Raw genomic sequence first — 135,550 nt, forward strand, 5'->3', positions numbered from 1 at the left:
AGTATCCTTCTCCCAATATACCCAGCATCTCTCCTCCACACGTCCAAGCCATCGCAATCTTGCCTCTCTTGCTTTGTCTCCAAACTGTCCAACTTGAGCAGTCCCTCTAATATAATCGTTCCTAATCCTGTCCTTCTTCGTTACTCCCAGTGAAAATCTTAGCATCTTCAACTCTGCCATCTCCAGCTCCACCTCCTGTCTTTTCGTCAGTGCCACTGTCTCCAAACCATATAACATAGCTGGTCTCACAACCGTCTTGTAAACCTTCCCTTTAACTCTTGCTGGTACCCTTCTGTCTCAAATCACTCCTACCACTCTTCTCCACCCTGCCTGCACTCTCTTCTTCACCTCTCTACTGCACTCCCCGTTACTTTAGACAGTTGACTTCAAGTATTTAAACTCATATGCCTTCGTCACCTCCACTCCTTGCATCCTGACTATTCCACTGTCCTCCCTCTCATTCATGCATAGGTATTCCGTCTTGCGCCTATTGACTTTCATTCCTCTTCTCTCCAGTGCATACCTCCACCTCTCCAGGCTCTCCTCAACCTGCACCCTACTCTTGCTACAGATCACAATGTCATCCGCAAACATCATCGTCTATGGAGACTCCTGCCTGATCTTGTCCGTCAACCTGTCCATCACCATTGCAAACAAGAAAGGGCTCAGAGCCGATCCTTGATGTAATCCCACCTCCACCTTGAACCCATCTGTCATTCCAACCGCACACCTCACCATTGTCACACTTCCCTCATACATATCCTGCACCACTCCTACATACTTCTCTGCAACTCCTGACTTCCTCATACAATACCATACCTCCTCTCTCAGCACCCTGTTGTATGTTTTCTCTAAATCTACAAAGACACAATGCAACTCTTTCTGGCCTTCTCTATACTTCTCAATCAACATTCTCAAAGCAAATATCGCATCTGTGGTGCTCTTTCATGGCATGAAACTATACTGCTGCTCAATAATCGTCTCCTCTCCTCTTAACCTAGCTTCTATTACTCTTTCCCAAATCTTCATGCTGTGACTGATCAACCTTATACCTCTGTAGTTGCTACAGTTCTGCACACCACCCTTGCTCTTGAAAATCGGTACAAGTATGCTTCTTCTCCACTCCTCAGGCATCCTCTCACTTTCCAAGATTGTGTTAAACAATCTAGTTAAAAACCCCACTGCCATCTCTCCTAAAAATCTCCATGCCTCCACAGGTAGGTCATCAGGACAAACTGCCTTTCCACTCTTCATCCTCTTCATAGCTGCCCTCACTTCCTCCTTGCTAATCCACTGCACTTCCTGATTCACTATCCCTACATCATCCAACCTTCTCTCTCTCATTTTCTTCATTCATCAGCCCCTCAAAGTACTCCTTCCACCTTTCTAACATGAGATCTCATTAATGTCTTTTCATTCAGAATCTTACAATATGCTTTCCATTAACATGTATATGAATTGCAATATCATTACTTAATCACTATCTACTACTACTACTTTCGGCTGCTCCCGTTAGGGGTCGCCACAGCGGATCATCCGTAAGTCTTATTTATGATCCGCATATTTGATTTGGCAAAGATTTTACGCCGGATGCCCTTCCTGACGCAACCCTCCCCATTTGTCCGGGCTTGGGACCGGCACTAAGGATGCACTGGCTTGTGCATCCTCAGTGGCTGGGTTATCATTACTTAATCACTATATATATATATATATATATATAATTCTGTTACACAAAATCAGTGCAATCACAGTGTAGCCTCAATACAAACCATTTAAGTGTGCTAACCACTTAAACCGAATGGCTTTAACGCCAACAGGATAAGTGCCAAGCATCTTTAATGCTACACAATTCCTCAATGCTTCACTAACTAAGCTAGCGCTTAGCACTAGCTAACTATTGGCGTGAGCTATCTTCTAAAACATTCAACATGACACAATGATACAGTATGCACCGAAGTGAGTTCTAAACATTAACATTCTCATAACTATGATAAAATACGTACCAAAATACAGGCTATTCAAACATTAGACATTCTTATAACCCCGACTGGTTTTATGAAGAGTATCTTAACCGCTATATGATCCAGCGTTATCTTTCCCCTTCAGCGGTTAGCAATAAGCTAGCACAAAAACGTGCTTTACTCACCGGAGTTCCAAATACTTAAAACTCGACAGACCTTCGTCTCGTAAGCTCACAGATGAGATTCTGATCATACATAACACTTTTCAGAATCAAAAAATGTCAATACTCTAACTTTCTGAGGCTATGTATAATAAAATTCAGTCGTCGGTTCAAGAGCACAATTTCCAGGATGTTCACAAAACGAAAAGAGGGAAAAAAAAGATTGCGTGTAGCAGTCTCTACCCTAGCGAGTTGCATAGTGCGCCCCTTAAGGAGCGGCATGTCACTACACCTCTAAAATCAATGGCTATTCTTCTTCTCCTTTCGGCTTGTTCCCTGTTTCCCAGGGGTCGCCACAGCGGAATCGACAGTTTCCATCGGTACCCTGTGAGGGCACAACACCGATGGCGGTCTTGTCAATCCGCATAATGATCTGGCAAAATTTTACGTCGGATGCCCTTCCTGACACAACCACTAACCCTATGGACGGGGGCACAGGTTAAACACTGGATGCCATCCCAGTATTCATGGACCTCCGCTTAGTAATATGCTTAAATTCAGCGGGTTGACTCATCTGATCTGAGGTCGTAGTCCAATCATGGATGGCGTGCCACCTCTAGCTGCGCAATACAAATGCCCCCGGGCGTGCCTCTTAATCATGGCTCCAGTTCAGAGAAGAAAACCCACAAAACAGAACCGGCGTCCTATTCCATTATTCCTAGCTGAGGTATCCAGGCGACCTGGCCTGAAGTAAACGCTTTGGACCCCGCGGGGCCACTCACTTAAGAGCATCCCGGGGGGCGCCGAGAGGCAGGGGCTGGGACAGACGGTGGCTCGCCTCGCGGCGGACCGTCAGCTAGATCCCGAGAGCCAACTACGAGCTTTTTAAGTGACTATTAGTAGCCCTATATGTCATATGGGTTACAAGGGAGATATATATATATATATATATACGCACACACACACACACACACACACACACACACACACACACACACACACACACACACACACACACACACACACACACACACACACACACTTGCTTGCTGGTTGTCCATCGTGCCCGATGATGACCATCTTCTTCTATTTGTGGGTCCTTTGAGGACTCAGATAGCAGAAGATACCTGCGCAGAGATGGTTTTTAAAGTGGCATGGGGGGTGCGCTTCTCCCAACGCCACATGACTTGATTGTAGAGGAGATGGTTCCGATGGCAAGGGGGATCCCTAGACGACCGGCACCTCCACACAACTGCAGGGGGCTGCCGGAAATCCAGTTTTTCGGAAACCGCCTCGAAGCGTGCCGCCACAGCTTGCTTTTCTGTTGGGGTAAGCTCCCTTAGCCTTATGTCTTCCCAGACTCACCCACAAGGCAGCGGGGCAGTGGTTGATAGGTGCCAGGGCGTGTCCACCAGGGTGGGCCTGCACACCATATCTCTGGGGCCCACTGCTGCTCCGAGATCCCCTGCCAAGTTAGCCTGGGGCCGCAAGACCCCAGTTACCACGTGTGGCCACGGGGAGGCCTGGCAGGAGTCTTGGTGAAGGAGAGGCTATGTACTGGCAAGGGAAGGCTTACACGCTAGGATGCTTCCCTATTCGCCACAAAGGCTAGCCAGCGGCAGCAAGCTAAGGGCAGGTTGGAAGAACACATGCACCTTCCCTCCAACTACACACTGCTGCACTAGACGCATCACAACACCCTGTGTGTATGTACACACACACACACACACACACACACACACACACACACACACACACACACACACTCTCTCTCTCACACACACACACACACACACACACACACACACCTGATTGAATGTATGTTTTTAGAAATCTTGAATTCATTGACTATTTTTGAATTAAAAATAACCATTTTGACATGCCCCCTCCCCCACGAGTTGTTTCATTTAGCACGTAAGTGAAATTTTGTAAAAAATAAAGAAAAACTCTACTATGAGTAGCTGTGTCCAAACCTTTGACTGGCATTGTAGTATATGTTAATGCACTTGAAACTTAAGTAATTAGATACAAATAATCTGTGTGTCAGAGCCAGTAAGAATTAGTGAGTGGTGATGGAAATTTCACATTTCAAGGGCTAAGTATTTTATGGATTAGTGCTTCACATAATGTCTGTGCTGCAACCTCTGGTAGTGCACATGTTGGCCTTGCACAGTCTAAACCACTACTTATTAAGACTTACTCAATTTATTCTTCATAGCTTAATGCAGAAATTTGTTGTGCTGAAATGACCAGTTCAAAATAAAGTAATTTGTCAGTCACACACACACATCTTCAACAGGGAACAATGAGCCATAAAGCCAGTGCTGGTCAGCAGCTGATCAGAGCAGATTGAGCAGCTGCATCCGCCAGTAGTGGCATGGCCGCTAAACGGCTGGTGCGGAAATAAGGTTAGACAGCGTCTAATGTCGCTCTGTGAAGTATTCACACCCACCCACCCACCCACCCACCCACCCACCCACACACACACACACACACACACTCTCACTCTATAAACACATACTACACATGCAGACACAAAGGCTTGGCATGTGGCTTTGACATGATTTATTTATATAATCTAGCAAAGGGATTTATTTCATGTATTACAGCCTGTTATGTATACGATCTGCTAACCCACAGAGCTCTGCTGGATGGGCTATGGCCGAGGGTCGGAGCTGGAAAGCCTGCCACAATTCATTCCTGCCAAGAAAGCTGTTTCTTTTTCGCCAAGAGGAGAAATGTCATAGAATTATCCTTTATACCAGAGCCAGAAGTATGCTACGCTGAGGCTTGAATAATCATGTAGTGTGCAAAATATCATCACTCATATCATCCAACAAATATAGTTTAATGTTGTCAAGTCTAAAAAGTCCCTTAACTGACTTTAAACTGACCTACCGGTTACCACAAAAGGCAAATAATATTGCACAACTGTTGAGTTATTATTTAGTCTGCCTTTCTCTGACACTTGACCAGTGGGAACAACCTTTGTGTCCTATAGATACCGGTGCTGACAGGATGGAGGACAGAGACAGGAGCTGTCATGACAGACATCCCCCTGGCCGAGTTTGTCTACAGCACCAAACCCTCCTCCCTCTATGCTTGTTCTGTTCTGGCTTGTCAAGGGCAGCCAGAGCTAAAGTGAAAGGACAGACAGTCATCCCAGATTGACTTTGGTCTGTATTCCAGCTGGCCCAAATAAACAGAATAACCACAGCCATCAGAAAACCTACCCTGTTGTTGTAGACAGTCAGAGACAACAGGGAACCTTTTCATTTTAGAAATCGTGAATGCCGTAGAGACCAATTTTATGCAGAATTTTACCTGCTTTGAATCATTAGTTCTGCTTTTTGCACACTGTACAGAACAATATCTGACCTTCCCAAATTTCTCACTCACTTTCCTTGGCAACTTACATGTATTGTAGTTATTATAGTACAGATACATAGCTATTTTAGCATTCTTCAGTATGCAGACACTCTCTAATGGATATTTTAAATCTTCCAAGTAGTTTTCTTCTTTCAAATTCATGTTTTATGTCCAGCATTCCATCCTAAACATGACACATATGTGTACATTTGCTTGGCCGTCGTCATGACAAATTTAGCTTAGACTTTGCTGCTGCTTGGACAGGACAGGGAAGACGTAATTCTGATGATGCATGAGTTCATCACTCAGAAGTGGTTTCATAGAACCAGCAGTTTGCATCTTTGAGTTCGAAAACCCGAGAAAAGTTTCAAATATACACTACCGTTCAAAAGTTTGGGATCACCCAAACAATTTCGTGTTTTCCATGAAAAGTCACACTTATTCACCACCATATGTTGTGAAATGAATAGAAAATAGAGTCAAGACATTGACAAGGTTAGAAATAATGATTTTTATTTGAAATAAGATTTTTTTTACATCAAACTTTGCTTTCGTTAAAGAATCCTCCATTTGCAGCAATTACAGCATTGCAGACCTTTGGCATTCTAGCTGTTAATTTGTTGAGGTAATCTGGAGAAATTGCACCCCACGCTTCCAGAAGCAGCTCCCACAAGTTGGATTGGTTGGATGGGCACTTCTTTGAGCAGATTGAGTTTCTGGAGCATCACATTTGTGGGGTCAATTAAACGCTCAAAATGGCCAGAAAAAGAGAACTTTCATCTGAAACTCGACAGTCTATTCTTGTTCTTAGAAATGAAGGCTATTCCATGCGAGAAATTGCTAAGAAATTGAAGATTTCCTACACCGGTGTGTACTACTCCCTTCAGAGGACAGCACAAACAGGCTCTAACAGGTACTATTTAATTAAGATGCCAGTTGGGGACCTGTGAGGCGTCTGTTTCTCAAACTAGAGACTCTAATGTACTTAACTTCTTGCTCAGTTGTGCAACGCGGCCTCCCACTTCTTTTTCTACTCTGGTTAGAGCCTGTTTGTGCTGTCCTCTGAAGGGAGTAGTACACACCGGTGTAGGAAATCTTCAATTTCTTAGCAATTTCTCGCATGGAATAGCCTTCATTTCTAAGAACAAGAATAGACTGTCGAGTTTCAGATGAAAGTTCTCTTTTTCTGGCCATTTTGAGCGTTTAATTGACCCCACAAATGTGATGCTCCAGAAACTCAATCTGCTCAAAGAAGTGCCCATCCAACCAATCCAACTTGTGGGAGCTGCTTCTGGAAGCGTGGGGTGCAATTTCTCCAGATTACCTCAACAAATTAACAGCTAGAATGCCAAAGGTCTGCAATGCTGTAATTGCTGCAAATGGAGGATTCTTTGACGAAAGCAAAGTTTGATGTAAAAAAAATCTTATTTCAAATACAAATCATTATTTCTAACCTTGTCAATGTCTTGACTCTATTTTCTATTCATTTCACAACATATGGTGGTGAATAAGTGTGACTTTTCATGGAAAACACAAAATTGTTTGGGTGATCCCAAACTTTTGAACGGTAGTGTACACAAACTAGAGAGTCCATTTCCTGGAGTAAATTTGTCAGCTAGTTGAAAATGTTGGCAAGGATTGGTTTTATGAATTGAAATTTGGCATCGGTCCTCTCCACTTGAAGAGATTACAAACACTTTGTCATCCATTTCTATGGGACAAAAAAAAAAGAAAGAAAAGAAATATCCAGTGTGTGGACTTTTCTCCATTTGCTTGCATAAAGTATTTTTCTGTCCTGCACCTACGTACTTTATTTGGATTTGCGTTTTACTCCTGGTATATTCTATGGGGACATTTTTCACAAAAAAAAAATCAATATTAAAAAAAAAACAGGGTTGCAAAAAGATGATAACATCTGTACATCTAAAGAAGGCAAACCTTTGGAATACAAGTTTGCAATTGGAGTCTACCATTTTGGAGAAAACAGAGGACAGGTTACATTTTATGTGATTGTTTAATTTATACTGACCAATCCTTAACTCGGCCCAGATGCTGTCTGTCATTGTCATTTAGTGATCCTCCAATGTGGCGATGCAAATTGTTTTACCAGTAACTGCAAGTTACACTTAATCGTTTCCAGAGGTCAGGAATATTTTCAAGAAGCATAAAGCGTGATCTTCAGTGTGCTATTGAAGGATACTTACAAGATGTAAGAATATATGCAAGATACCGTGTCATTTTTACATGTTCCTGTTTACATGTACCAAGTTGGGCAAACAGTGCTTAAGACAGTTGACCAAGGTAAAGGTGGCTAGCGTTAGCTGCTCAGCTGATTGGAGCACCATGAAAAAAGGGGAGGACCTTAGGATCAGTTAACCAGTCCTATGAGGAAGTTTTTAACTCTAAATTTAATTATCTTAACCTGGATAAAGCCGAGCTTTATTAGCCAGGAAAACTGATGGCTGCTGGTAGAAAATGACATGTAAGCTGAAAAGTCAAACATGAAGATGAGCAACTGAACAGCTGAGCTAAGGAAGACTCCTTCCAAAACAAGATATCCATCATTTACAAGGAGAAAACTCTTCAGGTACCTTTGGTAAAGTGAATAATAGCACCAAAAAAAGAGGGGAAAAAATCTACTGCTCTTTTTAAAAAGGAAAAAGTAACCAAAAGACTTTGGCTGAGTCAGTGATGGAAGTTTTTAAAGAGTGTATTCCCATAACACTGAATTTTGAATGTTGGGTAACTTATTCACTATTTATAGTAGTAGCCTAAAAGCTTATTTCAGGGAAGAGAAAAGGGTTCAAAATAATGAATAGTTCAAGAGTATTTTTAGAACTTAGCACACAATAGCACTTTCATACAGAATATTTGAGTTAATTTCATAAACTTTAAAGGACAAGTTCATGTAATGAGATTTGGAAAAGACCGTCTGAAACTTAGATTATTATTATTATTATTATTATGCATATGTTGTTAAAGTAGCAGACTTAAAAACACAGGATGATTAGATTAGTTTCACCTGGGAAGTGAAGCGTTGCAATTACCTTCCATTTGATTCGGAGACATACCATAATAAAGACAACTTAACATTCAAGCTCAAAGGCCATGTACTTTTTATTTGTATTTTTTTCAGCATTATTATTATTTTTTGTATATTTAATAATCTACACGAAGGTAGGAGGGGTTAGTTTTTTTGTTGGAAGACAGGGGCAAAGATCTTAAAAAAAAGAAAAATCCTCTGAAATAAAAACAAATATACATATATATATTATTATTTATATATATATTACATTACATGGTAATATCAACCGCCTGGAAAAAATAACCGTTAAAAAGGAACATACAAATTGATAAGGGGAAAACGCATTTAAGGCAATCGCTTTGTCAGCTGAGTTTGCACAAAAATAGTCTCAGTCATTCCCCTCGGTAAGGTAAAAGAAGTGAAGTGGCCCGTCGGTAGGCTATGTAACGAGATGCCGTGCAGGCCACCTTACACCTGTGAATGGAGCCGGAGGGGGTGAGGATGCAGACATGTCAGTCGAGGTACACAGGGAACAAGCAGGGTACTCCACTAAATATTACAGGGGCCTGGGCACAGCAAGGGAAAGAGGAGAGGGGTAACACAGGGGGCTCGGTTGCTTTTACTTTCTCCTGTTTCAGACACGGAGCCGAGGACCTGAATGGCTAGCGGTGTGCCATACACAACGTATAGCTGACCTCCACCATGCATGTGGTGGTGTGTGGCACTGAGAGGCGTTCGTAGCAAATACTCTTGGCTAATCAGAAAGAGAGAATTTACATGTCACCGGTTTAAAATTACAGCTTCCCTGTAACCCCCCTCCCCCCACTTTTGACTCCAGTCAGGGAAACGTGGCTGGAGTCAAAGTCAGTATAACTCCTAATTTCTTTTACAGTCTCTTTTAAGTCAAACAGAATTCAGATGACGAATAAGCCCCTCCACGTGTATTTCCCCCCCATATTCTCACTATGAAAATTACTGACTGTTGCTCGACTTTGAGAATTAAGAATGCAAAACGTTACATGTTCGATTTGAACAGAATTCAACTTGCAACCTTGGAGAAGAGATACTGAGGGTGGCTTGGATGTATTTACAAGTTAGAAGCTCATCATACTGAACTTTATATAAAGGGCGTGCTGAACATCAATCATATGAAACTAATACCCCCTGTAGGTCAAAAACAGTAATGCATCCTTAAACCGTAACATGGGGGAGAGGGGTGCGGGACAAAGGGGGAAGAGAAAAGGGAGGCAAAAATACGAGTATTCAGCATTCATATTCCAATTCTCGTGTTTTAGTCATGATTTAGCAGGAAACAAATCTGTGCAGCAGTCACCCAATAAAAACAGAGCAATTATACCGTAACAAGTCATTCATAAACTGCCGTGCACGTCGACCGTTCACGCTGCAGGACTGCATTAAACAGAGGCAGAACTATTCACAGAAAAAAAAGAGACCATATGAGATAATCAAGACACATGTACATGTCAACAGATGATTATAATACAGCACAGATTAGGGTTGTTTCTTCTGTGGACACATTGACATGTAGATGATAGGAAAGAACATTAAGAAAAATTTTAAAAAAAAACTGTGTGTGTGTGTGTGGGGGGGGGGGGGGGTCACAACAACACCAGAAAGCTGAGTTCATTGAATCTGCTGGCTTTTTGAGAAAAATAAAGATGTGGTTTCACAAGCCGTAGGTTCATCTGTGGAGAGGCAGATCAAGTGGGCTTGAAGAGAGAGTAGAGACTCTCTGGAGCCGTTATATTTATACATTTCTTCTTGTCTTTCTCTCTCTCTCTTTTTCTCTCTCTCTCTCTTTTCCTGTTCATTCTCTTTTTACACAGTCCCTTTTCCTGTGTCTGGCGGGAGCTTGACAACCTGAGTGTCCTGTATTCCTGGGGACTAAGTACGAGCCAGTCTCTGCACTTTAGTCTCATCTGTCCTTGCATAAAACGTTGCACCGTCTGAATAATTCCTCACCAGTGGTCACGCAAGCAGGTCAGCTGAAAAGACACCACGTCCTGGGTCTCCTTTCTTCTCTGATCGGAGACCAGTCAACTCAATTGGTCTCCACTGTCCTGGGGCCCTGAGTCTGCCCGCAACAATTAATCCAGAAGCTGTGTTCTCCAACAATGTTGTTCCAGGTTCGGGAATAAATGAAAAGAGAAAGCGAGAAAGACAGAGACAGAGAGAGAGAGAGAGAGAGAGAGAGAGAGAGAGAGAGAGAGAGAGAGAGAGAGAGAGAGAGAGAGAGAGAAAGAAACTGTGGTCTAGTGGTTTGTCTGTTCATCTATTTGTCTTTTTGTCTGTCTGGCCATACATAGTGGATAAACGGTGGTAAATGGCATATTATTACCCTGCACGGCAGAGAGAACATTTCCAAGACTGTGGTTTGGATTGTCAGTCTGTGTGTGTGTGTGTGTGTGTGTGTGTGTGTGTGTGTGTGTGTGTGTGTGTGTGTGTGTGTGTGTGTGTGTGTGTGTGTGTGTGTGTGTGTGTGTGTGAGAGAGAGAGATTGTGTGTGTGTGTCCTTTGAATGTGGCTGCATGAGGAAATGTGTGTCAGTCTATGTGTCTGTAAAGTATAAGCCTAATATTAACGTGTGTGTGTGTGTGTGTGTGTGTGTGTGTGTTTGTGTGTCTGTAAAATGTATGATATTCATGTGTGTGTTTGTGGCTTTGGGGTGCACATGTGCGCACGTGTTATTGTGTCTATCTACATGTACATGGCCTGTGTGCGTCTGTGTTGTTCAACCCAGTAACGTGATCCAGTCTTTCCAGCTAAATTGAGAAAGGCTTTAAAGTTGGGAAGCTTTGGATCAGTGTGTCCTCCAGAGCATGCATCATCCAATGTTGAGGAGAGAGAGAGAGAGCGAGAGAGAGAGAGAGAGAGAGAGAGAGATCCTAAAATTTAAAAAAATTAAAAAAGAAAAAGAAAAAACTTCAATGCCCCCGCCTTGGCCAGCACATGAAATGACGGCCTCTACGGACAGACTGACAGCAGTCACCACCGTTAGGACACGAGCAGTTGCCCCTAAGCACACCGCTCCATGTTCCTCCACAAAATAAATAACACTGCGGTCACAAACAATAACTCCAAGCTGCAGCACCATCTAGGAGAGAGAGAGAGAGAGAATATTAAGTCACAGCATTACAAAACAGTATGATGCTGCAATATTCCTTCCGATTAATATATGTGTATATATATATATATATATATATATATATATATATATATATAGGCTTGTACTGTCTCATAAAGAATTTACATGACTCACTGGATTATTTTGCTCCTTATTTGTTGAGCACTTTCCCTACCGTTGAGTGTTTCTTTTTAACAAAGCTATATATTTCTTTTGGGGGGGGGGGGTTACCCCTTTTTCTCCCCAAATGTATCCAGCCAATTACCCCACTCTTCCAAGCCATCCTGGTCTCTGCTCCACCCCCTCTGCCAATCTGGGAAGGGCTGCAGACTACCACATGCCTCCTCCGATACATGGTGGAGTCACCAGCCGCTTCTTTTCACCTGACAGTGAGGAGTTTCACCGGGGGGGGGGGGGACGTAGCATGTGGAACGATCACACTATTCCCCCCAGTTCCCCCTCCCCCATGAACAGGTGCCCCAACTGACCAGAGGAGGCACTAGTGCAGCGACCAGGACACATACCCACAGCTTGCTTCCCACCCGCAGACACAGCCAATTGTGTCTGTGGGGACGCCCAACCAAGCTGGAGGTAACACAGGGATTCAAACCGGCAATCCTGTGTTGGTAATTAACAGAATAGACCACTACACTACCCAGACGCTCATAAATATACATATATTTTTAATATTGTGCTTCCTCATCTTGCATTTTATTTCAAATTCAACATCAGAATAATACGTAGTGTTCTTTTCTACAACTGACTTGGTATTCTGAGACCATATTACAAAATTCTCTTTATTTTACTTGTTTGATTCTGAGCCTTGCCATTGGTTCATTTAGTGAACTACTGCTATGTATTGGATGCTGTCCTATTCAAAGCGCATCTTTCTCAGAGGCAAAGGGAATTTTTCGGTGCAGCGGGGAACATAGCTGGTACTCATTTCAGCATTTTTCAACACTTTTCAGATTAATGTTAAGAGCTCTGCAAACAATGGATGTCATTCAGAAAGTTTGGGAGAACAAATAGATGAAAAACAGAAGAAAATGTCCTGGTGGCAGAGAGATGAAGGAGCTGTTGGGAGTTTGGGCCTGTCGATTTGTCAGCTGACTGCTGCCCTTTGAATTAGTACTGATCAGATAACAGAAATGACCGAACATGAAAACATCTCACAGCAAGATAAATGTAAAGATGAAAACACTAGCTCAGTGGAGAAGCCTGGAGTGATTGCAAGGTGACAGCAGACACATGTTGAGAGAAGAGGAAAGCAGACCTGGGTCAAATTGAGAAAAATACATAGGATGATTGAATTGCCCGTTGTCCTTTGAGAATCACAAGTCTATTACATAAATATTCTCCAAACAGTAAAGTGGCTGTGCAATGAAATTTTTTTGTTGGCCAACGCAGAGTTTAACTCCACCAAGGCTTCCTTTGGCTCTGTGGTCAACAAAAGCCGATGCGTTTTGCACATTTTCATGAACATGTTGTGAAAGTTAAATACAAATCATGAGTAAAACGCCAACATTAAAAACACCATTCACAGAGAAGTCTATGTGTCGGTTTTGAGCAACTTGTCTTGCTTTTTTGACCCCCCCCCCCCAAATTTTCGCTCCAATTGTATCCGGCCAGTTACCCTATTTTCCGAGCTGTGCTGGTTGCTGCTCCACCTCCTCTGCCAATCTGGGGAGGAGGGCTGCAGACTCCTCCTCCCATGGAAGCGGGGCAGGCTATATGGTAGTCTGCAACCTGCAGACTACCATATAGCTTTCTCCGATACATGTGGAGTCACCAGCCGCTTCTTTTCACCTGACAGTGAGGAGTTTCACCAGGGGGATGTAGTATGTTGGAGGATCATGCTATTCCCCCCAATTCCCCCTCCCCCCCAAACAGGCACCCCGACCAACTAGAGGAGGCACTAGTGCGGTGACCAGGACACATACCCACATCCGGCTTCTCACCCGCAGACATGGTCGGACGCCTGACCAAGCCGGAGGTGACACGGAGATTCAAATCGCCAATCCCCATGTTGGTAGGCAAGGGAATAGACCACTACGCCACCCAGACGCCCCGCAACTTGCCTTTATATACTATATAAAATTAAAATTACCGGTAAAATCTTTTTTAACAGAAATAAAAAAAACCTCCGAATCTCATAAGCTTGGGTTGAAAACAGATTTCATTTGAGGCTTAAATGACAGACCCATTAATTTTTCCCATACAGAAAGAACAGAAGGGAAGCCATGGCAAACTTGATTGAAGGATTTCGGACTAAAAACTAGAGTATTGTGTTGTCTGTTCTGCCAATGACGAATGAGTAGATGCATAAAACAGCAACACAATAAACAATGCTATACTACACTAGCTGTGCCTTATGTTGATGGTCAAATACACATGTGATCGCCCTAAGTTTCTGTCAGTAACCATAAATGACAACAAGGACATGTAGATGTAGGATATGTAGATGCGACGCACAACCGTTGCGTGACTTTGCTGCAAACAGAACGATACAGGAATGTTGTCTTAAAATGTTTAATTGGAAAAAGGGCTAATATTGACTACACGTTTTCAATTCAGTAGCTAATTATCCATATTATTAACATCCTGACTGAAAACACTGGCATTGTAGAATAGATGCTATGTTTAATTGGAAAAAGGGCTAATATTGACTACACGTTTTCAATTCAGTAGCTAATTATCCATATTATTAACATTCTGACTGAAAACACTGGCATTGTAGAATAGATGCTTTTGTACTATGAGGTTAGCTCATCTGAATCGTGTCTCAACCCAGAAAAGCGAGCTGACACATCAGAAACACTTAAAACTTGTATCAAAAGCATGCTTTTTGTATTGGATCTCTGTCAATGGTGTTTCTGTGAAATCCTACAACAACAGAAAGTCATAGAATACAAGGGTGAAATTAAGAGGTAATAGGGATGGGGGTGCAAAAAAATATATTTTGCTGATTTTCTCATCAATGATGATGATAATGTTAATCACTATAATGTAATCATCTTACAACAGCACATATATTTTAGATGCCCTCAGTCACAAACAGTTTTGGAGAGGTCTGCTAAACTTTGGACTACATGTCAGTTTGAGAGTGAATGAGTTAGAAGCCAGGTTCATGAGGTGATCTGCACATAAGAAATTTGAGTCATTTAATATTTACTTCAAGTGTGGAGCAGCGTCTGGGTAGTCTGGTATAGGATGGGAAGATGGTAACGCGGACTCGCGTTTGCAGCGGTTTCACCCAGTACCGATTATGCAGTGTCTTTGTCCACATCTAAGTTTGTGTCATCATGTTAAATTTTTATTTTGATCGTCGATTTCGCTTGGCTGGGAGAGCTGGTGCTGGATCAGCTGGGAGAGCTTAGTCTTCTGTGTCCTGTGGGCCCGAAGAGGAAACACCGAGGGCGGTCTGAGAGGACGCGGAAGTGGGGCAGGCTAATCTAACTGCGAGCCCACAGCCCTGGCCAAGAGGAAATGCTGAGGCGGTCTGGCAGCAGCCTTGGCTAGCGTCGACTCTGGAGTGTTTTTATCTGCGTTTGTGTCGTCATATGGAGTGTAGGGGAGGTGTCTGGCTGGAGAGCTAGCATTGGATTGGCTGAGGGAGCCTGGTCTGCTGCATCCGATGGGCCCAAGGACCACAGCCCTGCCTGGAGCTGTGTCTGAAGAGGAAACACCGAGAGTGGTGTGACAGGACACGGAAGCAGGGCAGGCTAAGCTAACTGCTAGCCCATACAGACTGGCAGTTCCAACAGTCACCCTGGCTGGCTCCTGGACGTTCTCATGGACGGTGGAGTTTTTGGATTGTGTTGCTGGCTTTTTTTTGTTGCTTTGTTCTCTGTTTTTGTATGTTTTTGGTGGTGTTGTTTTTGAAGGTTTTGGATATGTGTTTTTGTCTTTGTGTTGCACTGCTGTGGGCTGGGGGAAACGGAATTCCGTTTCTTCTGTGTATGTAGTACATTAGATGAAATGGCAAATACATTTTTTCTGATTCCTGATATTTTCTAAAAATTTATTTCAGATTTTTCCCTTTTTTCTCCCAATTTAGTGGCCAATTGATCCCTATTTTAGTTCAAACACCCACCGTCATACTGCATGCGTTCGCCAACTGCATCTCTCCGGCCGGCAGTCTCGAAGGAGACGCCTCGCCACTTTCGTGACAAGACGAATCCAGGCCGAACCACTGCTTTTTCCGACACACACAGAGGCGCATTCATGTGACGAACACAAGCCGACTCCACTCCCCTCCCGAAGACAGCGCTGCCAATTGTTGCTGCTTCATTGAGTCCGGCCATAGTCGGATCTGACGAGACCGGGGCACGAACCTCGGTCCCCAGTGGGCAACTGCATCGACACAAAGCCGATGCTTAGACCGCTACACCACTGCGGACCCCCTGATTCCTGATATTTGACCAAGGTCTGAAGAAGAGATGACCAATGATGGTTTGTGATTCTTCCTCTCTGGGTAACTCACCTCTGCTATGGGACACGCCACAGACTTCAAGGCCAGAGGATAAAAGCAAGAGAAAAGAACAAGAACAGAAACAAAAACTGGATACAGCAAGACAGAGGGACAGAGAGAAAGGAAAAGAGAGAAGGAAGTGGGAAGATAGACAGGAGATAGGAGAAAGAGAGTGACAGGGTTAAGAACTCGAGACATGTTAGTAACAGTCGAGGCAGAAACAGAGGCTTGACATACACAGCAACTGGCATTAGTTGTGAAAGTGAACTTCAGACCTGAAAACACTTAAATTCTCTATCCATGTACTATACAGCAATACATATAAATCACAGTTTGGTGACACACTTTCTTAAAGTTACAACTTGTCCATGAAAATCTAAAATCATTGCCTAAAATATAGGGTGTCAAGCTTGAAGGAGAGGCAAAGTTGCTTTGGCTAAGAAGAACATATGAGAGCACATTTGTAGGACACCCTTACCAACAGATGCAACAACATAAATAGATAGTTAAAATCCTGATTTGTTTTTGAGTTGTGGTGGGGGAGGTGCTGACCCAATAGCAGTGCTGACTTTTTTTGTTTTGGATTTTCCCCCCTTTTTCTCCCCAATTGTACTTGGCCAATTACCCCACTCTTCCGAGCTGTCCCGGTCGCTGCTCCACCCCCTCTGCCAATCTGGGAAGGGCTGCAGACTACCACATGCCTCCTCCGATACATGTGGAGGTCGCCAGCTGCTTCTTTTCACCTGACAGTGAGGAGTTTCGCCAGGTGGACGTAGCGCGTGGGAGGATCACGCTATCCCCCCAGTTCTCCCTATCCCCTGAACAGGCGCCCCGACTGACCAGAGGAGGTGCTAGTGCAACGACCAGGACACACACCCACATCCGGCTTCCCACCCGCAGACACGGGCAATTGTGTCTGTAGGGATGCCTGACCAAGCCGGAGGTAACACGGGGATTTGAACCGGTGATCCCCGTGTTGGTAGGCAACGGAATAGACTGCTACGCTACCCAGACACCACACTGCTGACTGTTTAATTTTAAATGGATCCCTTGGATTAGTTTGGAGTGGTCAAACACCATGGCCATTACAACATACCAGTACCTCAAAGTGTCAGTAAGTCACATTAAAATGAGGATCTTAAGGACTGCAGCTTTAAGGTCTTGAATTGTATCATTTGCACATGCTTATAGGCATCTGCAGCAGCTCCAAGACTCCAAACTTTCATGAAGTTGCTCTCTTTTACTTTCTGCAGCACAGATATGAGTTGTGCTACTCTCGTCACGTTTGGTGCCTGACATTTGGTGGAGCTTACGGAAATGTGTACTTTGTTATTTTTCCTTCCGTTTCTTCCCTTACCAACACTTTCATTACTGCAGGTCTTTTTGGGCCAACATGTGCAAATGCACGGCCTCAAATGAATGATTTTAGTACCTGATATTCAAAAACGTATCTAATGTTGATTCCTTGAGATTTCAAAACCACCCCTTAAATGCCACTCTCAAAAAGGGCAATTACATTTCAACAGAACTCCATAGTATGGGTTACTCGCTTGGAATATGCTTGTCCTTTTTAATTTAAGTACTATATGCCTAATTTATTTCAAATGATGGCTAAGCTGTTTCAGAAAGAACAAAGAACAAAACAAAAAAGAACTTCTAATACAGCCTACCTTTTCCTCCAGGTCTTTTATCTGTCTTCTCTGGATGTCCGTCTTATCCTCCAGGTCACGGATTCTCTGCGAACATTCAGAGATGGAAAAGGTCAGAAATGATCGAGCCTCTTGACGAATGAGCAGGTCAAATAAATAAATAAATGAATAAGTAAAAATAGCATTGTAGGTTTAGATTTGGACACTCTGTCAGGTACTATCATCTCAACCTCCCATCCTCTCTTGCATCCAAACATTCAATCCATCCATTATCCAAACCGCTTATCCTGCTCTCAGGGTCGCGGGGATGCTGGAGCCTATCCCAGCAGTCATTGGGGAGCAGGTGGGGGACACCCTGGACAGGCCGCCAGGCCATCACAGGGCCGAAACTATTGTAAAATATCCAATTTGCATTGAAAAACAATGGTTGCTTGAAACGGACCAAATTCTCAGATTCTGTGCTTTTGTAGCATGAAACACAGAACATGAAACAACATACGAGTATATGGTTATAATAAATAAATCAACTGCCTTACTTTTTAAAATATAGTTATATTCTAAAACAATCACATTAAGTTATTTAGGATATCTGGCATTATCCAATACAGTTATGTTATAAACAAATAGTATTGTAATCTATAGAATCACTTACTTTATACTTCAGTTATATCAGTTATATTTGCAGGTTGGCAATTTTACAACTTTATCATGTGAGTGTCCACCGAGCAACCCGTCAAGTCAAATTTTGCTTTTAAGAAAACCTGACAGGTGAATTATACGGATTCTGATGGATCAGTGTATCCTTGTTTATGTAACAGTTAATGAACTAATAACAAACTGAGCTCCCTTTATAATTCAATTCATTGTTTCACAGGTTTTTCACAGTGTGGTGGTATAATAGGAACCGGCAGGTGATGGCCCGGCATGTGGCTGAAGGTTTGACATGCAAGGCTGGATGGCCCTCGCTCAGGGTCCCTCTGATAGAGTAGCACCCGCCGGTGGGAATTTATGGTACAGCAGCTGCAAAAATCTCAAACTTAGCTTGACATTTGATTCTATTGTATTTTTTAATCAAATGTCAAGTCCACAATTTCTCTATGAGAGACATTGAATAAGTGAAAACAATTAGGAATTGAAGTTTTCACCCAACTCAGTCTCATCAAAGACCATTTAAAATCACTCGTGAAAAATTCACACAATTTTGTCTGAAATTTTCCTCACAAAATATGATAATGTTTACTTTATATCATGTTTTCTACATTGTTTAATCTGATACCATTTCATCTAATATGTTTTCAATAAGAAAAATCACCTTAATGATTTTATTTTCTCTGATATTTTCCCAGACGTGGATCAGAAGTAGAGAAGTGGCCCAGAATTGGCTCACTGTTAAGTTAGATTACCCTTCCGGGTGGTGCAGTGGATTTGAATGCTTGCGTGACAATGCTGGGGTTCATACATCGAATCCCGGTGTTGCCTGCAGCCCTGCTGGGTGTCTCAATTGGCAGCACGCATGGTTGGGTTCCAGACAGGGGCAATGCATTCTGCCACTGTAAATGTGGAGGGGCCTATATGATTATGGGTGCATCTGTGCGAAATAGTGTGAGACTCTGCACACATTACGCTCCTCTGGACAACCCAAAACCTGCAGCTAGCAGATGAAGAAGAAGCAATCAGCTTGCTCCAAAAGTATCGGAGGATACACGTGGAGTCAACACCCCCTCCAACCACTGCAGTATAATGGGAGGACCTTAGCAGGACAGGGAATAGGGCATGTCAAACTGGAATTTGGGTTAAAAAAAGGGGAAGGAAAAAAAAAAAACCTTATGCAAGGCACTGCTCCTGAGAGCCTACTGGAGGGGTGCCACACAGCAGGTGACACTGCTGACCTTATTTGGGGTGGTTAAAGAGCAGTTTTTCTGCTAATTATAAAGAAAGATGGTTGAATTAACTCAATGGACCCGCACATCATTGCCCAACACACACTGAATGGGGACCGACCTGGTGAGCCTGGTGAAGAAGTTCCATTCTCTCCTGAAGGATCTGGCAGTCGTACTCGCGGCTCTTTCTCAGCATCTGCCTCCTCAGCTTCTCCACCGCCGCCCGTAACTCGTCTCTCTGCAGCTCATCCAGAGGCTCGCCATATTTTATCACCTATAGGCAGGAGCATGTATGCTACATTGGCAAGAATTTCTGTCTGAACATGGAGTGGGTGTTACTAGATAAATAAAGATCTCCATAATGCATTGTGGCTGTGTGGCATACGTTAGCTATAGCTCCATGAGACGGACCATCACTGTTTGATTGTTCAGGGCTGACTGGGTAGTGACAGAGACAATAGATGCAATATGAATTTTTATTGCTGAAATATTTAAATGAAATGTACCGCACGAACATATGCATAAATTAATTTAGCCTGCTAGTGTGCATTATTAACAGTATGTCTTTTTCACAAAGTTGTCTTTTCTAAATTTGTGTCATCATCTGTCAATAGGTCATCTATATTTGTGAGACAAATAAAATGTGAGTTTAAAACAGCTTTGAGTTTGATTAATAGTAATCACTTATCCTAGTACTTGCAATTACATGAGAGACAGAAGTAACTGTTGACAAGCAGTATTTACCTCTCTGAGGCAAATCTAGTATATCAACAAGCATATTGCTGTTATAAAAATCAAACATGTATGATTTTAATCAAACACGTCTGATCGTGGGGTTTGCCACAAAAGACTTTATAATGGCTATTTAATCAAAATGTACATGAACACAAATAAGTCAGGTCATAATATATTTCTATGATAACAATCTGGAAAACTTTCAAACTGCCTGCTGGGCTAAACCCTGTCCATATGGTACTACCTACACAGCCCTTTCTGTTTGCATAGTAAATAGTTTTAAACTAGTAAATACTACATAGTAAATAGTTTTAAACTAGTAAACACTACATAGTAAATATTTTTAGACTAGTAAACACTACATAGCAAATAGTTTTAAACTAGTAAATATTACATAGTAAATAGTTTTAAACTAGTAAACACTACATAGCAAATAGTTTTAAACTAGTAAACATTACATAGTAAATAGTATGAGGTCTGCTAGGTGTAATGAGGTTGACAGTAGAGTTAAACTGCAAGACAATACATCAGCAGAATCTAAAGGAAACTGCTCTCAGAAAAATCTAACCTGAGAAAATAATTTAACTGGCTGAAATATAGTGTAGTATGTAATGACCTTGTCTTGCTGCAGGGCATTATATAAAGTTGCTTCCAACTCTTGGATTTGCTGTGAAGAGAAGGGAAGAGAAGAGATTAACGCACACGCACGCACGCACGCACGCACGCACGCACGCACGCACGCACGCACGCACGCACACACACACACACACACACACACACACAACTGTTTGATTTGCTTTACTGTATGTTATACTTTGCATCATACATTAAAAAATTAAGAAAGAAAAGAAATCCACTTTATTTTGTCATTGTACAGGTTACAATGAATGTGTTCCCTGTAGTTAACTCATCCTATTTTATAGGAGCAGTGAGCAGCTGCAGTGTCTGGGGACCAACTCCAGTTTTTCTTTCCATTGCCTTGCTCAGGGACACATGCAAACTTCACACAAAGGGACCTGGGGCGGCCTGGGGTTCAAACGCAGGACCTTCTTGCTGTGAGGCAACAGTGCCAACCACTTGGCCACTGTGCCGCCCACCGTGCCTTAAAATTAAATTAGGTGCCTTTAAGAGCTTTTATCCTTTAACTTCACATTATATCTTAAATAAACAGTGATATTCTTTATGGATCAGAGTTAAAAAAAAAATTCTGACAGTTAAAACAAAAAAAATCCTTCTCTCTGTCTCTCCCTTCCACCACACACACACACACACACACACACACACACATATAATTACCATATAGGCCTGGTCCAGCGCTTGTTTCCTGTAGTCCAGCTCTTCTTCTAGATATCCTTTTTGTTTACAGAACATCTCCTATATATAGACAGTGGTTAGAAGCAAAAAATAACATCAATATAATATGAATATAAATGTCATTTTTACAGCACTGTTAAATTTTACAAAATGCTTCACAGTGGGTTTAAAACAGAGGGGGAAAAAAGAAGATAAAAATAAAAACAGCAACAAAACTGACTGTTACAAAGCATAAAACCAAACCAACCAAAAGGAGCACTAAACAATCCAGGAAATATAGAAAATGATAATAATAGGAGACATATCATAATGGTGCTTTTTGAGATGAGATTCAAAAATTCAGTATCAGTAAGGTTTGCACCTACTGGTCGGTCCGTTTGTCCATTTTGCTCATCTGGTTTTCCACAGCAAAATGTCCGTGTGTACAGACATAACTCATTTACTTGCTAGCAAGCTACCTGTTTTTAAACATGGTAGTTGTTCATTCTCAGTCTAGCTTGTATCATTTTGATGCTTGGACAGTCAGCACTGTTCAGTGCACAAACTCTTCCCCAGTAGTTCCAGGGCAGTAGAAAAGTACCCAACCTGGAGTAGACACTAGAAAAGCCTACAATTGGCACGTGTTCTTGCTGTGGAAAACCATGGAAAAGTTCCAAGTCCCTGAATAAGTTCTGAGCTTCTGAAAAGGTTCCTACAGTGGAAATTAGTCGATAAACCTCCTTAGGAATGAAAGTATCCTAAGCGTCAGTTTGCTATGTGATTTAAGTGATAAAGGTTACACAGTCCCATGGGTGCCCATGTCCATCACAGTTTCCAAGGTAAAGTAAACTGTGTGTCACTGCCTTTGGACCTGTGCTGACATGGCTTACCATCTCTATTTCTAGGTCCACCATCTTCTGGTGCAGGGCAGCCTCGGTCCCCTCTATCTGCTGGATCCACTAGAGGGCGGCAAAGTCCAGAGCACGAAAAGTAAACGTCAGGTCAGGGCTGCTAAAGTTTAAGCGCTATTAGAAGTGGAACTGATAATGGACATATTTGTGGTTACCTTTTCAGCTAGTGATAAAACAGTGCTAGCTTGAATAATGGCCACTTGTTCCTCATTTCGTAAGTTCTGTGCAAAGGAAGCAGAGAAAATATCACTTAAAGAAGCTCAAAGTGCTTGCATGCATTTCAACGTCACTGCTGACATGATGTTTTAATAGCTAGCATGTGACTTACTCCGTTGTCTCCCAGGATATCTAGGAGTTTGATGAGATCAGGTATACACACATCCTGTGGAAATGGGATAAATACATAACTAGCTGAGCCTGATCACAATAACCGACAACAGAATCACCAATTATATTTAAATGGGACAATGTAATATTCCATCCATCCATTATCTGCACCGCTTATCCTGCTCTCAGGGTCGCGGAGATGCTGGAGCCTATTCCAGCAGTCACTGGGCGGTAGGCGGGGAGACACCCTGGACAGGCCGCCAGGCCATCACAGGGCCCACACACACACACACATTCATACCTAGGGACAATTTAGTATGCCCAATTCACCTGACCTACATGTCTTTTGACTGTGGGAGGAAACCGGAGCCCCTGGAGGGAACCCACACAGACATGGGGAGAACATGCAAACTCCACACAGAGGACAATCCGGGACGACCCACCAAGGTTGGACTACCTCGGGGTTCGAACCCAGGACCTTCTTGCTGTGAGGCGACCGCACTAACGACTGCGCCACCATGCCACCAATGTAATATTCTTAAGGAGCAAATATCAGAAGGAGTTGCTGAGTAGAGCAACTGAAACAAATCAATCCCTCCCCTAACCTCATCAAATGGACATTTCTTCTTGTCCTTTCTGATTTATTGTTATTCACATTGCTTAATGCTGTTCACCAATCAACTGCAAATTAGACATAGTCCCTTTGATTTTAAAAGACACTTGACAACACAATAAGATTTCTTCCTTGGTGTCCTGTACAAATATCATATCAAACAAACTTAAAAAAAAAACACTCTTACACTGGTTAATCTTCCTACCTTGACCCCTTCTTTCATACAGTAGATCTGCAGAGCGCTGACCCCCTCAGAGAAGGGATGCATCCTCAAGTGGTTGAATGGAGGAGATCTTCTTTCACGCTCCTAAAAAAATGATGGTAATAAAACACAATTTAAAAAATCTGTACAACTTCTCTGCATAAAAAGGTTCCATAGCACATTCAGCTGAGCCAGAGAAATGACAGATACTGACTTTATCTATGATATCATCAACTATAATTACCGACAATGGGCCCTTGGGTATGGATGCCTAAAAGACCCCTCCCTTAGCACAGGTGCACTCATTTAAAGCCTCACTCAACCACATATTTATCAGTTAAAGCCACATTTAATATCAGCTAAAGACATAGTCTAAAAGGACAGTAGCAGCAAGCTGTTAATGACACATATGCCAAAGTCCTTCAACCTTATGGCAAAAAATGCAAAGTTAATAACAGCAACTTGAAGCAGAGGCTTAAGGGTCAGAGGTCAAGGGGCTCTTTGGGCCCCTGGGCCTGTTCCCAGTAGGCACTTTTGGTAATCTATTCATGGACATAGAGTCTCCGGCCTCTATAGTGGTACTGGACAAAAACAGCCTTTGTAAGACATGAAATGGCTTGTCTGGAGGCCAGATGGGCCAGGTTTGCCAGTAACAACATCCATATAGTATATGTATATGACACAAAGACTAAATTCACTGATGAATATTGCTTTAAGAAGTCAATTACTTGTTGGATGGAGATTTCCTTGGACGTTCATATCAAACAAAAACATGGTCACCTTTTTTCTGAAAAATATCTGATAATCAGTATATCCGAAGGAAAATTTAAACGATATGCCGAACATTTCCACTCCTTTCAATGACATAATTCTGAATAACCATTTGAATAGGAGCACCAAACAATATGAACCTTTTCAAAAAAATTATCTACTGATCACACACACAAACACACATTTCGTCGTAATGTTTCCATTCAATATTTTTCTATTCATGCTGCAGTTTCCTAATGGAGAGTGAGTGCACAGAATATCAGCTATTCTCCCTTTTGCTCACTAGGAGGAGGTCTCGCCTTTGCGATCACATTTCCGCATCTGCACTGCAGCGAAGTGAGATCACAATTTTCCACTGTCAGCTCCGTTTCTAGCTGACAGGCTGCTGGACTGCTAGCACATTTAAAATGGCTGCATGTCTTGACAAGCTTACTGGTTGACCTGCAGAGGGAACTGTTATTAATTAGCAGCAGTGATGGGCAGCAGGCCTTAAGCCCTGAATTGTCATGCAATGCATGTCAGTGACCTAGATGTTGATTAATAAGATTTGTATGGTGTATGAAAATGTGTGTGTGCGTGTGCATGTGTGTGTAGTATGAGTGCACGTATGAGTGTTGATGCAAGAGAAAGAAAGAGGGAGAAAGAAAGTTTGTGCTTGTGTGTATGGATTAGTGAATAATTCACTGAGTGGGTTGTGGTTGTCTCAGGTCTCTAATGGAGATAATTCAAAAGAGCTGTACCATAAGTTCCTAATGTAAATAAATAACAATAATAATAATCATCACTATTATAACTATAATAACAATAAATAGTTCCCATGAAATGCATTTTTCTTTAGCATTTTTCCACATACAAAAGGGTCAAAGGATAGATAGAGTAGGCTGTCATCCATAGTCACTTATTCTAACTGTTTTGTACCTGTTTTTTTACTGTGTGAATGTAAAGCCCGCTGAAAACGTAACTATGAATTAGGGCTACACAAATTGGCTTAATAAAAACCATTGCTCCGTAATACATGAAGTATTCCATCTCCTCAGCTATGCAAACACAACTCATCTCATTTGGAAGCAATGGAGGTGAGGAGATGTGGGAGGAGGGCTCCGAACCAGTTTGAGGAATGAGAAAGAAAACCAGGAAACTAACAACATCCCACAAGGCACAAAAAAGAAAAATAAAGAAAAGAAAAAAAGAAAAAAAGAAAACATAATCATCTTTAAATGTCCTGAAGTACAATTGTTAATTTGAAACCTATATTACCGGTTAACAAAGTTTTTTTTCCATGTAATATTTCATTTGAAATTCAATTTGTCTTCAAATGCAATTAAGATATCACAAAAGGTATTTTACTGTTTTACCGCCAAAGTTTCGAATGCGTTTGGATCTATATCACATCTTTGTGCGCCTTCATTCAATAATGTACATTGCATTCATTCATTCAATGTCTATGTGCACTCTAACTACAGTCTCTTCCTTGTTCCAGCTTTTCGCCCACAGTGTCCATAGTGAATTGTTTTGAATTAAATTCAAACTGTATACAAGCCTTGTGAAATGTTATTGTAGTTTTAAAATACTGCACAATTTCATGGTTTTAAGGGATTGTTTTTATTACCAAGAACTAACCTTCAAGACATTTGTGTAGCTACAGGCCCCTTGCATGCCCCAAAGTATTTTCATAATTTCAATGGCATTTGCATAGAGATACAGCATATGGCTATCTTTGTCAAATGCGATAACGAGTGGTAATTGTATGGGGGTGAAAAAAAAACCAAAACATAATACTACTCCCCAAGCCCATTTGCAGAGGAAGCAATGCACAATGATAAATAAATGAAGATAAGTTATGCAAAAAATAGCAAAAATAAAAAAGACATCTCTGCTCACACACAAGCAGTCATTTTCCACGTTCCACCCATCCTAGTCACAGCCCTATTTATTAAATGATATAACTCTATGAGATGACTTAGAGTACCACTTGAGGTGAATATGTGTACAACACAGGAATAACTGTGAGGTTTGAAAGCTTTGGACTCACCCACGAAGAACATCAACCATGTGAAACCCAAAACAGGAGGTCGATCCCTTTCTTTGAAAACAGTGTTTTTCTTTTTTTAATTAGATTATGTTAAAGGTAGAACGAGTTGCCCCCCCCCCCCCGGCTCAAAAACACCAGAAGGACACACCCCCTGACCGCAGTGTCCAGAACACATCCCAGTGTACAGGCCAACTCCACGTCGCTCTTCATCCCCATCCTCTCCTTCAGTGCTCACCAGTGGGTAAAAGCCAAACCCAGATTCACTCTCATTTTGGAACGAGCTTTGTCCATTTGGCGTTTCGCCTCGCTGTATTTGCGTCTTTTCACCACTCTGTCCACCATTATCGCAGCTCCCTCTTGGATGTGTGCTTACGATCTTGATCGGGCACCTGGTTGCTCTGTTTTTATGGAGTCCTGCTGCCCCAAGGTTAACGCCCAGAAATGTCCCGCACACGGCAAAATAATAGAAATAAGAAAATACAAGCAGAGGAAAGGGTCTCTGCAGGTACAGACACTGCTACACACGTCTAGTTGGGTCATGAGTGAAGATTGAGAGGATTATATCTGTACGAGTCTATACACTGAGTTTTAGGAAAAACCTGCTTGTCCTAACTTTGTCACAGAATGTTATGAATGACTCTAGAAAATTCGTTGTGTGTGTAATCCAATTTGAACAGTGATCAATTATTTCTAACAGAAAATTATTTATAAGAAATTGCTGTTTCTGGCTATGTAATGAGATACAGCGATTTTGGACAATGAGCAAATTCTTAAATAACAGTACATCGAGTTTGCAAATCTTTAAGACATTTTTAAAGACCCATGCGCTCACCTCACACGTCAGGATTTTTGTTTTAGGTTACTAAGTTTGCTTTTATGACCAAGCAGATCATCTTTAGAAATCCCTCAGGTCTCACCTCCAGTTCCAGTATTCTGAACTCCAGCAGCTCATTCTGGTCTTTCGAGTCTTGAAGTTCCTGCTGTAGCCGGCAGGACTCTGACTCCATCTTCTCCATCTGGACACGTAAGAGGATGAGGAAGAGAGAGAAAGAGAGAACAAGTTCAGGAGAAATTACAAATGTAACTGAAGACAGAAAATAATTAAACTACACTAAATTAATTAATTGAGTTTCCTTCATCGATCCCCTTGGGGAAATTCAACTACTGCAAATTAACCAATCCCAGGCTTTGGGGGGGTGGTCGCGCTCTCTGCCTCTTTCAGTCCGGGTGGTCCTAGGTACGTATTTGCTGGCCCTGTTAGTATGTCTATCTTTTGTACTTACAAATTTTCGTTTTTTTTCTTCTTTTTTTCCATTATGGACATTTTGGAGGGGGAGTGAGGAATTGATGTTTGATGCTGTTTGTATTGATTGCATTGTATCTTTTTTTTTTGCACTGTATCTTTTATTGTGGGGGGGGTTTCATAAATGTATTGTTAAAAAAATTAACCAGTCCTAGCTGTGATCTGTGTAGCTAGGAGCAGTGGGCTGCCGCCTTCTTGCTGTGCCTGGGGACCAACTCCAGTTCTTTTCCCATTGCCTTGGTCAGGGGCACAGACAGGAGTATTAACCCTAACCTGCATGTTTCTTTTGATGGTGGGGGAAACCGGACCACCCAGAGAAAACCCACCGCAGACACGGGGAGAACATGCAAACTCCACACAGAGGACAACCTGGGATGACTCCTCTCCCCCAAGGTTGGGCAACCCCGGGGTTTGAACCCAAGACCTTCTTGCTGTGAGGTGACAGTGCTAACCACTGGGCCACCATGCCGCCCATAAAGCATTTCAGTCAGGAAACCTCTGTTCTGTTTTTTGAAGGGGGGGGGGGTTCTTTTTCACTTGGTCAAAGAGAATCACTACTTATACTATGAACTGCCTTCACCTGGGATGGACTACCAAATCTTACAGCACAAATCCCCTATACAGTACACAGGTGGAGTTGGCAGAGACACAGTGAAAAGTGAAAGTCTACGCACTGGATATTCAAAATTGGGGGATGATGACAAATGGATGTTCATTTAAGTTGCCTTACGATATGATCATAAGCTATATTCCATCAGCTACGTGACTCAAACATGTCTTGCTTTGGCAGTGCAATGAGTCCAGAACTAATTACATTCCCAGCGTGGAAGCCCGGCTGAAATGATCAGAAACACAGCATCCTCAGTTACAGCGAAGAAAATACTTGAGGGTATCCCAACACACATGGAGAGTTAGAAAAACATCACTAGAACTAGTGAGCACATTCAGGCGAAACACAGAAACAATAAGGTGAAGCAAGATCAGAAGCTCTCTCTTGGTTATGATTTTGTCGAAACAGTTTAACTGGATCTTCGAGCAACAACACAACTACCCATTGTGTTAACAATGACATAATTGCACAGTTTCACAAAAAGGTGGCAAAAATCACATTTTCAGTTACACTGCAGTTGTGTGATGTTTGCACAAAAAAGTAAGGAGTTAAATCCAACCTTCTCCAAAAGCTCCTGATTCCTTCGTAAGAAGAGCTGCTTCTCTTCCACCCATTTAGAGTCCTAACAGAGGGCAGAGAAAGATAACACAGTTAGTGGATAAAGTGAAAACTATTAAAACTACTAAAAGTAAAAACTAATAGCACTAAAGTAAAAACCTCTTAAACGACAATGTAATGTTGTTCCGGTGGCATTTGGACACTGCTTGGCATCCTCCTCATATTCTTCATATGTTTTATAATTCCATTATAATTCTGTTATCCTCTTTCAATGTTGTATTCTGTAAATTGTGTAAACACAGCATCCACTGCACATCTGTCCATCTTGGGAGAGAGATCCCTCCTTTGTTGCTCTAACTGAGGTTTCTTCCTATCTTTTCTCCCTGCTGAATGGTTTTTTTAGGTAGTTGTTCCCCAACTGAGGCGAGGGTCTAAGAACAGCATGTTGTGTTGCTGTAAAGCCCCTTGAGACAAATTTGTAATTTGTGATATTGGGCTATACAAATAAAATTGACTTGACTTGACTTAAGGTAACCAACCTAATACTGAATAACCAACATTTTTGTTTGAGAAAATTAAATGTCAACCACTGGAAATTGACATAAAAAACTGATAAATATGCATATATCAACAAGATGTATAACTGGTAAGAAATATCAAGTAATGAACTTCTGATGCGGATTGTCTTTTTTTAATTATTGTACAGAGTAGATAAATCATATCTATGAAAACACTTCTATTAATTACTGCAACAGATCCCTGTGGTTGAGCACAGGCGGAGAGATCTTCTAAGCAATGTATATCAAATTATCTACCTGTCAAAAACTCTTTAAACCAGCACATCTTTGATGGCCAAGGTCAAAATATAGTTGCCAAAAGGGTGCTGAATAGGGTCACTAAATGGTCAAGTTGCTGGTTGTTGTTGGTACACAGGCTAAAGAGCTGCATGACATGTGTTTCAGATGGTTGGGTGGTTTTGTATTTAAAAGGTTTAGGATGTAGATCTGGGTAATAAATCAGAATTAAAACTCAAAACATAAACTTGTGCTGAAATTTAAATGCACAAAGACTCTTGATTGAGTCATGTATCATTTATAATCCACCCATCCATTATCTGTGCCGTCTTAATCCAGTTTAGGGTCGTGGGGGGCTGAAGCCTATCCCAGCATGCACTGGACAGAACACATAATTTAACAACACTTATTAACCCTGAGTTTTAGTAATGGTAAAAACTGATATTTGGTGGTGTTGCTCTGACACTCGCAACTATAATTTAACTTAGTGTCCTCAATTAACCCCGAACTTTCACAAGGTGCAACTATGTTCATCTTTGTTTATAATGTTGGTAGAACTGCTTTGTTTGATGCTTTGTGTGTATTTCTGTGCACATGCATGTGCTTTGTTTATGCCCATAGCATGGGCCCGTAGTGCCCAATGAGGACACTGACGTCAGGTCCTTGGTATTTTATTTCTGGGGATTTTGGTACTTAGGCGCCCTGAGATGCACTTCACTTTCCATGAATCCCATGCAACTTTTCAGTTCCTGAAGCTATGAAACAGGTGAGATATATAAGCCAGAGATGCTCAGGGCTTTCCCCAAGGATATGGAGTAGCCAGTCAGTGGGAACAAGTAGCCAGCCAGGGGTCCAGGGGCATGCCCCCCCCCCCAAAAAAAATGTTTTTTGGCCATAAACACCCAAATTTGGTGGCCCCCCCCCAAAAAAAAATTTTTTTGGCCATAAACATCCAAATTTGGTGGCCTCTTACACATCCTCTTACCACTTTGCCAATATTCCACATATACATTATTCTACATTCCAAACTGTAGAATTACAGTGTGAGGCTGAGGCATAGCCTACGTTTTTTTCCCATACAAAAATAGGTCTGTTACTTTGACAACATTGCCTGTTTTAGTGTGTGTTTGCAATGTGTCTTAGAGGTGGCTCTGCTGTGAAAAGCGCACAGATAATCAATTAATTCGTTCATTCATTAAGCGCATAAATGTCTGTGTGGCTTACATGGAGAATGCAGCGCTTTTCGTGGACTTTTTAATACTTACTGCGCAATTGTCAAGTTGCTGCCACCGGTGTTTTCCAAAGTAGCCCATCTAATGAGGATGTCCCATCTGTCCGCTCAATGCAATTGTTAATGTGTGTTTGTGCTAATATTTGTCAAACACTGAAGACGACTCTCCACTCTCTACTCAGCAGGACACAACCTTTCTGCTGAGCGCGCTCATACACACACATTCATATAGAGCACGTGGGCACGGGACTGATACAGACATATAGGCTCGTTTCTCTATCGTTATGCTTGCTTGTTTTAAAGTGGAGGTCATAAACATACACGCATAGTGAATCGCAACTTGTTTATCGAAACTATTTTAATAGAATCAAAAATTAATATATTAAAGGAGCCCGCTGGACTTAAAGTGAGTAGTCGGTTGTTTGGCCGGCAGCCAACACTTATGGAAAGCTCTGGATACCAAAGAGAGAATCTGGATACTCTGGAGCAGAGATGGGCAACATAATCCAGAAAGGGCCGGTGTGGGTGCAGGTCTTTGTTCCAACCAAGCAGTTACACACCTGATTCTATTGGTCAACCAGTATGTCTTTGCTAAGGACCTTGACTTGTAGACTCAGGTGTTTAACTGCTTGGTTGGAACAAAGACCTGTACCCACACCGACCCTTTCTGGATCTTTTTAATTTTTTTAAATTTTTATTTAACCTTTATTTAACCAGGAGGATCCCATTGAGATTACAAACCTCTTTTTCAAGGGAGACCTGGCCAAGATAGGCAGCACAGTTACAAAATCACACAGTTGCAAAATACACTTTTGAAAACACAAACAAAAGACAAAAAAATTAGAAATAAAATTATATTACAAGCAGATTATAAAAAACAAGTACATGTTGTGAAATCAGCTTCAAGTACTCTCAATTTGGATTTAAAATGGCTCAGTGAGATTAACTCTTAAGTTTCCAGTCATTCTGCAACATATTCCAGGTTAAAGGTGCAGAATGAACAAAAGCCTTTGTTACCCAATTCAGTGCGGGCATATGGAACAGAAAGCAACACATAGTCAAGAGAACGAAAGGAGTAAGGGCCAGCACTTCTCAGTGCAATTAAGTCACAAATGCAGGAAGGCAGTAGACCGAGGATTGCCTTATATATAAAAGTATACCAATGACTGAGCCTTCGGGTGGCCAGAGCAGGCCATCTCACCTGAGCATACAACTCACAGCGATGTGTCAATGATTTGCAATTGGTAATAAATCTCAAAGAAGAATGGTAGGCAGCGTCTAACGCGCGGAGACATTGAGCAGAAGCATTCATATACAAAAGATCTCCATAATCCAACACAGGTAAAAAGGTGGCAGCAACAAGTCACTTTTTTACATTTAAAGAAAAACACAACTTATTTTGAAAATAAAAACCCGGTTTAAGCCTCAGCTTTTTCACAAGATTCTCCCCATGTGGCTTGAAAGTGAGGGAGTCATCAATCAGGACACCCAGGTATTTGTACACATTGACCACCTCTATTTCATTTCCCTCTAAAGTGGTTACTGAAGGGATAATTTGTGACATCTTCCTAAAATTGGAAAACAGCATAAGCTTAGTTTTATCAGTGTTTAGAACAAGTTTCAGCTGAACATGTTTCATCATGTTGCCCATCCCTGCATCAGGATATTCTGGATACTGAAGTGGGCATTACTTTTTAAGAAGAGAAATCCACTTCCTGTCACAGGGCCTGAGGACTGGAGATGGGAACAACTGCCCTGAGTAGTTATCGTTTCTCTAAAAATAATTTATATCATAGATAAAAGTGGCAGGGGATGGGGTGTGTGGGTGGGTTGAAACTTAGGACCTCAGTATTTCTAAAATCATGGCTACGGCCCTGCATGTGTGTGTGTGTGTGTGTGTGTGTGTGTGTGTGTGTGTGTGAGTGTGTTTTAGACTGTGTATACAGTACATGTTCATGTGAGAGCAGCAAAAGGTTCTCTACCTGTCCTTTCAGGGTCAACTCCTTCTCCAAATCCTCTATTTTAGCCTTATACCTGAGAACGTCTGCTTGGAGCTGCTCCTGAGCCTAAAATAACAAGAGACAACAACACTTACTTTAAGTTTCATGAAAACAGCACATATAGACACTAACTGACTAAATATTTGTGCAGTAAATAAAGTAGTCGTTTTCTATAATTACACACATTGCACTACTAAATAAAGCAGTCTGGTCTCAAAGCCTTTTGCAAACGCTAACTAAGAGCAGTGGCAGCCCATCCATTCACACATAAGGTCATACAAGCACACAAGGTAATGGCAAACTTTGATGAAGCCATTAGAAAAGTTTGTGAATGTACCATCTCTTTGCTCTGAGTACTATGATGTCAGTGCAGGATCTAGATGAGGGAAAGTACCAAATTTGGAACAAATGGCATCCCACTGGCAATGCCATTTGTATGATGGTATGATACCAGGTGTGGACAAAGTATTGCCAAAGTACTGGCCAAAGCAAAGGATAGGTTTTCCTTCACCAGGCATTTGGCTGCAGTTATCTTGCTTAACAATGAGCATTTTCCTGAATCCACAAAACACTTTCCCACAAGACGTTTTACGGAAGGCTGTCAATATCAGAGGTGGATAGTAACGCGTTACAGTTACTCTGTCGCATTATCAAATTTGTATCTAACCAAACTGACTTCGTCTTTACTGTCAACAGAACTCCAGGGGTATCAGCTTCTCTTCTCTGGGAGAGTTTGAAAGTATATATCTAAGAGGTGAAATTATTTCATATAGTGGGTTTGAGAATAAATTGAGGGGAAAAAATTACAGGCACTAAATCAATAAATTAACCAGCTTGATAATATCTATGCATCTTCTAATCCTGAACATATACAAGGAGCGTGTTTCACTTTAGGCGGAGTTTGATGTCTTCTCCACTAATTAAGTTGAGGACCTTCTATATAAATCTAAATACTCTTTAACGAACACAGTGACAAAGCCAGTAAACTTTTGGCCCATCAATTGTGACAGGCTTCTTCATCTCATCAGATTCCGCAAATTCAAACTCCTTCAGGTGTAACAACAGAACCTAAAAACATTAATGATCAATTTAGACCGTTTTACTCCTCTCTGTATGCTTCTGAGCTTCATACTGATTTGTTTGCTTTTGATAGTTTCTTTGACCCACTGGACATACCCAAAGTGGACCCAGACTCTGTTGGGAGGCTAGAGGAGCCGCTCACTGTAGACAAGCTTAAAAGGGCCACCTTCTCCATGCAATCAGGAAAGTGCCCAGGACCAGATCATTTTCCAATTGAGTTTTATAAAACCTTTTCAATAAGTTAGCACTGGTTTTGATTGAGATGTTCAATAAATCATTTAACTCTCTCGAGCCACCTCCAACTCTTAATCAAGCCTCAATATCATTGATTTAAAAAAAAAGAAGAACAAGATCCCTTTATCTTGTTCAAATTACTATCCTATAAGTCACTATCCATGGATATAAAGCTTTTATCTAAGCTATTAGCCATGCATCTGGAGACTGTTCTCCCTTCCATTATCTCCACTGACCAAACTGGGTTTATCCAGAACAGATATTTGTTTCATAATCTCAGATGACTCTTTAATGTGGTGTATAATCCCTCCACCTCGTCTGCAACAGAGGCTGTGATCTCATTAGATGCAGAGAAGGCTTTTGATGGTGCAGAATTAAATTATCTTTTTTACACATTGGATAAATTTGGCTTTGACCAGAGGTTCATTGCCTTGGTGAAACTGTCACAGAAAGTTGAATCAGTTCATCTGGACACAATGTTTATTGGCAGAAAAGTTTTATCACTCATCTAGGCAACTTCTTCAGTCTCAACTGGCTGCAGGTATCCCTACCGAAATCACGGAAAAAGAAAGAACAAGCAAAATCCCATTTCTTCAAGGGCCCCTTCAAGTTCGTGAAATGGGAGGTAACCTGAAAACATCAAGGCAGGAGCTGGATGAGCATCTGGAAAGAATGTATGCAGATGACAAGAGGAACATGCAGACAGCTATTCCATCAGACATCCCACCAATCGAACAACCAGAGCACCAGATGAACATTAATCCTCCAAAGTGGAGTGAGGTGGAGCAGGCAGTAAAGTGGGCAAGAGCATCATCAGCCCCAGGGCCAAATGGGGTTCCGTATCAATCATGTTTACTGGCCACGTAGGTTTGCACAAACATGGAATTTGACTCCAGTTTCGTGGCTCTCACACTGTACTTGATATAGAATAACAACACTACAACACAACAATCTTCAGACATATACACAAGGAATGACTATATACAGGCGAAATAAGAGGTGATAAGGTGCAATGGTGCAGAGAATATATCAGAGATGCTGAAATAGATGTTAGCAGGTTACTTACATACATGGCTGAGGTAGATGGACATGACAGAGCATACCAGTATACATACAATGTACAGTACAGTGTATCCAAAATGGCTGGATTTATTGACAGTGTTAAGCATTCATTTGAATGACAGCCCATGGAAAGAAACTGTTTTTATATCTGGTTGTTTTGGGGTGCAGTGATCTGTAGTGCCTGCCAGAGGGGAGGAGTTGGAACAGGCTGTGACCAGGGTGTGATGGAAATTAAGAAATATGTATCACCTGTAAAATATCTCTTAATGTCAAGGTAACATCATATTGACTATTTCTTCTTGAACCCCCCTCCCCAAAAAAAAAAGTCCTTCGACTCTACAAGTGTGCTCCTGATGTTCTTTGCTACCTGTGTAGGCTAATGAGAGTGGCTTGGGAGAAGGAACTCATACCCAAAGCATGGCGCAGGTCAGGAGGAGTCCTGATTCCTAAAGAGAGGGAATCCATGGCTATCAGCCAATTCTGCCCCATCAGTCTCCTCAATGTAGAAGGTAAGATTTTCTTCAGTGTTGTAGCTCATAGGATGGCCAGCTATCTGGAAAGGAACAGCCTTGTGGATACAACAGTCAAAAAAAGCGGGCATCCCAGGGTTTTCTGGACACCTCGAACACACCAGCTTGATTTGGCACCAAATCCAGACTGCTAAGAAAGAGAAGAGTGATGTCCATATAATTTTTCTTGACCTTGCCAACGCGTTCGGATCTGTCCCTCATAGTTTCCTCTGGGGGCATCCTTTGACTTCTTCAGGATACCAAAGACCATCACAAACCTTTTCAAGGCCGATTTCCAAGATCTGCAGCTGTTTCATCATGCCATCTTTACCATCACATGGCACCGCATGGAGATTGGCATAATGGCAGGATGTACCATCTTCCCACTGGCTTTCATCATGGCAATGGAAGTCAACATAAGGGCCTCCAGGTAGGTGATGGGTGGTGAGTGGCTGAAATCTGGAATTTGTCTACTACCCATCAGGGCCTATATGGATGACATGACAACCATGACAACAACAGCACCTTGCACCAGGCACCTTTTAGGGAAGCTTCAAGAGAACATCACTGGGGCTAGAATGAAATTCAAGCCATCCAACTCAAGAAGCATCTCTATAATCAAAGGCAAACTGACAGAACAAAGGTTCTACATTGAGCAAGAACCTATTCCAACTGTGTTAGAGCAGCCAATCAAAAGTCTGGGAAGATGGTACGACTCAAAACTGAAGGACACTGATCATGCACATGAGCTTAGGAAAGAAATCGTTAAAGGTCTGGAGAACACCAATCGATCTATGCTTGCCAGCAAGCTGAAAATCTGGTGTCTGTCGTTTGGTTTACTACCTCACCTTATGTGGCCACTAACCATGTATGACATCACCCACATTATGAGTCGAGAAGATGGAAAGGACAATCAGCTCTTATGTGAGAAAATGGTTAGTTGTTCCTCGATGCCTGAGCAGCATGGGCCTGTATGGTCAGGGGCTACTCCAGCTGCCTCTCTCTAGCCTCACATAGGAGTTCAAATGCACTAAAGTGAGACTAGAGACAACCCTGGCAGAATCAAGGGACACTGTGATCCAAGCTGCTGCCCCAACCCTGGCAACAGGAAATAAATTGATGACTAAGAATGCGGTACAACAGGCAAAATCTGCTCTCCACTATGGCGGCATCATGGGCCAAGCCCAACACAAAAGAGAGGGCTTGGGATTAGGCAGAAAAAGACCTTGCTGGAAGAAGGCGTCCTCACTAGAGCGGCGGAAGTTAGTTGTGGCCGAAATCTGAAATCTGCCAACAGGAGGCGTTCAGTAGGTGTGCCAAGGCTGTGTCACAAGCTAAACAGGGCCAGTAGATGAGATGGCAGAGTGTGGAAAAATGTAAGATCAGCTGGAAGGACATGTGGGAGATGGAGGCAAGCAAATAAATTTCTTCCTTCGAGCAACCTACAATGTCCTTCCTACCCCTAAAAATCTCAACCAATGTCTGGGTGAAGATCCAGCATGCCCCCTGAATTCAACACAAGCTACACTTAGACACATCCTCACTGGGTGAAAAGAGAGCCTCCCCCAAGGACGGTACACCTGGAGACACAATCAAGTGCTCAAGTGCCTGGCAACAACTTTGGAAAGCAGGAGAGCAACCAAAAATACCTTGCTGCTCAGAACAACCAGCCCACGTGTGTCAGTTGCCTTTGTTTGGGAAGGGGAACAAAGACAAAGGAAGATTCCACCAAGGGCCAGGTTTGGACAGCTGGAGGCAGCCCGGGACTGGAAAATAATGGTGGATGTGCGCCAACAGCCGACACCAACTTGAGGCCTGACCTGGTCCTGTGGTCCAACTCTCAGCACATTGTGTACTTTGTGGAGCTCACAGTCCCTTGGGAAGCTGCTGTGCAGCAAGCTTTTGAAAGCAAGAAATTGCAATATACAGAGCTTGTAGTTGAGGCAGAACAGCGGGGCTGGAGAGCAAAGATCTGCCCTGTAGAAGTTGGATGTCGAGGCTTCGTGGCAACATCAACTGTAAGGCAGATGAGGGACCTGGGGAGCAGTGGACAAGCCCTATGTCAGGCCATCAAGGAAACATCAGAGGTGGCAGGGCAGGGTAGCCAGCGGATCTGGCTGAAGAGGAAAGACCCCAGCTGGTCTCCTAAATAAAACAGCTATGCAGATGCAGAAGAGGGTGGTTCTGAGATGTCAGAATGCACAGTTGAGCCTACTGGAGATGTTGTGGGACCAGTCAGCAAAACACTGATGAAAGTGGGAGCCCACTTGACAACCCAAATGATGTGTTTGCCCACCCTTTCTCAACATCGGAGTAGCATAGGTCAGTGTTTAAGGCTTCCGTCGACACTGGGAGCATGAGAGTGTAAGAGGTGGCACTTTGGATTTTAACATCAGGTCCTGTGTATTTGAAAACATGTACTGCATTCTACATACAGACTGCATTCTGTACTACATTCTACATACGTTATTCTGCCCTCCAGGCATTTACATTCTGAAGTGTGGTGTCTGGTGCCCTCTACAGCATTTCTGTTTAAATGTGCAGAGTTTTGAGACAACTTCCTTTGTAGAAAGGAAGTAGGAAGAGAAGTAAGAAGACAGAGCACATGCACGCCACAAGAGGTTAGATTTCAGCCCAACCAGAGTACAGAACATTCATCTGCTGTCATCCTGTTGTTGTGGCATAGAAAGCGTTGCCTGTAAGTTGGAATGAGACATTTGTGAAAGCTGTACTGAAAAAGTAACTTTTGCTAGCGTTTAACTTTGCCAAGTTGGTTTCTGCAGTGATTAACTGTTAATTTAGCGTGATCCTCCCACATGCTACGTCCCTCTGGTGAAACTCCTCACTGTCAGTTGAAAAGAAGCAGCCGGCAACTCCACATGTATCGGAGGAGGCATGTGGTGATCTGCAGCCCTCCCTGGCTTGGCAAAGGGGTTGGAGCAGTGACCGGGATGGCTCGGAAGAGTGGGGTAATTGGGCAGGTACAATTGGGGTGAAAAAGGGGGAAATTATGCATTTTTGTATACTTTTTGCTCTTTTAATAAGAAGTGCTGTGTGGTTTACTACAGCTGCATGTAACCTTACAATAATAGCAGCAGCAGCAGCAGCAGCAGCAGCAGCAGCAGCAGCAGCAGCAGCAGCAGCAGAAGCAGCAGCAACAACAAATAACAAAAACAACAACATTTAACAGAAAAGAGCTCTGGTATCGGTATCAGCAGATATCCAAATTCAGGTATCGGATCGGAACTGAAAAAAAAACGGATCAGTGTATCTCTACTAGGGATACAGTAAGAATATCAGGGCAGATCACAAAATCTGATGGGTCACCAAATACAGTGTAACACTGGCTTAATAGCAGAACAACAGTGCCTCCCCATTGGGTTCATACCTTTTATAATATAACAGAATGGCAATGCAGAATAACAGCGCAACATTCTCGCCTTGAATAGGCAGGACCTAGTTAGAAAATGGTGTCTCAGCCGACACACTATAATTGGGAACCCCAATGAGGAATGAACTAACAAAGTCTGAATATTTAAACTACCAAAAAGAGATACAATTGGCCCACTAACATTACATGCACAAATGCAAAGTTACTGAGAAAATGACCATATGTCTACATTGTTAATGAGGACCTGGTCAACTATTCTTTCTTTCTTTTTCTTTCTTTCTTCATCTCCTTTCAGCTTGTTCAGTTTCTCAGGGGTCGCCACAGCAGATTTTATAGTTTCCATCGGTACCCTGTGAGGGCACAGCACCAATGGCAGTCGTTGTTAACCTGGGCCTTGAGTGATCTGGTAGTGAGCGTTGACCGATCCAATATGGTCTTGTCAATCACATAATGATTTGGCAAAATTTGATGTCGGATACCTTTCCTGACACAACCACTAACCCTATGGACGGGGATACAGGTAAAGCACTGGATGCCATCCCAGTATTCATGAACTTGCGTCCATGCCTGTTGCCCATGCCAGTCAAATATTCTTTCATTCTTTTAATGTAATAAATTGCATCTAGTTAAGTTAATACTTAACTAAATGCAAGATGTTTTTTATGAGATACTTTTTTTACTCTTACTCAAGTAGTTATTTTTATGAGTATTTTGACTCCAACTTGAGTAAACATTATAAAGTAATTATACTTTTACGTGAGTGCTGTTTTTGTTTACCCATCACTGGCCAATGCATATCTAATGCAAAGCACACCACATTTGCAAACAGCTGTCACTGACGTATGAGAACCCTGACTTCAGAGCATGTAACAGTGCGATGACAGTTTAACAGCTATTTAATCGATAACAACTTGCAGGATGTTTTTCTGAAACATTGAACCTACTTTGCATTGTGATTATGACACCCATGGGTTGACTGCTGAGTCAGACTGATGCTATTCTACCTTCAAATGAATGAAAACATTCTTGAGAAATACCCTGCCAATGGACAGGCTAATGCATTGGCAGCACTGTAGATTGAAAAGTACCGACATGTGACCTGGTGTAGTTGTTTCTGATCTGACCATCTCTCCTCTTACATCTGCTATGTCAGAGAACTTTCTTATCAAATTTCAGATGGCAATTTTTTGTCCCTGTAGCTGTGGTATCAACGTGTTCAGCACCCATCATATCGGCCCATCAACCCTGGTAGCACTCTGTGATAGAATGCCAGAGACCATGGCTCCTTTCACTGTATTCAGTGGCTCTGTCAACAGCTTTACTAGTGACTACGGATTTCACAGAATAGTCGACTATCAAAATCACTAGTCGACACTGTGGATAGTTGTAGACTAATAATTCATCTGGGGTTTTAACACTGAGCAGTAATAAAGCAGTGACAATGTATCTACAGCAGATACGCAGCTGGGGGCGCTATGAGCGGTTGCTGACAAGTCATAGTTGTCATGCGGGACTTTAACACTGTGCAGCGGGGCACTAAAGCAGCAGACATGCAGCAAGACCAAGAGGCAGAAAGAAAGGACTAAAATCAATAGTGTGGAAATACTTTACCAGATCAGATAAAACCGTCAGCTGCATACATAAGTACGTAAGTTAAATTGGGCTCAGCAAGACTCGTTCACTTAATACTTCTTATAATGTGGGAAACAAACCGGAGCTAGCAATGCAGCTGTATTTCATATTGTTATCCTCAATTGGAAAGTGACCCATATTCAGTCATTTAACCTGTAATGTTATAATGTCGAATTCTTCATTAGACGCTAGCTACTCTGCTAATCTATGTTTTTCCCAAATTAAAAGTATCTTCAAGAAATGTGACTGGTTCTTGGTGGTGACACCATTTAATTTACATAATGTAGGACAAAAAGGACCAGACGACTATATACTATATTGAACATTCAATTTAAGATAATTTAAGGCTTTTAGGGTTTTCAGCAGCTGCCGTCACCACAACAACCATGGACACACTCGGCTGAAAGTAACCAGTTAACACGGTCACTAGTTAAACCAAAACATCTGCAAAAAAGCAGTCGCATTGGTACTGCAATCTCCTGCTGAAACACGCTTGCTGGGGATTTAGTTCAATCAGATTGCGGCTCATTTTGCGGTTCAAATCTTTGTGGATTTAGAGAAAGCATATGACAGGGTGCCGAGAGAGGAGGTGTGGTATTGTATGAGGAAGTCGGGCATTGCAGAGAGGTATGTAGAAGTGGTGCAGGATATGTATGAGGGAAGTGTGACAATGGTGAGGTGTGTGGTTGGAATGACAGATGGGTTCAAGGTGGAGGTGGGATTACATCAAGGATCGGCTCTGAGCCCTTTCTTGTTTGCACTGGTGATGGACAGGCTGACATATGAGATCAGGGAGGAGTCTCCGTGGACTATGAAATTGTGATCTGTAGCGACAGTAGGGTGCAGGTTGAGGAGAGCCTGGAGTGATACAGGTATAGGCCTCAGGTTCTTTTTAATATTATTAACTCTCTTACAAAAAACAATGTGATTACATTACATTACATTACATTACAGTCATTTAGCTGACGCTTTTACCCAAAGCAACTTACAATAAGTGCATTTAACATAGGCAATCAATCAGGAGAACTACTAATCATCAGAGGTCATAAGTGCATCTAAACAAGCATCTAAGAGCAAAACCAGTGCTAAAGTAAAAGTGCAAGAAAGAGATTTTTTCTTAAAAATGAATGAATACAATAAGTGCTAAGAACAAGTAACAGGGTAGTAGTTCTTGAAGAGGTGAGTTTTCAACCTGCGCCAAAAGATGGGCAGCGACTTCACTGTCCTGACATCAGTGGGGAGTTCATTACACCACTGTGGGGCCAGGACAGAAAAGAGCCGTGACCGGGTCGATCGGCAGCAGGAGCCTCTGAGTGACGCGGCAACCAGGCGTCCCGAGGCAGCAGAGCGAAGTGGTCAGGCGGGGGTGTAGGGCTTGACCATTGTCTGGAGATAGGAAGGAGCTGTTCCTTTCACTGCCCTGTAGGCTAGCACCAGAGTCTTAAACTGGATGCGAGCAGCGACTGGGAGCCAGTGTAGGGACATGACAAGGGGAGTTGTGTGGGAGAACTTAGGGCGGTTGAACACCAGATGAGCTGCGGCTTTCTGAACAAGCTCAAGAGGTCTAATGGCTGACGGGGGGGCACCAGCAAGGAGGGAGTTGCCGTAGTTCAGTCGGGAGATGACCAGAGCCTGGATGAGCACTTGTGCCATCTCGTCGGTGAGGAATGAGCGAATACTCCTGATGTTATAGAGGAGAAATCTGCAAGAGCGAGCAACTGATGCAACGTTTGCAGCAAACGACAGTTGGTCATCCCGGATCACACCCAGATTCCTCGCAGTCCGAGTTGGCATCACCACGGTGTTGTCGTTGGTGATGGCCAGGTCTTGGTGTGGGCAACCTTTCCCTGGGAGAGACATCAGCTCTGTCTTGTCCAGATTGAGCTTCAGGTGGTGTGTCGCCATCCACTCCGAGATGTCAGTCAAGCACGCAGCAATGTGTGTCTCTACTTGTGTGTAAGACGGAGGAAAGGACAAGATCAGCTGGGTGTCATCGGCATAACAATGGTAAGAGAAGTCATGCGAGCGAATAACAGAACCCAGGGATGTCGTGTACAGGGAGAAAAGGAGAGGACCCAGAACCGAAACCTTGTGGAACGCCTGTAGTCAGTCTGCGAGGCTCCGACACAGATCCCCTCCATGTCACCTGGTAGGAGCGACCCGTCAGGTAGGATGCAAACATTGAGAGTGCAGAGCCTGTGACACTCAGCCCCTCGAGGGTAGAGAGGAGGATCTGGTGGTTCACTGTGTTGAACGCAGCGGACAGGTCCAGGAGTATCAGGACAGAGGAGAGAGAGTTTGCTCTCGCAGAGTGCAGTGATTGTCACTGCAAGGAGGGCCGTCTCTGTCAAGTGACCCACCCTGAACCCAAACTGGTTGGGGTCCAGAAGGTTGTTCTGGTGGAGGTACAAAGACAGTTGGTTAAAGACAGCATGTTCGAAAGTTTTGGATAGAAAGGGTAGAAGGGAAACCGGTCTGTAGTTTTTGACGTCAGAGGGGTTAAGTGATGGTTTCTTGAGAAGGGGGGTGACTCTAACAGTCTTGAAGGCAGATGGAAAGCATCCTGCCTGGAGGGAGGTGTTGATGAGGTGGGTTAGATAGGGAAGGAGTTCAGGTGCTATAGACTGAAGAAGAGGGGATGGGACCAGGTCAAGGGAGCATGTGGTGGGGCGACTGGATGTGATGAGGTTGAGGACCTCGTTGTGGGAGAGGGGTGGGATAGGGTGGGATGTGGACAGGTGAGGGAGGGTGCAGAGGGTGGGATAGTGCATGCAGCACTAACCAGGTGGTGAGAAAAGGAGGATCTGATGTCGTTTACCTTCTTGTCAAAGAAGTTAGCGAAGTCATCATGGAGGAAGGAGGAAGTAATAGGAGGAGGTGGGGGTTGAAAAAGTGTAGAGAAGGTTTCAAAGAGTTTCTTAGGATTAGAGGCAGAGGATAGGATTTTAGAGTGATAGAATGCAGCCTTAGCAGCAGAAAGGGAGGAGGAGAAAGTGGAAAGAAGAAATTGGAAGTTGAGAAGGTCCTCTGGGAGTCTGCCTTTTCTCCATTTGCGCTCTGCCACTCTTAGGCTCCGTCTGTCAGTACGTACTGAGTCGGACAGCCAAGGGGCAGGTGGAGTTGGTTGTGCAGGCCTGGAGGTGAGGGGACAGAGATTGTCCAGAGAAGAGGAGAGGGTAGAGAGAAGAAGATCAGTAGCAGTGTCAGGGAGTAGGAGAGAGAAGGATTCAGGTGCAGGGAGGATAGAGGTAACAGAGGAAGAAAGATCAGTGGCGGAGAGAGAGCGGAGGTGTCTACGGGTGGAAACCATGTTGGTAGGGGGAGGGGCTGAGGGGGGTGAAGAGAGGGAGGGAGAGTACGACATGAAATAGTGGATAGTGATTCTCCTTGAATTGTGCCAGCACCCACACTCTGTGAAGAATTTCTTAAAGTTTTTACAGATAAGATATCTGCTATTAGGGCCTCACAGTCTTCTTCGGTGTCAGATCCTGCTATTTATTCTATGTGCCCAACTGTCTTAGAGCAGTTTGAGCCTGTGTCCCTCTCCTTTATATCTGAGGTAGTTAACCATTTGAGGCCTTCACATTGCCCCCTTGGCAGTATTCCACCCAGACTGTTAAAAGATGTTTTTACCACTGTTGGGTCTTGTATTGTAAATTTGATAAACACCTCTCTTCTCTCAGGCTGTGTTCCAGCTGCTTTCAAACAAGCTGTAGTACAGCCCTTCATCAAAAAGAGCAATCTTGATCCCTCTGTTCTTTCTAATTTTAGGCCAATTTCTAAGCTCCCTCTTCTTTCAAAAGTCTTACAGAAAGCAGTTTATGTACAATTACAAATGCACCTAGAAATTAATGGCATTTGTGAAAAGTTCCAGACTGGTTTCAAATCACATCACAGCACTGAAACAGCCCTTATAAGAGTTTTTAATGATCTTCTTTTAACTGCGGACTCTGGGGATTCTGCTGTTCTGGTGCGTTTGGACCTGACTGCTGCCTTTGACACGGTTAACCATAATATTCTTTTATCACGTCTTGAGCTATGTGTAGGCATTAAAGTTACTGCCCTAGAATGGTTCAAGTCTTACCTGTCAAATAGAAACTTTTCTGTCCATATAGACCAATTCTCTTCAGCTGTAGCCCCACTTAACTGTGGGGTCCCCAAAGGCTCCATTTTGGGCCCCATTCTCTTCTCATTGTATATGCTGCCCTTGGGGTCCATTTTTAAAAAACATAATATGTCTTTTCATTGTTTTGCTGATGATTTACAAATCTATCTCCCTATAAAAACAAACAGCAGAGATTCTATACAGGCTTTGCTGAGTTGTTTAAAGGATGTCAAAACATGGATGGAGTTAAATTTCCTTGAAACTAAATCAAAATAAGACTGAAATTATTGTATATGGACAACCTGATCTGCTGGATGGTTATGGTAGAGCTCTTGGCCCTTTAGCGTCCTACAGCCACTCTTCTGTTAGGAATCTTGGGGTGATTTTTGACAGCTCTTTTAACTTTGATAAACAAATAAGCTCAGTCGTCAAAACAAGTTTTTTTCAATTACGACTTCTGGGAAAAGTAAAGGCCTATCTCCCTCCAAATGATCTTGAAAGGTTAATTCATGCATTTATTACCTCTCGTTTAGATTATTGTAACTCATTGTATGTTGGCATAGCTCAGTCATTGCTTCGTTGCCTGCAGCTTGTACAAAATGCAGCTGCTCGCCTGCTGACAGGAAAGAAGCGACGTGATCACATAACGCCTGTACTGGCCTCCCTTCATTGGCTTCCTGTCTGTTTTAGGATCCAGTTTAAGATTTATTACTTGTTTTTAAGACTTTAAATGGGCTGGCACCATCTTATTTATCTGAGCTAATACATCATCATACACCAGTCATAGCACTCAGGTCAGCAAACCAGATGCTCTTACATGTTCTGAGATCCAGGCTTAAGAATAGGGGCGACAGAGCCTTTGCATTAGCTGCCCCTGATCTCTAGAACAACTTACCAGTACACATAAGATCTGCTCAGACCCTAGAGACTTTTAAATCTTGGTTAAAGACCTGGCATTCAATTCAAGTTGAGCTTGACACCATGATTTTATTGTGGAAATAAAGTTTTACTCTTCTGTTTTATTGTTTACATTTTAATTTCTTTATTTTATTATGTCTTTTTTTACATATATTTTTATATTCATATGTGTCACTTATTTTATATTGTATTTTAAGCTTGTGCAGCACTTTGGTTAAACTGTGGTTGTTTTAAATGTGCTATATAAATAAACTTGACTTGACTTTAATTGACTTGAGGTATGCACTGGAGAGAAGAGGAATGAAAGTCAGTAGGTGCTAGATTGAATACCTATGTGTGAATGAGAGCGAGGACAGTGGAATGATGGGGATGCAAGGAGTAGAGGTGACGAAGGAGTATGAGTTTAAATACTTGCAGTCAACTGTCTAAAGTAATGGGGAGTGAAGAAGAGAGGGGAAGAAGAGAGTGCAGGCAGGGTGGAGTGGGTGGAAAAGTGTGTCAGGAGTGATTTGTGACAGAAGGGTACCAGCAAGAGTTAAAGGGAAGGTTTACAAGATGGTTGTGAGACCAGCTATGTTATATGGTTTGGAGACATTGGCACTGACGAAAAGACAGGAGGCGGAGTTGGAGGTGGCAGAGTTGAAGATGCTAAGATTTTCATTGGGAGTGACAAAGAAGGATAGGAAAAGGAACGATTATATTAGAAGGACAGCTCGGGTTGGACGGTTGAGAGACAAAGCAAGAGAGACAAGATTGAGATGACTTGGACATGTGTGGAGGAGAGATGCTAGGTATATTGAGAGAAGGATGTTGAATATGGAGCTGCCAGGGAAGAGGAAAAGAGGAAGGCCAAAGAGGAGGTTTATGGATGTGGTGAGGGAGGACATGCAGGTGGCTGGTGTGACAGAGGAGAATGCAGAGGACAGGAAGAAATGGAAACGGATGATCCGCTGTGGTGACCCCTAACGGAAGCAGCCGACAGTAGTAGTAGTAGTAGATTGCGGTTCAATTGTAAACAGCCTCTCAGAGCCAATTGAGGACTCTGCTATTTCATCTACCCCCAGGTTGGTCCCGCCTACGTTAGTTAACCCTTTACTGGTAGCATTTGAAATCTTTTTGATGAGAATTGATTGTTGTTATTGGGTGAAAAAAATAAATCTCCCGTGATTAATCGACTACTCAACTACAGCAGCTAAAGCAGCACCTTTTTTCTCGTCTAATTAATGTCAACAAACACAAGCCAAGATGTCTCTTTGACACTGTAGATAGGCTTACTCAAAAGCACCCTTCTATTAATTGCTCCCGTTTTACTGCCCATGAGTTCCTTTTTTTTTTTTGGCAGTTAAATTTCATGATATTAGAAACAAAATAATTTAATCTACCTACAGACCCTGTGATTCCACTTTCTTATAAGGACTGTCAGATTGTCCCTGTACTTCCACATTTTGAGAATGTCACACTGGAAACATTGTCCAAGCTGGCTTGGACAACAATCTCTTTGAATCATTTCAATCTTAATTTAGAGCCTGTCATTCCACTGAAAATGTACTCACAAAGGTGGTGAACGACCTTTTGCTTGCTATGGATTCCAATTCCACATCAGTACTACTGTTGCTTGATCTTAGCAAAGCTTTTGACACTGTTGATCATGGTATACTTTTGGACCGTCTTGAGAATCACCTAGGTGGTTCAAGTCTGGCTCTGTCTTGGCTTAAGTCTTACTTATCTGATAAAACACAGTGTGTCTTCCATGATAATGTTGCATCTGATTTTCCTGCAGTGAAATATGGTGTACCCCAGGGCTCAGTTCTTGGTCCTTTGCAATTCTTCCTTTACATCTCACCTCTTGGCCATATTATACAGAGCTATGGAATACATTTCCACTGCTACACTGATGATACTCAGCTGTACGTACCTGTCAAGTCAAACAACTATTCTCATATCAGAAATCTAGAGGCATGCTTGTCTGCAGTGAAAAACTGGATGTCATCTAACGTCTTACTACTTTATTCTGAAAAAAAAACTGAGATGCTGGTTTTCGGCCCTGTAAGACAAAGTCACCTTTATGACCAAGAATCAAGAAACAGTATCTCTTAACAACTGTGTATTCTGCCAAAGTTCCACAGCCAAAAATCTTTGTGTTTTTTTTTTGTTTCCAGCAGCCATACCAACATGTAGCCTGCTAAGCTGAATGACAGAAGCTAAGCAGGTATGGACTTGGCTAGTACTTGGATGGGAGACCATCCGGGAAAACGAGTTGCTGCTGGAAGTGGTGTTGGTGGGCCAGTAGGGGGCAGTCTTCCCCCTGCTCCTAAAAAAAACAAAACAATGCCCCAGTGCAGTGAGGGGGACACTATGCTGTAAGATGGTGTGCTATGCTGTAAGAGATGGTGTGCTTCGGGTGAGACATTAAACCAAGGTCCTGACTCACTGTGGTCATTTAAGATCTCATGGCACTTGTTGCAAAGAGTAGGGGGGTCTCCTGGTGTCCTGGCAAAAATTCCCAACCTGGCTCTCTCCATCTGGCCACCTAATCATACCCCTGTGTAATTCGCTCAATGATTCCTCCCTCTCTACCTCAAGCTGATGTGGGGTGAGCATTCTGGTGCAAAATGGCTGCCATGCATCATCTAGGTGGGTACTACACATTAGTGGTGGTTGAGGTGAGTTTCCCCCTTCACTGTAAAGCACTTTGGGTGTCTAGATAAAGCACTCTATAAATGCGATCCATTATTATTACCTACCTATCTTTTGAATTTCACATTAAAGAAATCACAAAGACATCGTTTTTTCACCTATGAAACATTGCCAAAATTCAGTCTATTCTGTCCATGGTTGATGTTGAGATCCCTAATCCATGCTTTTGTTTCATCCAGATTAGATTACTACAATGTCCCTTTTCTCTGGCCTGCCACACGTTAGCACTAAAAACCTTCAGCTGGTTCAAAATGTTGCTGCTAGATTATTAACTAAAACAAAAAGTTTGGCCATAACATGCCAAGTCTAGCCTGCCTTCACTGGCTCCCTGTACATGGTAGATATGACTTTTAAGTGCTACTTTTAACCTATAAAATACTTAATGGGCTTGCCCCCTCGTACTTGTTAGATCTTATACATTGCATTACATTACAGTCATTTCGCTGACGCTTTTATCCAAAGTGACTTACAATAAGTGCATTTAACGTAGGAAATCAGGGGAACTACTAGTCATCAGAGGTCATTAGCAGCTGATGAGTGCGCGATGCACAAAACAGGCCTGTACTGCTATGCATTAAAACTTTTTTCCGGTAACTGTGTTGATATTCCGCTCCTCATTAGTTGAGCACTTATAACACCATTGATGGTTTCGAAAAAAAACACGATATATATATATATATGTGTGTGTGTGTGTGTGTGTGTGTGTGTGTGTGTGTGTGTGTGTGTGTGTGTGTGTGTGTGTGTATGTGTGCATATGGATATATATATATATATGTATGTGTGTGTGTGTGTGTATATGTGTGTGTGTGTGTGTGTGTGTAAACAGAACTATATACATGATAACAACGGGGTGCTTTATAGAACATGTTTTAATTCTATATTGACATTTTTTACATTTACAATTTCACAATTTTAATGGGGGAGGGACAATGAAGCATTAAGCTTAACTTTATGTGTGGATGGCACAGCTCCTACCTTAGTGAGAGGTCTGACCCTGGTGAGTGGCACACAGCTTGTCTATTCTAGGGCAGATGGAGGTTGTCAGGAAGAGGGCCATATCAGCCTCAGGCTGCAGTCTTGACATGTACTTGCTTTTCAGGTAGGTATGGGAGGAAAATCCACTCTTGCAAAGATATGTCGTTGCAAAAGGTAAAAGGCTACACATTGCTTTTGCTGTCAATTGTGGGAAGTCTTTCTGGCAAGAGATCCAGATCTGAATGAGTAGTCTTGTCTCATACATGTTTCTGTATGTACTGTCAGTGGATAGTTCGATGAGCTGATCCTCCGCCGTCATTGTCAAGTTTGAGCCATCTGCTGCATTATCTTTGAATCGAAACTGTATCCATGTCTTGTCCCTGAGCCAGAAGTCAGCCTCAGAAAAGTATTTCCCAAATTGACCCTCGAGTGCCTCCAAGTGTGCAATAATTGTGCGTGTTACTTGAGGCGAGAGTACTGCAGAATCTCTCAACTTATCCACTGATGGAAACATTAAAAAAAGCCTTCCATTCTGTCATACAGCTGGAAGGCATGTGTATTATGGCCTTGCAAAGAACTGTTGAGTCTGTTCAGCTCAGAGTAAACGTCTGCAACATATGAAAGTTTAGTAACCCAGATATCGTCACTGAAATTTGCAGCCAGCTCTGCATAGTTTTGGCAAAGTAAAAACTCCTGAATAGACGTACATAACTCAAACACGCATGACAGCACTGCTCCACACGAAAGCCATCGAACCGCAGAATGGTAAAGTAGCGCAGTGTGTTCTTCTCCCGCAGCAGCACAGAGAGAGGAAAAGAGACGCATTCGCAAAGCACTCTTCTTGACAATATTAACAGCTTTCATGACAGAGTCCATGACATCTGACAATTCAGCACTCATTTCTTTGGCAACGAGAGACTCCCTATGTAGCATGCAATGCATCCATGTTACTTGGGGAGCCACACCTTTGACAAGCGTTATTAGTCCACTTTTTAAACCAGCCATGGCTCTTGCATCATCAGTGCACATCGCAAAACATTTTGCCCAGGGTATGTCATTTTCTCTGAAAAAAACAATCGATCACTTTGAAAATTTAAGAACTTGTGCATTCAGGCAGCTGCTTACCACACAAAAATTCCTCCTCCATTTCATTTTGGTCGACAAACCACACAAACACCAAAAGCTGAGCGTCATTTGACATGTCCGTGGAGTCATCCAATTGTAATACAAAAGCCTCTGCCAACCTCAGTTTCTCAACTAGTTGCACCCTCGCATCAGATACCATGTCATCAATACGGCGAGAAATGGTTGTGTCCGACAACAGAATGCTTTTCAGTTTATTAAAGTGTTCATCCTTCCCAAACATTGTTTTGCACATATCACTGGCTGCAGGCAATATTAAATCCTCTGCAATTGTGTATGGCTTTTTGTTCTGAGCGATCCGAAGAGCAACTTGATAAGAGTCTTTCAAAGCTAGCTTACCAACTTTAGCTGATTGTCTCATCAATGCCTGCTGGCCTTTGAGAGATTTGAGATGGACCTGAAAGTATTCCACTGGTTTTTCTTTCAAGTGAGTATGGGTTGTCTCCAAGTGGCACTGCAGCTTTGATGGCTTCATACTTTCGTTTGACAGCACGGCAGAGCAGATGACACACACTGGTAATTCAATGCCCTCAGTCTCTTTAAAGGTAAATCCAAACTTGAGATAATTCTCTGATTATTTTTGGGTCTTCTCTCGTTTGCACTTAGCAGCAGTTGTAGCCTGGCTGTTAGCAGGTGCGTTAGCCTCATCCTCTGAACTTTTGCCAGTGGTTCATGATGAAGTGCAGGGTCTGTCAAGAGTTTCTTGGTCGAGAAGTTACAAAGCGATCCATTTTAGAGGACATTAACACTAGAAGGACTATATTCTTAGGCTAATAACACGTACCTATTTGGCTAATATGGCATGCAATTATTTTCAGTGTTTTCTTGGCGCCGCACATAGAGTGGTTTAGCATAAGATGGCTAGCTTGTGCTCGGCTTTCAAGGTGATCAAATTACTGCACGAGGATTCATGGGTACCTTCAATGTTGTAATTTTTTTAACGTATACGAAGATTTATCTTTGCTTATTATAGGTTGTATTTATGTTAATGTGTATTTTCGGACATATTTTTGGAAGAAAAAAGGGTGGGATCAAATAATTTGGTGGACCCCCTGCAGTAACTCTGGGGACCTCCTAGGGGTCGCGGACCCCCTGTTGAAGATCTCTGGTCTATGTTATAGCTCTCAGTAGGTATTACTACTAGGTAGTTACTGTATGATAATACACCTGCATTACTCTCGCAGGGTTCTCACTCTCTTTTAGGAAATTATTTTCCAGAGATTTTCAAGGACATTTTCCATTACTTTTGCTTGGAGATACATGACAGCTCTTGCTGGAAGGTCATGTTATTCAGAATTAACTATCAGTGGAAGCTCCACTATAACCCTTACACATGGATGGACAGACTGACTGACTCTCTCTCTCTCTCTCTCTCTCTCTCTCTCTCTCTCTCTCTCTCTCTCTCTCTCTCTCTCTCTCTCTCTCTCTCTCTCTCTCTCTCTCTCTCTCTCTCTCTCTCTCACACACACACAAAATGACCATTCCTCAAACAATTATCTTTTGATGTTAGGTTGAATTTTTGGGTATGTTCATGCAGGTACAACATTGTGATTTTTACCACCGCAGCATACCAAAACATCTGACGGGGCGTTTTGAACAACAGTCTCTAAATGGACTCTGTAACTTTCAGTTGCACTGATATGCAATCTCAGCAGCTAAAAGTATGGCCAAAAAAATATGATCTCAGCTAAAAAATAAAGCTAGAAATATGCAAACTCAACAGGCATAAATAACATTTTATAACCTAACTTTACAATTGTTCATGACTTCAATAATATTTCCAGGGCATTTGATCATTTTCCAGGTGTTTTCCAAGACTGGAGAAGAACTCCAATACAAATTTACACCTGTGAGCTGCTCAGTATGTCCTCCAATCCTGCACTATGGAGCAGTTGTGTTATTGGCGACTTGTATAAGGGAAATTAAATAGTTTTATTGGCAGTGGAGAGCATTTGTCATTGCTAATCCTATATAAATTATAAAGAATATACAATAAACTACCTTATCTTCACTTGTACAGTAGAGTCAAACCACATGCATTTTTACCTATTTGACAGACCATTTGTTCTTTTTTTGAACTGTGTATAAAGCGTTACCAATCATTTCCTTATTTCTTCACACACTTACCATGCTACTTAATGTTGGGTAAGCAGATACACCCATTCAGACATTATTTTTACTCTCTTTTCACTTCCAAATGCTGTGTTTATATATATTTTGGTCTTTTACATTGAGCATCCCACTTCATGAAATTCCACAACTTGCAGATAAACGATTTCCACATTGCTACTGTGACACACAATATAATTTTATAGCACAATATGACCACTGCTTGTAAAATTAATCCAGTTCAAATAGGGCTTTACTTGGTTTGAAATAAACAGTTTGTACCTTGGCTTCCATCTCAGCATCCAGCATGCCTCCTTTCTGCTCCTGCAGCAGAGCATATGCCCTTTGTAAGGCCTGGTACTCTCTGGTCAGCTGACGGAAACGCAGCTCAGACTCCTCATTAGCTAGACCCTGGTTTCCCACACACACACACACACACACACACACACACACAGGGTTCAAAGGTTAAGTGGGTTGAACTGGTTGAAATTGCTCTAATATGCTTGAATACTTGGCTGCAAATATCCAGGTTGAATGAGAAGGACAAAAGAGCCAAGGCCATTACATTATACATTTCCTCTAAAGGAATAAATAGTTTATTTAATCTGACCCATATTATACAAATCAAAATGGGATAAAACATCATTATACAATTTGGCTTGGGTCTGTACACTGATATATTTCATAATTGGACCAAGTACTTTCAGATGTACTTTGATGAGATGTACTTTATAAACTAGCTAAAAGGGAATACTGTATTTGCTTTCTCAATGCGAGACTGCCAAACAATGTTAATGGTTTTTTTCCTTGATGCTTATCGGCATTTGTCTCATCTATATTATGACCTCCGTGATGCTTGAAATGCAGTGAGCAGGGAGAAAAGTGACTCGCTCTTTGAAGCATGCTGATGACACTGCCAACTCTCACCTCAACCAGGTCTTCATCAGGGGTGGCAGGGGTTCGATCCATGAGATATGAGGCCACTGATGATGTCTCTGAGTCCATGGACTCCTCATCATAGCCAAAGAAGGTGTCAACAACAATGTGCCTCTGCAGAGGACATGATTGAAGGATTAAGGGCTTTTCATTATCATTGATAACTTTCTTTACAATACACTTTATTGACCTTATCTGATAACTGTAGTATTTTATTCACACACAAATCAAGAATTCTAATGCTAGAGCGTCCGGGTAGCGTAGCTGTCTATTCCGTTGCCTACCAACACAGGGATCGCCCATTCGAATCCCTGTGTTACCTCTGACTTGATCGCGCGTCCCTACAGACACAATTGGCCCTGTCTGCTGGTGGGAAGCTGGATGTGGGTATGTGTCCTGGTCGCTGCACTAGCGCCTCCTCTGGGCAGTAAGGGCACCTGTTCGGGGGGGAGGGGGAATTGGGGGGAATAGCGTGAACCTCCCACACGTTATGTCCCCCTGGCAAAATTCCTCACGGTCAGGTGAAAAGAAGCGGCTGGTGACTCCACATGTATCAGAGGAGACATGTGGTAGTCTGCAGCCCTCCCAGGATCGGCAGAGTGGGTGGAGCAGTGAGTGGGGTAATTGACCGGATACAATTGGGGAGAAAAAAGGGGGAACATTCCAAAGAAAAAAAAAAGAATTCTAATGCAGTACCAAGCTTACATATATTGTCATGTCACTTCTTTTTTTTTACTACAGTGTATGGATAGACATTTATGTGATGTCTAATATAAATGGTGTTTCCGTGTCACACTCAATGACAAGCATCATATTACAGACAGTCTCACGATGTTTAGGTAAAACTAGGGATTTATTTTCACTCTTGCGAGCAATGAAAAATATTAATCCTTCTACCAGTTAACTTTCAGTAGGACTACAAAGCTTGCTTAGCCACCATATGACATTCATCCATATTCACTGGCTCAGAAAAATAGCATTGTAACATAAACCTTTTATAAAAGGGGTTGTCAGAGGGTGCTGTCGGCTCATTGAGCCAAGTACTAACACATCTTACTCCCCACATGATTTGACACTGTCCTTTTACTCTGCAATGGTGGGCAGGTAAATTTTAAAAAGAGTATTAAAAAAAAAGACAAAGATAATTGCATTCTACCTTTATTGGCCTGGAACTTCGTTTATGCCTCTTCTTTCTTAAAAGTTTTTCTCTATCCTGAAAAGAAAGGGACACAGAGAGCATCTATTTTGTGAATTGCATTTGGAAAATCAAAATCTAGTGACAAACACTTGCATTGTGGCAAAAATCCCAGTACTTTAGGTTATACATACATATTGCTAAGGCATCCACTTTTGAATAACTCAGGCAAGTGATGATGCAAATAATGAAATTAATCTACATGTATAATGAGTTTTCGTTTGAGAATTATGATATGATAATCTAGCTCTTGTTTCAACATAATGCCTCCTTTGAGAAACCAAAAGAGAGAAAAAAAATAAAATTGAATAAGTTTAAAAAAAAACTGTTTTGGGCACAAACATCACTTAAAGTGACAATGTGTAATTTGTTTTATTCATTCATTAAGATTTGGACTGTGTACAATACAGACTGAGACCTCTGGCACCTCAATACATCATTTAATTCCACTGCTATCACTCCAAATGGTCTGGTGCGACACATGGGCAGCATTGTTGTAATATCAACAAGTGAGGCGAACCTTTTTTCACCCACAGTAAACGATGCTTACAAAGCCCGGGAGGTGACATGGACTTCTTTTTTTTTTAATGAAGTGCACATGCGACTTACAACAGTTGAAATGTGAGAACATTGTGTTTGGTATAATGTAATTTGAGCTGACTTTCCCTTTAAATTTTCTCAAGTCTGTACATTAAAATAACTCCAAATTTCACATGGTTATAGTCAGCATCACCCTGAACAGGATTCCTTTGAAAAGTTAAATAAACCTCTTAAGAATTTTTTTATGGCAGTTGAAATAAGGGGAAATTATGATTCTTATTATGATTCAGCAGAGTGCCAGTGGAAATTATGCTATTGTTGGGCAAAGGAGAAGGAGAGGGGGAAGGATAGGAGTGTGGAGGTGAGAGTCAGAACTTTGAATGTTGGCACTATGACTGGTAAAGGGAGAGAGATGGCTGATATGATGAAAAGAAGAAAGGTAGGCATACTGTGCGTGCAAGAGACCAACTGGAAGGGGAGTATGGCCAGGAACATCGGAGGTGGGTTCAAACTCTTCTACCATGGTGTGGATGGGAGGACAAATGGGGCAGGGGTAATCCTTAAGGAAGAGTATGTCAAGAATGTGTTGGAGGTTAAAAGAGTGTCAGACAGAGCGATGAGTATGAAGCTGGAAATCGAAGGTGTGATGATGAATGTTGTCAGTGCATATGCCCCGCAAGTTGGGTGTGAGATGGAAGACAATAAAGAATTCTGGAGTGAGTAGCATAAAGTGGTGGAGAGTGTACCCAAGGAGGAGACAGTGGTGATTGGGGCAGACTTCAACAGGCATGTCGGGGAAGAAAACGAAGGTGATGAGGAGGTGATGGGTAGGTAGAGAGGAATGTGGAAGGACAGATGGTGGTGGATTTTTCAAAAAGGATGGAAATGGCTGGGGTAAATATGTATTTCAAGCGATACAAACACTAGAGAAAGGCTGGCACGAGTTGACACAAGGCACAAAACAAACTGGCACAGAGAGAGGGGAGCACAGAGACTAAATACACTGGAGGTAACAAGGCACAGGTGAATCCAATAAGGGTGGGTCATGCAATCAGGCAGGAGTACACAGGGTAGGGAGTGGCACTGCTAGGGCACAGAGCGGGGTGTGTCAAGTGGAGGAGTTGCACACAGGTGAACTATATCTTATACAGGAGGTGCGATCCGAAAGGGATTGGAGACTGCAAGGTGGTGACAGGAGAGAACAGAGCTAGGCAGCATCAGATGGTGGTCTGTAGGATGACTGTGGAGATCAAGAAAAGGAAGGGAGTGAAGGCAGAGCCAAGGATCAAATAATGGAAATTGAAGAAGGAAGACTGTTGTTTGGAGTTCAGGGAGGAACAAAGACAGGCACTGGTTGGTAGTGAGGAGTTGCCAGATGGCTGGGCAACCACTGCAGATATAGTGAGGGGGACAACTCGGAAGGTACTTGGTGTGTCATCTGGACAGAGGAAGGAAGACAGGAAGACTTGGCTTGGTGGTGGAATGAGGAAGTACAGGAAAGTATACGGAAGTGAAGAAGAAGTGGGATAGTCAAAGAGATTAAGAAAGTAGACAGTACAAGGAGATGTGGTGTAATGCAAAGAGAGAGGTGGTGAAGGCAAAGGAAAAAGCATATGGCTACTTGTAAGACGTTGGACACTAAGAAAGAAAAGGACTGGTATCAGTTGGCTAGATAGAGGGAGCAAGCTGGAAAAGATATGCAGGTTAGGGTGATGAAGGATAGAGTTGGATATGTTCTTATAAATGAGGAGAGAGTGTTGAGAAGGTGGAGGGAGTACTTTGAGGGGCTGATGAATGAAGAAAGAGAGAGAGAGAGAGAGAGCGAGAGAGAGAGAGAGAGAGAGAGAGAGAGAGAGAGAGAGAGAGAGAGAGAGAGAGAGAGAGAGAGAGAGAGAGAGAGAGAGAGAGAGAGAAGTTTGGATAGTGGTATGGGCATAGTGAATCAGGAAGTGTGGTGGATTAGCAAGTAGGAAGTGAGGGCAGCTATGAAGAGGTTGAAGAGTAGAAAAGCAGTTGGCCCACATGACATACTTGTGGAGGCATGGATATGCAGAGCTATAGTAACTACAGAGGTATAAAGTTGATCACAACATGAAGATATGGGAAAGAGTAATAGAAGCTAGGTTAAGAGGAGAGGTGATGATTAGAGAGCAGCAGAATGGTTTCATGCCTTGAAAGAGCACTACCGATGCAATATTTGCTTTGAGAATGTTGATGGAGAAGTATAGAGAATGTCAGAAGGACTTCCATTGTGTCTTTGTGGATTTAGAGAAATCATATGAGAAGGTACCGAGAGAGGAGGTGTAGTATTGTATGAGGATGTCGGGAGTGGCAGAGAAGTATGTAAGAGTGGTGCAGGATAACTATGAGGGCAGTGAGACAATGGTGAGGTGTGCGGTAGGAATGATGGATGGATTCAAGTTGGAGGTGGGTTTACATTAGGTTCTGAGATCTATCTTGTTTGCAATGGTGATGGACAGATTGACAGATGAGATCAGGCAGGAGTCTCTGTGGACTATCATGTTTGCGGATTAGATGACATTTTGATCTGTAGTGTGAGTAGAGAGCAGATTGAGGAGAGTCTGGAGAGGTGGAGGTATGTACTGGAGAGAAGAAGAATGAAAGTCAGTAGGAGCAAGATGGCATACATATGTGTGAACGAGAGGGAGGACAGTGGAACGGTGAAGATGCAAGGAGTAGAGGTGGCAAAGGTGGATGAGTATAAATACTAAAATACTCGTATTCAAAGTAACGGGGAGTGCAGAAGAGAGCTGAAGATGAGAGTGCAGGCAAGGTGGAGTGGGTGGAGAAGAGTGGCAGGAGTGATTTGCAACAGAAAAGTACCAGCAAGAATGAAAGGGAAGGTACACAAGATGGTAGTGAGACCAGCTATGTTGTATGGTTTTGAGACGGTGGCACTGACGAAAAGACAGGTGGCAGCGTTGAAGATGCTAAGATTTTCATTGGGAGTGACGAAGATGGCGATGATTAGGAATGAGTATATTAGAGGGACATCTTAGGTTGGATGTTTGGAGACAAAGCAAACGAGGCAAGATTGAGATGATTTGGACATGTGTGGAGGAGAGATGCTGGGTATATTTGGAAAAGGATGCTGAAGATGGCGCTGCTAGGCAAGAGGAAAAGTGGAAACAGAGGAAGTGACAGAGGAAGATGCAAAGGACAGGAAGAGATGGAAATGGATGATCCGCTGTGGCAACCTCTAACGGGAGCAGCCGACAGCAGAGGGTGAAATCTATGCATGCGCCTTAAATAAAGATATCCCCTTGGCTTGTATCTCTACCACACATTTTTTTTATTAAAACAAACCATATAAAGGAATAAGAAATTGCTATCAACTGCTTGTAATGTGCTATGGCTAAACTCAGTCTTTGACTGCAGTGGAGGGTGACCTACTTTCTGTAGAGGCTTTCCCAAAATCATTGTCGGCATTCCCAAATTTAATCTGCCCAGCCCCTTACACATCTGTTCTACACAAATCTAAAAGCTGAGTGTATGTTAAACCATAAAAGTATTTTTAAAGCATAACAGACTGTGAAAGTGCAGAGCATCCTGAACAAAATGACAGATTAGGCAAGTGCTCATTTAGACATTAAAAGGCCGGTGCAGATGATGCACTGTAAATATCATACATATTTGATGATAATACATCAGCCCAAATAAGATTAGATCTTTGAACAATTCACATCATTTGATAATCTCTGCCAAATGTCAGTCACAATTGTGCAGATTTGGAATTCCTGGATTGGTTAAGGGGCAAACTGGCTTGGTTCTCCACTAGGGCAGTGATTCTCAATCTGGTTCTTTGGTACTGGGACTACTGCTGATTTTCTATTCGGCTAGGGCGTTATTTACATTCACCTGTTGTATCGGCCATCCAATGAGGTACATTTGGGAGGTGGAACAACAGATGAATGTAATGAGTGTAACAAACCACTGTTACTGTTACTTTGTCAGCTCCTTGCTGTAATCACAACCAAACATACTTCCTAGGTAGAATATATATGTGTATGCTCTGGTGAAGGACACTTCAGGAACTTTTTTAAACACACAGATATAAATTTTGAATCCTTGGCCCCAAGCAATGACTTTATGTTTACGTCTTCCACGGTATTTGGACATCAGGCAGTACGGCAACACATACATCTATTTTGGGCCATGGAGGAGAGGAGGTGGTAGTGGAAGAGACATCCATTGGGCCACTTTCTGTTACTTGCTATCAGCGGCGAAACTACCATATATGCAGGTAATGCAGCTGCATTGGGGCCCGCAATAGTTTAGGGCTCACATGCATTGACCCCTCTTTTTCTCGCCACTATCGTATCAAAGATCTCGAGCACTGAGTCTATGGTCTACGTTATGTTAAAAAAATGTACAAATTGTGCCTGCGCATAATTATGGCCATGCAGACTACAATCAATCAATTTTATTGAACATGTTAAAGAAAACATATAAGCAATAAAAACAAATAAACAAACAAAATCATCAGCAACATATAAGTGACAAATAAGCAGCTCAAATAATACTGATAATCTTCAAAAGGGGTAAGAAGACATATGTAACTTTTCTAGTCCTACCCCCTTATACTATTCATGCATTGATAATAGAAAATAAAAGTTAAATTTATAGCCATCAGTGTCTGTGACATCAATCTCAGTCGACTCAAACAAATTAGTTGGACTTCATACAGTGAAAAGCCTGAAGAGTGCGCCTATGACATAAATTGAACTTATTTATTGTTTATTTGACTAATAATCAACCTACACACTTGATTTTTGTGTTTATAAGGCCTATGCGTAGACATGAATAATGTTGTCAATGTGAGGGTGTGCCATCACTGCTAATGTTTTCATCTGTGTCAAGGTGCACTGTCACAGATTATGTTTTCATCAGTTATGGTGCTCCAACACCAGATTTTGTTAAGTAGGCTAGTCTATCACTAGCTTAGGCTTGCTATTATGATTCCTTTTCTATAGCACAGTGATCCGTTTCCTAGGAATAATTTCATTTAGGTGTCAACCGTGCAATGCATTTCGCTGTTGCTGGTCATTTTAAAGCTGCTTGCTTTCATTCACTACCAACATGAAGTTATGTTACGTCTGATTGTGATGGGCAGATCGGGGCCCGATTTGACCATTTTGCATTGGGGCCCGGCGCTGACTCATTACGCTGCTGCTTGCTATATTCAGGCTCATGGGGAGGTGGAGTCTATCCCAGCAAGCATTAGCAGAATGCAGGGAGACACACTGGATAGGTCACCAATCCATCATAGTTCCCACACACACAGTCACTCATGCACCTTTCACATCTATGAACAATTGTTTAGACTTCAGTTCACTTAATGTGCATGTCTTTGGACTGTGGGAGGAAACCCATGCTGACACTGGATAAACTTGCAGACTGCACACAGATAAGACTGGAACTGAATTCATGACCTTCCCGTATGAGGCAAAAGTGCAAACCACAAAGCCACTGTGCTCCTTCCTAGAGGAGACATTTTGAGGTAATGGGAGACAGACACTGTATGTTTATTAAATCGTGCAGAGTAACGACTCTCTCCCTTGCCCTAGTGTCCTTCATTTGAAATATCTGATTTTTGTTTCAACAGATAAATGATAAATGCATAAAACTTACTCTAGTCAGCTCATCAATCATGCTCTGCTGCTCCAAAACCTGCAGCTTGAGGAAGGCGATCTCCTGGTCATCATGGGCCTGGTCCAAGTCATTCAGAGACTTGAGTTTCTTCAGTGGAGGGTGCGAGCTGATCTTCTCTTTCTACAGACAAAAAAGTAAAAAAGACATATTTATGGTAACATCTGATAGTCAGTTATCTTAGCTGTGGACGTGTCTGTCGATGCTGAATATTCACACCACCAGTTTGATATCTAATTCAATACCAGACATATGAATACTGCCTTCCTGCTTTATTAAGATAATGTTTTTTGGACTGTGTATAAAGAAAATCCCAAAATAGGTTTTAGGGAAGCCTGAACTCAGGTCTTTTAGAAAACGAGATTCGAAATGAGGATAACACACTCCTCATCTTTGATGTCATCAAGAGGTGACTGCCGTACTGTCAAGAGAATTAAACTGTGTCTGAAACCATGTTCAGACATACTGCGTACTACATATTCCATGAGTATATACTACATAACACATAATACATATTAGTGAACTGTTAGATAATTTAATTTCTCAAATTTACAACAGAACATTTTGTGAAACTCACACAGGATAATCTTGTACATAACATACAGATACACAAAGACTAGAAATCAATTCATGAATAGTGGATAAAATTCACTAACATTTCAGCTATGAAAAATAATGTTTACATGACACATTTTTATCCTTTTTATTGCCCAATCAGCACAGAACAACTGGGCAACAACAGTCTGTCACATGTAGGCATGGTGCATTATGGGACAAGTGTGAATATAACATTGACTGCATACTCATTTCACATCTAATATATATCATAATTATTGCAAATGTAGTATACCGCAAGGTATTTTTCTTGCGCACACAAAATCCACATACTGCACAGTGCTTTGTTTAACTGTAGATATCGTGTGTTTAACTGTTTAAATGTAGTGTGTAAAACACTACATTTAACATCAATCTTAGTAAGAGTAGTATGGGTAGGTTTTCTCTTATGATGACATCACATATATGCTTTCTGTTTACTTCTCAAGATCGACAAATATTTATTGAACTTTCATCAATCCTGTTTTACTTTGGCTTTTTGCCTGCATGGGAAGCCCTTAAAGAGTTCATTAGGGTCTTCTTTGGGTGTGCTTAAAACGGAAATCTGAGATTTTTCTCTTTTAATGAGACTTTTTTTTTAATGGATCCCCCCCCCCCTTTCTCCCCAATTGTATCTGGCCAATTACCCCACTCTTCCGAGCCATCCCGATCTCTGCTCCACCCCCTCTGCTCATCTGGGGAGGGCTGCAGACTACCACATGCCTCCTCCGATACATGTGGAGTCGCCAGCTGCTTCTTTTCACCTGACAGTGAGGATTTTCGCCAGGGGGACATAGCACGTGGGGAGATCACACTATTCCCCCAAGTTCCCCCTCCCCCGAACAGGCGCCCCGACCAACCAGAGGAGGCGCTAGTGCAGCGACCAGGACACATACCCACATCCGGCTTCCCACCCGCAGACCCGGCCGATTGTGTCTGTAGGGACGCCCGACCAAGCCTGAGGTAACACGGGGATTCGAACCAGCGATCCTCATGTTGGTAGGCAACAGAATAGACCGCTACGCTACCCAGATGTCCCAATAAGACATTATTGTATAAAACTTGATGACAGTGTATCAATTCTGTTGGACAGGCAATCAATAACATGGTAGAACAGGCTTACAATATACACCAATGTAGGAGGCAGTGAGCAATAGACTTAGTGGAATTTTTTTTTTCATATTACAAACAGGGTGTAGCAGCCACTGTCGCTCATGTACCACCATCTCAACTGTGAACAGTTCCCATCTTTATAAAACTGGGATCCATAGGCCAACGTTAACATAGGCAGTCTAATGTATTACAAACAACAAAACTATATGGGAACACTGTTCTTCATTAATACTGACAGACTGTCGAACAGAAGTATCGCCAGCCACATCAGCATCATGTTTCAATCTTTTTTCCTGAAGGAGTTGTTTCCAGATATACCTATCTGCACCACTGTTTGTCCTACCCAGTCAAAAAGTCCCACAGAAGCAGATATTACTATGTAACCAGACTCCATGGTCTTGATGGATAAATAGCTATTCATCAATGGAGAAAAGTTGTGGATTTCAGCTTTAAGGCCATTTACTTTCTTTTCTTTCTTTTTTTTGTGGATTTTTTCCTCCTTTTTCTCCCCAGCTGTATCCAGCCAATTACCCAACTCTTTCAAGCTGTCCCGATCCCTGCTCCACCCCCTCTGTTGATCCGGAGAGGGCTGCAGACTACCACATGCCTCCTCCGATACATGTGGAGTCACCAGCCGCTTCTTTTCACCTGACAGTGAGGAGTTTCGCCAGGGGGACGTAGTGCATGGGAGAATAACGCTATTCCCCCCAGTCACCCCCCCCCCAAACAGATGCCCCAACCAACTAGATAAGGTTCTAGTGCAGTGACCAGGACATATATACCCACATCTGTCTGCCCACCCACAAACACGGCCAATTGTGTTGGTAGGGACGCCCAATCAAGCCAGAGGTAACACGGGGATTCGAACCAGCGATCCCCGTGTTGGTAGGCAACGGAATAGACCGTCACGCCACCCAGACGCCCTCGTTTAAGGCCATTCTCAACCAAAATTGAAAGATCACAAGGCAGATAAAATCTTATATCACAATTTTCCTACAGGGAACTTTATGATATGTAAATATTGCTGAGAAAAATATAATCATTTAGTTTTACATTAGACTATGTCATTCAAATTTTCCTCTAAAGCATGCAATGCTCTGTGACTGATTCACTTTACTGCAGGAATCATATGTAGGCTCCTGACTTTGATGATGAATTATACAGAGTTCGCAGCATGTTATACAGAGTAAATCCAACTTAAAATGAAAGAAACACGTGCATTAAAATGTTTCAGCCTTGATCAGTGTTATGCTGGCTCAAATGACCCAACTTTGGTCACACGTATGCATAAAGGCAAATAATAAAGTGTTAACAATAAACACACCTGTCTGTGAATGTTCTCATTCATCCAGGTCATGGTTATCCAAAGGAACTGAATCAAGTGCAACTGGACTTGGTATATATCCGTGAAGACGTTTCGCCTCTCATCCAAGAGGCTTCATCAGTTCGTGCCTTTCTGACTAGACCAAGCTAGTCTGACTAGACTAGCTTGGTCCAAGCTAGTCTGACTAGACTAGCTTGGACTTTCTGACTAGACCAAGCTAGTCTAGTCAGACTAGCTTGGTCTAGTCAGAAAGGCACGAACTGATGAAGCCTCTTGGATGAGAGGCGAAACGTCTTCACGGATATATACCAAGTCCAGTTGCACTTGATTCAGTTCCTTTGGATAATAAACACACCCCTTTGGATAAGTCTACTTCAATGTTAGCCTCAATATGCTACACTTGGTGTTGAGCCCCTGGATATCTTACAGATCTTTAACATCAACCCCTTACATACTAGGACAGCTTGAGATCATCAGTCAGGGATATGACTGGAGCTCAAGGTCTAGTTAAATACCAAACTTTGCAATCAGGGCCCGCTAAGCTTTTTAAAATAGCCAGTGGTTCCTCATTGGGTAGAGAAGGCTAGCGAAATCCAAGTTTTTTTCAAAACCAAAATTCTTAAATGAGTTCTTTCTCTCCCTGAATTTGGGCCATGCTTGAGAAGGATGGCCTGGGGCATGGAAATTGGATTGGGTGTAAGATGGATGTACGCAAACGCAGTTGTCACAAATGATTTGATTAATAAAGAATGACAGACTAGTTTTAACCAATCTGTTCTTAACCTGTGTTATTGCTGCTGTATTTGCCTGTTTCATTAACTCTCATTGCAATTCATGTCTACTGGTGACATTTGTAGAGTTACACTTCTTCCACTGAGCAGTGAAGTGGCTAAATGGCACCAGAGGGAGGGGGAATCATCCTTCATTCTTTCATCATGGAAGCTCTAATCCGTTATGCCATGAAGCCAGTATAAGTGTACTTTTTCAGCTACCAAATTACACTGAAATTTGTCATGGTGTGGTTCTAGTACTGAATATATATGCATTACTGATACAACAAGTAGAAAACTAATGTCTACTGAATAGTGTAGCATAGCACTGACTGCCCTGATGTCGTCAGTTCATCTGAACACTATGTTTATTGACAGAAACGTTTAATCTCTCATGTAAGTGACCTCTTCAGTCTCAACCAATTGCAGGTATCTCCACCCTTATAAACAACAGAGTGGAATAATGAGCGAAACCAAATATCAGTTTCATATGCAAATATGGGTGTGACCATTAACTAGTTGCAATGGCCATGTTGTACTATTCATGGCGGATTTAGGAATGGTTGCAATCACAGCATTGTAAAGTGGCGACAGGTGCACTCTCGTATCAGATGCGAGAATGATACGTTGTTTCGTTTTTCAGCTGGTTCGGTTCCCTTTCACACCTATTCGTTTGCTCTGGTCCGAATAGGTTGATGAAGCGAACCAAAATGCAGCCGCACGAGCCACGTGAGAACGTTAATTTCACTCATTGGTCAGATGTGTCTGGGGCGGGAGGAACGTAGTCCTAACCTGCTCTCCAATTGGTCAAATTTTCCAAAACGCGACAGAAACTCCCGGAAGTAGAATAACAGACAACGCACCACAAGTAATTTCGCAGTGATTTCAGAATGGAGAGACAACTGCGCGGGTTGATTTTGGCGTTGGTCATCGGTTTTTACATCGTTTGCATTTATCACTTCAGGCAAACGATACACTTTGAAAATGGGTCGCATGTTGTTGTTGTTGCTAAAGTGTATCGTCTTCCTCATTTTACAATGCACAGCGTAGCTGGCTACGGGAGAGCGTTTAGTCCAAAAATGCGCAGTACTTAATGCAGTTAGGTCGTATCACGTTCCCACCACAAACGAACCGCACCAGAGTGCGTTTGGAAGCGTACCGGTCCAAGACCACCTTTTCAACAAGGTCTCGGTCCGCTTGTTTGGTCCGCTCATGGTGCGCACCCGAGTACGATTGCTGTGTTCTCACCTGCCCAAACGAACCGCAGCAAGGGGGAAAAGGAACCAGAGTTCGATTCAATCGAACCAAACAAGGTAGGTGTGAAAGCACCTTTAATGTGCACATCCTTGTTATGGACGAACGCTGATTTGAACAGGGAGTCAAAAAGGCCATCTATGTTAATAGGGAACGACCATCCCTGAACCGAGGGGAGGGGCCTAAGATTACAAATGTCGCCATTTTACAATGCTGTGATTGCAACTATTCCGTTTTGCAAAGTCCCGCCCCCTTTAGTTACTGTTGCTATGCCCATCAAGCTTTTCAGAACCATCCAGGAAGTAGCCTGAAAACCTCAAAACATGAACGAAGAAATCAGCGCATTCCCAGAGAAAATAAGTGATGTATATTGGAGTAATTCATCATTAATATCATCCCGTGAAAGGCAGAAGGGGTTACAGTGTGCAGGGGGATACATTAAGAATATTAAAAGTAAAACTGACCTGGGCTCCAGGCTGCCGGGTGCCACTGTATTTGAGGGTAAAGCTTACCAGTCGCAATCAAAGAATGAGAAACCCCATCAACTAATTCTGAAACACACTTCTCTGTGAATAGTACACATGGCCATTGTAACTCTAATTAATGGTCACACCCATGTTTGCATATGAAACCAATTGATATTTTCGGTCGCTATGCAACTATATTGTTTATAAGGGTGGGGATACCTGCAGTCAGTTTAGACTGAAGAGCTCACTTAGTGATGAAATGTTTCTGTCAATACACGTGGTGTCCAGATGAACTGATTCCACCTTCTTTGAATTTCTTACCTGGATTATTTAGCATGCATAAATAAATTGAATCCTATTAGCTTCTAGGAAAAGTTAATGATGTGCAAATCAATATAAAGTAGGCCTGCAATGATAATGATCATTTTCACTATCCTTTAATCTCCCGATTATGTTTTGGATTAATAAATTAGTCTATAAAATGTCAAAATAATAAAGAAATGACCATCAAAAGTTCCCAGAGCCCAAGGTGATTATTTAAAAACATTACTTAGTCTGACCAGGAGCCGAGAGAAACCCGATAGTATTCATTTTATAACCATGTGAATGAGAGAAAGGCAAGCACATCTTAAGAATTCGTGAAAATGTTATTGAGGAAATGTTTGGCTTAAACCATTAAAGACTAAAATTATTAATCGATCACCAAACTTATAATCAATTAATTTTCTGTAGATGGACTTATCAGCTTGTCGTTTCAGCACCGGGGTGTGGTCATACATGCGCGAAATTAATATTGGTCAATATTTGCCTCCCATTCACTTCCATTCTATGAAGTGAAGGGGCAAATAAAACATTCGCTTCCGGTGGTGAAAGAAATTTGCATCTTCGCTTTGCGTGGAGTTCAACTTCAGTGAACTTTGACAGGCGAATCCACAGCCTCAACCAATAGCAAAGAAATGTGTGTGGTTGACCCCACTTGGCTGTGATGTTTTTAGTGAGCCAGGATGAGGACGTCGATTGTCGCTGTGTCTAACCAGCCGGTATTGTACGACATTGCCTGTGAAAAGTACAAACTACCCCTCAAGAGAGGTACTGCCTGGCTGGCAGTCAGTTGGGCATTGAACGTAAATAAATGGAGAATGTATTAATAACATCAATTCATATTTCACGGTATATAACTTGTACACGAATGTTCTTCCTCTGTATTTGTCCATGAAACTATTGTAACGTGCATGGATAAGTAGACACGTTGGTCCTTGTCTAATGGATCGGACCCTTTAGTCGACTGGTTAACGTTGTCGCTTGCGGTGTGGGAGAAACGGGTTCACGTCCCGGCTGTGGCGACGGTTCCCGAACTGCCCCCCGAATTCGCTTACACTATGATAACATTTACAAGACAGACAACTATGTGAAAACATTTATCGTTCTCTGGGCTTCAGTGCACATTTTCCCATCGCAAAACCAACAACCACAACTACGCAAATGGACTACAAACCAGAAAACTGATTTCCATGTGTGTCACATCCTGCATTGCCCACATTCAGCATGACAAAATGCGAATTTTGTCACCTGCATTTACACATACGTGACCGTAGTGTTTATCTAAAGGCAGACCTGGGCTTTATTCCATTTACAAGTCCTATCCGTTTATAAATTCTTAATTATCCTGCCCCAACTTGCCCAAGTGAGTGCCCCACTAACTGCACAGCAAAAGCAGGGGCAAAACGGGAATTACAAGTTATTATCCAGTGCCATACTAAGATATACTGATAAAAAATCAAGTTGTGGGAATTGAAGCATGCAGGGGGAAGGGAAAAAAAGCTAACAGCCACAAGACAGAAAAGAGACAGAAGCAGCTAGTCATGACAAGATGAACCTGAATACAATTTAATCTGTCTCTGTAAAATACGGAACTTTTTGCCAGAAAAGGCAGCTCTTTTTTTTTTCAGGTACATGGGATTGTTTAAGATGCAGACTGAAATCTTGACATGAAATTAAAGGCACATCCCCCTGGTGGCATGCTGCTTCCTCCATCAAAAGGCATAAGAGTAATACAAAAACTTCAGCATTTTTTGTTCACAGTGAGGGGAGAAAAAAAAAACGTCCTCCTAACCATCTCCAAGTTCTCCTTAGCCAGGCTCTTGAGTTTCTCCTCCAGCCTCTGGAGTGTCTGGGCCAAATCGTCGTTCCTCTTATTCAGAAGTTTGTTTTTGTCCAGCAGTGGCTTGCACTGCTTCTCTGACTCTCGCACTCGCTTCAGCTGTCAGAGAGTAAGACAGGAAAGAATTAAAGTCACAGGGAGAGATGAAAAAGCTGCCGGCCAGGGACAGAGTGATGGCAAGAGGCAAGAGGGAAGGCAGACAGACAAACCGAAAGATAGGAGATGAGTATGGGGGAGAGAAGATGTAAAAATAATGGGTAAGTATAGGTTGATGTATTTATGTTCATATGTCATCCTTTTGATTTTACATCAGGTATTAAGCGCTCAACCAGAAAGTGGATTACAATGAAAGCAAGAGTAGAATTTGTATAATCAGACCTTGCAGACATTACAATGATAACGTGACCATGAAGTAAACCAATGATACCAGTTCATTCCTCTCATCCACCAGCAGCGAGTTGCGGTCCTCCAGTTTGCGTATGGTGGAGTTGAGCTCTGCAATGCGTCTCTGGTTTCTCCTCATGTCCTGAAGAACACATAACAAAGAGGCAAAACATTTACTGTCAGCTTCTCACCAACACAGTGGCTTGCTGCACGTTAGCCTGTACTCACCATGAAAAAATGTGAGGCTAAGAGAGATGTTACGAGCAGTAAAGTATTTCTCAAGAATTATCAAAAAAATCAAGCTGGCCTGTGGGCTTAAGGTCTATTTTAAAACTGGAAAGAAAAAAAATCACAATGTGTTGGCTGAAATAAGACAGTAAACTGTAATACTCTGTGACATACTCTCCTCAACAAAGCATCTACTATTTTGGCATTAATGTTAAGAGGCCACGGCACAGAGAGACACAGAAAAGTCAAAACCATTTAGCTCTTTCATTATGTTATTTCTGGGGGTTTCCCATTAAATGCAGCCCAATGACCAATTATTTCGAAAATGTCTCATATTCAGCAAACCAGGGCTTAATGAAAAAAATTTCCCCCAATCAGTTTGTCTCAAGCCTAACCAATATTTTAATGTTCCCGTTCTTGCATTCTGCCCTCAAACTGTTGCGTTTCTAAACCAATGAGAACAAAGGCAAGGCAAGGCAAATTTATTTATATAGCACATTTTATACGCAAAAGCCATTCACAAAATATCGAAGGACAAGATTAGGAATGAGAATATTAGAGGGACAACTCAATTTGGATGGTTTGAAGACAAGGCAAGAGAGGCAAGATTGAGATGGTTTAGACATATGGAGGAAAGATGCTAGATACATTGGGAGAAGGATGATAAATATCCCCATGGCCCTGAGCAGGATAAGCAGTTTGGATAATGGATGGATACTGAATATGTTTTTCCATTATACAAAGACACAACAAAGAAAACAAAAACAAAACCATAAAATGGTCTGGATTGCACCATCTCCACGAAGTCGACACATTTCTCTGAAATATTCAGCGCACTATTCACATGCAAACATCATCCATTTCTCCCATTTCTCTCGACATTGCTACTCTTGCGTTCTTATCCTGTGAGTTAACAGTTCCATATCATGTATTGCATTCACTATTTTCAGCCATTCACCCTGTGTTGGTGGTTCTGCCTTGTACCATCTTTTTGTAATGGCCTTTTTACAAGCTGCCAACAAGATTTTCAAGAAATATCTGTCTTCTCTTAACACAATATCTGTTTAAACAACAAGGAAAATAAGGATAAAAAAAAAGAAGGGTAGGGGCGACCAGGTAGTGTAACAGTCTATCCCGTTACCTACCAACACAGGGGTTGCCAGTTCGAATCCCTGTGTTACCTCTGTCTTGGTCAGGCGTCCCTACAGACACAATTGGCCGTTTATGCGGGTGGGAAGCTGGATGTGGGTATGTGTCCCAGTCACTGCACTAGTGCCTCCTCTGGTCAGTCGGGGTGCTTGTTCAGGGCGGAGGGGGAACTGGGGGGAAATAGCATGGTACTCCCATGCGCTATGTCCCCCTGGTGAATCCCTTCACTGTCAGGTGAAAAGAAGCGGCTGGTGACTCCACATGTATCGGAGGAGGCGTGTGGTAGTCTGCAACCCTCCCCGGATTGGCAGAGGAGGTGGAGCAGTGATGGCTCGGAATCGTGGGGTAATTGGCCGGATACAATTGGGGAGGAAAAAGGGGGGGGGGGTCAAAAAAAAAAACAAAGGGTGAACACAACTCTTTAAACAATGAAATAAAAGGGAAATCAGATGGAGGCAGAAAGTCCCACTAAGGCGGACTGGAATTCAGCTCACAAGTGCCACTGGTTTAACCACATTAAAGTCACTGAGACACCATTTGCAGAAAAGAAGTCCAACAGTTTGTCCCCGGACGAGACTTGGTTCAGACTTGGCTCAAGTATGTTTGTAGATTGTTGGTCTGCATTACATTAGTTAGCAACTCAAACGATCAAACAGACGGTGATACAAGATTACCATTTTTGACAGGGTCAACCAAACAAATGGCAGCATGTAAGATTTGCCTTTTTAAAACAACTATTTGACTTGAAGAAGAAGAGGCACATTGGCAGTGAGTACATAACAATGAAGGCAAGCCAAGATGGGAGCTAAATCCCAAGACATTTGGGATTTTGGAGGTAAAACTGGAATAACACTTGTGAAATCTTAATTGCAGGTGACGACACATTTCATTCATTGTTATACAATACATGGAACGCAAAAAAATAATGTAATTAACCGGTAATAGAGATTTCAAATTACCGATAACGCTCCAGAACAATACATGATCTCGTTTTTGTTTTCATTCCTAGTAAAATATCGCTCTTTGAGACCTGCCACACACCAATAATGATAATAAAAATGTAATATTTGTAGAATGTCATTTTAAAAAGCATGATTTCTAGTTGTGAAGGTTATTGGGGTCAGTTGTTTCTAATGATGTGCCATACACACACATTATTCCAGTAACACGACACATCAGCTGAAAACACTTTTGTCTTGTTTTACAAATTAAATTCTGCTTGTGGTATCAGCAATTGTGTCTGGTTAAGTGGTGCTGATACACTGATAAAACCACAAGCTTAGAAAAATATAATTGATGAAGATCAGTGTCAGCAGCTTGTTGCGCCGTATTCCATATCTATGGAGACAGCAAACATGTGTCCCAATATAACAACTGTTTAATTTTCATGTGTATCAAGGATTCACTTTTCTTTTTGTTTGTAAGCAGGGGAACACAACCTGAACAGCTGTACAAAATAAACAGCCTTCATTAAAGAAACTTCTCTTATTTTTATCTTGCAACCTCTCATCTTATCTCATCACTAGCCATTTCTCCAGGGTTGGTTCGCGGTGGCAGCAAGCTAAGTAGGGCACTCCAGACATCCCTCTCTTCAGCAATGCCCTCCAGCTCCTCCTGGGGGATCCCAAGGTCAGAGTTGACATGCAGTCCCTCCAGCAAGTTCTGGGTCTACCCCGGGGTCTCCTCTCAGTAGGACGTGCCTGGAAAATCTCCAAAGGAAGGCATCCAGGAGGCATCCTAATCAGATGCCTGAACCACCTCAACTGGCTCCTTTCAACATGGAGCAGTGGCTCTACTCCGAGCTCTCTCCAGATGTCTGAGCTCCTCAGCCTATCGCTAAGACTGAGCCCAGACACCCTACGGAGGAAACCCATTTCAGCCACTTGTATCCGCAATCTCACCCTTTTGGTCACAATCTCCCGCTCCATCCGACCCTCACTCGTGAACAAGACCCCGAGATACTTGAACTCCTTCACTTGAGGCAACAACTCATCCCCAACCCGGAGGGAGCAATCCACCATTTTCCGGTAGAGAACCATGGCCTCAGACTTGGAGGTGCTGACTCATCACCTCCAAGTCTGAGGCCATGGTTCTCTACTGGAAAATGGTGGATTGCTGAAATGGTATCTTGAAACTTTTTTTTTTTTAATTAGTTGAATCTAGTGTTTGAATAATGTAGGAGTCACGACAAGCATGGACAAACATTTTAATTTTATCAATTCAGGTACACTTGATTATGTCGCGCCCCAAAGGCTGCAGCCATGGCCATGTGTGTCAAGTTCTCTGATTCAAAGAACTGTTGACTGTGGATTTGATTGTAAATAGAGAAGCATTTCTCATGCAAAAATGCCACAGAAAAGGTTGTTTTGGTCAAGACAGTTATTGGATGAAGAAAAAAGCTTTTATGAATAAGGCTAATGCAAAGACAGACAATCTTCACATGTCTGCACAGGCATGAAAGGCACTGAGGAAATATATTTGGGAGAGATTATTGATACTATATACAAGTATCATCTCAGGTCTCTAGAGTTATATGACTGAAATTAATTACCCACCATACAATTGAAATCACATAAGTTCAAAGAACTTTGTCCTGGTTAATAAAAGGCCATGAGTCATTTGTCTCTCTAATGAAATTATTTTAAATAAAATTATCAGACTAAAGAATAAACCTTTCAAGTAAGCTGGACCATAAGATGGACTCATTTAACATTTCCTTTACATAATCAATGACTGATTTGAACAAAAGGAAGTGAAGGTAATGATGAAGTCTGTGAGTATCTATAGGTCAAGAAAAAACCCACAGGCACAATCATGAATGAAAAACAGTGGGGCAGGAGTAAAGGGATAAGAGAAAGCTATTACAACTTTATTTCCCATCTCATCATCAGCTGCTTCTCTGGGGTCGGGCCGCGGTGGCAGCAAGCTAAGTAGGGGACTCCAGACGTCCCTCTCCCCAGCAACGCCTTCCAGCTCCTCCTGGGGGATCCCAAGGCATTTCCAGGCCAGATCGGACATGTAGTCCCTCCAGTGAGTTCTGGGTCTACCCCGGGGTCTCCCCCCAGTTGGGCGTGCCCAGAAAACCTCCAAAGGAAGGTGCCCAGAAGGCATTCTGATCAGACGCCCAAACCACCTCAACTGGCTCCTTTCAATGCAAAGAAGCAGCGGCGCTACACCGAGCTCTCTCCGGATGTCCGAGCTCCTCATCCTATCTCTAAGGCTGAGCCTTAGAGATATTACCTTCATTTATCATTATTTTTACTCTCTTTTGATCAAATCAGTCACACAATCGACGGCTAATTTTATCAAAAGAGAGTGAAGGTAATGATGAAGTCTGTGAGTATCTATGGGTCAAGAAAAAAACTCACAGGCACAATTATGAATGAAAAACAGCGTGGCAGGCTATTACAAATTTTAGCAAGTAAAATAAGTTCAATGTTGATGTGGTCTAATATCCTCTCATGTCATAGCATCAACGTTTGATCAAATCTGATCAGACTTACAAATAATAGAAAACAGAAATCATGCAGAATGAACTCTCATGCCATACGCTTTTACTCGAGTGTGTCAGGGAGGATTTTCTGGACAAAGCATCAAGTTTCTTTCAGTATGACTCTTCAATGTGCTCATACAGAGTTGCTTGGTGAAAGGGCAGGGCCTTTTCATTATCGCATATTTTTAGAAATACACTTTTTTTAATTATAATCTTACTATGATCCAAAAAGGTGACATAACTAAAAAGTAGAAGGCATCAAACGCTAAAATTCAACTGGCCATGTCTGCGGGTGGGAAGCTGGATGTGGGTATGCGTCCTGGTCGCTGCATTAGCTCCTCCTCTGATGGGTCGGGGCACCTGTTCAGGGGGGAATAGCCTGATTCTCCCACACGCTACATGCCCCTGGTGAAACTCTTCACTGTCAGGTGAAACCAAGCGGCTGGCGATTCCACATGTATCGGAGGAGACGTGATAGTCTGCAGTCCTCCCTGTATCGGCAGAGGAGGTGGAGCAGCGACCGGGACGGCTCGGGAGAGCAGGGTAATTGGCCAGATACAATTTACAATACAATACAATTTATGTGTGTGTGTGTGTTTGGATATGTCAGTGCATGCATAGTGCATATACATGGATTATGAACTTTGTATGGAATCAATACTTTTCAAATAATCAGGAAAGTGCTCGTATAGCCCACATCACTGGTATCAAGTGAAAACCTTTGGTGATTTGTCACTTCTCCAAAACTGAACGCTCAAGTTGTCTATCTTGAAATTATAGGATTCACAACTGACTGGTAAGTGAAACCCAATCCATACCCAATATGCAAATTAAATATAAATTAAAACGAATTCAAAGGTGCACATTTGAAGGTTGTTGTATGAGATCAGTATACAGTAAGGCACTTTGCTCTTTTTTTTTCTACTTACCGGGCTTCCACAGTGCTCGGCCCCATCCCCAGCTCGCCCAGGGATCTCCCTTTTGGGACTTCCCAGACCGCACTCAGCCTCCTTCACCAGGAACAGCTGTTCATCAAGGGCATCCTTCTGCAACTGCAGCTTTTGCAGGAAACCTGATGTGGACTCCAATTCCTTCTCAAGAGCAAAGATGGTGCGGTCTTTAGATTTGATTTCATCCACCTGGTGTAAGCACAGGGCGGTAACAGAAAATCAATAAATAAACCCATAAGCAAAACTTGTAATTATTCAACTTTTAATTACTCCTTCAGCTTCTAACCCCTCCCCAAAGAATTGATAAAGAACCCCTTTTTACACCTGGCATTAACATGCGTCTCTTATTTAGATGGTGTCTAAATTTTATTTAGCTGGATTATACACTGTATATGGCCAAAGGTATGTGAACACCCCTTTTGATGAGTGGGTTTGGTTACTTCATTCCACTGTTGGTAGATGCATAAAATCAAGCACACATCCATGCAGTTTCCATAGACAAACACCAGTCGTAGAATGGGTCGTACTGAAGAGCTCAGTGACTTTCAACATGGCTCTGTCACAGGATGCCCCCTCCCCAACAAGTCAGTTGGTCAAATTTCTGCCCTGCTAGATCTGCCTTGGTCAGCGAGAAGTCTGTTATTGTGAAGTGGAAACGTCTCGGAGCAAAAACAGCTCATCCGTGAAGCAGTAGAACACATAAGACCACAGAACAGGACTGCCAAGTGCTGAAGCATGTAGCAAGTAAAAATCATCTGTCCTCAGTTATAACACTCATTACTGAGCTCCAAACTGCCTCTTGAAAAAATGTCAGTACAAAAACTGTTTATTGGGAGCTTCATGACATATGTTGTCATGGCCGAGTAGCCACACACTAACCTAAAATCAGCATGCGCAATGGCAAGCGTGGGTTGGGGTGGTGTAAAGCACACCGTCACTGGACTCTGGAGCAGTGGAAAGGCGTTCTGTGGAGTGATGAATCACTCTTCACTATCTGACAGTATGATGTCAGGTGAACGCTACCTGCCTGAAATGCATAGTGCCAACTGTAAAGTTTGGTGGAGGAGGAATAGTGGTCTGGGGCTGATTTTCATGTTTTGGGCTAGGTCCCTTGGTTTCAGTGAAGGGAAATCTACAATACACAATGACATTCTTGCTCTAAATTGGTGGCAACAGTTTGGTGAAGGCCCTTTCCTATTTCAGCGTGACAATGCCCGACAATGACAAAGCCAGGTCCATGAAGACATAGTTTGCCAAGTTTGATGTGGAAGAACTTGACTGACCTGCACAGAGCCCTGACCTCAACCCCATCCAACACGCCAACTGTGAGCCAGGCCTTCTCCCCAAAATCAGTGCCCAACCTCCCTAATGCTCTTGTGGCTGAATGGGAGCAAATCCCTGCAGCCATGTTTCAAAATCTAGCGGAAAGCCTTCCCAGAAGCGTGGAGACTGTTATACTAGCAAAGGGGGGACCAACTCCATATTAATGCCTGTTGTTTTGGAATGCGATGTTCAACAAGTGTTTGGTTTAGGTGTCCGCGTAGTTTTGGCCATGTAGTATTTACACCTGACATTATTATACATCTCCATTGTCCATGCTGAGATTTGCCTGTGATGTCAGGTGTAAATGCAAAATGCACGTAACGGTATGTTCATCTCTCATGAAATGTTTAGTATTTTCTAGACCTACTAGGAAGCGTATGCCTGCTATGGTTATAATTTGTCATATTACACTGTTATTTATACTTTTACTTTTTTCCCCTCCTTTTTCTCCCTAACTGCATCCGGACAATTACCCCACTCTTCTGAGCCGTCCCGGTCGCTGCTCCACCCCCTCTGCCGATTCGGGGAGGGCTGCAGACTACCACATGCCTCCTCCGAAACATGTGCAGTTGCCAGCTGCTTCTTTTCACCTGACAGTGAGGAGTTTCACCAGGTGGACGTAGCGCGTGGGAGGATCACACTATTCCCCCCAGTTCCCCCTGTCCCCTGAACAGGCGCCCCGACTGACCAGAGGAGGCGCTAGTGCAGCAACCAGGACACATACCCACATCCGGCTTCCCACCTGCAGACAGGGCCAATTGTATCTGTAGGGATGCCCAACCAAGCCGGAGGCAACACGATGATTCAAACCAGCGATCCCCATGTTGGTAGGCAGTGGAGTAGACTGCCAGGCCACCCGGATGCCCCTGTTATTTATACTTTATCTCAATTTCAGAAATGGAGGATGAAGCTGTCCTAGACAGTTGGCACGTCATAGGAAACTGCAGGAGAAAGCAATTATAGGTTGTACTCATCTCAGTTCTCAGAGCTACAACTCTCAATTTGGATGAGAGTAGTTTATCTTTAGGATTGTTGTTTTAACTGCAAAACCTTTTAACAAGAGATGAAACAATTGATAACTTACATGAATCTATGTCTGTTTTTGTTTACAAAGCTTATCACAAACTATGCTGGAATATAAAACAAGCAATAACAACTAGAAGAGTGCACTCGATAGAGTGCAGATCTCTGCCAGGTGTATCTCACTTTCTTCAGTGCTCGGGCTTTGGTTGAAAAACCAGCTGAGGAGTTAGCAATCAGTTGGGGTATAAAACACGTTTTTCAAAGGTTTTGAATCACTGCAACTAAAAGAGGTCCTTGATAATACAGTCATAACTGTGCACAAAAATTATTAGGCTAACAGGCCCACTAGCTATGTGTGTGTGCCTATCTGTGATAATACTGTGATAATAGAGAGATTATGAGCCCCAACCACACCTGCTGATATTATATTCCTCCTAATCCCACCCCCTTCCCAAATGTGCCCAAGGTGTGCCATGTACCTCCTGCCATGAAAGTACCAAAAGTACGCTCGCCACACCCTGTACACACAGTTGACTGTAATTTGTGCCAACACTTTCAAGAAAATTGGTCCCATAGACACAAACATGGGCAGATTGACAGAAAGAAAGATAAAAGCATAAACTGACAGACAGACAGAAGAAACACACACATATACAGACAAACGGACATATAGACAGACACAAAGACAGATAGACAGGTACACACAAAGACACATTTGCAGACAGACACACAGAAAAGATAAGGATATAAGAAAGGATAAACTGGGGTTGTCCAGGTAGCATGGCAGTCTCTATTCCACTGTCTACCAACATGGGGATCGCTGGATCGAATCCCTGTGTTGCCTCCGGCTTAGTCGGGTGTCTCTGCAGACAAAATTGGCCGTGTCTGCGGGTGGGGAGCCGGATGTGGGTATGTATGCTTGTTGCTGCACTAGCGCCTCCTCTGGCCAGTCGGGGTGCCTGTTCGAGGGGGGGAGGGGGAACTGGGGGGAATAGTGTGATCCTCCCATGCGCTACATCCTCCTGGCAAAACTCCTTACTGTCAGGTGAAAAGAAGCGACTGGCGTCTCCATATGTATCGGAGGAGACATGTGGTAGTCTGCAGCCCTCCCCGGATCGGCAGAAGGGGTGGAGCACCGAGCGGGGTGGCTCGGAAGAGTGGGTCAATTGGCCAAGTACAATTTGAGAGAAAAAGGGGGAACCCCCCCCCCCCCAAAAAGAAAGGATAAACTGGCTGATGAACATGCAGACAGTCACACAAACAGACAGAAAGACAACAGGATAGTGATGGATGGATACACAAACAGATAGGCATACACACATAGCTAGACACTGTGACGACCCCTGCTGGTAGTCAGTGGCGTCATTGTTAACTGGTAGAATAATTGTGGGATGGTTTGCGGTGGGCACAGTGGCACAGAGGTTAGCACGGTTGTCTCACAGCAAGTAGGTCCTGGGTTTGAACCCCGGGTTTGTCCAACCTTGGGGGTCATCCCGGGGCATCCTCTGTGTGGAGTCTGCATGTTTTCCCCGCGTCTGCGTGGATTTCCTCCGGGTGCTCCGGTTTCCTCCCACAGTCCAAAGACATGTAGGTTAGGTGAATAGGCCATACTAAATTGTCCTGAGGTGTGAATGTTTGTGTGTGTTGGCCCTGTGATGGCCTGGCGGCCTGTCCAGGATATCTCCCCTCCTGCCGCCCAATGACTGCTGCGATGGGCTCCAGCATTCTGTAACCCCGATTGTGATGCGGGTTGGATAACGGATGGATGGATGGTTTGCAGTGCCTTCTGCTGACACCTGGGCCTGGTATTCCCAGATTATAAATCTAGGCTCTGTTACTCATTCTCTCTTTCTCCCTGCAGAGATGTGGTGATGTGGCAGACTTGAGTTTTACCTTGGTTCTCCTTCGCTTATTTTATGCATTCTACAACATTCACACCCAATTCTTACCCTCCATGCACACCCTACATTACTGACCCTGCTGACACTCACATCCCATGCTTGGTGATCTTTTGTTACGCTTACATTTCAGTTACTTTTGTTAAATAAATTACTTGGTTTAATGGTGTGTCTCAATTTAATGGTGTGTCTCAGTTTAATGGTGTGTCTCAATATGAATGGTGTGTCATATTTGTCATGGCCCAGGAGCCAGGTTGTGACAACACATGGACAGATGCGCGCGTGCACGCACACACACACGCACACACACACACACACACACACACACACACACACACACACACACACACACACACACACACACAGAAACAGTCGGACAATCATTTTCACATGACTCCACATCCACAATAATGTGTAACAAACATCCCCCAGGGTCATAACAGCATCAAAGATAGATTGTTGTTGAGATATTTAAACAGAGAAATTGGGCATGTGAGAACAAATTCCCGTTTGTTCTCAGAATTAAAGAATCCGCAATCAGTTTGACATTAAAACATGCATAAAACTGAATAAAACATGCATTCAACCATAATAATTTAATATAGCCATAACATTATTCCAAGAAAACATAGCAAGCACTTCTGTGAAAACAGCAGTGTACCACAGATGTACACATGCGCCTTCTCATGTGAGCGTGCACATGCTTAGACCTGCCTGTGTGGCTTCAAAAGTTGTTTTTGTTTCTTTCATAAAATATTGCCACATTTATCTCCAAAAGGAGAAATATGTAAAAGTGCACCAATGTTGTGAGCTTTCTGTTTTGTTGGTGTCAATATGGAACTAGATTGCTCCTCTCTAAAAGTGTCCTTTCTTGCGAAAAACTAATATTTTTGCTGCAATTCCTCATTAATTTTACCTGCTAAATCCATCACTTATCAGAGAACAGATAGAATACATATTCGTGAATGAGAGGGAGGACAGTGGAATCATGAGGATGCAAGGAGTAGAGGTGATGAAGGCATATGAGTTTAAATACTTGGGGTCAACTGTCCAAAGTAACGGGGAGTCCAGAAGAGAGGTGAAGAAGAGAGTGCAGGCAGGGTGGAGTGGGTGGAGAAGAGTGTCAGGAGTGATTTGCAACAGAAGGGTACCAGCAAGAGTTAAAGGGGAGGTTTACAAGATGGTAGTGAGACCAGCTATGTTATATGGTTTGGAGACAGTGACACTGACGAAAAGACAGGAGGCAGAGCTGGAGGTGGCAAGAGTTGAAGATGCAAGATTTTCATTGGGAGTGATGAAGAAGGACAGGATTAGGAACGAGTATATTAGAGAGACAGCTCAAGCTGGATGGTTTGGAGACAAAGCAAGAGAGGCAAGATTGAAATGGTTTGGACATGTGTGGAGGAGAGATGCTGGGTATATTGGGAGAATGATGCTGAATACGGAGATGACAGGGAAGAGGAAAAGAGGTAGACCAAAGCGAGGGTTTATGGATGTGGGGAGGGAGGACGTGCAGGTGGCTGGTGTGACAGAGGAAGATGCAGAGGACAGGAAGAGATGGAAACAGATGATCCGCTGTGGCGACCCCTAACGGCAGCAGCTGAAAGTAGTAGTAGTAGTAGATCAGAGAACAGATAAGTGCCCACACAATGAATTTGTTTAGGCTTGGAGAAGCAAAATAACAAAGTTCAAATTCAAGCAGCAATGTCCAAAATTTTTGAGCCAATCTTGTTTGAGAAATGACTGACATCAAGATAGGAAGTTGGATTCTTAGATTAACAAAATCAAAGAGCAATATGCTCACCCCTGAGAATATTTAATACAGAAGTACTCTCCAACAAGTATATGTTTTAATACTGGGATTGTATTTGTAATCATGTCAGTAAAGGTAATATCTAAGTACTAAAAAGCACTACGTTAAGTACTATGAAAGTAGTAGTAGTAGAGTCAGTAAAGATAATACTAGTGTGAGTATGCAGCAAGATTTTGTTAGTTTCTATGATGACCATCTGCATTGTGTGAAGGGCTTTCCCCAACTCTGAAGGGAAACAACCCTGGTAGGCAGTGTACTGCCCTAGTATTCATACACCTGAGGGAACTCAGCTCAAGCTTGCATTATAACACCTTCAAGTTATTTTGCTTACCAGTCTGCGGATGTCCCTCTCACAGTCCCACTTGATCTTGGAGATTTGCTCCTGGTGCTGCTGGTGCTCCACCCTGAGGTCTCCAGCCTTCATCTTGTCTGCTTGGATCATGTTGCTGAGGGCCTCATCTGTCTGCTTTTTGGATGACTTCAGCTCAGCAATCTCCTGCAGGAGCTTGACTCGCTCCTGGTCGAAGAACCGGCGCGCCTCCTCCTTGGCTTCTAGGGTCAGTGCTGTACGCACCTGGGGGGGTAGGAGAGCAAGAGTTGATGAGTCACTGGCATTGACACTGACATGATTTTGCAGAATAACAACAATAAAATAAAACGATGTAATTATGATTACTAATAATACTATTCAAAATCTTCATTTATATAGCATGTGTTAAAACAATGCACATTTTCTAAGGTCCTATTTAGCATGCTTTTAAAGTCAGATATTAGCTTGTTGTGTTGTTCACCAGTTCAAAATTTTCCACTTTACAAATGCATATCCATGTAAATTGCTGTCAGATTACATTCTTGCATCTCTTAAATAACAACTTTACAAAAACAGATGTTAAATTACCTTTTAAATTATGGAGGAATTATATGGATTTTGAAAGGGTTTCATTGTCCTGTGGGTTATGAAGCTTGCTCGGGCCATAAATTGCCATTGGCACCTCTAATTAATTGCAAAATTGCTAAAGTTTAAGTTACCATGCTTTCACATCAAAGCAGCAAATTTCTCTTCCAATTTTTTCATATCATGTTATTGGCCCTGTCACACTGGTTGTCTTTGGTTGGAGAAGTCAGACGACTTGGCTCCGTGTGCAGACATTAGATCCACCCTCCATTTCAAACGTGCATTTTTCAGTTGGCTTAAAGGCTAACACAGGGCTTCTAACAGTCCAGACCTTGGTCTGCATCTGGACCGAACAGCAAGTCAATCCAGTCCATACCTTGTGATACAATACGTTATGAAGTGTAATGTTGTCTATTTTGTGTGATGTTGCTGCAGAGTTCACGTAATAATGTTACACCGAAGAATTTGCTTTGGGGGTGGTGCAAAGCTTTCATTGCACTTACAATAATGTAACAAATGTAGTTCTCCTCAACTCCAGTAACGCTATCTTCACTTCACCTGGTTTATTGTCTCTCCTTTGCTCTACTCTGCTCCACTCTGTGTGTGTGTGTGTGTGTGTGGGGGGGGGATGAGCCCCGCCCTCATTGAAACAGAGAGCAGAGGAGAGGAGAGGAGAGAAACCAGCGCTACCATAAATGACAGTAACAAGTGCCTACCGGTACGCGAGTTTCCGCTAGGATTAGAGGTAATCAGAGGCAGAGTAGGGTGTGTCTTGGCAGATTATAAAAGTAATAAATTATTACAAAAGTTATAAATGAGTTGATAAAATGTTTTGTTATCACAAATCGTTCCAGACCCCTGACCTTGAATAAAAATCAGATGCGGACCTTTGAGTAAAAAGTCTGGGAACCCCTGGGCTAGCATAGCCATCTATCATGCTGGAGACCAGGTCATGGGACTTGGGGCTTAGCTCTTTCAACTAGAAATGGATCAGTGAAACTGGAAACACATTAGAGAATTTGGCAATGACAACTGATTTTCAAAATTATGGAGACTGTAATGCACTAAAGTCAGTCACTGAATGTGGACTGCCGAGTATTTTCCGAATTGGAAAAATACTGGCATCCCACATCATACAACTAACAATGTGATATGCACACATGTACAGACTTTTAATATGTATCCCATCAACTCAGAAATGGGTACATTATGTATGTTATTTGTAGGCTTAAAGCAGACAAGATGTGATGATTAGTGGAATGTGACAAACTGTTTTCTTTCTTTTTTGCAATCCTTGAAATTATTTCTTGTGTCATTAAAGTCGATCCTTTAGCGGGGACATGTTTTGTTCCCATCTAAATCCATGGCATTAGACGAACTAATATAAATGGCACCTGTAATATTCCCGGGTACCTGCACCATATCAATTCTCTAGAAATAAAATAACAGTTTGTCGCCCCTCACCCAACCTCACCTTCTCGCCGCTGCCGTCGCGCATGGCGCTCAGTGTAGCTTTGAGACGCTGGTTCTCCTGGTCCTTGATCTTGGCGTGGCGGGCCAGCTCCTGCTCATGCTGCCGTGTCAGGTTTTCCCGGAGAGCCTGGAGCTCCTTTTGCTTCTCCTCATGCCATTTGGCCCGCTGCTCTGTGAGCGCCGCTGTGTGGCGGTGCTGCTCTTGTTCCCGTACCCGCTTCACCTCCTGAACCTTGTCGCGCTCCAGCTTGTTCACCTTCAGTGGGTGTGGGGGTGGGGTGATGGTGGTGGTGGGGGGGGGTGCAGAAGAAAGAGGGGGGGTTGCAGAAAAAGAGAGAGACTTTGATAATATTATATTGGTTTGGTTTGATTTCTCAAGTTTGCTTCATTTCCATCCCCTGACTGTTCTGCTCCAACCAGATACCTTTGTGTAGATAATGATCCCTTTGTTGAATCATTTCCCTTTTTGCATGTCATTTATTTAGTTAAAAGTTTACAGGTTGTTATTATGCCTAGAAATTTGATTTTGCATGATGGGTTTCACAGAAAGGACGCAACTCAAACTCTGTAATCAGTTATGAAGACATTCAATTCAAGTCTTAAAATGGTGGATTAATTCAATTTTTCTAAATCACCTGTACACACTTATTCTTTAAATGTCTATGGCACATTGTCCCTTGGAAAACTTTGTCATCACCACACAACCATTGCAATGAGTCCTTATGCATGCATGTCCAATCCTTTTCTCCTCTTGTCTTTGTATAATTTCATCTGTTTTATGTATAACTGCAGAACACCGTCACATGACCTTTCCTACTTGCTATTCAGTCTGTAAATTTAGTTAGCCACCCTGGTCTGTGAATTGTACATGGTGGCAGACCATTAGCCATTATCAACTGAGGATTGGTAGCTTATTCCTTTTCTGTCTTGCTTCACTATGCGTTGAATTTCCACTTCAGCTGACAAGAAATCAGCAAGACATTTTAGAGGCAAAATTCAGTCTCTCAGATTTTAGTACTTTTATTAAATTTTTATTTGTCAGTTTGTGGAATAAAAAAAGGAATAAAAAAAAGGAATAAAGCACCTCTAAGAAATTGACTATTCCAAAGGCGATGGCAGAGGTTTGTGAACTTTACAGCATTATTGAGATTCCATTTGATGCTATGGCATTGTAGAACAAGAGTGGCATTCATGAAATAAGAGTTTAGAATGTTTTTGCTGATTTTTATTTTGTTTTAATAGTTTTTTTTAAATATTGATAGTAACTTAAAAGCCTTTAGCAGCATGGAACAAACAAGTTTAAACAATGAAATTTAACTTTGCCCCACAAAGGGCAAAGAACAGACTGTATGCTCCTGCGACAAAGTGGGTGAGAACACACCATTTGTCCCATCATCAATCTTAAATCATTTCCAGGTGTTGGCTTTCTCTGCCACAGTGTTGCAGCCTAAACTCGGTGCTGCTGATCAACTCCAAAGGAGTATATAAGCAGTAGCTTAGGAGTTGTTAGTTGGCTGTACGATGTCAGGGTGTAGACGTGTGCACATGATGTTAATTTCAGGTCAATTGTTATGAGTTGAGTTTTGTTTGTTAGTTAAAACTCAATTGTTGGGAGTTGAGTTTGTTCAGATGAGTTAAGTGTTAATTTGTTCGTTTACTTTTTTTTCATATTTTGTGTTATATGTAGCTACACCCTGTAAATAAATAATTTTTATGGAAATAATTTGAGTCTGCCTCCTACATTTTAGCCACTCAGGCTAGGCTTCTCCCCCACCCTCCCGAAAGTATTTCAGGCCCTTTGATAGAAACCTAATGGTAACTAACTTGCATCAACAGGTCAGTGGATGATGCGGTCAACATGGGATTGCACTACATCTTCCAACACCTTCACTCCCCAGGGACATATGCAGGGGTCCAATTTGTGGACTTCAGCTCAGTGCTCAACACCATCGTCTCAGATATCCTTCACTTTAAACTCACCCAGCTCACTTTTCCAGCCCCCATCTCCCAGTGGATTAAAAACTTCCTGACAGACAGGAGGCAGCTGGTGAGGCTGGGGATAATCACATCCAGCACCCAGACAATCAGCACTGGCGCACCTCAGGTGACCTGTCTGTTAAACTTCTGAAGTTTGCAGACAACACAACCAGCATTGGCCTTATCCGGGATGGGGATGAGTCTGCATATAGACGGGAGGTTGATCAGCTGGCCCTCTGGTACAGTCATAACAACCTGGACCTGAACACACTCAAAACAGTGGAGATGACAGTAGACTTCAGGAGGACCCCCCAACACTGCCCCCCCCCACCATACTCAACAGCACGGTGTCTACAGTGAAAACCTACAGATTTCTGGGTTCCACAATCTCCCAGGACCTAAGCTGAGCATCCAACAGAGACACAATTATCAAAAAGGCCCAGCAGAGGATGTACTTTCTCAACCAGCTCAGGAAATTCAACCTGCCTCAGGAATTGTTGATTCAGTTCTACACTGCAGTAATCCAGTCTGTCCTCTGCACATCCATCACTGTCTGGTTTGGTTCGGCCACCAAACAGGACAGGGACAGACTACAATGGACAGTTAGGTCTGCAGAGAAACTCATTGGTGCCAATCTGCCCTCCATTCAGGACTTACACACCTCCAGACTCAGGAAACAGGCGGGCAACATCACTGCAGACCCATCAAACTCTGGTCACAACCTGTTCCAACTCCTCCCCTCTGGCAGGGGCTTCAGAGCACTGTACCCCAAAACAACTAGATGCAAAAATAGTTTCTTTCTGTGGGCTGTCATTCAAGTGGACGCTTAACACTGTCAATAAAGCCAACCATTTTGTATCTACTATACTGTACATTGTACATATACTGGCACTCTGTCATGTCCATCTACCTTAGACGTGTATGTAAGTAACCTGCTAACATCTATTTCAGCATCTCTGATAGTATATTCTCTGCACCATTTCACCTTATCACCCCTTAGTTCACCTGTATATAGTCAATCGTTGTGTGTATATCTGAAGATTGTTGTGTTGTAGTGTTGTTATTAAATGTTAAACTTGCACACTCAGAGGACCATGAAACCAGAGTCAAATCCCATGTTTATGCAAACGTACATGGCCAGTAAACATGATTCTGATTCATCCATATCAATGTTATTTCCAAACAAAACCACTTGAATATACATGTCTCATTTACAACTTCCTAAATGTCAGTCAGAAACTCTTTGGATCATCCACATGCATTTTGATGTTGTACCTTGCATTTTTCTTGGTGTAGCTCAATCTGGATGTCAGTCAGCTTTGACCTGAGATCTTCGTTGGCTGCCTGAAGGGCAGCGATGAGCGCCTCAGGCTTCTCGCCCTTTGCACGCCCTTTCTTAGCCATGGAGTGAAACACTAGTGCAGCTCCTCCTCCCCTGCTTTCATCAAGACTTCACAGAAATATTCCGAGGCCCTCTCTGGTTTCCAATTCCTCCTCTTCTTCATTCTTCTATAGACAAGAGGGCTATAGGAGAGACATGGAGTGAGAGAGAAAGAGAGAGACAGGGAGACATATTATAAATTACCTTAATAGTAAAAAAAACGTTTTAGTTAAAACAGCCAGATAGTAACACTGACAATACTATAAAAACAAATTTATTAATTTTACCCATTTAAGCTCCAAGATATAACTTTGGAGAAATGAGCAAGATCGTTATCTTTGTGCACAAGATCATTTCATGAATGAAGCCCATTGCTCCTGTGGGGGTTTCCTTCTTATAGCTTATAAATTACAGATGAAGTACATCACTATTTTCATTGGCCAACGGAGACAGATAAGTCTTCTGCAAAGGGGGCTTCACCCAAAAATTGACAAGCAAGCATGTCAATTTGTGTGCACAAAGTTGATTAACAGCAAGGAGCTTTGAGCTCCTCCGATTGGTTAGAAGGGCGAGGGTCACTGTGAAACTTAAGAATGGAATAGCTCTGTACTGCTGCTTCACCAGTCTATGGTCTCACTCACAACAAACTTCCAGTCAGTGTTTCTACTTTACGATGTTTTGGAGCCAAATTCAAACAAATAAATCTATCACACTGTAGCTTTGTTTGCCATGTCAGTAGCACTTAGGATGTCAGTAAAATAAGCATCCATGTGTGTTCGCATGTGAATCAGAGTTAGTGCATGCTTGCTTTGACAACTTTCAACTTACTGTAATGTAAAATGAGAGTCGTCAATTGTCTGAAAATAAGAGAATTAATTTCCTCAGTTCAAATCCAGAGAAGTCATAAAACCTAGGCTGTGATGGTAGCACAGCAGACGAATATGCTTGCATTCCAACACTGAGGTTAAAGGTTTGAGTCTCAGTGTTGCATCTGGCTCAGTTGACCACGGGAGGGGGGAAAAAAAACCTGGCATTGTTCCTGGATGGGGAGTAGAAAGGGGTTAATGTCTTTCCATTACAATTAGCAACTCCCACTGGTGGGAAGAGGAATTTATTCCTTTATAACTTTCGCATTTTAACCACGTCACTGCCCGATCCGAGTCGGTTGTAGTTAGATGGGATATAGCCACAGACAGAAGTGACACAAAATCTCGCCGGGCGTATTTCGTTGCTCTTGCGATACGATATACCTGTTTTGTTTTTTTCTGTAAATTTTTCTATTGTTCAATAATATATATATAAAAAAAACCGCTATGGCGATAGCTAGCCTAGCTCACCTCCTGAGCTACCACGAGTTTGGACTCGCCGGGCGTATTTTGTTGCTATAGCGTAGCTAACCTCCTGAGCTACCGCGAGTTTGGACTTTGGTTTTTAAAGCCAGATGAATGATGAATCGGATGAATTTAATTTAGATGCAGGGCATAACTGCTCATGAGACTGGGGAGGATTTATAAGTCAATCGATTGTGGAAAATAAGACTCTGGAGTTGTTCTTGTTTTCATTTATAATGCCAGAGAAATAAGCCTGCCTTGCGCAGCGCAGAGCTTTGTTATAAACAAATATAGATTTTCTAAAAAATCTCGCCATGGAGTGTAAGCTTACTTTTTTCCCCACATTCGCTCTGCTCTACAGCAATCCCTCTTGAGCAAACATATTTGCTCAGTCTTCCAGGGTATTACTGTAGTTTGCGATTTTTTTTTTTAGTTTTCATAGGAGCCACTATGTCAAGAGCTGACTCTAGTCTAAAGTTGAAATGGTTAACCCCCCCCCCCCATATTTCTCCCCAATTGCATCCGGACAATTACCCCACTCTTCCGAGCCATCCCCGGTCACTGCTCCACCCCCTCTGCCGATTCGGGGAGGGCTGCGGACTACCACATGACTCCCCCGATACATGTGGAGTCGCCAGCCACTTCTTTTCACCTGACCGTGAAGAGTTTCACCAGGGGGATTTAGCACATGGGAGGATCACGCTATTCCCTGTCACCAGCTGAGTTGTTTTTAACTTTGGATACACACAGGAAGGAGCCCTGTAATTTGCCCCGACTGACCAGAGGAGGCGCTAGTGCAGCGACCAGGACACATACCCACATCCGGCTTCCCATCCGTAGACACAGCCCAGTTGTGTCTGTAGGGATGCCCGACCAAGCCGGAGGCAACACGGGGATTCGAACCAGCGATCTCCGTGCTGGTAGACAACGGAATAGACCGCCACGCCACCCGGACACCCCGGTTAACTTTATCATGCATTGAGGAAATATCAGCTGACAGAGGAAGACTGCGCACGTGATGAGGGAAGTATATGTCTGCAGAAGAAGACTGCACAACCTTTGAATATTTACAAAAAAAAACATACTACATATATTGATTTCTGATTAGACCTTTATTTTTGTCTTTTTTTTTTATTATTTGTTTCCTTATTCTTTATTGTTTTGTGAAATACTAAAAAAATGTGTAATACCTCAGTCTGAGTTGTACTATTTGCTAATTTGTTATTGTTATGGCCAGATTTTGTTTGTATAATAAAGGTATTAAAAAAAGATCTTATCAGAACTTTTTGAGCAATTGATCTAAAACTCATTTTAATGCAAACATATGCAGTTTTAGGAGCATCTGGGAGTGGCAGGTTTGTATCTTTTATCCACAAAGTTATTGAACTTTGAAAATCCAAAACTCAAAATGACCGCCATAGTCGTTCTAGTAGTTTTTGAAGTTCCAGTTGTTGTTTGGGACTGGTTAAATGGTTATTTTCAGTTACATTTCACATTTTATAGGCCTTGTTATGTTTGTTAGATTAGCAATATGTGTCTACGACTACTACCACTTTTGGCTGCTCCAATTAGGGGTCGCCACAGCGGATCATCTGTTTCCATCTCTTCTTGTCCTCTGCATCTTCCTCTGTCACACCAGCCACCTGCATGTCCTCCCTCACCACATCCATAAACCTCCTCTTTGGTCTAACTCTTTTCCTCCTCCCTGGCAGTTCCATATTCAGCAACCTTCTCCCAATATACCCAGCATCTCTCCTCCACACATGTCCAAACCATCTCAGTCTTGTCTCTCTTGCTTTGTCTCCAAACCATCCAACCTGAGCTGTCCCTCTAATATACTCATTCCTCATCCTGTCCTTCTTCATCACTCCTAGTGAAAATCTTAGCATCTTCAACTCTGCCACCTCCAGCTCTGCCTCCTGTCTTTTCGTCAGTGCCACTGTTTCCAAACCATATAACATAGCTGGTGTCACAACCATTTTGTAAACCTTCCCTTTATCTCTTGCTGGTACCCTTCTGTCGCAAATCACCCCTGATACTCTTCTTCATCCACTCCACCCTGCCTGCACTCTCTTCTTCACCTTTCTCCTGCACTCCCTGTTACTTTGTACAGTTGACCCCAAGTATTTAGCAATATGTGTGTAAAGTAAATAAAAATACAGGAATAAAAATGGAAAATAAAACACATAAAAAATAGAAAACCGAACTTAATAAACAGAACCAGGATGTTGGGGTGTACCGTCTTGATACTCAAGTCTCTTTACAAAGAAGGTTAGGAAAGAAAGAAGGAAGCAGAAAAAAAAGACAAAGAAATTCACATTAAACCATTTTGTTTTTCATGTAATATTTTCACTTTTTCAATTTTGCTATTCAAGTTCGACCATGTCTCTCAGAAGTTTAAATTGATTAAAAATAATATTATAGTTGTTAAAATGTTAATTTTGGTGTCAGTCATTTCCTAACAGACACACTAACATATCCATCCATCTATTATCCAAACCGCTTATCCTGCTCTCAGGGTCGCGGGAATGCTGGAGCCTATCCCAGCAGTCATTGGGCGACAGGCAGAGAGACACCCTAGACTGGCTGCCAGGCCATCACAGGGCTGAGACAGACACATACATACACACTAACATATGCAAGGCATTAATATCTCAATTGGGTATTTATCTTGAACTCAGACTATAGAGTTTAAAAAACCAGCAGTCATTTTGATTGCCCATGGTTGATTTAGGTAGATCTTATCATAACTTTTTTTTTTTTGGTGCGATTGATCCAAAACTAATTTTAATGCAAATTTCTGCAATTTTGGGAGCATTCAGGGAGTGGCAGGTCTGTATCTTTTTTACCTCCCACAAAGTTATTAAACTTTGAAAATCCAAAATGGTCATAATGACTGTCTTGGGGAAATTTTAAGGCATCAACTCTGATCAAGTCTTATCGATATCCAACCCTAATTTTAATGCCATTAAAAAATGTGCTTTTCAAATATGTGAGGTGTCCAGACCGAATTTACTGTAAGTTGGCCTATAGTTGCCCCAACAGACAACTCTCTAAATGGGCTGCACACACGCAAACACACACACACACAAACACAGACCGATGTCTCTGATAATCTGAAGAGTGGTGATGTAATAACGATTAAGAGATTAAGAGATTTAAAAGGCTGATTGAAGACATGGCTGGTTGTCAACATTATCATCGCCATCACGTTTGCTTCACATGCTTTTTTTTACTCAGACATATTACAAGACATTCCTAAAGTGCCATTGTGTAAAGCATAGCCAAAAGTCGCCTATAGTGCATTTTTTTTCTAGGACCCAGCATTTATGGTTGATTGTTTGCTTGCTGTTTGTGTGCTTATTTTGCACATAGTGATTTCTAATTATTCATTCTACAACCTTTATTGTTAGAACTCTATTTTGTGTTGGGCTTTTCTTCTCTCAGCACATATTTTCTTGTTTTTTCCCAGGGCGTGCGCACAACTGCCGCCATTAGCTATGCGTGGTAAATTGTGCTCACTCACTCACTCACTCACTCACTCACTCACTCACTCACTCACTCACTCACTCATGGATGACCTGAGAAGGCCGTTTATTAGGGACATTTAGCAGGATGCTGCAGCTAGAATCCTAACTAAAACTGGAAAATTTGACAATATTACACCAATTCTTGCTTCCCTTCATTGGCTTCCTATCCATGTTAAATCAGACTTCAAAGTGCTTCTGCTGACTTAAAAAATAAAAAATGGGCTTGCCCCATCATATCTGTCTTATCCGCTTAAACCTTATATTCCATTTTGAGCTCTCCACTCTCAAATTACAGGGCTCCTTCCTGTGTGTATCCAAAGTTAAAAACAACTCAGCTGGTGACAGGGCCTTTATTATCAGGCCCCATTCTTGTGCAATAACCTGCCTGCTGCCATCAGACAATCAGAGTCTGTTGAGTGCTTTAAATCCAAACTTAAAACTCATCTTTTTGCCTTAACCCACATTCATTCATTCATTCATTCATTCATTCATTCATTCATTCATTCATTCATTCATTCATTCATATTCAGCCGTTTCTCCGGGTTCAGGTTGCAGTGACAGCAAGCTAAGTGGGGCACTCCAGATGTCCCTCTTCCCAGCAATGCCCTCCAGCTCCTCCTGGAGGATCCCAAGGCGTTCCCAGGCCAGATTGGAGATGTAGTCCCTCCAGTGAGTTCTGGGTCTACCTCGGGATCTCCTCCCAGTTGGCTGTGCCCGGTAAGCCTCCAAAGGAAGGTGCCCTGGAAACATCCTAATCAGATGCCCAAACCACCTCAACTGGCTCCTTTCGATGCGAAGGAGCAGCGGCTCTACTCTGAGCTCCCTCTGGATGTCCAAGCTCCTCACCCTATCTCTAAGGCTGAGTCCAGACACCCTACGGAGGAAACTCATTTCAGCTGCTTGTATTCCCAATGTCACCCTTTCGGTCACTACCCAAAGCTCATGACCATAGGTGAGGGTTGGAACGAAGATTGACTGGTAAATTGAGAGCTTTGCCTTCCGGCTCAGCTCCCTCTTCACCACAACAGTCCAGTACAATGGCCAGATTACTACTGCTAATGCAGCACCATCTGCCTGTCAATCTCCCGCTCCAGCCTACCCTTACTCATGAACAAGACCCCGAGGTACTTCGACTCCTTCACTTGAGGCAACAACTCATCCCCAACCCAGAGGGAGCAATCCATCATTTTCTGGTTGAGAACCATAGTCTCAGACTTCGAGGTGCTGACTCTCATCCCGGCCATTTCACACTCAGCTGCAAACCGCCCAAATGCATGCTGGAGGTCGCGTTCTGATGAAGCCAACAAAACCACATCATCTGCAAAGAGCAGAGATGCAATTCTGAGGTTCCCAAAACGGACACACTCCTCACCTTGGCTGCACTTTGAGATCCTGACCATGAATATCACAAACAGAATCGGAGACAAGGGACAACCTTGGTGGAGTCTCACAACCACCGAAATCGTGTTTGACTTTGTGCCAAGAATGCAGACACAGCTCTCACAAGGACCGGATGGCTGGTAGCAACTGCCCTTGTATCCCATACTCCCGCAATACCCCCCACAGAGTGCCCCGGGGTACACGGTCGTAAGCCTTCTCCAAGTCCACAAAACACTTCAAGACCGGCTGGTCAAACTCACATGCCCCCCTCGGCACTTCTGCAAGGGTAAAAAGTTGGCTCGTTGTTCCACGGCCAGGACGGAATGAATCCTCATTTTTCCTCCTGGATCTGAGGTTCAACAATCAGTCGGAGCTGCCTTTCTAGCACTCTAGAGTAGATTTTCCTGGGGAGGCTGGGCAATTTGATGCCCTGATAATTGGAGCACACCCTTCGATCCCCACAATTCTTAACCCACAATTCTTTAAATTAAGTACTTCACAACTTGTACTGCATGGCGGGTTGGTTTCTTGCCTCAATGAATTTACCAAACACTGTTCTGCCGACAAGTTATAGACTAGATTATTGATTACTGCAACTGTTCTCTTCTCTCTCACGTCGTTCTCTCTCTCTCCGAATGATGTCTTCTCCTTTCTCCTCCTGTGTGTATGAAGGGTGTGATGTGAGTCTCCCCCATGTGCACGTGTAGTCTATCCTCCTCCCAGGTTTCCATGTTGATGGTGGTCACCACCTGGACGCTGCTTGACATCCTCCTCATTACATTCTTTATATAGCTTATAAATCCATATCATTTTGTTATCCTGTTTCAATGTTGCATCCCTCTCTCTTTCTGATGTGTGACATGTCTTTTCTTGTCTCTTCTCCCATGTATTTGCATGGTGTGATGTGAGTCTCCCCTGTGTAAATGTGTAGTCTGTCCTCCTGCCAGGTTTACATGGTGATGGTGGTCACATGGCTTAGGTCCTAGGCTGTTCCAGTGGCATCTGGACACTGCTTGGCATCCCCTCATCATATTCTTCACATAATCTTATAATTCCATTATAATGCTGTTATTCTCTTTCATTGTTGTATTCTGTAAATTGTGTTTTATTCTGTACACACAATATCCATTGTATGTCTGTCCGTCTTGGGAGAGAGATCTCTGCTCTGTTGCTCTCCCTGAGGTTTCTTCATATTTTTCCCCCTGTTAAAGGCATATTTAGGGAGTTGTTCCTTATCTGATGCAAGGGTCTAGGGACAGGATGTTGTATTGCTGTAAAGCCCTTGGACTTGGAAGTATGAGGGAATCTACATCCGAGGCGAGCTGGAGAAGGTATGCCCATTGAGTTTACTCCCTTGATAGAGTGAAGGGAAAACAAGTGGGCTGCTCATCTCATCTACAGAGCAAGGGATTCTGCACACCTTTATCTGGACTCATACTTGTCAATGTGAGCTCATGCTACAACAAAATGGATGAGATATAACTCCAGCTGTAAACCGACAATGACTATTCACACCACAGCATTTTGCTTCAAAGAAACTTGGCTCCATCCCAATATACCAGACATCGTGGTAGAGCTACCTGGTTATCAACTTCTCAGATCTGACTGTGATGCACCAGCCACTGATAAAACAAAGGGCGGTTGTGTATGCTTGCATGTGAGTAAGGGTTGGTGCAATGATATTACAGTCATTGTTAAATCCTGTTCACCTAACCTGGAATTATTGATGATAAACTGCAGGTCATTTGCATCCATTATTCTCACAGGTGTTTACATTCAGTGCAGGCACATGCCTATAAAGCACAACAACTTTTAGGAAAAAAGATTAGAGTTGGCGAACAAATACAACTCTCCTATATTCATCATGGGTGATTTTAACCGTACTGATCTGAGATTCAAACTTCCGAAATACCACCAACTGGTATGCTGCCCTACCAGAGGACAACAGACTCTTGATCACTGTTACTCTACTATCAAAGAGTCGTATCATGCACACACGTGCGCCACTTGGCAACGGAGAACACGCAGTGATTAAACTGACTCCCACATATAGGACACTACTTGAAAAACACAAACCAACTGTAATGATCTGTGCCCTCTGGCTATGTTAACTTATAACATTAATGAAGCAAGGACGACTTCTCTCGTGCTGGGTGTTTATTCACCGACCGGATTCCGACTGACGTTGTTACGTACATCACGTGACTTTGTTGTGGCGCTACGGAAAGCCGTAAGGGACATTAGCAAATCAAATATTACTAGCAAATATTACATCTCCCTTTTTCTGAAAAGTGCTGCTTTCTCTGCAGAGATACAGACCACGTTGAGCACGTTTATAAGCGAATACAATCTTAATAAGAAAGAATATGAAAGTGGAACTCTTATATAACTGGACTGCAACAAAGTAGTGTAAAACATTTCCTTCACTGTCTAAATGTGACACCGTAATAACATTTCATCTTTTTTTTCATTTCATTACTGGTAACTGCAAACAGCAGGTAGGTACACAAGGTAAGTGAACGCTGTAAATATTTCTTTTCAAAACATAGCAGGTATAGTACAGGTTGGTGTAAAATTCTCTTTTTTTAACATTCATAAGTCAAGGATTTGTCTTGGTTTGATCGTGCGACCTGACCTCGTGGTGTAACCAGGCTGTGTGTCTGGTTGTCGCTGATTGTTCGTGTCTGGAGGTTCAGCATGCTCTTGCTGATGGGCTTGTGTGTTGTTGTTAGCGCTGGTAACAGTCTGCTGTGAAGTGTGTGTGTGCGTAGTGTGAGTGTTCACTCTGCTTTGTCGCAGGTGTTGACGGTTGCGTTGGTAGATCTGACCTTCTTTGGTTTGGATGTGGTAGCTCCTGTCTGTGTTCGCTGGTCTTTCCACAGTTGCAGGTCTCCAGGATCCATCCTCCTGCCGGAAGCGGATTGGTGTGCCTGCGGGCAGGTGGGGCAGAGGTTTGGCTGTTCGGTTGTAGTATGCCTGCTGGCGCTGTTGACATACCTCTCTCCTTTTGTGAACATCCTCCTGACTGGCGATCTGTGGCTGCAGGTGTTTTGCTGTTGATGGGAGAATGGACCGCAGCCTCCGACTCATCAGTAGCTGTGCCGGTGATTTCAGGTTGTCCACCGGTGTGTTGCGATACTCCAGTAAGCTCATGTAGGGGTCTTTGTTCTCAGCTTTGGCTTTGTCCAGGATGCGTTTGGCCGTCTGGACAGTCTTCTCGGAGAGGCCGTTGCTCTGTGGGTAGTGGGGGCTTGTGGTGGTGTGTGAGAAACCCCATGTCTGTGAGAAGTTGCGGAACTCACCAGAGCTGTAGCACGGACCGTTGTCGCTGATGATAGTCTCGGGGATTCCGTGTCGAGCCATTGCTGCTTTCAGCTTCATGATGACGGCAGATGAGGTGCAGCTGTAAAGTCTTTCTAGCTCGAAGAATCTGGAGTAGTAGTCCACAGTGACTATGAAGTCCTGTGAGTTCCATGTGAATAGGTCTGTGCCTATCACTTGCCACGGCCGCTCGGGTATGGCGTGTGACATCATTGGTTCCTTTGCATTTGCGCTGCGCCGTTCTTGGCATATGCTGCAGTCTGCTACCGCATCCTCGATCTGTTTCCCCATGCCAGGCCAGAACAGTAAGTCTCTTGCTCGGCATTTGCTTTTTTCCACGCCAAGGTGGCTGGCATGGATGCGCTGTATCATGTCCTTGCGAAGCTTTTGGGGGACAATGATTCTCTCACCTTTGAACAGGATACCGTCCATTTCTGAGATTTCTGCTCTGTGGTTCCAGTATTCCTGGATGCTGGGCGGGCACTTTTTCTTTGTGTCTGGCCAGCCAGTGAGTGTGGCTCGTCTGAGTGCGGTGAGCTGTGGATCTTGCGCTGTTTCCTGCTTGATTTCTGTGAGTCTTGTGTCGCTCACAGGGATGTTGCTGAGGACTGTGTGCACTTGGGCCTCCATCCCTTCCTGTAGGTCACTGTCGTGGTGTTCTATTGACTTGCGTGACAGTGTGTCGGCCACCGGTATGTCCTTACCGGGGCGGTGGATGATTTGGATGTCGTATTTTTGGAGCGCCAGGATCATCCGTTGCAGCCGGGGTGGTGCTGCTGCCAGTGGCTTTTTTAGTATTGCCTCCAGAGGCTTGTGGTCTGACTCCACAATCACTTTTCGTCCATACATGTACTCGTGGAACCTCTTGCAGCCGAAGACCACAGCGTAGAGCTCCTTCTCTATCTGTGCGTAGTTTTCTTCAGTGCTGTTGAGTGACTTGGACGCATAGGCAATTGGTTTGCCATCTTGGAGCATGACAGCCCCAAGGCCACTTTTGGATGCATCCACTTGGAGTCGCAGCTCTTTCTGCGGGTCGAAATATGAGAGTACTGGACCTGGGTGCTGTGTAATGAGATTCTTCATCTCTTGGAACGCCTTGTCGTGGACTGCATCCCACACAAACTCACTGTCCTGTTTCAGAAGCTGTCTGAGGGGTGAGTTTATCTGTGAGAGGTGTGGAGCGAATCTGGCGAGGTAGTTGATCATGCCGAGGACTGTCTCCAGCTCTGCTTTGTTCTGTGGGGGTTGCATGTCCTTGACCGCCTTCACCTTGTGTGGGTCTGGTTTGATGCCTTCGTGTGAGAGCGTGTGGCCGAAGTAGCTTACCTCGGACACGCATATGTGACACTTGTCGGGGTTGAGCCGCACCCCTCGCTCCCTTGTGCGCTTCAGCATCGCTCGGAGACGCTGGTCATGTTCCTCTTTAGTCTTGCCGAACACTAGTATATCGTCCACTATGGCCGTCACACCGTCCAATCCTTCATATGTTTCATCCACGCGTCTCTGGAACTCGTCTTGAGCGGACACGATTCCGAATGGCAGTCTGAGGAAACGATACCTGCCAAACACTGTGTTAAATGTCGTCAACATTGAGGATTCAGTGCTCAGTTTGATGGCCCAATAGCCTGACCGCGCGTCTAACACGCTAAAGTACTCAGCTCCAGCAAGCTTTGTGGTGGCGTCCTCCAGCGTGGGGAGGGGGTAGTGAGGTCGTTGTATCACTTTGTTAAGAGCTCTGGGGTCTAAACACACTCTAAGTTTGCCTGTCTTTGGCTTCTCAACAATGACGAGTGCGTTCACCCATTCTGTGGGTTCTGTTACCTTACAGATTATGCCGCCTTTCTCCATGCTGTCAAGCTCGTCCCTCAGTTTGCTGCGTAGGGCGATGGGGATTCTGCGTGGCGGGCAGACGACCGGCGTTGCATCTGGTGTGACGCGGAAGGTGCACTCGCCTGGGAACTCTCCTATTCCCTGGAAAACATCTGCATACTCATCCATTATGCTCTGTGATGTGACATTGTTTTCCTCGCTCACAGCCATCACTATTTTTACCAAGTTTAGGTCACGGCATGTTTTCATTGCCATGACTGGTGGGGCGTTTGTGTCAATGACGTAAAAGTCCAGCATCATTGCACTGTCTCTGTACTTACATTTGAGTTTGCATGTGCCTTTCACGCTCAGCGCGCCTCCTCCATATTCAGTGAGTCTGTGTATTGCTGGTTTCAGTGTCACATTTTTGAACAGCGCCTGGAACAGGTTGGTGGGAATAGTATTGGCCTGTGCCCCAGTGTCTAGTTTAAACTTTACCTTCTGTGGAGGTGTGCCAATTCCAACCTCTACGTAAGCCTGCTCGTTGCTTTTTCCGTTGTTCTCTATTGAGATGCAGTCTATGTACAGCTCTGTCTGTTCTCCCACAGCGGTGCTCTCCACTGTAATGTTGTCGAAGTACAGTTCTTCCTGCTCTCTGTCAGTGGTGTACTCTTCTGGGTTCTCTCCGACGGCATGTACTGTGCCGCGGTAGTACTTTGTCTGTCCCTGGGAGCTAGACTTGCATACTTTAGCAAAATGATTGAGCTTCTTGCATTTAATGCATTGTTTACCCTTAGCTGGGCAAGTGGCTTTAGCGCCGTGTAGCCCTCCACAATAGCTACACGCCCTGGCGGCGGTGCTAACGTTACTTTGTCTGAAGTTAGCGTTAGCTGCTTTGGGTGCGTTCGGTTTGTAAGTCTTTCTGCCTATTGCGTGCACCGTTTCATGTGTGCTGCCCTGGCCCATAGACTTTAGCTGTTGCTTTGCTAGCTCGTGTGAGCGGGCTACATCTATGGCTTTTTCTAGCGTTAGCTCAGCTCCCTGGCTAAGTAGCTTTTCTCTCACTCTGGGTGAGTTGGTGGCAAACACGATGCGGTCCCTGACCATCTCGTCGGCATTTGGGTAGCCACAGTCTTTGACTAGGAGCTTTAGCTCAGTTACAAATCGTTCGAAGGATTCACTCTCTCCCTGCATCTTTTCATGAAATTTATATCTGGCATAAATCGGGTTTGCTTTGGGGGTGATGTACTCAGTGTACTTATCGTAGTACGTTTCTAGCTTCTTGGCTTGTTCTCCGCTGAGTGTCCAAGTGTTGTGCACATCGCGCCCTTTTTCCTCTATCCAGAGCAGGAGGTAGCTGCATTTCTCCTCTTCGTTCTTCCCGCGCAGGGGGCCCGTGAACATTAGCTCCGTTGTTTGTCGAAATCGTCTCCATGCTTCAGGTAAGTTCGCCGATTCCCAGTCCATCCGTGGAGCTGGAACGCCGTACGAATCCATATTGGGTATTTAAACTCCGCTACTCTGACACCATGTAATGATCTGTGCCCTCTGGCTATGTTAACTTATAACATTAATGAAGCAAGGACGACTTCTCTCGTGCTGGGTGTTTATTCACCGACCGGATTCCGACTGACGTTGTTACGTACATCACGTGACTTTGTTGTGGCGCTACGGAAAGCCGTAAGGGACATTAGCAAATCAAATATTACTAGCAAATATTACACCAACCAAATAGTCAGTTCAGGGATGGACACCTGATGCCACTGAATCTTTAAAAGACTGCTTGGAGGCCATGGACTGGGACTCTTTTAAATTAGGATACAAAAACATTGACGATTACACAGCCTCTGTCACATCACATCCTACATCAGCTTCTGTGAGGAGATCTGCATTCCCATGAAAATCACTGTCGAATATGGCAATGATAAACCATGGTTTACCAAGGTACTACAATCTCTAAGGAGAGAGAAGGAGGTACCTTACAGTAGTGGTGACAGGGTTGTGTACATCAAGACCAAGTACACAGTTAACAAAGCCATCTGCAATACAAGAGGGATTATAATGACTCCGTTGAACAAAAATTCGGACATTAGAGCTGTCTGGCAGGGATTACAATCTACCACAAGTTACAGACAAAGTTCCCCCCTAGCCCCCATTGACCCTAAACTCCCAAGACAATTAAATGTGTTCTATACAAGATTCGAATACCAAAGGATCTCCCCTACCCTATCCACCCCAGCAATCATTTCTCACCCTTCCACTTCTCATCTCCCTTCCTCTCAGTTAACCCCCAACCTTGCACGCTCAGTCTGCCCCTCTCCCACCACAACATGTTCCCAGTTCTGAGCCTGAAGTCTGGTCCCTCTTTAAAAGACAAAACCCCTGCAAAGCTTGAGGCCTGGATATGGTATTACCTGCTGCTCTTAAACACTGCCAGTGAGCTGGCTCCAGTTTTCACAGACATTTTCAACCAGTCTTTAAACCTATGAAGAGTCCCCGTCTGCTTCAAATCAACCGTCATTGTCCTGGTTCCTAAAAAGTCGTAAATCTCCTACTTGAATGATTGCAGGCTGGTCACATTCACCTCTGTGGTTATGCAAACATTTGAATGCCTGGGCTTCTCCCATCTTAAAGCCTCCACTGAACATCTTATGGACCCCCTGCAGTTTGCATACAGGTCCAATCGCTCAATAGAGCAAGCTGTCAACATGGGGCTCCACTACTTCCTGCAGCACGTGGACAAACTAAACACCTATGTCAGACTCCTGTTTGTGGACTTCAGCTCAGCCTTAACCATCATTATCCAAGACCTCCTCCATAGCAAACTGACACAGCTGAGCATTGACTCCTCCATCTGTCATTGGATTACAAACTTTTTTACCAACAGGAGGCAATATGTAAGAATGGGCCCATACCTGTCTGATCCTCACAGTTAGCACGGGTGCCCCGCAAGGCTGTGTGCTATCCCCCCTGCTCTACACCTTGTAAACCAATGACTGCACCTCTGGTGAACAATCTGTTAAAATCCTCAAATTCCCAGACGACATCACAGTAGTAGGCCGCATCACTAACAATGATGAATCCAATTACTGGAGTGAGGTTGACCGCCTTGTGTCATGGTGTGCTAGCAACAATCTGGAGCTCAACACCAACAGAACAATGGAGATGATTAATGGACTACCGCAAAAATGCTCCACCCAACTCCCCCTGGGAATTAATGCCACCACTGTCACTGAGGTTGAATCAAGTTCCTGGGTATTACTATCTCCAACAAGTTAAAATGGAACATCATCACCATCCTAGCCAAGAAAGTATAGCAGCAGATGGTCTTCCTATGACAGCTGAAGAGATTCCATGCCAGCCTATAAATTGTGGTTCACTTATACAGGGCTATCATAGAGAGCATCCTGGCCTCATCCATCACTGTCTGGTACAACTCTGCATCTGCTCTCTCTAATGCAAAGCTACAAAGAGTCGTATGCATGGCTTAGAGGGTCATCAGTTGCCACCTGCCCTCTATCAAGGACCTACACAACCCCAGGGCCAGGAAACGAGCAGGAAAGATTGTGGCTGATCCCTCCCATCCAGCCCATAGCCTGTTTATAAGACTGCCTTTTGGACGGTGGTATTGATCTGTCAAGACTAAAACCACACATTACCAGAATAGCTTCTATCCCAAAGCAGTAGCCCTTCTTAATACTTCCTGAACTCTTGTATTGTTTGTTGTATTTCTGTATTTATGTGGTACCGCTGAGCCTTCAGTATTAATTACTCTTACTACTTTACCACTTACCTACTGTGAATTTTATACGTCATCTTATCATTTAGCATTTATTTATATTTATATTATATTAATACTACTCACTATCCTGGTGCTGTATGTTGTATTGTATTGTATACTATATTGTATAGAGACACTGACAAAACTCCTACACATGGGCCATATCTGTGCCTAAATATACAAACAAGGTTATCATGTTGGTTTAGTAGAACATCACCCTCAGAATGAGAGATGAAAGAATGATAAAAGTATTTACTACAGATGTTCAGTTGTTCAGGCTTTAATGAAGGCACAGTACAACAACAAAAAGTTGGTTTGTGTTCACTCCCACACTTCCATCCACCTCCAGACACACACACACACACACACACACACACACACACGCGCAAAATCATCATTCCATTCAGTTACTGTCGTTGCAGCTACCATCTTAAAAAAAAACATTAAATCAACCAAAATGAACACCATTGTAAAATATTCTGCATGAAAAACATCACCTGAACATTGCTTCCTATGTCTTCTATTTCATTCAATCAATCAATCAATCAAGTTGCATTTTATAAAGCGCTTTTCTAGCTGTAACAGCCACTCAAAGCGCTTTACAATTAATTCACCAATGATACCATCGTTTATCCCATTAAAATATCAACAGACATCCATTTACGATGTACAAACTCTGTATTACATTAAAATCTAAGACTCACTGTGTTTGTATCAAAGCAGCATCCTAAACAAAGCCAATCACAATCTTATCTTACAGACGACCATTTTACCACACAGCAAGAGCATCAAAGGTGGATGTAGGTGTGCCAAAGAACCAGCATTGACAGTACTATTGACAGTTGTTAGTGCTGGATCGATCTGTCTGTCTGTCTGTCTGTCTGTCTGTCAATGCTGATAGATGTGCTGGCACACTTAAATCAAATGAACCTATTATTAATGTTATTCACTGCAGCTGTAAACAGCTAGCTGTTTAACCTGCTATGCTAACATCACAGTCCATCCTGTCATGTTTTAAACCTTTACATAGTTTTTAACCTGTGGATGTCAACAAATTCACTAAAATTAGCTATGGTTTAGTAGTAACTCTTTCATGACATCAGTCATTTTCAGGATCAGGAATCGGGAATATATGTCATTTCATTCCAGGCACCTGCGCACATGGAATGAAACTAGATATCATTTCCCCCAGCACACAGCAATGCAACACAAAGACAAAACATATCCAAACTCCAAAAAAAAAAACAACTACAAAACACATATAGCCAACATATCAAAAAAAAAATAAAAAAATTCACTGTCCAACAGAGTGAAAGCCAGGATGACTGTCAGAACTGCCGGTCTGCATGGGCTAGCAGTTAGCTTAGCCTACCCGCTTCCGTGTCCTGTCTGACTGCCCTCTGTGTTTCCTCTTCAGGCACGGCTCCAGGCCAGGCCGTGGTCTTTGGGCCTACCGGACACATCAGACCAAGCGCTCCCAGCCGATCCAATGCCAGCTCTTTCAGGCAGACACCCCCGACACACCTCCCCGCACTCAACACGACAACACCAAAAACACAGTCAATGCTAGACCGCCCTCAGTGTTATCAGAACTGCCAGTCTGCATAGGCTAGCAGTTAGCTTAGCCTGCCCCGGTTCCGTATCCTGTCAGACCATCCACAGTGTTTCCTCTTCGGGCAGCTCCAGGCAGGGCCATGCTCCCTGGGCCCACAGGATGCAGCAGACCAGGCTCCCCCAGCTGATCCAGCATCAGCTCTCCCAGCCATCAAACGAAAACACAAAGTTAGACGCAGCCGTGGACAAAAACACTGCATGGACGGTACTAGGTGAGGCCATCGCAAACAACTTTTGCCCCGCCATCTTCCCACACCAGTACTGGGTGAGGCCGCTGCAAACGTGAATTCGTGTTGCTATCTTCCCACACCGGAAGGTCGATGGTTTTCTCTGGGTTCTGAAACCATCCATCTTCTTTCTCCCTTCCCCCCCCCCCTTCCTTCTCAGGGTGGCCCAAGGTGCGACTCTCTTTCTCTATAGAAACAGTGCATTGTGCACATTTAAGCTCTTTTTTAGTCTGGACCTTCTTCCTAACCTGGCTCCTGTGGGTCTCCTCTGTCGGCGCTGGTGTCCTGGTCCATCGCTGTGCACTCCAAGAGCAGGCGGAGCAGCAGCAACAGTGGACAGGGGCTCATCCAGTACACTCCAGGATTGGTTCACCCCTCTTAACTGAAACCTGTAGCTTGATGCTCAGTACCTTCAAATATCTGAGTCATTCCTCGCTTCCCAGGAGGCACCGGGACTTTAATGCAATATGCAAAATGACAGTTTCTCTCATACAGCCGCATGTCACCTTTACTTTTGAAAGAAAAAAAAATATACAAAACAATGAGAATCTATTTTATTTGATATGTTTACCGTGTTTCATTCTGTCCTGTCTCTATACTATACAGAATGGACGATTAAAGCATTTTTAGCTACTTACACTATTTATTAACCGCTTCACAATTTCCCCCCGGGGATGATAAAGTATTCTAATTCTGATACATGGCATAACAAACCCCACCATTTATACAACATCATTGGTGACCGTGGAAACAGCCAGCTACTCTTCACAAGTGTTCCACTGTAAAAAAAAAAAGTCCGTGTAGAAACAAGCACCACATAACAAAATTATTGTTACATCCTTTTTCTTTTCTTTTGAAGTGTGATCCCTTATTCAACAGTCTAATTTCAATAACATCAAATAACTGTGTACAATGTCACTTCCTTTGTATCCTCTGTGTTAACAATAAACAATATTATCAAATAAAGCCTGAGCAGGTGAAAGCCTCTGGAAACAATCAATTGCAACGTGCAGTAACTAACTATTTGGCATGGGATTTGCAGCATAGTAAAATATAGATCAGAGACAGTTTACATCATAGTACAGACAGTACACTATCAGTTTAGAATAGGACAATTTGAAACACTAAGATTGCGGTGCTGACAATGTAAGACCATGTAAAGACATCCTGTCAGCCAACCTGGCCAATTGTCTGCATATCAGAAAGAAAATCTGCCAGTGACACGTTCAGAATCATGCAGTTGCAGTACTGTTATATACAACAGATCACACAAAATAATTCACCTGAGGCAAAGGATAATGCATGCATACAAACACGTGGAAAAAAAGACTTTGCTATGAAAACAGTGTCCTTTGCAACATACTTTAACTATCCATGTTGTGTACTATTTGCCAATGTTCCTAAATATGAAATGCAAAAGATAATATATGTCCCAGAATTTGGAATATAGATAACTCCCGATTGAAAAGATATGGGTCTGGTCTTGTTGGTTAAGAACTTACGTACTGCCTGGCAGTATTTCTAAGATGGCACCCAAGTAAAACAATTTCTCAACCCAGCTGGGAAAAAAAACAAACATCTGAAACCATTAGAAGAAACCTGATAGTTTCCAATAGAGGATATCATCAAAAACATCAGGTTTTTGGACACTGATGGCATTAATGGTTTCCATCAGAAACCGTTGACCTGATCCTGATGGTTTCCCATAGAGTATAACATACTATGGTGGTTTCCATTAGACTTACCAATACAGACCATTAGATACCATCAGAAACCATTACAATTCTAAATAGAACCATTAAAACCATCAGAAAATGCTGTATTCAGTTTTAATGTTTTTCTTCAAGAGGGAGAGACTTTGATATAGACAAGTTAGCAATGGTAACCAAGGGTGGGCGGAGCTTAGGATCAGTCATTTGCATTTTGCCAAAGGCCCAGAAGTCCTAGGTGCCAAGCTGCCAAAGCAGTTCATCGACCACTCTTGCTCACAGCAAAGGAGAGTCGTCCAAATGGATGTAAGTAGGTATGTGGAATTTTACATTTTGTAGTTAGGAAATGAATGTCATCAGGTCACTGTCTCTACCAGTTCACACATGGCTATAAACTTGCCTCAATGAGCTCAAAATTGTCATTCTGTTTAGAGAGAGAGGAGAGGATGTTCAATATGGGGGAAGATATAGAAAATCAAAAGGCCCAACCAAAGGACTCCTCCGGTACATCCCTGGTTAACAACAAAATGCCACTGAAAACACTTGTTTTTGGGGTTTTTTCCAAACTTACACTTTGGGGTTTGCCTGATATCAGACAGAATTGTCAAGCAGTAATTCCATTTCCATTTTCGGTCTGAGACCACCTCAGCTCTAACATATTTCCGTGGGGGAGGGGGACCTCGATTTTCCCTAACCAATCACTAGAGACCAATGTATCCGCCTGAATCTAATGTCATTTTAAGTTGACACTGATGCATAGCCATGCCAACATATTAGTTTTGCTGGGGTTTTATGAGCAGAGCGAAGTAAAAATAAACTATGATGTCGGGCAATATTGAGAAGACATGCCATTTAACGCTTGACAACGGCATTAGTTCCACCCGTGGCACTGACTGACTAATCATTAGACTCCCCCCCCCCCCCCCCCGGGCTCACTGGATAATCACTTTTTCAACTGACACAGCACTGTTTTATGTAACGACCAAAAGAATAAGTCAACTCGGTGGAGTGGGCGGATTCAAACGTCTGGACCCAGGCAACTTTGGGGGAATGATTCTAAGCATCCCTTTAACAATGATTTAATTTGAACAAAGATTCAAATTCATTTTCGTCATAGTCAAAGGATGTAAGGGTGCTGGACCTGTTAATCAGGGTTTGAGTTTTTTGTTAGTTGGAATAATTTTCAAAATAAATAACCAAATTAGCCTGATAAAATACTACTAATTTATCTCATTATTTTGAAACACCACTAAATTTGTTCCTGTTCAAGAAGCATGCAGCACTCTCAACTTTGGACCACCTGTGTTTTTGGCACCTCTTCGAGAGAATCCCACACCTCTTGCACTAAGAAAACTTAATTTTTGTATGCTATGTTATATCCCTGAAAAAAAAAGGTTTTGTTCAATTTGCCTCCCTTAAAAACATTTAATTGGCTTAATTAATTGTCTTGTTTCTCTATGAGGAGAGGTGATGAACCTTCTGATATCAAAACAAACATCTGTAATTTGACTGCTTTGCATCAAAGTGAATATGCCACAACTGAAATTCAATGCAGGATTATGATGGCCACAAAACAATTGTAATTGTTGAACCTTTTTGCCTTTATTTGTATCTGAATATGCATGAATTTACACCTAAATACTTTGGCTGTCCACTTTGGCTAATGGGTGATTGTTGTGACATTTTAAAGGGAAATTTCACTGATGTAAGCGTTTCGTGTAAGTGCAATCAGTGCTGATGAATAATGTAGTCGAATGAAGCAATACAGTCCTCAGTCTTTACTATATCGATGGAGAAATCTGCTTTCTCCTGCTCACAGTCTTTGCCACAGCATCTACACATACCAGAATGCATTGCATGTAAGCTTCTGTATAGTTGTCCATAAAATCGTCTGTGCTAGTGTTGTAGGATGACATTCCACCATTGGAAACGCTGCTTAGCCAAGAGAACGAGGATGTATTATTTGAACAGCATGTTTAGAGTAGATTAGAGTATTAAAAACCCTGCTAGGCCATAGTTTTTGACAAATGACATCACAATACATCACTTTGTGGCCGGAAAAAAAAAAACTCTGAGGCTCCTTTCAGAACATAAGAAGGCTTGGGTATACATTTTATTTAGTAGGATATTGGGGAAAGATATGCCAAGTTCTTAAGATATAATCAAACGTTTTTCTAAGGACACATAGATTTCAAAAATCGGGACTGTAATTTGATTGTTTCTTTGCAAGTGCAAAACCTTGACATGTCAAACCCTAGCTTAAAGATTTTTGATTTTGTTTATTGCAAACAGTACAGCATTTTAGAAGAGACACCTTTACATAGGTGCTGTAGGTAAAGTATAGTATTCCCCGTTCAACAGCGTATTCATCTCTTCAACAACTACAGGGGCCTGTCTCACAAAAGAAAATTCAAACTAGTCAGGGTGTCTTTGTGTTAGCTAGCAACACAAAACCTTACAATGGATAACAGGTCTCACAAGGGTGAAAATCAATTAATCTTTCCATCAACCGTTTTTGAATTCATCTCTGAGTATGGCCACGTAAAAAGGGTGGTGGTCATAACAAATACCCAGTTATAGGAAATATGGACACATGACAAGCAGTGTATTTTTCTCAGAAACAGCAAATTACTGCATTAATATGATCAATAAAAACATTAAGCATATCAGCAAGAGACTAGAGTAGGTTAACAGAGGAAAATGCTCCAGTTTAAATGCGTATGTTGACAGGTTTATTGATGTCACATCATTAAAGCCCAGCCATAGTATGGGTGCAATGAGTTGAATTAATGATATTAAACTCTAAAAGCTCGCAAAGGTAGGCCATAGCCCTTTGCAGAGAATCAACATTTCTGATATAACACAGCAAACAGGGAAGAGACGATTCTGAAAGCCTCTTCAAATTCTTGACGTGTGTGGAGTCCAGCAAACTGTAATTAAAACTGGAAGCCACCTCCGCATTGCTGTACTGAAGTATCAATTTAAGGACCAGGGTTTTTCTAGGTCCAGTGATGGATTGTGGGTCAAACAAATCAGGAGCAGGAGTTGAAGCAATAAGATGTCTATTTCAGTGCCAGTTGCAACAGTTTAACTGACAATTGGAATAACATGGGAGGGGATTGACAATTCTCCAATTCTCCAAATCCCCTGCCCTTGTTGCAGAATCTAGCGTGAGCACAACCTGATGCAAAGCAGCTTACCAATGTAGCATAAGTTATCATGGTAATATACACTGCCACAAAGTGAGCCGCTGTCGTGAGACCCCAAACCCAGGGTTAAGTCTGCTATCCCATTAACTAGTGGAGGTCAATATGGAAAAGATTATCACAATAATTCATAGGGGATTTTAGACGACATTGCTATATATTATGCTATCTGCTTACATATGCAAAAATACCATGTTTAAGAGTCCAACTGAGGTACACTGCATTGAACTGTTTGGTAATGTAAAGAATACTATTAAACCAAAAGTAATAGGCTACTCCCGCTAATATTTCCACTCTCATTCTATGAGAAATTTAGGCAACATATTCTCATTATCATTAATTTAGACAAAAAAAAAAAACTGTTTATCATGATATGGCATAATATGATATGTTTTAGGCCAACCAACATGTTGACGGGTATATTTATTCTTGCAGATAGATTTTGCTTTGAGAGTCATGTAAAGGGTAGGGTAAAACCAGCAGGCAAATATAAAATCAAGTTCATAAGTAACTTCACGTGCTTGACGACCCCACCTCCACACACACACACACACACACAGACAGAATCCTAAGGCCCCAGGAGGGTCTGATGGAAGCTCATCCTTAGTCAGCATTTTCCACCTGAAAGACTGTCTGTAAATCAGCTTTAATATTTAAACACAGAGAGTTGCAGCAAAACAGTTCTCATGTGTAAAAGGAAAGCTCCCCTCTGTGCTATAACAAGTACACAGTCTATTCTGTGCATGCAAAGCATCATTTCATGGACCAAAAAAAGAGAAAAAATGAACCCTGATGAAATTGGACTACACACCTTATTTACTAATGAGTGCAATTTTGAAAGCAGAGAAAAGTCTGTAAAAATGCTATTCAGACTGGAGCTGACAAACTGATATACACCGCAACAACGAAAGACCATAATCAAAGACAATGTCCTCTAATAAGACAGTTAATTAATACAGGCTCCTCATGAGAGACGTGTACTTGACAAAAATACATCGTCTCTTTATTTATGTTGAATGGTTGAGGGGTTTATTACATCCACAGTGGTACCTTTGCACCTCATTTTATTCAGCTGTTCAATTTCAATCTAAAATTAATGTTCAACCATTTTTATGTTAAACAAAACCTTTATGAAACAGTCCAGAAGGACAAAAAAGACATAACACGAAGCAGGACAGAACACAAGGGTGGAAACATATCATTGGGACCAAGAGTGGTTTACCTAACCCAGACATCTAGGTTTCTTCTCTTTACATCAGCTCTCAACACTAACCAGCCGTCTATGACTACTAATGCTGTATTAACCTACAAACTGCTCACAGCGGAGAGATATTGTTATGAATTAGAATTTGGCCAGATATGACTTTGATCTCCATGTCAATCTCATTACTGTCCTATTCCATTTCCAGCCTATGATGGGAAATAATCCCCTGGCTAGTGCTGAAAATATAGCCAAACACAGTCACAGACCGACCTCACAAGCTCCAACAAGCCATGCACCAGATGGAGTTTCACTTGTCTAGCCTATTTTAATGGTCATTTCTATTAATAAATGCATCATAGTTATGTCCTTATCATAGTCCCAAGGCACTGATTTTCTTATTTATTTTATGGATGGTAATCAGGTTAAGGAAAATGTTAAATATAACTGCAGATGTTAAGGCTATGAAAACATGTTTTGAAGACACCGCCACAAAATTTGCTTTCTGGGTAACAATTTACCTAATGGCACTTCTACCTGCCTATTTTGCAGAAGAGGTTTGCCAAAGTTGTCTTACTTACTTTACTAGGCTGCTCTTAGCATTTTATGGCTCATTTAGCTAACAACAAAATCTTTCTTTGGATAACCATAGCACCAAAGCATTATTTTATGGGTTATAGGTTACTTCATAACACTTTTCAGTTTCCATCTCTCCCTCTTTCCATCCAGTCTCATAAACAATAGGGCCTCTTTCCATCTAGTCTCATAAACAATATGGCAGAGGTGGAAAACAGCTCAATTGTTCACAGGGTTGCGTAGTAACAGGGATTACATAATCCCCATGTAATTGGGATTACATAACTAGATGACAAGAAATAAGTAACTATAATCAGCTCAGATTACATTTGAAAAATGTGTATATAGATTATAGTTACATTGTCAAAGATTACTTGATTACATATTTATTATGTCTTTAAAATATGGCAGTTTTAAAATCATGAAACTTTTTTTTCATGATAACGAATGCTATATCATGAAAAGCGCAACTGACACATATGGCTGACCCAAATACCAATTTTTTGGAAATGCAAATGTGTGTCTCACATTGTAGCTGTGTCCATTTTTTTTAGTATAAGGTGCAATATTTTCAATGTTTCATTGTGAAGTAATCCAAAAGTCATCTGAAAGTATTCAGATTAGATTGTTTTTTGTAATCCAAAGGACTACGTTACTAATTACAAAAATTGGCATGTAATTTGTATTCAGTAATGGATTATATTTCAGAGTAATCTGACCCAACCCTGAACGGTCATAATTTAAAGGTTAAAAATGTGTAGCTCTAAATGTATAAACTATGCACAGAGTAAGTGCTGCCCTTCCAATCTTATCGTTCCAGAATGCTGCTTTATTGGAAGTTATGGACAGGAAATACAGTATGGACATGATCCAATATTTTGCAGAGCTTGTGGAAGGACACCATGTTTCACCCGGCCATGCAAGTGTTTCGCATTTTGAACTATCCTAGTTACACATGACACCCAGCAGAATTTGATATCAAACTAGTAACACCAACCACTTTGCCATACCCACCACATTCTTAATATTTGGCTTCTTCATTATATCAGTGCTGCTCCATAATGTTTTGTGGCTAAAGAGAAGGCCAAATATTAGTTAAACAAAGCTGACAAAGAAGCGATCAGCCGAACCATTTTATATTTCTCATGGCTTCACCCAATCTAAGTGACTAAAGATATAAATAGAAACATGCAATTTAACTTAAAAATTATGCTAAAGGTATTTGTTAAAATCTCAGTGGAATACCATTTTATAACATATCTTTGCAATTTTCAATGACCTCAAGAATATTTCAAGGATATATGATCAATTCTATCACTTAGGTTTTTTTTTCATGACTGGAAAGCTTGTCTTTACATTTTTAGGTTTTCCAGAATGTGTGGCAACTCTGATTCACAGCATTATTATAGATCTCAGACACAGGTGGTCACACGAGGTTCCAGTGGTTTAGAAATAGTGATCTGTACCTAAAACAATTTTTACATGCATAGATTATCAACTGTGAGGCATTATACTCTTTTCATGGCATTACAATGGATCTTGGGTAGAGGTGGACAGACTACGTGCCAATGCTTTGGAAAAAGCAATCTTTATCTTTATAAATACTTCACCTATAAGTACAAAAATGCTTCAAAACAACAGTGTTGGTGTAGCTAAGTCATTCACTAAAAATATATATTGTTTACATGCAATGATAACCAATGATGATACGAGTGGGCAAACACACGTGCATGAAGCTGGTTTGGAGGAAGGAGTTACAGGAGGAAAGGAGGAAGCAGAGGGTGGAGGATTTTTTGGTGTGCTTTTTTCATGCTCACTCTTGCTCATTTCTCCAGTTTAATATTTTAGCCTAAAGTAAATGTCTGATTATGTAAACTGATATATAATTCTTTGAATACAACTTTTTGTGCTTTACGTAAACCTTAGCTTAACTCACTAAAGTGAGATGGCAAAGAAAGTGAGGGCAGCATTAATTTTGACAGCATTCAAAAACTTGAACACAAAACATTTCTGATGAAATTTGCATGGGGATTCCAAGCCAACAAACACCAGGCTTAAAGAAACGAAATGCCAATGATGCAACTTTGTGCTGTCAAAAATGGTTGAACATGTGGTAAGAGCAAAACTTGAATACTGGCAGAGTGATACATAATCTTTAACCAAGTTAAGAGAGCAAAAAGTGACAGCACAACAAGAACGCTAACAGGCCAACCAGAGATTCAGGGAGTATTGATTAGATCACAGGCTTTTGTGATTAACAAACTGCAGCACAAATTTTGTGAGCAACTTTCCACGGGAAAAAAAGAACAAGATGATGAAAGAAAGCAACCTGAGCAACACGCTACAACTGACTGGTTGATTGGTCAACCATGGACACAAATGGCACACTACTCAGTAAGCAATTAAGGCCTCACATTTGGAGAGTTAATCCAACATTCTGCAACAACATTGCTAGGCAAGCCAATATCCATATGCAATAGCATCTTTCACAAATAAACAATAGACCGAAATAAAAAGAAGGATATCAGAATAAGGAAAGAAAGCGTACCTTAAGCGAACTTGTACCCCGATGAAACAGACTATTAAGGCAGACTCCACTAACACCACAGAACTACAGTATTTAACTTCTGTAACAAGTGGAAATACAGTAGCACCATCTGGCTCAACTGATGGGCAGTTCAATAAATACCCCCAGAAGACGTTGGAGACTGAACAAACTCAAATGGGTTTACACTGCTACCCTTTGCCAAGGAAGGTCTTAAGTATTGAATAACAGAAAAGCTGTTTATTCCACCAAAAACAAGCATGGTCAAGAAGACTGCAAAAACTTCACAGCTACTCTTGTAGGTTATTCTTAAATGGACCTCATAAAACACCCCATAATACTTTGCGTTCAATTGAGAAAGCTTGTGAATACACCTAACAAAAATCCTTTGCTATAGAGACTTTTCCTCACAGGTGGTATTTTGATGAGATTGAGATCAGTTGAGATGAAAAAGTTACTTCATCCTTGATCAACTACGGCTTCACAGTAAAGGTCATGTAATCTCCACAATGCACAAGCTATGACCATGCCAAATAAATGCATGCCAAAGAGCCTTACATAATGGGAAAATACTGTAATGTGCATGGATAAGTAGACACGTTGGTCCTTGACTAACGGGTTGGACCCTTCAGTCGACTGGTTAACGTTGTCGCTTGCGGTGTGGAAGATACGGGGTCGCGTCCCGGCTGTGGCGGTTCCCGGACTGCCCCCCGAATTCGCTACATTGGTGTCACAAGTGGGATGGTGAGACCGTGAGGTCATCGGAAGCGCGTGCGCCCAGAGGTGTGAGGGAGCTGATATGCTGAAGCGTGGGGGCGCGCTTCCAGAAGGAGGGGGGGTAGTGTAACGTGCATGGATAAGTAGACACGTTGGTCTTTGACTAACAGGTCGGACCCTTTAGTCGACTGGTTAACGTTGTCGCTTGCGGAGTGGGAGACACGGGTTCGCGTCCCGGCTGTGGCGACGATCTCCTAGACTGCCCCCTGAATTCGCTACAATACTAATATGGAAAAAGTATACGTAGTGTAACGTGCATGGATAAGTAGACCCGCTGGCTGACGGGTCTGACCCTTTGGTCGAGCGGTTAGCGATGTCTCCTGCGGCGCGGGTGATACAGGTTCGCGTCCCGGCCGCGGCAGTTCCTGTGGTTGCCCCCCGAATTCGCTACAATACTTTTGCACACATACCACTGCTTTAATAATTGCATCATTACACTCTCAGGTGGCAATAGGGCTAAATAAAGGTTAGGGAGAAAAACCTTTGGACTAGAGGGTTGCCAATCTAGACAGGGTGCAAAATGAGGGCAGAGGAAGTGAAGGGGTAACTCGTATGCCTCCCTTAACAGCATGTGTAAAGGAGCTCCTAAAACAGGCACGTACACCTCCACTTCCCCCTCCCTTTTTCTCCCCAATTGTATAAGGCCAATTACCTTACCATTCGGGGCTGTCCCAGTCGCTGCTCCACCCCCTCTGCCGATCTGGGGAGGGTTGCAGACTACCACATGCTTCCTCCGAAACATGCGGAGTTGCCAGCCATTTCTTTTCACCTGACAGTGAGGAGTTTCACCAGGGGGACCTAGCACCTGGGAAGATCACGCTATTCCCCCCAGTTCCCCTTCCCCGCTGAACAGGCACCCCGACTAACCAGAGAAGGCGTTAGTGCAGCGACCAGGATACATACCCACATCTGACTTCCCACCCGCAGACACGACCAATTGTGTCTGTAGGGATGCCTGACCAAGCCAGAGGGATTCAAACCAGCAATCCCCATGTTGGTAGGCAACAGAATGGACCACCATGCTACCCAGACGCCCCTACACCTCCACTTTTTGCCTCGTGAACCTGCAGAGACTGACAGCAGCAAATTGTGGTTGAACTAGGCTGCTTACACATGTAACTGTACAAGTGAGAAGGATGGTGCTGAAAAATACATTTATGTTAAAAAAATTGCCTTAATAAGAGAACATTTAAACAAAATGAAGTAAATAGAGTGACAATATTGTAATGAAGAGGGTGATGAGCCTACCTTGACTTCATGCATAATTGAGCGCTACCTTCTTCATTTCTGACCTTCACATCGTTTTCCAAATCCCAGCTATAAGAGTAGCAAAGTTCACGGAGAGAGAAACTAGTAAGAAAAGACATTTACAGTAGCAATCTGTGAGATTCCAGGGAGCTGAATTGCCTACGTAGTATGCTTGCTCTAAAATGCTTGCTCAGACTCTGTGTGTGTGTGTGTGTGTGTGTGTGTGTGAGTGAGAGAGATTCAATCTGCCTGCCTGGCTGTGTATGTCTGCCTTTGTGTCTGACTGTGCCTTAGTGTTGGTGAATGTGTGCTTGTGCTTATGTCGAGATAAAAACTACACTCTGAAGTATAGCAGCACTATGACCCATTTTCGTGTTCACTGAAGCATAAAATTTGTGTTGTGTTGTTGGATTCTCTGAATCCAGCCGAGACATAAATGCAAAATTGAATCACCAGTCCTTTAGCCTGAGTGCAGACTGTGGCTTCAAAGTGATGTTACTAAGCATTTCTGGTAAAAGCTGCTCCGGCTGTGATGGGAATGATTTCTGAAGGCATATACAATGGATCCGTAGTATAGTATATTTAATCATTGGAAAATCTGCTTGGTTTTCTGGTTGCATTGGCTTTTTTTTGTGACTCTGTTGTCAATGTATTGAGCAAAGTGCAGTGAAATATCTTGTTAAATCGCATGTTAAACACAATCACGTACCTAATCTTAATTGAACACTTACAGTGCATCACTTAAATTACATCACAATCTGAAAAACCAATGTTATCCTTGAAAACAGGCATTGTGCTTGCTCAAAACTTTTCCTCCTCATGATTTGTAGTCAGCTGTGATATTTCAATAAAGCTCTTTAAATTCGGCTATATTGTGTGGGTTTAAGTGTTGACAAGTCCACGCAGAGAATTTAGCAAAAAGAAAAATTTTCCTAATTGTGTTTAAAAGTATGTACACTCACATGAGAAGAAGATTCACATAGGTTTATAGGCTTAGAATGACTTAATGTATTTTATGATACATAGCACGTGTCTCCCATGGGTGCCGCCAAGATGACCAAAACACAACTTGCCATAAATGACATAGAGCTTTGCACTTTATCGTGGCACCACCCAAGGGGAGTGCTCATGTAATTTATCATAAAATGAAATGAAAAAACAAAAACAAAGTAGAATAACTCATTCTGAGTATACAAAACAGTTTTAATCTTTATCTAATGTGAGTGTACATGCAGAGACAGGTGATAACTTAAAAGGAAAACCTGAATGATTGACCCCTACAATGAGGGGGTCTCTGGGCTCTGTTATGCTGTGGGGGGCAACTTCCTGGCACGGTTTTGGTCCATTTGTCCCCTTAGAGGGAAGGGTCACTGCAAATCAAAACAAAGTTATTCTGAGTGATCACCTTTATCCTATGATGAGACATTTCTGTCCTGATGGGAGTGGTCTCTTCCAGGATGACAATGACCCCACCCACAGGACACGAGGGGTCACTGAATGGTCTGAGGAGGATGAAAATGACGTAAATCATATGCTATGGCCTTCACAGTCACCAGAACTCAACCTAACTGAACACCGATGGGAGATTTTGGACCGCGTGTTAGACAGCACTCTCCACCACCATCATCAAAACATCAAATGAGGGAATATCTTTTGGAAGAATGGTGTCCGTCCCTCCAGTAGAGTTCAGAGACTTGTAGAATCTATGACAAGGTGCACTGAAACTGTTCTGGAGGCTCTTGGTGGACCAACACCTTACTAAGACACTTTATTTTGGTTTTTAATTTAATTTTGTCACCCGTCTGTGTATATCGTCTGTGTCACAAGCACAGTTCTGTTGTTTCAGCCCTTATTCTTGGAGCACTGAACTACCCAAGCTGTCAATGACTCGTCACTTGACTTTTTTTTCCCCCTCCTTTTTCTCCTCAATTGTATCCGGCCAATTACCCCACTCTTCTGAGCCGTCCCGGTTGCTCCACCCCCTCTGTCGATCCGGGGAGGGCTGCAGGCTACCTACCACATGCCTCCTTCGATACGTTTGGAGTTGCCAGCCGCTTCTTTTCACCTAACAGTGAGGAGATTCGACAGGGGGACGTAGCGCATGGGAGGATCACAATGTTCCCCCAAGTTCCCCCTCCCCTCCAAACAGGCGCCCCGACTGACCAGAGGAGGTGCTAGTACAGCGACCAGGACACATACCCACATCCGGCTTCCCAGCCGCAGACACGGCCAATTATGTCTATAGGGATGCCTGACTAAGCCGGAGGTAATACAAGGATTCGAACCAGCGATCCCCATGTTGGAAGGCAACGGAATAGACCACTACGCCACCCGGACGCCCAAATGACTCTTCACTTGACTTTTAATCTCTCTAAATTGCATCAAATCAAAAACGTTGTCACTGTTAAACAAATATCAAAAGGTAGGGTTTTTGGCTTATTTCACTGCGGTTGTTAGTATGCAGGTTTACTTGGTTTGTTACACAGCTTTTAAGAACATACATATTTCACAGTGACTTTAGTTTGCTTAAACTGAAAATCACTGTACAAAAGACTTCGCCATTAAAATGATGAGCAAACTCATCATTTGCTCTTCAACTGACTGTGATGAATTAAAATCATTTTCCTATTAACAAAGGTGTGCTTGCCAATTGGTGTAAGCCAGGATGAATGCCAGGGAATAAAGGGGAATTTCTTAAAACTATAATATTATGTGTTTGATTGGTGCATGGGGATATGTCATATCACATGATGATTCATACAGCAGAATTTCAGCAGAAGTTGTAAAAATTACTACAGTTGCCAGGAACTATAATTGAAGCCATAAGATAGCTCATACAAAATTATCAAGAACAACCGATGCATAACAAGCACAGCGTTAATGTAAAGTTGGATGTACTAAATGTGATATATTGTCAGTTATCAGTTTCATTTAGACAGTTGCTGTGAGCTCAAAAAGATCATCTCTGTTCGAGTCGTAGAAAGATGTTTTTACATTCTCTATGTGGAAAGCTATGTTGGCCTATCCCCGTGTATGGGCCACAATCCCACACTAATACAAGACCAAGACGAGACCACCATGCCCAGACATTAAATGGGCATTTATACTTGCCCAAAAATCAATATTTGGAAATTGCAAAAAAGACAATAAATAAATAAAATTCATCATCTTGTTTCTGGATATATTTCTAATGAGAACCCAGGTTATGCAATATTGTCTGAAAACAATCCCAGCAGTGAGTCTGACCACTGCCAGCTTACCATCCCTCAATGCCAAACTCCAGCTGCGGTTTAATCAGAATGTGATGCAGTTGTGATGTCTTCCAGTCGGCGGTGTTATAATATGGGCTGGACTAAAGCATCACTTGCCTTGTTGGTATGTCTGTCTGTTTCCTTCCTTCGGTCCAGATATGAATAAATATATAAATAAAATAACTAAATAAAAAAAACCCACTTCTAATCTATCCTCTTGAAGTCAAAACCATGCCAGCAAGTAGAACTGGATAAAATCCAACAACTTTGACTAAAATGAAGCTGAAAGTAGACTGGGTTTAAATCTACTTGGCTGCTTGTACGTAACGTAAATTACGTAATACTAAGAAAAGAAAAAAAGTACTAGTGTTCCAATGGTACAAACAAAATCTTAGAAAACAGCAGTCCATCTAGTATACTGTGATCAAATGGGCCTAAGCCTACGTTTTTTTTCACAATATCTGGACACATATCCAACCTAAAGAAATGCTCTCCTGGCCACTAGGTGGCTGGCACCAAAACATTTCCAGTCCAATGTAAGTCAACGAGAATTCTTAACTTCTACCTTTAAATACAAAGGCAATATATTTGTTCTACAAGAAGTTGGGATCTCAACTGCTCATTTGCTCAATTGCTTCAACACACCTCTCTGCAACTGGATCCTGGACTTTCTCACCGGAAGACCACAATCGGTCAGGACAGGCAACAGAACCTTGAGCACCACCACAGTGAGTACCAGCTCTCCTCAGTGATGCATGCTCAGCCCACTCCTGTTCACCTTACTGACTCATGACTCCACATCATCAGGTTCACCAATGACATGACAGTGGTGGGTCTTGTCACGAATAATGATGGACCATCCTATAGGGAGGAGTTGGAACAACTGGCTACAAGGTGCAATGACAATAGCCTTCTCCTTAAACGTGGGGAAGACTAAGGAGATGATTACTGACTTCAGACGAGGCCACGGTGAGCACCCCCTGCTTACCATCAATGACACTGCCATCGAGAGAGCGAGTAGCACCAAGTTCCTGGGAGTCCATTTTGTGGATGACCTGACCTGGTCCACCAACACCACATCTCTCACCAAGAAGGCCCACAAATGCCTCCACTGCCTGCGGAGACTGAGGAAGGCGAACACCCCCCCCCCCACACACATCATGACCACATTCTACAGAGGAACCATCGAGAGCATTCGGACAAATTGTATCACTGCTTGGTACGGGAACTGCAAAGTCTCAGACCGCAGATCCCTGCAGAAAATAGTAAACTGTGTATGCTGTGTGGGCCTCTCAGCTGAAGAATGGACGGCTGGGGAACTTTTCAAACCTAGAGAAAATGTCACAAAACATCGGAAACAAAGATGCTTTTCTACTGCAAAAATTCTGTGCCCACCTGGAAAAACTGGCATCTGAATTCAACAGGCATTTTCAAGAGTTAAATGACATAGGGGAGGTTGTTGCATTTCTTTCAAACCTTTCCTCCCCATTGAGAGTGAGAAGGTGTCCACAAAATTCCAGCAAGCATTTGCTTTACCAATCAAAGTTGACATGGATATAATTGATCTGCAAAATGGCATCAAGTTGAAGGCAAGATCAAGAGACAGTGACTTTTGGAGTCTTGTAAACACTGAAAAGTCTCCCCTCCTTTCATCCCGTGCACTTATGGCAAAGGCCTACTTTGGGTCACCCTATCTCTGTGAGATGGCCTTTTCACAGATGAAAATAAGAAAATAGTCAAAGAACAGGTCTTGTCTAACTAACAGACATCTCAGACAGTATCAGACTTGCTGTGTGCTGTGAGCCAGACTACAGAGCACTTGCTGATCATGTACAATCACAGCCATCACACTAGATGTGTGTGTGTGTGTGTGGGGGGGGGGGGTCTCATCCACAGCTATCAGAGTGAGTATTGCCAGTTGGAAATATGATCTGTTTAAGGTTATATTGTTTACAAAGGGACAAGATCTGTGTCGTATGTTGTTTAAAAAGGGAAAGGGAAACAGTACTTATGCACATGATTGGCTTAGGCCTGTAATTGACAGATAATTGATGCTATGAATGGTATTAGGTCTGTGATTTGTGTGAAAATATTTTTGAACAACTGAGTGATGTGACTGTTGTCATAATATTTTGAATGATCGTTGTACTTATTTGAGTATTATCATTTTGAAGTATCTTGAAATACGATGTTTAAAAAGGGGAAATGGAACAGTACTGTACGTGATTGGCTTAGGCCTGTAATTCACTGTTTGTTGAGGTTATTTTGAATGGTGAATGAGTGATAGGCCTTCTGGAAATATTGAAAATTTTTAATATGACTTGTCATAAAATTTTGAATGATAGTTGCACTTACTTCTGATTATACTATTTGTATGATTAAATTAATACTTTTGCCTGTTGTCATAATTAAATTAGTAATGGCTTAGACTGACAGGTAACAAAATAAAGTGTCAAAGTGGAACTATACATTGTGGGCTTGTTTTTTCATCATTTTTGCATCTGGTAGGTCTTGGTTTACATTTGGTCTTGGATGTGATCTTACGCTTGAAAAGGTTGGTGACCACTGGGCTATGGTTTGAAGCCTGACACAGGAGTGGATTTTCACTCAGTGAAAACATTCCCTCCTGCTCATGGGATTGACAGAGAAACTGACTTCTGTGTGATGGCATTTCCATCAGATTCCCAATCAGACATCAGGCTCTTGTATTGACAGTTTCTACTCATGGACCCATTATTCACTTTGCCACATTAGTAAGTTGAATTTCCTGTGCATCATAATGAGTGCAAACTGTTTGATTTACATCAAAGTCAACTGCCACGTATCAACAATTTTTCTATTATTAAGAACGTTGGATTCAGTTAGTTTTTGCTATTGGTTTACTGATTTATTTCAGCAGGGTGAAAAACTGTGGACTATGGAGGAAAAACCAGAGGAAACACTGCTTCAAGTGAAAATTTAAACGGCTATTTTTTTATCCTAATATGATCGCCATTAATGTCAGTTAATAATCCATACTGTGTGTGAAATTGTTGGCCTGCCCATCTCATGCAACGGTATGGGTAATTGGATTTTTAATTCACATTAGGATTTTACACATCTCTGCAGTATCAAAACATTACTAAATGACTCCAGATGCCTGCTAATACTAGCTATAAAACACATCATTAGCTTGACTCAATCATACTAGGGCTGAAAGATATTTAAAAAAAAATCAACATGTTGATATTTTTGTACCTTGTATTGCAAGAATAAAAAGGAGTAAAATAATTTCAGACTTTCAAAGCTCTCATTAGCAAAGAAGGTATCCAGAAATTATTAAGATAATTTGGGGGGTGGGGGTGGATAAGGCAGTTGTCTTTGTTGATTTGTCAGATACGCTATAATATTTTTCTTCTAGCAGTCATAAAAAACCTGCGGACCTTGCAAGATTATGTTTTCTATCAAACAATGAGAGTTTTACACATGGGTGATGGGCCCAACTTTGCGTCTTTTGCAATGTGACTGCTGTACTTGTGTATATTGTAATGTTGATTCTGAAACAATATATCTATTATTCAGCCGTTAAATCATACTGTGTGGCTGTATGGACAGTGAAGGTTTTCCTTCAATTATTATGACAACAAGCTTGAGAAGCAGTGTTGGATAAGGAATGGGTCCTCGTTACACATGTAATCTAAGCTGGCTTTCAGATCATCCGTACAGCTGAGGTGACCCTGAATCATGTGCATGACAAATGCCTTCAGAGCTCGGGTAATGTGTGGAAAACCAGGCCAGTGAATGACCCTAGGGCCGATGTAAACTATGACCACCATGGGTCAGCAAGCCTTACATGCAAAGTGGAACAATGCTCTTAAAATCATTACAGCATCCAATACTAGTTGAGTAAAACATATCCAGTGATTATTCCCGACTTGCTGTATTATTCAGGGTGTCCTGTCACACCACTGTAGCCCACAAGTGAGACATGGAGATGGGCTACTGCGAGTACAAAAGCCTTAATTGCCAATCCGTTGTGCTTAATGAGGGCAAAGCGCATCTGCTGGAAGCCTATCCGAGGCACATGCATCAACAACTGGGAAATAAACCACACAACAAGTACGACTACGAAAGACGTGATTGTCGATACTAACATCTGGGACATATGCTGTCAACGTATCGTACGCATCCACTGATTAAAAAAACATAGTTAGAAAAAAAAACATGTCTTAGGGGCTTGCTATGTGTTACCGAACGTGCAGGCCAAGATCGGGCACTTCCGATGTGAAGGCTAATCGATGCTCCCCACCGCCAACGTACAACCCGCGTAACGTTTTCATCAAACTGGGATATGCGGATAACAGATAGCCGCGTTTCATTGTCTCTGTCGTCGGCAAAGGCGACGGCGAAATACAACACGGCGAAGGCCTTACAATATGTCGCTCGCACCCCTGCTGCTAACGGTAAACGTGAAGGCCTGCTATAGTCCCGTTCCAACAGAGCCGCAGCTCGGACGGCATTAAAACACTTGCGACACCAGAAATCATCAATAACGTCGCCTCTTACCTTGGAAACGATTTCCAGCACGGATGAAGTGCCTTAATGCGCGCAAAATTTAATCCATGGCATGTTTCTCTTTCCTTTCTCTCTTTTTTTTTCTTTTCTCCTCCTCCACCGGGCTCAGCATCAGCAGCCGTGAGATGAGGCGGTGTGGTGAGCAGTGATGATGCTGCCACAGACCCCGCCCTCCTCACCGTGCGCTCACTGATATGAGCTCACTGGTCTCTAGTGCAAATCGGTCCGGCTCCGCTCCGCTCCGCCGCTGCTGCTGCCGCTGCAGTCGCTCGCACCGATCGCCCTAAATGGACGAGCTTTTAAAATCCTCTCGGGCACCCTACCGAAACACCCTAACCTTAAAACCCCGCGGCACCGCTGGGAAATAACGAGCTTTTTGCCTTTTTTTTGGGTCGAAGGTTTTATTTTAGAAGACAAGCAAAGGTGGAAAGCAGTTTTATGGTTTCGCTGACATCGGTGGTACAGCTTTATCCGGTTGAAGGGGAATTTACCATCGGACCTTCTGCACGGAAACCGAATAGATCACCTGTTCCCGTATAAATAGGCGTATAAGTGAACGCTTTTATTTGCATTTAAATATAAAAGGGCATTTTCGACCTGCATAGTCCGTTTAGCCAACTAATGAACTATTAGCTCACCACCTCAACAAAAAATAATGGTGTGAAATTAGGCCAAATAGATCATGGGGATTCGGCTGTGGATAATAAGTGGCCACTTGAAATCAAGACACACATTAGTTGTCGTGTCATATGACAGCAAATGAAACAAGGGACAAGAACGCGATCGAATGGAAGTAGGTAGACTTTGGCTTGGCAACACTGGTAAACAATTATTCACTTGTTGATATTGTGGGGCCCATGAGAGGCCAAACACTCCATATCAGCAACGTTATGCACTACTGTAAGGACATTGGGGTGTGAATTACAGAGCGCTCTACAGTATGTCCACTGCATTAATAATACTAAAGGTGAGAACACGCCGCTTCGTGGCTACCACCAGAACTGCATGTGACTGCTATCCATCCAATGGACCCCGGTTCGGTTTCCACTGACTGAGGGGATTCAGGGTTTTACTAATATTTTTTAAAGCAATTATTTTAATATTTTCATCTGGTCCAGTACATCGACAAGTTTAAGATTTTTATGGGCTATGTTCAGCAATAAAACAGAGTAATCTGAGGGGAATGTAAAGTGTTGACATCCTCGCTTCCAAGAAAGAAAAAAAAAACCAAAACAGCACCCCCCCCACCAGAAAACAAGGAGGGTATTCCCTTTGTAAAGCCCCCACCCCACCCCCCAACACACACACACAGTCTGATTGACGGTCCATTTTCCCTCCGCCAATTATTGCATGATTAGGGAAGCAACCTTGAACAAATTACTTCATCACTGTACTCAACATACTGTACAAATGATTCACATCTCCAACATAACACGTGTGCAATAGATTTTGAATTGCAGTAATGACACGTCAGTGCATGTTTTGACTGTGACGTCTTTGAAAGTTTACATCACCAGCAACAAGAATTTCTCCCGACATTTCCAAGCCGACAGCAAGAAGGAACTGGTTAAACTGACAGCAGACATAAACTTAACGTTAGCTCCAGTCAGCTATATATATCTATTATCTAGCAACTCCATTGCTGTTTTCTTTTTTTACCTACATACAGTGCATCCGGAAAGTATTCACACCCCTTCACCTTCCCCACATTTTGTTATGTTACAGCCTTATTCCAAAATGGATTAAATTCCTTTTTTTCCTCATCAATCTACACACAATACATCATAATGACAAAGTGAAAAAGGTTTTGTAGAATTTTTTTAAAATTAAATCAAAAATAAAAAACTGAAATATTGCATGTACATAAGTATTCACACCCTTTGCTATGACACTCAAAATTGAGCTCAGGTTCATCCTGTTTCCACTGATCATCCTTGAGATGTTTCTACATCTTGATTGGAGTTCACCTGTAGTAAATTCAATTGATTGGACATGATTTGGAAAGGCACACACCTGTCTATATAAGGTCCCACTGTTGACAGTGCATGTCAGAGCAGAAACCAAGCCATGAAGTCAAAGGAATTGTCTGTGGACCTCCGAGACAGGATTGTATTGAGGCACAGATCTGGGGAAGGGTACAAAAAATGTCTTCAGCTTTGAAGGTCCTGAAGAGCACAGTGATCTCCATCATTTGTAAATGGAAGAAGTTTGGACCCACCAGGACTCTTCCTAGAGCTGGCCGCCCAGCCAAACTGAGCAATCGGGGGAGAAGGGCCTTGGTCAGGGAGATGACCAAGAACCCGATGGTCACTCTGACAGAGCTCCAGCGTTCCTCTGTGGAGATGGGAGAACCTTCCAGAAGGACGACCATCTCTGCAGCACTCCACCAATCAGGCCTTTATGGTAGAGTGGCCAGACGGACGCCTCTGCTCAGTAGGTGAATTGGCATGACCAGGGGGGTGGCACAGTTTGTTAATGATCCTGACTGCTTGTGGGTAGAAGCTATTTAGCATTCTGCTGGATTTAGCACAGATGCGCCTGTACCTCTTCCCAGACGGCAGGAGGGAAAACAGGTTGTGAGAAGGATGGTGGGGATCCTTAAAGACGCTGAAGGCTCCGCGAACACAGCGTTGATGGTAAATCTCCAACAGGAAGGGGAGAGGGTCACAAATGATCTTGCTAGCTGTCTTTACTCTCCTGTTCAGCTGGTGTTGTTTGGTCACTTTGTAGTTACCAAACCAGGGAGTGAGACCGTAGGTTAGAATACTTTCAATGGTGCCCCTGTAGAAGGTGGTGAGGGCTGGAATTGGGAGACTTGCCCTATTAAGTCTCCACAGGGAATGGAGCCGTTGTTGGGCCTTTTTAACAATGGCCAATGTATTAATAGATAAGGTCAGATTGTCCACTAGGTGCACTCTCAGGAACTTGATGTTACTGACCCTCTCCACAGTGGTGCCATCGATGGTCAGTGGCATATGATAGTGCCTGCTTGATGGGGCCTGTCTTAAGTCAATAACCATCTCTTTTGTTTTATTTATATTCGGGGGGATATTGTGGGATTCACACCACGCCATTAGCTGCTCCACCTCCATCCTGTATGCAGATTCATCATTATTGCTGACAAGACCCACAACTATTCTATCATCTGCAAACTCGATGACGTCGTTGATGTCAGATTTGGCAGTACAATCATGGGTTAGCACGGCCTTTCTCAAACTATGGGCCGGGGACCGGCACCGGGCCGCGAAGGAATCCCTGCTGGGCCGCAAAATAACTGTCTTTAAAAAATATAGGCTATATTTTTTTTCTTTTAATTTAAATAAATAACTGTATTCAATTCAATGCCGTTGGTCCGTTTTAGCTGTGCAAAAAACTCCAATGCCCAGAAGACTGCAAGTTGCAGTAGGCTAAACAAATCCCGTTGTCATGACAATGATCAACTCTCACTGACTGAATAATAACAAACTACCTCGCTGTCTAAAATCTCGCTAACTCCAGCAGCCATGGCCTGCTCGAAACAAAAACGCTTGGATGCTTATTTTAATACCATGCCAGAAGATAAAACACAAGAAGAACCCGAGGCTAAAAAATATCGTCCATTCAATCGCAAGTATGACCCAGTCCCAGCATACATCAAGTTTGGTTTCCTATCCAACGATGGCTGCCCGCCAAAGCCTGTCTGTGTAATCTGCCAAACTGTTCTCAGCAATGAAGCCATCAAAAATGTGCAGACGTTTGGAGACTAACCATGCACATCTCAAGGATAAATCTGAGGACTTCTTTAAAATAAAGAAAGATGAAATGGCTAACCAGACCAAATTGCTGCAAAGCAATCTGACAGACAACGAGAGCCTACTGAAAGCGTCGTGCCTTCTCTCCCATTTCATTTCCAAGTCGCATGCTCCCTTCACTATGGGTGAGAAGCTAGTTATGCCCTCAGTTGTGGATGCATGTCGTGAGGTTTTAGGCCCAACTGCTGCGACGAAAGTCAGTGAAATTCCTCTGTCTAATGACACTGTCTCGCGCAGAGTCCAGGATATGGCAGCTGATATTGAGTCTCATGTGTTAGTCAGAGCCCATGCATCGGACTGGTTTGCCATCCAACTGGATGAGACAACTGACATTTCAAATGCAGCTATGCTTCTTGTGTATATTCGCTACGTGCATGATGGATGTTTTCATGAGGATTTTCTTTGTTGTAAATCGCTGCCCCAGATGACAACTGCTGTAGAAATATTTCGAGTTCTGGATGAATAACAGGACATGGGCTGCTGTGGGACCGTTGCATTGGAGTCTGCACCGACGGAGCCGCAGCAATGACGGGGAAGCACTCGGGTGTCGTAGCTAGAATCAAATAAGTGGCACCCTTTGTTCAGGCAACACACTGTTTCATTCATTGCGAGGTGCTAGCATCAAAACACATGTCCCCTGAATTGAACGAGGTACTCAATACAGTGGTGAAGATAGTCAACTTCATTATAGCAAACGCTACCAACTCTCGCATTTTTGCAGCCCTGTGTGAAGAGATGGGGGCTGAACACTGTCACTTGCTTTTACATGCACATGTCCGCTGGTTATCCAGAGGGAGAGTGGTCAGTAGAGTTTATGAACTCAGGCGAGAGATCGAGGCATTCTTGACTGAAAAACAATCAAATCTAGCTGTACACCTCCAAGAGGATGCATGGGTTGCCAAAGCGGCCTACCTCTCAGGTATACTGGACTATTTCAATCAGCTTAATCTGTCGATGCAGGGAAGGGCATGTGATATTTTTCAGACGAATGACAAAAATCGCTGCATTCAAGAAAAAGCTCTCCGTCTGGAAAACTCGAGTTGGCAAGGGAGTTTATGACATGTTCCCGTTATTTTCTTCTCTGGCTGATGAGAGTGAGGCGGATTTGAGCCCCATATGCAAACCTATGGGAGAACACCTGAGCCAGACTTTGCTCAAATTTGAGGAATACTTCCCATCACAATCTGACGCACGCACTGGAAATCAATGGATGTGTGATCCGTTCACCACTGCCGAGACCAGCACATATCTGCCACTCTCGAGGAGGACACACTTGTGAAGCTGTCATGTGACGGAGGGCTGCGCGCTCGTTTCAATACTATACTGCTTTCAGAATCCTGGCTGGCCTGCCGAGGAGAATACCCGCAACTCCGTGAGACGGCAGTGAAAATGTTGCTCCCCTTTCATTCCACCTATCTGTGCGAGTCCGGCTTCTCAACTCTTGCTGCGACAAAACCGACATATAGGAATAGACTGGCTTCTGAAAACACCATGCGTGTTTCCCTCTCCTCCTTTCCCCCTCGGTTTGACCTACTGGTTTCAAGAAGAAAGGCGCACCCATCTCATTAGGTGAGCACATGAATCAGACATTGATTATATTATGTTTTTTTTAAGACTAATTTGATTTATATTGTTCCTCTTATTCTGTCTCTCCCTATACCCTCTCTCTCACGCATACAAATGCACACAGCTTTTTATTAAATAGCCTATTGATTTGGTCACCTGACAGCAAAATGATTTGAGGGAATGTCAGTCATATGTGAAGGTGTTTGTCTAATTCATTTCATTTTTAAAGCTAATCAGTACCTGTCATTTACTGCAGGGAAAGACGAGGTCCAACAGAGAGACAGCCAACTCAGACAACAGAGAGACAGACAACTCAGCTAACAGAGAGACAGACAACAGAGAGACAGACAACTCAGCCAACAGACAGACAACAGAGAGACAGACAACAGGGAGACAGCCAACTCAGCGAACAGAGACAGACAACAGGGAGACAGCCAACTCAGCCAACAGACAGACAACAGAGACTTACAAATAGACATGATGTGGCACGGACAAGAGAGACAGACACAATTCTAAAAACATAGCCTACATTTAAATGATTAAAATGTTTTATATAATAAAATGCATTGAATAAAAAAATTAGTCTTTTTTTTCCCCAAAAAAATTACATAAGCGGTCCCCAGAGGTTGAGGGCCATGGATTACTGGTCCCTGGGACTAAAAAGTTTTGAGAAAGGCTGGGTTAGCAGGATGAACAACAGGGGGCTCAGGACACAGCCCAGGGGTGAACCTGTGCTCACTAAGATGGAATTTGAGTAGTGGCTGCCCAGCCTGACTGTCTGCTGTCTCTACATCAGGAAGTCCAGAACCCAGTTACAGGTGCCAGTGGCCACAATCAGCAACCTCAGCTTCTCCAGTTGCATGTTATACAGCGCTTTTCTAGCTACAACAGCTACTCGAAGCGCTTTACAATTAATTCACACACACACACACACACTAATTACATGGCCTAATCGAGCTACAACCAAAGCTCAACTTAATTGTGCATGTAAACGCACTGATTGCGGACTATGACCTCCCATAAATTCATGATAGTGGCTGCTGTCAGGTGAAAGGGATTTGCCTTTCCGTCATTGCGTGCATCACATGCCCTCATCGCCTTCGATTAAACAGTGCCATGGCTATTGCGGTGAAAATACCATGCCACCACTTACCAGGTATTGCATATCCGTCGCCATATCGCAAGAGGAGTAAACCCAGCTTTAATCAGATATCGCTCAATCGAAACACAACCATTTGCACAAGTGCTTTGTGAACTTTTTTTAAAAATAGCTTCTATTTTGCAGAAAACTGCAATGGAAACCCGTATATTGTCAACTCAGTGAGCTGCTTAAGGTCCTTTCAGACACAATGCAACAAATGGAACCACTGTGCTTTGGTAGATATTGTGTCTTTCGTGGATCAGTTGACTCTATATGCAAACTGTAGGGGATCTACATAGGTTTGCAGTGAGGCAGGCCTTGATGTGCTGCATGACAAGTCACTCAAAGCACTTCATAATGATGGGAGTGAGGGCCACAGGGCGGAAGTCATTCATACTGGCTGGGTTTGAGTTTTTGGGCAGGGGAATGATGGTGGCACTTTTAAGGCAGTTGGGCACTACTGCTTGACTGAGCAAGGTGTTGACGATGTCTGCAAAAACATCTTTCAGCTGTTCTGCGCAGTCCTTAATAACATGCCGAGGTATGTTGTCCAGCCCCACAGCTTTGCATGGGTTTATGCTGGCAAAATGCCTTCTTTACCCCAGCTGTAGACAGCTGGAGTACCTGGTCACTTTGTGATGGTGGAAGTGTCTGCGCTCGCCTGTTGTTGGTCCAATGAGTCGATTGAAGCTTTTGTTAGAAGCTTGTATGAGCTAGCACAGTACTGTGGGTTTGGAGGTACTAAAGATGAACAAAACTGAGATCAGATTGTTATCGGCATACTGGACAATGACGTTTCTCAGAAGTTACAGCTGGAGCCAGACCTCTCGCTTGAAAGGGCTAAACAAACAGCATGCCAAAGTGAACAAATCAAGCAGCAGAATATGAGTCTGCACACGGACTGTGCAGTGTATGCTGTGAGACAAGGGAGACGGCTGTTCCATAATAAAAACATGATTGTGGCTAAAAAGAGCAGCAATGACAAACAATGGCAGAGAAAGCAGCAACATGGTGAGTCAAAATTCCCATTACCTGCTCTCGCTGTAATAGACAACATGAGAAAACACACCCAGCTCCAGCCAAGAACAAGAGGTGCAGTCGAACAAAAATCCTAAAAGAGGTGGCTGTCATGTCTAATAATGCATCAGACAGAAAGGAGACATTTTTCCATGGAGTAGTAACTGAAGCTTCGCCAGTCATAACTGAGCAGCCGGATTCAGAAAATGAGTGGCTCGTGGAGTTACCTGTAAATGGCAGCATTGTGGAATTCAAAATAGATACAGGGGCGGATATCATTGTAATGTCACAAACTGCATTTAATAGACTGCCACAGAGCAAACGATTAGTCACAACAGGACAAAAAAAACGTGTCACTAGTCCCGGGGGCGAAGTGTATAGACAATTTTCTGGCCACAAGTAAGTACAAAGGACAACAATACCGACAGTGGGTAACTGTCATAAGGGGGCCATACTCTCACAACCTGCTGGGACAGAGCATTGCCTAGCGGATGGGACTGGTCATGAGAGTTGATGGCATCGACACAGTTATGCTTGGTGATGTGTTTGGAGAGATAGGGAGTGTATTGGCTCAATAGTGACCCTGTTAAAATTGAACTGAAAAGTGAAACTGAGCCCTACACTCCGACAATGCCACATCGCATCCCGTTCCCCCTTTTGTCAAAAGTGGAGGCTGAACTCAAGCGAATGTTTGCCCTGAGCATAATTGAGATGACAGAACCCACCGATTGGTGTGCCCCGATGGTTCCTGTAGAAAAGAGAAGCAAAGACCAAGTGCGGGTGTGTGTCAATCCCAAACGCTTGAACAAGGCAGTAAAGCGAGAGAAGTACATTCTACCAAATTTGGAAGATGTTGCTCCACAGCTGGCTGCAGCAAAAGTGTTCTCCACTCTGGACGCCTCATGTGGATTCTGGCAGATTTCCCTGGATGCAAGCAGCCAAAAGCTGATGACGTTCATAACCCCTATAGGCAGATTCTGCTTCCGACGGCTGCCATTCGGAATTACATCAGTGCCTAAAATCTTCCAAAGACAGATGTCAACACTGCTGAAAGGTCACGAGGGAGTTGTCATGGTAATGGACGACATACTTATCTTCGGAGCAACACATGAGGAGCACAACAGTCGTCTCAATGCTGTTCTGAGGACAGTAAAAGGCAGTGGCTTGAAGCTGAATAAGACCAAGTGCCATTTTGGCAAGTCAGAGTTACAGTACTTTGGCCATATCATAAAGTGCAGAGCGCATGTAACCGGACCCTAACAAAGTGAAAGCTATCACACAAGTCATATAGCCAAGTCCAACAAATGTTAAGATTCAAGATTCTTTATTTGTTATGTCTCAATATATACAAGTACAAGAGAGTAAAATTCTTATGTTTCGGCTCCTCAGCACTGCAACAACAATAGTAATAACAACAAAACAGAACAAAAAAAGCAATAATAATAATAAATAGTGTGTGGTGTATGTAGGGTGCTTGGTGTGTGTGTGTGTGTGTGTGTGTGTGTGTGTGTGTGTGTGTGTGTGTGTGTGTGTGTGTGTGTGTGTGTAGGCCCAGCCTTAATAAATGTGCTTATGTGTATGTAGTTGTTTGTATATGTGTCTTTCTGTATACCAAGCTACGTCTGTGTGAGTGTGTTTGTGTGTAAACCGATGAGCCGCTGAAGACCATAGGTCAGTACCAGGCTAAGTGTCTTTAATGTTCGTTGTTCAAAAGTCTGGTTGCTTTATGGAAAACGCTGTTCAAGAGCCTACTGGTCTGAGCTTTGAGGCTGCGGTACCACTTTCCTGATGGTAGCAGCTGGAACAGTCCATAGTTGGGGTGGCTGGGGTCTTTGATAATCCTACGGGCTTTGCTGATATAAACATCCATTGTATATGTCCCAGATGGGGCGAAGCTCGTATCCACGGATGTCCTGGGCTGTCCGCACAACCCTCTGCAGTGTTTTACAGTTGTGGGCAGTGCAGTTTCCATGCCAGGCGGTGATGCATCCAGTCACAATGCTCTCAGTTGTGCCTCTGTAGAAGGCCCGTAGAATCCTGGGCCCCATGCCAAACTTCTTCAGTCGCCTGAGGTGAAAGAGGCATTGCTGTGCCTTTTTCACCACATGGCTTGTGTGTTCATCACAGGTAAGCTCCTCAGTAATGTGGACACCAAGGAACTTGAAGTTCTTGACCCTCTCTACAGCAGTCCCGTTGATGGTGTCCAACCTCCCCCCTCTCTTCCTGTAGTCCACAATCAGCTCGTTGATTTTGTCGACATTGAGAGAAATGTTATTCTCCTGGCACCACTTTCTTAGACTATTGATCTCTCTCCTGTATGTCGTCTCGTCATCGTCAGTGATCAGGCCCATCACTGTCGTGTCGTCAGCAAACTTTATCACCAAGTTGGAGCTATGTGTGGATACGCAGTCATGGGTGTACAGGGAGTAGAGGAGGGGACTCAGGACGCAGCCCTGGGGGGCTCCTGTGTTGAGGGTCAGAGGTGCAGAGGTGTTGGAGCCCATCCTCACCACCTGGCGTCGGCTCGACAAGGAGTTCAGGATCCAGCTGCACAGGCTGGGGTTGAGTCCTAAGTCCCTGTGTAATGAATGAAAGGTCACGTGTTTAACTTGACCTACTCACGGGTGTACGTGCAGTGCGTGTGACGTATACAGGAAGTTAGAAGGGCATGTTATGAAGGTTGTATGTCGGATGAACGCTAGTAAAAGCTACACAGTTAAGAACCTACGAAGTCGGCTCGTTCTTGAATTATTCTTATGTCAGTAAGACAAGGCGTCTACGGACATTACATGGTGTCAGAATAGTCTGTGTATCTGAACACGAGCGGTCATGCCGAAGTTTAATCCGCCGAGTGAATTCAAGTTTGACTGCCCCGTTGAATGGCCGGAGTGGAAACAAAGGTTTTCGCGCTTCAGGCTCGCGACAAAGCTGGATAAAGACGACGGGGAGATTCAAGTGAGTTCGCTGATTTATGCAATGGGCAGCGAGGCTGAAAAGATATTCAGCTCATTTGACTTCGCGGCGGAGGGTGATAAAGTGGACTATGATATCGTACTGAAAAAGTTCGACGGCTACTTTATTCCCCGCCGTAACATCATACATGAGAGGGCGTGCTTCTATCAACGTAGCCAGCAGCCAGGAGAGACAGCGGAGATGTACATCCGGACATTGTATGAGCTGTCTGAACACTGTGAGTTTGGGGACAAGAGGGATGAACATATCAGAGATCGTCTGGTAGTGGGCATAAAAGATAAGGTGCTCTCCCGTCAGTTCCAGCTCACAGCGGACCTTACTCTGGTGAAAGTCATTGAACAAGTGCGCCAGGCGGAGGCAATAACAAAGCAGCTCAGCCTCCAAGCTAACCAACCAGAGGCCCTGCTGGCTAACGTCAATGTTGTCCGATGGTGGGACGAACGCCAAAACAAAAAGGGCGGACAGCGTCATGGTGGCGGCAGTCCGGCAACCAACAAAGTAGATGAATGCGGGAGGTGCGGCAAGACGCAGCACACCGATGAGCGGAAGTGTCCTGCAACGAACAGTAAGTGCAACAAGTGTCATAAAAAGGGACATTGGGAGCGTGTATGTCACTCTAAAGCGGTGAGAGAAGTCACTGAAGAGGTTAAACAGCTGTACTTTCTGGGAGAAGTTGGCAAAGAGAGCAGTCAGGAAGATTGGACTGTTAGTTTAACAATAAGTGATGTACCAATAACCTTTAAAATTGACACGGGGGCTGACGCTACTGTTATCAACCAAGGGACATTTAAAAAGCTGAAGCCAAACATAAAACTGGGACCTCCTGACACATGCTTCATAAGCCCAGGTGGAAACATCAGCTGCATAGGACAGTTTCAAGCCACAACCAACTACAAGGAGAAACAATACTCCTTTCCAGTGTATGTGATCAAGGGGAGAGGCAGCTGTCTGCTGAGTCGTCCAGAGGCAGTGGAGATGGGTCTAGTGAAGCGGATGAATGAGGTCAGTGGAGTTTTCGGTTCAAGTGGACTGCTGAAAACAGACCCAGTGAAAATAGCTCTGGTGGAGGGTGCCCAGCCATACGCGGTGCATACAGCCAGACGGATACCGCTGCCACTTGTACCACTGGTTAAGAAAGAACTGCAGCGCATGGAAAATGAGGGCATTATTGAAAAAGTGACTCAGCCCACAGAATGGTGCGCCGCTATGGTGCCGGTGCTGAAACCGAACAAGAAAGAGGTTCGCTGCTGCGCTGACCTCAGGAGGCTGAATCGAGCGGTGAAACGTGAGAAATACGTGCTGCCCACTATGGAGGAAATAATGCCAAGGCTCGCAGGGTCAAAGTTCTTCACAACGTTGGATGCAGCAAGTGGGTTTTACCAGATCCCCTTGCATAAAGACAGCAGGGGGCTCACCACTTCCATCACCCCATTTGGGAGGTATGCTTTCTGCCGCCTTCCATTTGGTATAACGAGTGCTCCAGAGATTTTCCAGAGAAAGATGGCGGAAACTCTGACCGGGCTAGAGGGCACAGAGGTGTACATGGATGACATCCTTATACATGGAGAGACTGAGGAAATCCATGACCGGCGCCTAGCAGAGGCGCTGGGGGTCATTGAAACAGCAGGTCTCAAACTGAACCAAGCGAAATGCAAGTTCAAACAGAAACAAGTCCGCTTCCTTGGTCATATCATCAACGAGGCAGGCATCAGACCTGACCCGGACAAAGTGGCCGGAATAGAGAACTTTCCTCAGCCCCAGAACGTGACGGAACTCAAGAGGTTCCTCGGGATGGTGAACTATTTGGCAAAATACGTCCCAGAGCTGTCCACTGTAGGTCAGCCGCTTTATGGACTGCTTAAAGCAACGACAGAGTGGCTGTGGGGACCTGCACAGAACACAGCATTCCAAGACCTTAAAGCAGCACTCGCCACCGCCCCGGTACTCACCTTTTACGACGTCACTAAGGCTACGGTGGTGTCAGCAGATGCCAGCAGCTACGGGCTGGGAGGCGTTCTGCTCCAGCAGCACGGGGAACACTGGAAGCCCGTGGCCTACTGCTCCCGACGGCTGAGTGACGCAGAGACAAGGTACG

General features: G+C 43.0%; 1 protein-coding gene across 2 annotated transcripts; it reads right to left on the bottom strand.

Moving 5' to 3' along the window:
• Window positions 1-16,170: 16,170 nt before the first annotated feature.
• Window positions 16,171-86,930, bottom strand: jakmip2 (janus kinase and microtubule interacting protein 2). 2 transcript variants are annotated; one of them, XM_056284464.1, is made up of 22 exons: window positions 86,802-86,930; window positions 83,551-83,805; window positions 81,513-81,755; window positions 75,104-75,313; window positions 69,348-69,446; window positions 68,873-69,019; window positions 61,220-61,360; window positions 54,989-55,045; window positions 53,824-53,946; window positions 53,179-53,307; window positions 33,024-33,107; window positions 29,018-29,080; window positions 27,463-27,561; window positions 23,746-23,847; window positions 22,929-22,982; window positions 22,756-22,821; window positions 22,580-22,648; window positions 21,693-21,770; window positions 21,013-21,063; window positions 19,783-19,935; window positions 17,803-17,868; window positions 16,171-16,221 (listed from the first exon to the last, which is right to left on the bottom strand). In XM_056284464.1, the coding sequence occupies exons 1-22, from the start codon at window positions 86,928-86,930 to the stop codon at window positions 16,171-16,173; spliced, it is 2,469 nt and encodes an 822-aa protein (XP_056140439.1). The 2 variants fall into 2 exon arrangements, with proteins under 2 accessions (XP_056140439.1, XP_056140440.1); XM_056284465.1 differs by lacking the exon at window positions 29,018-29,080.
• Window positions 86,931-135,550: the final 48,620 nt, after the last annotated feature.

This window comes from Lampris incognitus, chromosome 8 (assembly GCF_029633865.1).
Source record: "Lampris incognitus isolate fLamInc1 chromosome 8, fLamInc1.hap2, whole genome shotgun sequence".
Lineage (NCBI taxonomy): Eukaryota > Metazoa > Chordata > Actinopteri > Lampriformes > Lampridae > Lampris > Lampris incognitus.

Bases quoted from the DNA above. Each gene is read 5' to 3' on its own strand.
- jakmip2 (XM_056284464.1), bottom strand. From the start codon at position 86,930: ATGGCTAAGAAAGGGCGTGCAAAGGGCGAGAAGCCTGAGGCGCTCATC. The intron at 69,447-75,103 runs GTAAGTAGAAAA...TGTGTTCTTCAG, and splicing joins CCGAGCACTGTGGAAGCCCG to GACATGAGGAGAAACCAGAG. The intron at 61,361-68,872 runs GTTAGGAGGACG...TTTTGTCTGTAG, and splicing joins CTAAGGAGAACTTGGAGATG to AAAGAGAAGATCAGCTCGCA.